The sequence below is a fragment of the Corella eumyota genome, chromosome 7 (genome assembly GCF_963082875.1).
Source record: "Corella eumyota chromosome 7, kaCorEumy4.1, whole genome shotgun sequence".
In the NCBI taxonomy this organism is placed as follows: domain Eukaryota; kingdom Metazoa; phylum Chordata; class Ascidiacea; order Phlebobranchia; family Corellidae; genus Corella; species Corella eumyota.
This window is the reverse complement of record NC_137496.1, coordinates 12,171,885-12,308,645: the sequence shown is the minus strand read 5'-3', so window position 1 is coordinate 12,308,645 and position 136,761 is coordinate 12,171,885. Positions and strand designations below refer to the sequence as shown.

Below are 136,761 nucleotides of genomic sequence, written 5' to 3'. Positions count from 1 at the left end.
ACCCTAACCCTAACCCTAACCCTAACCCTAACCCTAACCCTAACCCTAACCCTAACCCTAACCCTAACCCTAACCCTAACCCTAACCCTAACCCTAACCCTAACCCACCCTAACCCTAACCCTAACCCTAACCCTAACCCTAACCCTAACCCTAACCCTAACCCTAACCCTAACCCTAACCCTAACCCTAACCCTAACCCTAACCCTAACCCTAACCCTAACCCTAACCCTAACCCTAACCCTAACCCTAACCCTAACCCTAACCCTAACCCTAACCCTAACCCTAACCCTAACCCTAACCCTAACCCTAACCCTAACCCTAACCCTAACCCTAACCCTAACCCTAACCCTAACCCTAACCCTAACCCTAACCCTAACCCTAACCCTAACCCTAACCCTAACCCTAACCCTAACCCTAACCCTAACCCTAACCCTAACCCTAACCCTAACCCTAACCCTAACCCTAACCCTAACCCTAACCCTAACCCTAACCCTAACCCTAACCCTAACCCTAACCCTAACCCTAACCCTAACCCTAACCCTAACCCTAACCCTAACCCTAACCCTAACCCTAACCCTAACCCTAACCCTAACCCTAACCCTAACCCTAACCCTAACCCTAACCCTAACCCTAACCCTAACCCTAACCCTAACCCTAACCCTAACCCTAACCCTAACCCTAACCCTAACCCTAACCCTAACCCTAACCCTAACCCTAACCCTAACCCTAACCCTAACCCTAACCCTAACCCTAACCCTAACCCTAACCCTAACCCTAACCCTAACCCTAACCCTAACCCTAACCCTAACCCTAACCCTAACCCTAACCCTAACCCTAACCCTAACCCTAACCCTAACCCTAACCCTAACCCTAACCCTAACCCTAACCCTAACCCTAACCCTAACCCTAACCCTAACCCTAACCCTAACCCTAACCCTAACCCTAACCCTAACCCTAACCCTAACCCTAACCCTAACCCTAACCCTAACCCTAACCCTAACCCTAACCCTAACCCTAACCCTAACCCTAACCCTAACCCTAACCCTAACCCTAACCCTAACCCTAACCCTAACCCTAACCCTAACCCTAACCCTAACCCTAACCCTAACCCTAACCCTAACCCTAACCCTAACCCTAACCCTAACCCTAACCCTAACCCTAACCCTAACCCTAACCCTAACCCTAACCCTAACCCTAACCCTAACCCTAACCCTAACCCTAACCCTAACCCTAACCCTAACCCTAACCCTAACCCTAACCCTAACCCTAACCCTAACCCTAACCCTAACCCTAACCCTAACCCTAACCCTAACCCTAACCCTAACCCTAACCCTAACCCTAACCCTAACCCTAACCCTAACCCTAACCCTAACCCTAACCCTAACCCTAACCCTAACCCTAACCCTAACCCTAACCCTAACCCTAACCCTAACCCTAACCCTAACCCTAACCCTAACCCTAACCCTAACCCTAACCCTAACCCTAACCCTAACCCTAACCCTAACCCTAACCCTAACCCTAACCCTAACCCTAACCCTAACCCTAACCCTAACCCTAACCCTAACCCTAACCCTAACCCTAACCCTAACCCTAACCCTAACCCTAACCCTAACCCTAACCCTAACCCTAACCCTAACCCTAACCCTAACCCTAACCCTAACCCTAACCCTAACCCTAACCCTAACCCTAACCCTAACCCTAACCCTAACCCTAACCCTAACCCTAACCCTAACCCTAACCCTAACCCTAACCCTAACCCTAACCCTAACCCTAACCCTAACCCTAACCCTAACCCTAACCCTAACCCTAACCCTAACCCTAACCCTAACCCTAACCCTAACCCTAACCCTAACCCTAACCCTAACCCTAACCCTAACCCTAACCCTAACCCTAACCCTAACCCTAACCCTAACCCTAACCCTAACCCTAACCCTAACCCTAACCCTAACCCTAACCCTAACCCTAACCCTAACCCTAACCCTAACCCTAACCCTAACCCTAACCCTAACCCTAACCCTAACCCTAACCCTAACCCTAACCCTAACCCTAACCCTAACCCTAACCCTAACCCTAACCCTAACCCTAACCCTAACCCTAACCCTAACCCTAACCCTAACCCTAACCCTAACCCTAACCCTAACCCTAACCCTAACCCTAACCCTAACCCTAACCCTAACCCTAACCCTAACCCTAACCCTAACCCTAACCCTAACCCTAACCCTAACCCTAACCCTAACCCTAACCCTAACCCTAACCCTAACCCTAACCCTAACCCTAACCCTAACCCTAACCCTAACCCTAACCCTAACCCTAACCCTAACCCTAACCCTAACCCTAACCCTAACCCTAACCCTAACCCTAACCCTAACCCTAACCCTAACCCTAACCCTAACCCTAACCCTAACCCTAACCCTAACCCTAACCCTAACCCTAACCCTAACCCTAACCCTAACCCTAACCCTAACCCTAACCCTAACCCTAACCCTAACCCTAACCCTAACCCTAACCCTAACCCTAACCCTAACCCTAACCCTAACCCTAACCCTAACCCTAACCCTAACCCTAACCCTAACCCTAACCCTAACCCTAACCCTAACCCTAACCCTAACCCTAACCCTAACCCTAACCCTAACCCTAACCCTAACCCTAACCCTAACCCTAACCCTAACCCTAACCCTAACCCTAACCCTAACCCTAACCCTAACCCTAACCCTAACCCTAACCCTAACCCTAACCCTAACCCTAACCCTAACCCTAACCCTAACCCTAACCCTAACCCTAACCCTAACCCTAACCCTAACCCTAACCCTAACCCTAACCCTAACCCTAACCCTAACCCTAACCCTAACCCTAACCCTAACCCTAACCCTAACCCTAACCCTAACCCTAACCCTAACCCTAACCCTAACCCTAACCCTAACCCTAACCCTAACCCTAACCCTAACCCTAACCCTAACCCTAACCCTAACCCTAACCCTAACCCTAACCCTAACCCTAACCCTAACCCTAACCCTAACCCTAACCCTAACCCTAACCCTAACCCTAACCCTAACCCTAACCCTAACCCTAACCCTAACCCTAACCCTAACCCTAACCCTAACCCTAACCCTAACCCTAACCCTAACCCTAACCCTAACCCTAACCCTAACCCTAACCCTAACCCTAACCCTAACCCTAACCCTAACCCTAACCCTAACCCTAACCCTAACCCTAACCCTAACCCTAACCCTAACCCTAACCCTAACCCTAACCCTAACCCTAACCCTAACCCTAACCCTAACCCTAACCCTAACCCTAACCCTAACCCTAACCCTAACCCTAACCCTAACCCTAACCCTAACCCTAACCCTAACCCTAACCCTAACCCTAACCCTAACCCTAACCCTAACCCTAACCCTAACCCTAACCCTAACCCTAACCCTAACCCTAACCCTAACCCTAACCCTAACCCTAACCCTAACCCTAACCCTAACCCTAACCCTAACCCTAACCCTAACCCTAACCCTAACCCTAACCCTAACCCTAACCCTAACCCTAACCCTAACCCTAACCCTAACCCTAACCCTAACCCTAACCCTAACCCTAACCCTAACCCTAACCCTAACCCTAACCCTAACCCTAACCCTAACCCTAACCCTAACCCTAACCCTAACCCTAACCCTAACCCTAACCCTAACCCTAACCCTAACCCTAACCCTAACCCTAACCCTAACCCTAACCCTAACCCTAACCCTAACCCTAACCCTAACCCTAACCCTAACCCTAACCCTAACCCTAACCCTAACCCTAACCCTAACCCTAACCCTAACCCTAACCCTAACCCTAACCCTAACCCTAACCCTAACCCTAACCCTAACCCTAACCCTAACCCTAACCCTAACCCTAACCCTAACCCTAACCCTAACCCTAACCCTAACCCTAACCCTAACCCTAACCCTAACCCTAACCCTAACCCTAACCCTAACCCTAACCCTAACCCTAACCCTAACCCTAACCCTAACCCTAACCCTAACCCTAACCCTAACCCTAACCCTAACCCTAACCCTAACCCTAACCCTAACCCCAACCCCAACCCCAACCCCAACCCCAACCCTAACCCCCTACAAGTTACCCACTCATTGACGGCTTAAGGCCAGGCCACTTTGAAGACAACTAACCCGTTTATTGACGGCATAAGGCCAGGCCACTTTGGGGACAAATACCAATGGGCCCCGTTGAGTTTGATTCACTTAACACGCAATGGCGGGTAGTCCACCTACCCACCGACAACAATGTTATATTATATGCGACACAACACAAAAAATACATAAATAACAAGTATAAATTTGCTTCGCGGTATTCCGCATTTTTTGCGCCTGCACGTGGGCGCAACGACACCAGTCGCACATAGACAAAACACGGAAGCCAAGCGCCGGCGGCGAAACGACCGACTCCGGTTTCGCAGGAAACTACTCCCGCTTTGGTTAGGCGGAAAAGACCCAATTCGTCCAATTTTTCTTACTTCACCCGTTCTCGACCATCACCCGCGCCAAAAATACGCCAACGTCTCAATCGTAGTATTCATCCGCAAATCACTGCTTCCGTTTACCTCTTTCCCAACAGATAAACACCTCGTAAACATAAAAAAGGCGTAAGAATATTAAATTTTATTTTTTGACACTTTTAACATCAACTGTCGAGCCATAAATCCAAAAATACAAATGTAACAACTACGAATCAATATAGCTATCTATTTTTATAATTTTTGAGCCATTTTATTTACACAAACTGTTACCATGAACAGTATAAACTTTAATAGAATAAATATTAATCAAATTTAACGTACCTTGATATTTTTTACAGCTTTCCGCAATTTCTTTCACAAAATTTCCTCATAAACTCTTAATAAAAACAACACTAATTAATTGGCTGAAGCTAACATTTAATTAAGCATTAGTTTTAAGTTAAAAATCAATAAATTTAACAAAATAACGTTTGAAAACTAATAAACAAACACTAAACTATATTTAAACATTTAATATACTAAAACACTTTAGTTAACCACTACATTTATTTAACACTGCGATCACTGCTTAAAATTAGCTTAAGTTTACTAAATATAAGTTCAAATAACTTGAAATAACGCCAAAAAATCAACTTGTCTTAAAAAAGACTTGTCCAAAAAATGATCAAAACCGCCATTAAACAGCTCACGTGAGCTTTCTGCCGAATTTAATTGGATAAAAGCCTCCTACAGTTCGTGCCTTAAAAGAGAATAAAAGAAACACAAAACAAGAGATCACGCCACCTCACTTCCGCCTATAACGCCTGCGAAAAGAGAAAGAAAGAGAGAATCGATTACAAAGGTCAATTTAAATCGTCCGCATATTATGAGAGATGTATAAAACGAGAGAGCGAAAACAACTTGTGCGGAACGAAGGCAAATCCAAAACGGCGCTTCTCCATTATATAGACTTTAATCAAATAAATTCGCAGTTTTAAGCAATAATTAACCCGAATTTTTATTTAAATTAGCACAAACACAAACCAAAATATGATAATGTCATAAATCCATTGCTTGTTTATAAGTTGTATTGATTTAATCATTAAATTGCGACGTACACTTGCCTGAAACATAAATTCTTCTTTATTTTTGACCGCTATATAGAAGGAAAGTTTAACTTGGCCATACAAAAAAGGGAAATGCAAATGGCCGTTCTTAATTATAACTAACAAGAACTGCCCGATTGTAAATCAATTTAATTCGCACTTTCAGGCAAAAAGTAATCAAACTTTGATTGAAATTAGCACAAACACAAACCAAAAAATAATAATGTCATAAAACCATTGCTTATTTATAAGTTGTATTAATTTAATCATTAAATTATTTAAATTAGGACAAAAACTAACTAAAGAACAATAATGTCTTGAAATTATTACTTGCAGTTATCAAAATCGCTTATTAAAGCGTGGTTATGAAATTAAAATGTGGACGCTCATTGAATTAAGTGATTTTAACCCTTATTAGAGCTACTATAAGCAGACAAAAACTATAACAAATCTAATAAATAATGCGCCATGAAATACCGCGATCTTGGTATTTATTTGTTATTCTACGTCACAAATTTTAATAACCAAAACTTTTACCGTTTGCCTGATTAACGTAAACGTATTTATTTACCAAACTGTGATGACTCAGCAAATACGACATGGCCATACTTTTGTAATGCATTTTATGAATTTTAAGCCAATTAAATTCGCACTTTATTGCAAATATTAATCCAAATTAGTAAACTGTAACTAGCCAGCAAAAAAAATAACTACTGAATAACAAAAGTTAAAATGGCAATAACTAAAGCATTTATAGTATTAGTTTTTAGAATAACTATATAATTTAAAAGACTACAGAAAAATAAAACATGTGAAATATTATTTCTTAAAATAATGACAAAAGATGTATTTTGAACAAACTAGTAATCTAGTTTCTGTTACCTTTAATATTGCCCAGATGAAATAAAGTAATAGGGTGTAGTTGTGTCTTTTGTAGTATGTAAGAAGCTTGGATCACTTCTACATAATACTCTGTGCATCATCACATTCAGGATAACTGCTACATCAGCACATTAAGCAATAAAAAGTATTTTTTAAACCTAAATTAATAAACAATATTAGTAATTAAACCGCCAGCATGGTACAGAGGTCAGAACACATGCTAAACTACATGAGGTTCAGGGTCGTTCTCAGGCCCCCAATGCTGTAGTGCCCTTGAGTAGGGCGTAATAAACTTCTGCTGAGCCAATACTTAATCAGCATAATAATTATGGGGCAAATATAATATCTCAAAATGCCCAAGGCACCTCGATACCGGATAGGGCTAACAGTTGTTACTCTATGTTTACGTAATGTCATCGACTTTTCCACGCCGAGGATAAAGATAAAAAACACAAGACCTTTGGTAATAGATTAAATTGAAAAGTGTTCCATGTGACAAACAAACAATTTGACTGAATTATTATATTCAACATAATGTGAAACCCAAAATCCATTGTTTTTGTAAAGATTTTAATTTTTTTTACAAAAAAATGACAAAATTAATAAATTATGGCATTTCTTCTGTTAAAAAACTATTTACCAGAACACACCTTATTGTAAAATGTTTATTTTTCAGTCTTCTTCTGCAAATAGTTCTACAAAATATAAATATTACATTAAAAAACAGCTCTTAGCTTAATCAATGTGTTTACACTAATAAGACATCAACATTTTTTATATTTATTTATGATGGCATTTATGCAAATTAATCATGTTTTAAATTTAAATAAATTTAAAATTAGACAAAATATTAAACAGATGGCTAGTTGAAATACTACACACCACTACAATGAAATTAACAGACACCAAAACATGAAAAAATTGCAAAACTTTAAAAAAAATTACCCAAAATATTAAAAATAGTTGGTTGGTAGACCTACCCCTTGTCATAGTTGACATTAGGCTAAGTCGTCGCCTCATCTTGACATCACAGATCATCGTTTGGCCTTAACTCACAACCAGGGTTGTTAAGCCATACCGCAATAATAGACTCTGTATTTTGGAATGGTCAAATTCATCAGGGATCTGTAACAACAAGATTAAACAATTACAACACTTTAGCCACAAAATAACACAAAACCAAGGTTAAAGTAGAACAAAAATAAGATCCACTTAGATTAAAATGCCACAGTTAAGTACAAACTAAAACATAAACAACAAATTGTCCTGGAAAAATACAAATCAAATGTTATTTAATGACAAAAAAATTTTTGTAAATTTGACAACAAAATTTCTAATATAAAATAAAAGTTAAACATGTTTTAATAATAATAACAAGCTCAGTATTCAAAAAAGTTTACACTAAATAATTTACCTCATTGTAAAAACAACATAAAAACCAACAGACAAGAATACCAAAACAAAAATATATTTTAATCAAATATTGAATGAAAGAAATTTTGGTTAGACAATAATTTAAGGGGATTCACCTTGGGGATTTCCCTTAAAATGTTAATTATATTGTCAAGTAATAATTCTGTATTAAACAACCACAAATTATACTAACATACACCCAGGGAGGCCAATATACCCCCAGTGGGCACCTATAACTTCTTAAAGTGGGTACAAAAAGCATAATAAAAACCAAAGTTGTTTATATAGCAATTCCTGTTTAAAACTAAAACTATTATAAACAGGTTTCTAAAGTGATATTAAAAGTAAAACTTACTTATATCTAGTGAATAAATCCTGTCTTTAACTTTGTTCTTTACTTAATCTAAAGACCACTGACCCATGCAGGCAACTTGTTTCAGTCCTTCTAAATCAAAGCCATGACTCTTGTCAATCTCATACCCTGACCCAATGTCCGAAGATTGTCCATTCAACATGACGTACTAAAAGAAAAAATCAGACACAAAAATTAGTACCCTACATGATTAAGAGGTTTTATTAAATGACCTTAACATGAATTAAAACGATTTAACTAAAATTAGAAATGTTTAACACAGATTAATAGCTTGTAGGTTTAAGACAATAAGTTCTAAATGCTTTCAACAAATTAATTTGGTTTTACCATTTCTTTTTACTTTAGGGCGACAATTTTAATCCTATTTTATAAACTTTACTTACCTCGGTTAAAATAAGCCATGTTACACCATGGCCCCATGTTAATATTATCTCAGATTCCACAATGCATCAGGTGCATGTTATGCAGCCAATAATCGAGCATATTGGGGTGATTAGAACCACATACTTGGCAGGTTTGCCTTGTAATTGTATATCAAAGATTATCTACAAAAAAGAAAATTGTTGTTTAAGTGGAATATAAATATCCTGCTTTAAAGAATTAGAAATAAAAACTTAGCTTAGTAACAATTAATTTTATTAGTTTTTTGTTAATGTTAACCTATTTAAACTAAACCCATCTAGGTAGTTGAACCTACAATACACCCCAGTTTGTTCTTGTAAACTGCATAGACACATTCTTGTATCTGACTAGGTTTTAAAGAAATTAGTAAAAAAGTCAACACTGGCCAGACAAAAGGCTGAGGTAAAGATCGGCAGCTTTACCTTAGTCTTAGGAAAAATAAACCATGTAAAATATTATTTCCTAAAATAATGTCAAAAGATGTATTTTAAAAAAAATAGTAATCTAGTTTTTTTTACCTTTAATATTGCCCAGATGAAATAAAGTAATAAAGTGTAGTTGTGTCTTTTGTGGTATGTAAGAAGCTAGGATCACTTATACATAATACTTCGTGCATCATTACATTCAGGATAACTGCTACATCAGCACATTAAGCATTAAAAAGTATTTTTCGAATCTAAATTAATAAGGAATATTAGTAATTAAACCGCCAGCATGGTGCAGGGGTCAGAACACATGCTAAACTATATGAGGTCCTGGGTTGTCCTCATGCCCCAATGGTGTAGTGCCCTTGAGTAGGGCGTAATAAACTTCTGCTGAGTCAACACTTAATCGGCATCATTATTATGGGGCAAATATAATATCTCGAAATGCCCAGGGCACCTCAAGACCGGATAGGGCTAACAGTTGTTACTCTATGTTTATATAGTGGCTCCGACTTTTCCACGCCAAGGATAAGGATAAAAAACACAAGACCTTTAGTAATAGATTAAATTGAAAATTGTTCCATGTGACAAACAAACAATTTGACTGAATTATTATATTCAACATAATGTGAAACCCAAAATCCATTGTTCTTGTAATGATTTAAATTTTTTTTACAAAAAAATGACAAAATTAATAAATAATGGCATTATTAAAAATATTACCCAAGATTATTAATTTCCACACTTTTCCTTGATCCTTAAAAACCCACACTCTGACCAAATGGAGTAGGAACATTAACAATCATTAGACTCCCTTAATGTAGGGAAACCCGATGAAGTCACAAGTTTATTGTTTAACATGATGGCCATGTCACTGGGTTCCTTAGCAACAGATTCAACAAAATGGGATTGGGTCATTTCACCTGATGTCACAATTTTTCTTGATCCACTGCTGCTTCTGGTGTTAGACAATCAGCTATGCTTATTGGTTCTGTTCTTGTTTCTTTGTGGTGCAAGGAAAACATTTGTCACCGAAGAAAAATGAATAAGGCGACTCTAAACATAAATTAGAATGATTTTAACTGAAGTAAGGAATGTTTAACACAAGTGGGTAAATTAATTACTCTGTAAAACGAACTGGGTTTTAGAGACTATAGTAAAAATGTCAACACAGGCCAGACATAAGGCTGAACCAAAGAAGCCCAGTTTTAAGGTCTTATTACATCACACAAGTGATGATGATCAATGGTGGACCTTTCCCACAACTATTCTAATTTTTTCCTTAAAGCCTGTGTTTAATTATCATGCCATCTGTAGTGCCTAATACATTTAACGGGCTAGTTTAACAATTGGTTAAGATACCTAGCAAAAAGTAATTTAGAAACTTGGTTTATTAGGACTTATTTTAATAAAATTTCTCAAGAGATGTGAGATAGTGCTGTACAGTTATTTTTTTGATTATGCAATAAGGTTGTGATCTGATTAAGAAAAAAATATCACAACCGATTTCAATCATAAAAACAATAACAGGCACACCAATAAAACATACATCATGATAACTGTATATACCAAAGTTTAAAATTGAAAAATATTTGAAAAATTACCTGAGATAATCAATTTCCATAATTTTCTCTAAATCAAAGCCATGACCCTGTCAATCCCGCACTCTGACTCAGTAAGGGAAGATTGACAATCATTAGACTCACTTAATTTACAAAAACTTGATGGAGTCACAAGTTTATTGTTTAACATGATTGCCATGTCACTGGGTTGCTTAGCAACAAATTCGACCAAATGGCATGGGGTCATTTCAGCTGATGATGTCACAATCTTACTTGACCCACTACTGCTTCTGGTGTTGGACAATGTGCTATGCTTTTTAGCTCTGTTCTTGTTTCTTTGTGGTGCAATGGAAACATTCACCGAAGAAAAATGAATAAGGCGACTCTAAACATAAATTAAAATGATTTTAACTGAAGTAAGGAATGTTTAACACAAGTCAGTAAACTAATTACTCTGTAAAACAGACTGGATTTTAGAGACCATAGTAATAAAGTCAACACAGGCCAGACATAAGGCTGAGGCAGAGAAGCCCAGTTTTAAGGTCACATAACACCACACAAATTATGATGATCAATGGTGGACCTTCCCCACAACTATTCCAATTTTTTCCTTAAAGCCTGTGTAATATTTTTACAAACTTACCAATATCACCCTTAAAACTCCAAATGTCACAAGGCTCGCCATATCTTTTGACTGCACCTCCAGTATTCCCGTAAAAATATGAAGACTTGACAACTTAGAATGCAGCATATTGTAAAGTAAACACAAAAGTTTTACGCAACTTTTCCAAGCCAAGCAAATTAGAAATTAATGAATTTTAAACAAAATCACAACTTGTCTAGTTAAGGTGACTCAACGGTTCTAAGTAACAAAGTGAATGGTTGCTGTTGTTGATATCATCCATAAAAATTATATTCTGAATACATAAAAGAGTGATGTTTAACACGCAAGAATAGCTTGTTTAAGCTGGTTGTCATTATTGGGTTCTAAAGATATTATATAATAGTTTTAAGATAAAGTAAAAATGTTTAACATAAATAAGTAAATTGTATATTAGGGGTTGTCACTATTGGATTCTTAACCCCAAATAAAATGGTTTTAAGATAAAGTAGAAATGCTTAACATGCATTAGTAGCTTGTACGTTTAAAAGGTTGTCATTATTGGGCCTTAAACATAAATAAAAATGGTTTAAGAACAACACAACTCACCGGGTAGAACGGATGGATTGTAATGAGTTTTGTTTGAACCTTGTACAATGCCGCCACTTTTCTTTAAGAATTACAAGACAAATATTTTCCTGGGCATCAACATTGGTGTGAGAACATGGGGTTGAAAACTTGACCGTTATCGCCTCATAGGAGTAAGTGCCTGAAAACTCCAAAGTTAAATGATGTTCTAAGCAATGGTAAACCTGTAATAAGAAAAAGAAAACAAGATGATGATCAAGTTACCTCAACATACAAAATTGTGTAAGCTACTTGTCCCACACAGTGCCAAAGTACATTCATAGTTGTTTGTGCATTATTCCTTACTATACATATGTTTTTTCAAATATTTACAGTATATAACTTTTAGTCTTTTTATCGTTCCAATTCTATAAAGCAAATTATTACCGCCTGAAAATCCCGATTTCCCTTCCTCTGGGTTTATCTGATCTGATTTTTGAGATTTTAGTTCATTATAATTAAATTTTAACATTAACTTCATTGATTCTTGCTAAAGTACGTTAAAATAAAAAAAACAACTGAAAAATCAAAGTTTTAATTAAATTTAAATAAGTCGATAAATTTACCCTTTATTTAAATTATATGTAAATAAAGGAAACTTTTTCTGCAGTGATTAAAATATGAAAACCTTAGTGTTTAAAAAATAATCCTCGGCCGAAACAAATGACAGCTTTTCTAATAATACCATCTGACGAAATATTTTTGTTGCTAAAGGAAATAACAAACAAAATAAAGCAAATATTTTAAGCCGCTGTCAGTCCAACTAACTGTCGTTTAAACACAAAAAAGCACAATCTGCTAATTAATAGGCATAACCAGCTAACTAAAATTTTACAATCGTTAAATTGGAATGTAATCCTGGGAGCTCTATTAGCGTCGTTCGCCAAGTTTATAAAATGCGAAATAGGCAAAATATTTATAACCTCACCCTAATCTTCTTTTGTACATTTCGCCCTTTTTGCATTCATCTAAGTACTACTCGTTAAACAGGCGGACGACGCTAATAAAGCTCCAAAATTTTAATTCAACTGTTCGAATACCAACCACAAACAAACAATGTCAATAAATATAACAAAGTCTAACAAAACCTTCTTTTCATTGCTTAAGTTCGATTATATCTTACAATAAATGCTTCTTTAAACAATTGAAAAGAAGTAAATTAATTCTAAAACAACGATGCTACAAAAAATAAGGTTAAAAATAGGATTAAACAGTTTTTTAAACTTTTTTAGTTAAAAAAACATGGCCTCTTAATCAAAACAATTCAAATTACGAACCAGATGCAGTAAACAGTTTTTCTATTCCAACACAGAAAAAGTGTTCACCTTTAAACTATTTCGAATTTACGATCTGTTTTGTTTATCCTCAGTTAATAAATTATTACAAATATAGCACTAATTTAAACAAATTTACCTAATATATAAATAAATATTTTACTCATGTTAAAACAAACAATATAACCATAATAATAAGCTTTAATAATGTTACTACTAGCAGTAAACACTTTTTTCTAGTTCAACACCGAAAAAGTGTTCACCTTCAAACTATTTTCAAATTTACGGTCTGTTTTAGTTTATCCTCAGTTAATATATATTTAGAAATATAGCATTAATTTAAACTACTTTACCTGATCTACGAATAAATATTTTACTCATGTTAAAACAAGCAATATAGCCATAATAAAAAGCTTTAATAATGTTAAATATAAGCTCCGCCTATTTCCGACTTATCACCGCTACGCGAATTTGATTGGCTAATTATTTGCTCTTATTTTAGCCAAGATCACAGTTGAAAACATACTATGAAGAATAAGGGCAGCGAATTTAAATCAATATTAATTTATCCTCGATTGTTTTAGTAGTTTAGAAGCACTAAAGGCCCCTGTCACCACCATACGCCCATTAATGATGCTATGGCCCTTGATAAATACCTTCGGCCTACACACTTCATGGTTTTCTCAGATACCCAGTCTTTTTTTTTAAAGCAGGAGTTACCAATAAATATAACCATTTGATTAGCATTTTACATCTGTTATTTTGGGTTTGGTGACCATGCCATAACATACTTAAAATCTTTATGTAAACATTAATACTTTTGGCATGTTTTAAATTATTAAATTAATTTTGTCATTTTTTCCCGTCGCATTGTTGTAATATTAATTGTATATCGTATTTATTATGGTTCGAAATCTTAGATTTCGAAACATATTGTTATTGTCATTATATTTATTATGGTTCGAAATCTTAGATTTCGAAACATATTGTTATTGTCCGTATATTTATTTTTATTTTTATTCTTACTAATCCGAATTTTGAAATCGAATAACTTTTGATTTTGTGTATATTAATTTTTAAAATTTTAGTATGTTGTTTATTATCATATTGTGTTTCAATCCTCCTATTTTGATAATTTAAATATTATTAATTAGTAATTAATAGGTGTTTGTTTATTAAAATTTAGAGATCGTTATTAAGTTTTGAAATTATAGTCAGTTATATATCATAATATTAATAACTCGAAAATGGATTAAAAATTTAATTTTTGTTTGTTTTTTATATTTAAATTCTTGTTTGTTTATTAAAAATTAAAGTTTGATATTAAGCATTTAAAATTTAATATAATGTATTTTATGATATTAGTAATTAAAATACATGTTTAAAAAATAATTTTTGTTTGTTTATTTTATTTAAATGCTTGTTTATTTATTAAAAATCAAAAATCAATTTTGGGAATTTAAAATTTAGTAAAATGTATATCTTGATATTAACAACATAGAACTGGGTTAAAAAATTAATTTTTTTTGTATAATATATATAAATGCTTGTTTGTTTATTAAAAATTAAAGATATGTAAAATTCTTAGTTAAGGTGTAAGTATATTTTTTTTGTTTATAAAAATTTATGCTAAACATAATCAAATAATTTCGAACCATATTTTATTTATCAAATAAATCTAGTTTTTATTTTTATTCTTACTAATCCGAATTTTGAAATCGAATAACTTTTGATTTTGTGTATATTAATTTTTAAAATTTTAGTATGTTGTTTATTATCATATTGTGTTTCAATCCTCCTATTTTGATAATTTAAATATTATTAATTAGTAATTAATAGGTGTTTGTTTATTAAAATTTAGAGATCGTTATTAAGTTTTCAAATTTTAGTCAGTTATATATCATAATATTAATAACTCGAAAATGGATTAAAAATTTAATTTTTGTTTGTTTTTTATATTTAAATTCTTGTTTGTTTATTAAAAATTAAAGTTTGATATTAAGCATTTAAAATTTAATATAATGTATTTTATGATATTAGTAATTAAAATACATGTTTAAAAAATAATTTTTGTTTGTTTATTTTATTTAAATGCTTGTTTATTTATTAAAAATCAAAAATCAATTTTGGGAATTTAAAATTTAGTAAAATGTATATCTTGATATTAACAACATAAAACTGGGTTAAAAAATTAATTTTATTTGTATAATATATATAAATGCTGGTTTGTTTATTAAAAATCAAAGATATGTAATATTCTTAGATAAGGTGTAATTATTTTTTTTTTTATAAAATAACGAATCAGTGCGAGTTTAACGCTTGAATAATTTAATAGCGTTCTGGTCGCCGTCAAAAATCGTCCTTTTCGCTGTCCATTAAAGTAAAAAATATTAGTTGAAAATTTAAGTAAAATGTTAAAATATAAGTAAAAAATGTGTAAAATTTTTGTTTTAATTGTTTTGTTATTATTATATTTTAATACTTGTTTGATTACTAAAAAATTAAGATCGGTATTTTGCTTTTAAATTTAGTTTACTTTTATATTACAATATCAATGAGTGCGTGTTCGCTTGTTAAAATTAGGTTTAAATATAAAAAAGTTCATATTTAAATTTATAATTTAATTAATAAACCTACTAAATAAATTATATTTATAAAAAAAATCAAACAATTTCGAACCATATTTTATTTATCAAATAAATCTAGTTATTTACTTTTATCAATGTGCGAAAAAACCAAAATAAATAAATAAATAAAAAAACTCCATTATTTTTATGTAAACCATACGCCCAGTACAAACTTTAAACAACCCGGTCCCTCATTAACACCCAATGCTTATATATACATAATGAACAGCTTTAATAAAACCCAATCTCTTTTAAATAACCCAGACCATTCAAAACATCCCTGATCTTTTATTTCTAAGTCAACCAACTTGCTGGAGTCTTATGCTTGTAACAAACCTTTTGCAACTACACCGACTGTATTTCAGTAAAACCTTACACTAAGTCACCTTTGCAGTTTAAAATGCAAGTAAATAAAATCAAAAAATCTGTTTCGAAAAATCAAAAGAAATGATAAAAATTGTAACAATAAATATAAGCAAAGATTTCAATAGATTCAACCACATAAAATATAAATAAATACGACACTGACAAACAAATTTACATTATTAGATACTTTAAATTATTGTCATTTAAGTTTAATTTAACTAATTTTTTCATTTTACAAGAGCATTTAGACCCCACTTTTGCTTACCAAACCCAGTACAAATAATCTTCACGTACATTAATATGGTTTTTGTAACATTTTGCAAAACAAGTTATCACAAATAACACTTTTTAAACAACCTAACATACTCGACTTTTTATAAGAAAAATTACTTAATTTGATTTATTAAGTTACCGGTATATAATGAAAACACATCAAGATTATAACCCCAATTCTTCAAAAAATGTATCATAGTAATTAACTGTGCCTAATTCTTTCCCTTCATGTTAAGAAAGTTTAAGAAATGGTCATATGCACTGTCAAAATAAAATCAAGAAAACTAAAATTAATACAGTTTATATAAAAAAGTTGAAAATACTTTTTAAATCAGAAAATTTAATTCCAATATGCCCCGAGTTTATAAACGTTTTTTAAATAAATAAACCTTTTATTTTATATAGTCATTAGCTTAAATGCAATAAAATAAAAGTTTGTTGCCTATAGACCAAATTTTTGTTTTAAAACTGTGTTTAAGTTTCAAAACCAACATACTCGAACGCATTTAAAATTAGGATTTAAAATGTATTAGCTATTTTACAAATACGGCTAAAACAGGGGAACTTATTTTCCACATAGATACCCTTTTTTTCACATAATAAAAACAAGAGAACCAAATCCAAACCTGGTTTGTAGCACAGTTTAAGCAGTTATGTAATCAGGTTTGTGCTAGTACAAAATATCCTTAAAGTCTTATTAACCTGTAGATGCAGATTATCACAGAGCTCGTAAAGTCAATTGTGGACTTGATCTTTACCTGCTCTCCAGCTTGCTTCGCAATTATTTGTCTACACTTTACCCTGACATAAACAACATGCATTAAACAAACAGTATAACAAAAGGACATACCATTAAACAAACAGGTAAGCTGAGTGGTAGATGATGTCGAAGGATACATAATTCTTGGCTCAGTGCCACCCTTCTTAAGAATCAACATTAGAAACCCCTAGTTGGTTGGCAGACTTAAACTCTGTCATAGTTGACACTCCCCAGAGTTGACATTAGGCTAAGTTGTCGCCTCATCTTGACATCACAGATCATTGTTTGGCCTTAACTTACAACCGGGGTTGTTAAACAATGCTGCAATAATAGACTCCGTATTTTGGAATGGTCAAATTCTATTGGTGTGTTCAGTCACAGTTAAGCGATCATCAGGGCTCTGTAACAACAAGATTAAACAATTCCAACACTTTAGCCACAAAATGTTAGAAAGCAAGGTTAAAGTAGAACAAAAATAAGATCCATTTAGATAAAAATGCCAAAGCTAAGTACAAACTAAAACATAAACAACAAATTGTCCTGGAAAAATACAAATCAACTGTTATTTAATGACAAAAAATTTTTTGTAAATTTGATAACAAAATTTCTAATATAAAATAGACGTTAAACATGTGTTTAATAATAATAACAAGCTCAGTATTCAAAAAAGTTTCCACTAAATAATTTACCTCATTGTAAAAACAACATAAAAACCAACAGACAAGAATACCAAAACAAAAATATATTTTAATCGAATATTGAATGTAAGAATTTTTGGTTAGACAACGTTACAAGGGGATTAACCTTGGGGATTTCCCGTAATATGTTTATCATAATGTAAATTAATTATTTGATATTAAATAACCACAAATTATACTAACATACACCCAGAGGGGCCAATGTACCCCCAGTGAGCACCTATAACTTCTAAAAGTGAGTACAGAAAGCCTGATGAAAACCGACAAGTTTATAAGCAATTCCTGTTTAAAAGTTAACCTATTATAAACAGGTTTCTAAAGTGATATTAAAAGTAAAACTTACTTATATCCAGTGAATAAATCCTGTCTTTAACTTTGTTCTTTACTTAATATAAAGACCACTGACCCATGCAGGCAACTAGTTTAAGTCCTTCTAAATCAAAGCCATGACTCTTGTCAATCTCATACCCTGACCCAATGTCCGAAGATTGTCCATTCAACATGGCGTACTAAAAGAAAAAATCAGACACAAAAATTAGTAGCTTACATGATTAAGGGGTTTTATTAAATGACCTTGGAGTGGTTAGAACCTATAAAAAGAGAATTGTTGTTTAAGTTGAATATAAATATCCCGCTTCAAAGAATTAGTAATAAAAACTGACAAGTATCCAGTAAAATTTAAGAAGCTCTATTAGCGTCGTTCGCCAAGTTCATAAAATCTTTGCTTATATTTATTGTTACAATTTTTATCATTTCTTTTGATTCTTCGAAACAGATTTTTTGATTTTATTTACTTGCATTTTAAACTGCAAAGGTGACTTAGTGTAAGGTTTTACTTAAATACAGTCGGTGTAGTTGCAAAAGGTTTGTTACAAGCATAAGACTCCAGCAAGTTGGTTGGCTTAGAAATAAAAGATCAGGGATGTTTTGAATGGTCTGGGTTATTTAAAAGGTGGTGTTAGACAATGAGCTATGCCTTTTGGTTCTGTTTCTGTTTCTTTGTGGTGCAATGGAAACATTTGTCACCGAAGAAAAATGAATAAGGCGACACTCTAAACATAAATTAAAATAATTTTAACTGAAATTACAAATGTTTAACACAAGTCAGTAAATTAATTATTCTGTAAAACGAACTGGGTTATAGAGACTATAGTAAAAAAGTCAACATAGGTCAGATAAAGACTAAGGTAAAGAAGCCCAGTTCTAAGGTATTATTACATCACACAAGTGATGATGATCAATGGTGGACCGTGCCCACAGCTATTCCAATTTTCCCCTTACACCCTGTATATAATTATCATGCCATTTATGGTGCCTAATACTTTTAAAAGACTTAGAAAAAAATTGTTGCAAAACCTAACAAAAAATAACTTAATTACCTAGTCTTGTTCAGCTTTTCAGTGTCAGACACCAAGCATGTTTTCGAGTTCTATTCCCACTTCTACAAAGTGCATACATTCGTCACGGAAGATAGTTTGAAACCGTCCTTGAAATAAAAAGCTTTTATATGACAAATTTTATAAATAACAGATATATTAAGTTGTATAAAAGAACTTAGCAACACAATGTAGAAATCAAAGGTAAACACAAAAAATGCAAGAAGCCTACCTAAGTTGCAAGCTATAAATCTGTCAGGGTCACAAAAAATAAGGTTGAGTAACCTGGGTCCTGGGGACTAAAGGAAGAAACATGTGGACATCCTCCCAATTTTTACCAGAATAAAATGAGTATTCAAGCTTCAGCCTTTTTTATAAGGCAATCGTCAGAGAACCTGTGAGTAGGAATTTAGAATAAATAAGATAAATTAAGTAAAGACAGATAAAAATGACAAATATCCAGTAGAAGTTTAGGAGCTCTATTAGCATTGTTTGCCGGTTCATAAAAATGTGAAAAAAATTGCGGAGTTTTTATAACCATACCCCAATCTTTTTATGTACATTCTGCCCTTTCTGCATTTGTTTTAGGACTACTTGTTTCAACCTGCGGACCAAGCTAATAGAGATTCGAATTTAAAACCAGTGTGTAGGTTTAAAACATTTTTAACCTTCCATCAATTCAAGCTTGGTTATTAAACTAACTTACACATAAACCTTCCATCAATTCAAGCTTAGTTATTAAACTAACTTACACATGAACCTTCCATCAATTCAAGCTTAGTTATTAAACTAACTTACACATGAACCTTCCATCAATTCAAGCTTAGTTATTAAACTAACTTACACATGAACCTTCCATCAATTCAAGCTTAGTTATTAAACTAACTTACACATAAACCTTCCATCAATTCAAGCTTAGTTATTAAACTAACTTACACGTGAACCTTCCATCAATTCAAGCTTAGTTATTAAACTAACTTACACATGGACCTTCCATCAATTCAAGCTTAGTTATTAAACTAACTTACACATAAACCTTCCATCAATTCAAGCTTAGTTATTAAACTAACTTACACATAAACCTTCCATCAATTCAAGCTTAGTTATTAAACTAACTTACACATGAACCTTCCATCAATTCAAGCTTAGTTATTAAACTAACTTACACATGAACCTTCCATCAATTCAAGCTTAGTTATTAAACTAACTTACACATGGACCTTCCATCAATTCAAGCTTAGTTATTAAACTAACTTACACATGAACCTTCCATCAATTCAAGCTTAGTTATTAAACTAACTTACACATGAACCTTCCATCAATTCAAGCTTAGTTATTAAACTAACTTACACATGAACCTTCCATCAATTCAAGCTTAGTTATTAAACTAACTTACACATGAACCTTCCATCAATTCAAGCTTAGTTATTAAACTAACTTACACATGAAAATATATATATTTTCACAAACTTACCAATATCACCCTCTAAACTCCAAAGGTCACAAGGCTCGCCATAACCTTGAACTACACTTCCAGTGTTCCCGTAAAAATATATAGTCTCGAGAACTTCATTTGCAGAATATTGTAAGGTAAACTCCAGAGTTTTAAGCAATATTTCCGAACCAGGTTTCGCAAAGCAAAAATTGATAAGTTTTAAATAAAGCCACGACTCGTCCAGTGAAAGTGAGTCAGCAGTACTAAGTGGCGAGCAGCGTTGCTGTTGTAGATATCACTCACAAAAGTCTGATTCTGAAAACATAAAGTAGTGATGTTTAACACGCTAGCATAGCTTGTTTAAGCTGGTTGTCATTATTGGGTTCTAAAGATGAAATATAATGTTGTTAAGATAAAGTAAAAATGTTTAACATAAATAAGTAGATCGTATATTAAGGGGGTTGTCACTATTGGGTTCTTAACCCCAAATAAAATGGTTTTAAGATAAAGTATAAATGCTTAACATGCATTAGTAGCTTGTTTAAGGAATTGTCAATATTAGATTCTAAAAATAAAATAAAATGGTTTTAAGATAAAGTAGAAATGCCTAACATGCACAAGTAGCTTGTACGTTTAAGAAGTTGTCATTATTGGGCCTTAAACATGAATAGAAATAGTTTAAGAAAAACACAACTCACAGGATAGAACAGATGGATTGTAAAGACTATTGTTTGAACCTCGTACAATGCCGCCACTTTTCTTTAAGAGTTACAAGTCAAAAATTTTCTGGGCATCAACATTGGTGTGAAAACATGGGGTTGAAAACTTGACTGTTATCGCCTCATAGGGGTAAGTGTCTGAAAACTCTGAAGTTAAAAGATGTTCTAAGCAATGGCAAATCTGTAATAAGAAAAAAAAAACAAGATGATGATCATGTTACCTCAACATACAAAATTGTGTAAGCTTCTTGTCCCACACAGTGCCGAATTACATTTATAGTTGTTTGTGCAGTATTCCTTACTATAAACAATAATTATCCCAAATATTTACAAACTACTTTATACAATTGTTATTTCAAATAATCACAGTATATAACTTTTAGTCTTTCTATCAGTCCAATTCTATAAAACAAATTATTACCATCTAAAAATGCTGATTTTCCCTCCTCTGGGTTCTTCTGAGATTTTAAAGATTCTTAAACGAGGCGTTTGCAGGTCAAAGTGACTAGCTACTGTAATATATATTGTAATACTTAAAACAAATAACAGCTTTTTTAATGTAACCATCTGACAAAATATTTTTGTTTCTAAAGGAAATAACAAACAAAATAAATAGCTTAAATCGCTGTCAGTCTAACAAATTGTTGTTTAAACACAAAAAAGCACAATTTGCTAATTGTCAAGCATAGCCAGCTAGCTAAAATTTAACAATATATTTATGAAATAAATCTAGTGTCAGACTGTCAAACTCTTAAAGCGACTTTTAACCCAATTAGGGCAACAAGTCGACACTTTGTTTAAATTAACAGAGCTCTTAGTTAGAGTCGACCTGCCAGGGCTATGAATGCAAAAAATGGCGAAATTTTTGTACCTTACCCTAATCTTCCCTTGCAAATTTGGAGCATCGTCCGCTAAGTTTATAAAATGCGGAAAGGACAGACTTTTTATTATCTTACCCTACATTCCGCATTCATTTTAGTACTACCCGTTTGAACCGGCGGGCGACGCTCCGAGATTAAAGCTTTGAATTGTTTTCTACACTGTTCAGATGGTTGAGTTAACCTTTTTTAATATAAAAATGACAAACTATATTTGTTTGTTAAATTGTACGCAAATTCATATATTTCAATTTCTAATAATTTGAAAAAACTCAAGTCTCACATGAGCAAAAGTTGTAGCAGAAATGCGAGTGACCTTATTTTAAATAATAAAAAAATTAAATTGTATTGGTTATCCTCGATTACTGGTTTAAAAATATAAAGATCGCCACGTAACAATCAAAAATATTGTTATCTTGTTATAAGTTAATCTATTTACACCATTTTTGAGACAGTTAAATGTTGAGGTTTATGATTTTGACTAGCTTGTAACCAACAATCGAAACGGTCAACAGGGACAACGAATTTAATCGCAATATAAAACTTTTAAAACAATAAATCATTTTTCAGTGGACTGCATTATAAGCACAAACAACTCGTAACAAATTACTACAGTGACACAACATATAAAAAAGTGCAATTAAGAAACTTGATTAAAATACAAAAACTGCATAATATGATTACAGAATATAAAAACTTTACAGCGGACATATTGTCTAGCATCAACAATTAATAGAATGATTGGTTTTTACATTGTTTTAAGTATGCTGTTGATGGTCTTAAGATGACTACTAAAGTGCGGTCTCCTGTTTTCATCATAATCCCAACATCGCATCATTACATCATTGTAGTATTGGTGAGGGCACAACCTTGGACATGACATTCGAAAACCTACAAAGAAAATGTTCCAGCAGTGTTAGCATGTTCGTATTTTCTATAGAAATTAATAAAGTTAACTTTTACCATTTTCGACTTGATCTCTGGCTTGTTGATTTGTCATATTTGGATAGGGTGAAGCCCCTAAACTAAAAACCTCCCAGGATAATACCCCAAAACTCCAAACATCACTCATCGAGGTAAATCTTCCATAATTCATGGACTCAGGTGCAGTCCACTTCATTGGAATCGATTTCATGTTTCCGTTGACTGAGTAAACGCCATCTTCCTCCTCTCTGGACATCCCAAAATCTGTTATCTTAACGACAGACTCTTCTGTAACTAAACAATTGCGAGCAGCCACATCCCTGCACAAAATGGACAGTGAAAACCTTTTTAAGTTTAAAAAATATAAACAAAATTACCTGTGAATACATTTCTTTTCCTCCAAATAACTAAGACCCGCACAGGCGTCTCTACACATCCTCACCAAAGTTCTGGTGTCAAATTCTCTTCCTTTAAGATGCTGGCCCAAATCTCCCCCTAATATATACACAATATAGTCTGTATAAAATGGGATGTATAATGTTACTTTACCTGTTACAAGCTCCATAACAATGTAGATTGGTTGTCTGTCCGTGCAAACGCCCATTAATCGCACTATGTTAGGATGATCATACCCCTTCAGAATTCTAAACCGAAGCAGTTTTAAATGAAAAACAATTTTTATGACTTTAAGTTGCATGAAATTTAAGCCATAGCACAACAATAAAACAAACAAGAACAACACTTTGAAAGTCAAACCTTGCTTCTGCAAGGAACTTGTCCCTCGTGTTTGAATCAACGTTATCCCTGCAAGTTTTTACTGCAACCCATTCATTAGTGGTTCGTAATAATCCTCGATGAACCTCACCAAAATTTCCATTTCCCAATTTATCATGAATCTCAACATCATCGTGAGTTAATTGCCATTTATCCTAATAATAACAATATTAAATATATAAAAGTATATAAACCCAAAACAACAAACCTTGCATATTGGGGACTCCAAACAACAATTTGTTTTGGTGGACAAAGGAACCTTTTTGGTGTGATGATATTGAACTAACTCCACTATCGATGAAAAACTTTTGTCTTCAAACTTGTAACCCTTGGTTTAAAAATTTAAAGTTAATCGAGATATTTTGCTTTTAATATGAGATAATACTTACACTTTCTGAAGCCTGGAGTTTGAAATGACGAACCTGACCCCCACTCTTAGCAGATAAAACCAACTCACCCGGAGAGTTAGTACTTTCCCTTAAAAGAAAATCTCCTTCGTTAACAAGAAGCTGACATGCTTCACCCCGAGGGATTGTTCCATGAAACCAAATCTGTTCTCTGATTGACTTTTTTATGTCATACAACTAAACATTGAACGTAGCTTTGTAAAATATATTAAATAACTTGAACAACTATCTCACCTCTGGCCCACTTTCACTCGATTTTGTTCCTGGTTTTATAAATTTGATCTTTAATTTCCTAAAGCTAAATATGTTCTGAAACAAAACAATTGTGTTAAAAGTGCCCACTTTCCAACAGAAAAAGTACTTACTTTAACATCCAGTGGGCTTTTCGTATCTGAACTAGAAGTTGTTGATACTGCATCTAATTCCGGAAGGTCAAGACCCGGGGCTGGAACGTTGTTTCCTAACTGGTCGAGGACATATTTAAGTTGCTGGTAGGCGTTTTCATGTTTGCCTAATTCAAGTTGTTCTTCAACTAACTTCAACTTAGTGGAAGACAGTTCTTGCTGCTTTGCCATCAAGCTAAACGAAAAACAAATAAAGCAACCTGCAAAAACCTTTAAAATTTTAAATATTATGAATACACAGTAAAAACATGCAACATTAAAAAGTAAAAGACCTCAAAATTTTACCCAATATCTTCAGCTGTAAAGAAGCGCCTTTTAAGAAACATGCAACAAAAAATAAAAGGGTTAATTTGTGAACAAACTGGTTAATATGCAAAAAAATGGTTAATTTGTGACACCAACTGGTTAATTTCTAAACAAAAGATGGTCAATTTGTAATACCAACTGTTTTTTTTTGTAAAAGTAACATGCATGCTAATTGTTCTACCATGCATACAGATAACAAGCGACACTCACGAAAGATTGTCAATATTTTGAGCAAATTGCCCAAACTCTTGTTCGAGAGTGACAAGTTCACTGTTATGATCCTCCACTCGACCTTGAATAACCTCTATATCATCCTGGAAGCTGTGTGACCTACAATCAAGGTCAAGTGTGTTACTTGCAATGACATTCTGCCAACAATAAACAAAACTTACAAATGCTCCACTCCTTGTAGGCTCAGAGAATTTAAAGAAACTTGACCCTGTGCCAAGACTGACCCCTCTCCTTGTAAAGGTGAAAAGGTCACAGAAACAGCAGGTTCCAAAGGTGTTCTGTTACCATAAAAAACTTGTAGTGTTGTTACTAATACACTTATATAAAATAGCATTTACAACTACACTTGATTGTGAAATCATACCTGTTAATTTTGACAAAGTGGTCATACTCAGACAGCTCATTTATGGTTCTCATTGTGTCTTCTGCCCCCTTGTGACTACCAACATAAATGTCGTTACATGGGGAAGTAAAGTTTAGATATTCAGATAGCACTTCCTTTCTGTGAAAAGAATGAACAGTTCTATTTTTACATAGATATAATATATTCTACATAGATATAATATAACTTACATAGATATAATATAACTTACATAGATATAATATAACTTACATAGGTATAATATAACTTACAAAGGTATAATATAACTTACATAGATATAATGCAACTTACATAGATATAATATATTGATTTTCCATATCCTGAAGTCCGCCTAAAAGCTCAGGCAAAATGCTGGTTCTAAACATTTCATAAACATTTTAATATAACTTGAAATAAAATACAAACTACAAGAAGTACAAAACCTGTAAAATTCTTGGTGAGTTTGAGCCTGGATGACTTGTAACACATAGTCATTGTGTGCATGGTGAAACTTCATCGTTGTTTTCCTGTACTTATCCTGAGCTTTTTCGATTGCTGTCAGTTTCCCTAAACACAAAGAGTTAACAGTTTACCTCAAAGTTCATGATTTGATTAACCACCAACATTCAACCACCAAAATAAAACCTTTCTCAGTTGCTTGATCATACAATTTATGAGCTTGTGCTACTTCGCTCTCTAACTTTTCGTAATTTCCTTGTTTTTTGTTCAACTCTGTATGAATTACCTGAATAAAAATTGTCGGGTCTTTGCATTTAAGAACAATATAAACAATATATAACACAAAATCTTTCACACTATAGTTACAGCCAGTATACATGGAATAAATTTAACATACCTTTACTAAATTGTTATCTATTCTATCTCGGTTGTCTGCAAAAGTTTTTTTCATGTTAATTTTGTTTTTAATTAACGAATTAAGTTTGTCAAAAGTTGAGTTTTGAAGATTGTCGCAATTTTTTTTCATAGTTTGGGCAACTTGCGAAATTTCATACAATATTTCCTTCCATGTCTAAATAATGAAATCATATTAAATTTTATTCACATGTTACCACATTAACTTTGTATACAGTTACTTAAACAACATTGCTACTGCATTTCACTACTTATTCATTTTTATTACCATAAATCAGTTTTTAAAATCACATTTTACAAATATTTTGCTAATACCTGGGTAAAGTTTTTTTACAAACATTAATTTTTTCAGTAAAAGTACGGTTTTGGGCATATGTAAGTAACATGTTACTTATTAAACTTATAGGTGGTGGTTGACAACAAAATTAGCTTTGATAAAAGTAAATTGATCATTTAATATGGTAATTTCGTTAACTATAACAATTTTGTCTCATATACGTTTTTCTTTTTCTTTAAAGTTAACACAAAATAAACAATTTTTGCAATAACAGTTAATTCAAACGTAACATATTTACTTACATTGTATACTTGACTCTCATAAGGTGGTTGTTCAACTTTTTGTCCCATTAGAGCGAGCTGAGTCAAGTTATTTGAGTATTCTCGATCATATTTAATTCGTTGGCCGATTGTTTTCTTCATTACCTAAATGACAATTTAAATTATTCTAAAATAAAACCAAACAAGTTTGAAAAATATTTTAAATGGTATTGCACCAATTTTAAACCATTCCTAAGTTATGCATGTCTAAGATATGATTGACCCCAACCCAGTCTTAAGTTGCACAAGTTAAAAATAATATTGACATTGCGTCAGAACAAAAAAGTTATAGGTTTAACATTGCCTTTATAATAATCTTCAAATTTTAAGAACACAAATACCTCCAAAAGTTTGATTTCATGATCTTGAAGTTTTATTAAAGCTTCATGCGAAGGTTTGGCAAAAAGAGTTTCACAAAATTTCATTTTTATTCCTAATTCTAAATCATCTTTTAAAAAATAACGTTAATAAATAATTATAATAAATTTAAAAAAATTGCAACATTATAAAAAAATAAATTGTTTCATGTTTGAGCGATTATTATAAAGTGGTCGTGCTTGATCGAATTCCAGAATAAAATCGTTCAACGAATACTGGATCACATGACTCAAGTCGATCAACCATAAAGTTTCTTGCTTGTGTGGACCATGATTCGAACCATTGTCCAAACAACCGGAGTTGACATTCAAATATGGATGGAGCTTGATTGTTCATGTTTAAGTTGGACAACGAATCCAGTAAAAACTCAACCTTAAAAAATAGAAATTTAAAGAATAAAAAAAAAATAAAAAAAAATAAAAAAATCCAACCTTATTAGGTAGAGCTTTTTGTATAAGATCTTCAAGAAAACTCTGTCGTTGTCGTGGTGACCATGTTTGAAACCAGTGAAGCACACAATTTATTTCTTTTAAATTTGAACTTTGAACTCCAGGGGTCAAACTTTCCATATCCAGGGGTCAAACTTTCTAGTGTTTCCAAAATCAAAGTTTTAAAAAAATTAATTTTAGTAATTATTAAAAAGTTCACAAATCTGTAATAAATAATTTTGACTAAAATTTAAAAGTTTAAATATTGCACAAATGTAAATCTATGTAATGTGTAACATTTGAATCAAATTGTAACATTGCAGTGTAATACTAAACAGCAATAAAGTTGAAGTAAAACTCGTGTACTAATAAGCTACAAAACTAGCACCATTAAATCATGCTTAATTGGGCAAATGTCAACCCAAGGTCACATCGAGAACCATCATGACAATAAACCCAACTATAGACATCGTTGAGGCTAACTTTCCGTTGCCATGACATTGCGATTCAGGTATGATGTCATCGTTGACAACCCAGACCATTGCTCCTGCTGCAAATGACAGAGCATAAGGTAAAAGGGGCTCGGCAATTCCCACAACGATAGCCCCCAATACCCCAGCAATGGGTTCAACCATGCCGCTAAGTTGTCCATACCAAAAACTTGTCCAAACCCCAACTCCAGCGCCCCGTAGTGGTAAACTTACAGCCAATCCCTCCGGGAAGTTTTGGATTCCAATTCCAAATGCCAAGTTCCGAGCTCCTTGAAATGTAGCATGAGGTGATTTCCCTAAAGCCCCAAACGCCACCCCAACAGCAAGTCCTTCTGGAATGTTATGAACTGTAATGGCCAAAATTAACAACAAAATACGTTTCCATGACAACAACTTCTCTTGCTCAACCTCAGTTTCCCCAACGTTTCCGTTTCTTTCTTGGGGTAACTTGGCTTTTCTTCGTTTTAACACAGTAGCGCTTTCAAAATCTTCCGAAGACCGAAAGTTTTCTGATTCGGATTTAACTTTTGTCATCGCTGCAACAACATTGGTCGGGGTCCCAAGTCTTTGAAGCATAACATCAGCAAAAAATACAAATAATGGCCCTAAAGCAAAACCAATAGCAACTGGGAAATAATAATGGTTGCCATAGTAACCAGATTCTATAGCTAAAGAAATTGCAGGGTCGAGAAGTGACCAATAAGAAGCCGCTAGCATAACCCCAGCTGCAAACCCAAGACTGCCATCTAGCAACCTCCGGTGTCCGGAATCAAATACAAAAACAACCGAAGCTCCGAGAGCAGTAAGAAACCAAGTAAAAAGAGTTCCTTGTAAAGCTTGCACAATGGGGGAATACCCTTCAATCATTTTAACAGTGTGTAATAAGGCTTAAAAAGTGTAAACTAATAAATAAAAAATAAAAACTTCTGTTTAAAAATCAACTAAATTGGTAAAAATAGTCATGGGAAAAAAACAAGACATAAAAAAAAACTTCAACAAAACAGAACGTTAATTGAGTTACAGAGTAAAATTGTTTTTTTTTAATTAGTTAGGTGTTATATATAAGGATTACTATGATTTTAAGTTTAATAACTACCTTATAGAAAGAATGATTTAAAATCATTTGTACAAGCATATAAAATAAAATACAGTTTTAAAATAAATATGACCAATGTATACAGGGAACAAATTATGAAAGCTCTATTAGCGTCATCGCCGGTTTAAACAAGCAATACTTAAATGAATGCGGAAAAGGGCAAAATGTACAAAAAAAGATTACGGTAAGGTTTTAAAAATTCTGCCTTTTCCTCATTTTATAAACTTTGTCGACGACATCAATAACGCTCGAAAATTCTGTCCTTTCCCGCATTTAGAAACCAAAAAGACAACGCTAATAAAGCTCCAGAATAAAAAAACGTTTAATTAAAGACAAAGTAGCTATTGGCCATAATCTTAAAGTATTTTAACAGTTACAGTCTGGAAAATAGGGCAGTTTTCGACGAGATCTCATGCGTGCAAGCATAAAAAAATGCGTGACCGCGCGTGCACGCGTACTAAAATTTCCGATCTACGCGTGATATATGTTATCGTGTTTAAGGCATCAGTACTGCGCGTGCACATTTTTTTAAGACACCAAGCGTGCAAAACGCTAATTCCAGGCGTGAACTTTTTTTACTGAAAAAAATCTCGTGCATGCACGCTGCCCTACTTTCCAGACTGGCTGACAGGGACTATACTAAAGTCCGGGATGCGAGATAGTGCGGGACCGTATGTAAACGTTAATAAAAATTCGCAGAATGCGGGATGGAACGGCATTTTTGTACTTTACTGCGGAATAAATACAGTATTTACCTCAAGGTCTTAGGGATAATGTGGGATTAATTTTAAAAGCATAGAAATGAATAGAATGATGCTAAAACTACTATAAAGTGCAAGGGAAGATTGGGGAAGGGTATAAAAATCCCGTCCTTTTCTGCATTCAGCGTCTTTTTGTTAAGGTTTACATTTTTTCCCGCACTCCGCAACCTTTCGTATCCCGTATTTTAGTACTACCCGCTGACAGTACTTTATTCTGTCATAAAGTTAGTAAAAAAGGTTCCCATCTAGCCATAACAGACTTAACTAATATTAACTTTAACTAAAAAAAAATATTTCGTATTCTGGCAGGCTTTAAAGCAAACCATAATAAATAAACCAACTTACTGAACCGTCGGAAATGAAACAAGGAAATAAGATGACGTTGCAGATGCTAATCCGCTATAAAATTTATATTTATTTCAGTATCTATGTAGTTTATTTACACGAGTTTTTATTTTACTAGGTCCTCACGATATATTCCTAACAACAACATTTCCATTATTAAAACAAAAATATGGCTCATATTTCTATCAGCCTAATACCTCCAAACCTATCTAATTCCGAATCCGTGAAAAACCGAAAAAAGTACTTCCAAAAAAGTAACAAAGGCGGAAAACAGTGTTTCCAAAAATTAATACATCAACGCAAAAATTTCTAAATAGTATTAACTTGTAAGCTTTATCCTCACTTAATAAAAAATAACATGTTTTATGCCATTCTACTCTAAATTGCCATGATATCACCAAGTCAGCTTTTTTGTTTGTTTTTAAAAAGTGTTTAAAGCTTTTGACTATACATTCAATTATTCATTTTTAATAAAATTAAACAAAAACATTTAAATATAATTTTTAATAAAAAAATATAGTTTTATAAAAAAACATGGATGCCATCAATAAGATCATAAACGGATTTGGATATTTTAGGAAAAAAATTTCATTTACCGTAATTAGATAAAGCCAGTAACAAAATCATTACAAGAATGGTATCACAACAACTAACGTATTTATATCAACTCAAATGAATAAAAACTTTGACAGAATAGCATCATAGTAGCAATTGCTTCCATAGTGAAAATAATATTAAACTTATTTAAATAAAAACTGCTATAAGATTCTCCTATCAGACTTATCTCAAGTTGGCTGTAAAATCACAACCGACGGAATAAGATCGCAACCGACGGAATAAGATCGCAACCGGCGGAAAAAGATTACAACCAACGGAATAGAATCACAATCGACGGAATAAGATCGCAACCAACGAAATAAGATCACAATCGACGGAATAAGATCGCAACCAAGGGAATAAGATCGCAACTGACGGAATAAGATCTCAACCGACGGAATAAGGTCACAATCGACGGAATAAGATCTCAACCGATGGAATAAGATCACAACCGACGGAACAAGATCACAAGCGATGGAATAAAATCTCAATCGAAGAAATAAGTTTACAATTTAAAAAAAATATAAAAAACGCGAAAATCGCATTGGCTGTTTATATAAGATTACTGTCTGTTAATTTAAAACCAAATACTTAATAAGACAATTTTTATTAACCCCTTACCCAAACCCTCTTCTGGGAAACGCCCTTTATTTTCAAAAGTAATATTAGTTGTCGGTTATGACCTTATTCCGTCGATTGCGATCTTATTCCGTCGGTTGTGATCTTATTCCGTCGATTGTGATCTTATTCCGTCGATTGTGATCTTATTCCGTCGATTGTGATATTATTCCGTCGGTCGTGATCTTATTCCGTTGATTGCGATCTTATTCCGTCGATTGTGATCTTATTCTGTCGGTTGTGATCTTATTCCGTCGGTTTAGATCTTATTCCGTCGATCGCGATCTTATTCCCTCGGTTGTGATCTTATTCCGTTGATTGCGATCTTATTCTGTCGGTTGTGATCTTATTCCGTTGATTGCGATCTTATTCTGTCGGTTGTGATCTTATTCCGTCGATTGTGATCTTATTTCGTCGGTCGTGATTTTATTCCGTCGATTGCTAATTTATTCTGTCGGTTGTGATCTTATTCCGTCGGTTGTGATTCTATTCTGTCGATTACGATCTTAATCTTTTAAAATTAATACTGAAAACCAGATTTTATTCCGATATGGTATTTGTTCTTCATACATCTATTTGTCAAATCATCAAAATCGGTATATTATATTATTATCTAAGAGGTTATATTAAGTATAGGGTCACTTTACGTCATGAGTATTATTCCTAAAAAAACTTTAATCTGGTAATTTGAGCTTAGTCCTTTTGTGGTCATATTACTTGCATGAGATTCCTACACATCCCCAAAAACATCACATTAAAAACCGGTCGTACTTATCACACACAAAGCTACACAGGCCATAAAGGAAACACACAGAGCCACACAGGCCATAAAGGAAACACACAGAGCCACACAGGCCATAAAGGAAACACACAGAGCCACACAGGCCATAAAGGAAACACACAGAGCCACACGGGCCATAAAGGAAACACACAGAGCCACACAGGCCATAAAGGAAACACACAGAGCCACACAGGCCATAAAGAAAACACACAGAGCCACACGGGCCATAAAGGACAACAAATTTACCACACAGAAAAAAAATAAAACTCATAAGGTGCAAGGGCATTTGCCAAAAGGGGGTTTGGGCTGGGGTTAATAAAAAGAGTGTCATTGTCGGTATTTGGTTTTTAATCAAATTACAGTACCCGAATAAACAGTTTACACATCCAATGTGGTAATAAACAAAAAAGTAAACTAAAAACACTTGGTTATGAACAATTTTTAACCAAAATTTCAACTAATGAGTCAAAGTAAATGATTCCAAGTTTTTAAACTGTTTATGAATTTTGGCATAACCTCTTTCTTTTGAAATTCGATAACCTCCAAGAATATTCAATATTTTTAATGAATTTAATTTTCCAAAAAGTTCAAAATGTTCAGTAGTCAAACTAGAACAACCATTAAATGTCAGTGATTTTAACTTCATAAATTTTCCGTCACAACCTTGCATAGAAAACAAAGAAATTTCACATTTTGTCATTGATAGAATTTGAATGGAATCCGGAAATAATTTAAAACTGATGCCATTTAACATTTCATGTTCAATTACTAAAGTCGATAAACTGGTGCACTTGAGATAAATTGTTTTTAAAATATGATTAGAAAAAGTGCAACAATTTCTTCTGTTAGCTCCGCGACCTTTAATCTTTAAAGTCAAAGTTGTTGGTGAAAGAAATCTTCTAACAATTGGGTGGAATCTAGTTTTTTTTATTCCTCGGGGTGGAAAGTAAACATTTTTCCATAACCATTTGTCTGGAACTAACAACTTCCACCTTCTGCAAACTCTGGATATTCCGAGCAATTCCTTCACGTTTAAATACAAAAAAATTTGAATAATAAATTGATCTGCTAAATCATTAAATTTCAGCATCATCAGTTTTGGTTGTTTTAAACTATCTTCACAACATTAAAGCGAATCACTTTTGTGAGAAAATCTAACTTACACCTTCAGGAATAATAAAATAAAAATAGTTAAATTTTAAAACACTATTTACAGAAAGGTGGCTTGTTTCACCACTAGGTTGAAAACATTTTATTTGCACAAACTTTAAATTGTGCTGTCATGTGTAACAACCAGCTGATAATAAGTTTATCCTCAAATTGTTTCTCACCCAAATTCTTTCACAAGCAAATAAAAAAGGAAATGAGAAAACATGGTAGACACATTTTATTTCATTATTAAAATAATGAAAACTCAAAATAGATTTTTAACAAAATTTGACCAAATTTTTTTATAAAAAATACAAGAACAACAACTTGTAAGTTTCATTCTAAAAATCAATTTCCGAAACATTTTATGACATCATAATGATGTTCTGATAATTATTTCAGTCTACATCATCCATGTCCTCAGTGTCATCATAATGCATTTCATGGTTAAGTAAGTCTGCCATGTGATCAAACTCGTCATCAGAAGACGAAGATGACTCAACATTAATTTGCAGGGTTTCTGTCAAGTTATTTGCCTGCGTTTCCTCATCCTCGGACAAAAGGTCATCAACCTCACGATCCATATCTTCAAGGTCGTTTGAAGATAAACAATATTCACCGAACAACTCAACCATGGAAGCTTTTCTCTCTCGGACAGGACCATTTGATGTTGAAGGTTGATCAGGGTTGCTAAGGGCAATGGGTACAACCACCTCAGGATCTAAAAAAATTATAACTTTACTTAAACTCAACCTGAGGACAACTCAATCCAAGGACACTTTAACCCGAGGACAACTCAACCAAAGTACAACTTAACTCGAGGACAACTTAACCTGAGGACAACTTAACCCGAGGACAACTCAACCAAAGTACAACTTAACTCGAGGACAAATTAACCCAAGTACAACTCAACCCGTGGACAACTTCACCCAAGGACAACTCAACCAAAGTACAACTTAACTCGAGAACATCTTAACCTGAGTACAACTCAACCCGAGTACAACTTAACCCGAAGACAACTTAACCCGAGGAAAACTTAACCCGAGGAAAACTCAACCAAAGTACAACTTAACCTGGGGACAACTCAATCCGAGTACAACTCAACCAAAGTACAACTTAACTCGAGGACAACTTAACCCGAGGACAAATCAACCAAAGTACAACTTAACTCGAGGACAACTTAACCCGTGTACAACTCAACCAAAGTACAACTTAACTCGAGGACAACTTAACCCGAGTACAACTCCACCAAAGCACAACTTAACACGGGGACAACTTAACCCGAGTACAACTCAACCAAAGTACAACTTAACTCGAGGACAACTTAACCCGAGTACAACTCCACCAAAGCACAACTTAACACGAGGACAACTTAACCCGGGGACAACTTAACCCGAGTACAACTCAACCAAAGTACAACTTAACACGAGGACAACTTAACCTGAGTACAACTCAACAAAAGTACAACTTAACTCGAGTACAACTCAACCAATGTACAACTTAACCCGAGTACAACTCAACCAAAGTACAACTTAACACAAGGACAACTTAACCCGAGTACAACTTAACCCGATGACAACTTAACTTGAGGACAACTTAACCTGAGGACAACTCAACCAAAGTACAACTCAACCAAAGTACAACTTAACACGAGGACAACTTAACCCGAGGACAACTCAACCAATGTACAACTTAACCCGAGTACAACTCAACCAAAGTACAACTTAACTTAACACAAGTACAACTCAACCAAAGTACAACTTAACACAAGGACAACTTAACCCGAGTACAACTTAACCCGATGACAACTTAACTTGAGGACAACTTAACCTGAGGACAACTCAACCAAAGTACAACTCAACCAAAGTACAACTTAACACGAGGACAACTTAACCCGAGGACAACTCAACCAATGTACAACTTAACCCGAGTACAACTCAACCAAAGTACAACTTAACTTAACACAAGTACAACTCAACCAAAGTACAACTCAACCAAAGTACAACTTAACTTAACACAAGTACAACTCAACCAAAGTACAACTTAACACAAGGACAACTTAACCCGAGTACAACTTAACTTGAGGACAACTTAACCTGAGGACAACTCAACCAAAGTACAACTCAACCAAAGTACAACTTAAAACGAGGACAACTTAACCCGAGGACAACTCAACCCGAGGACAACTTAACCCAAGACAATTCAACCCTAGTCACTATTCATGGGTTACCCGCAGCTTGGATTGTCCGGTAGATCTCAAAATCAACATAATTTTGATAAAAACAAAACTATTTTTTTAACTTAGAAAGATCAAACGCTTTGTAAAAGTAAATACCCACGTGTCAACGATGAGTAAATTTGGGTGTCTCTCTGCTTCCTTCTAGTGGGAATTCGAGATTCTCGGATTAATTTTCCCGTTGTTTTATCGTAAGTTCTCTCTAAAATAACAACTGTTACAATCACAACAGTTTTATAAAAACAACATTTATACCAACAATGTGCACATGAAAACAAAAACCTTTTTTTCTCAAAGTGGGTGATTCCCCTCTCTTGCAACCAACCTCTGGAATGGGAAATAACCTTTCATCAATCTTCTCCCATCTGTGATGTCATAAAACAACATAAATTTTGTGATGTCATATAGTAATATAAACTTTGTGATGTCATAAAGTAATATAAACTTTGTGATGTCATAAAAATAGTAACAAATTTTACCTTTCTGAACAAGCCCAAAGCCAGTCAGGTGAAACAAAGTGAACATTTTTAAATTTGCTGGCTTCCTGGTACTTCCTGGTTCCTTTAGTTCCCGCAATCAAATGGGTTGTCTCTGATGTCACCTAGTAGATGTTTAATATGGTTATTACGAAACTCAATAATTAGAAACTGACTTACAATTTGTTGAATGTTGCCGCCTAGTTGTTCAAGAGTAACATATGCTTTGTGTTGTTGTGGGGTTCCTTTACAGTTATTTGGAATCACTGCTGTTAGAACAGCGTTGCATCCGTACAAAATCTTAAAACAGGAAGTCACAATTTGGTCACCACTTTTACGTTATTTTGATGCAAATTAATTTTTACACAAGTGAGTTACTACCTTGCTTCGAAGGAACGGAATAACCCCTCGGAGATCAGGCTTGTTGCTAAAAGTTTTTTTCACAAATTTGTCATAAGCCTCATAATAAGTTGAGTGAACGAGAACCAGAATAGATTTTAAAGATTTGAGGTAATCGTCGTAGTCAGTTGGGGGTTTAAAATCTTTTAAGATATTAGTTTTACTTAGCTTGTTTACTGCATTGTTGTTCAAACAATGCTCATTGTTATTTCCATTAATTTCATTATTAACTTTGTCTTTGATATTGTTTTCATTGATATCACCATTGTTTTTAATAGTATTAGAATTGTTACTGGCATTGTTTTCATTGTTACTAGCATTGTTGTCATTGTTTCTAGCATTGTTGTCATTGTTACTAGCATTGTTTTCATTGTTACTAGCATTGTTGTCATTGTCAATACCAGAATTAGAAGAGTCTGAATCTGAGGAAATATTAAGATCGTCATCGACATTTTGTTCTGGTTCAGGTATTTCCCGTTCTTCCGGTTGAGCGATTTTCAGTTCTTTAGTTTGGGTGGTTTTAAGTTGTTTTAGGTCAGTGTCGTCATCATGTTCTGGTTGGGTGGTTTCAGATGACAATGTTGCCCCATCTGTTTTAAACAAAATTAAAAAGTTTCGTCAAATTACAAACGTTTAGTTACAAACATCATTATGACATTATAACCTTTCTCAACTTTCATAACTTTGCATGAGATTTCATCGTCACTAGTTGACTTGCGTTTTCTTGATGATTCAGCATTTTTATTGGATTGTGATTCAGCATTTTTATTGGATTGTGATTCAGCAGTTTGTTCGCTGTCATTTTTATTATCGGGTGAATTAATATCTCCGGCACCTTAAATTAAATTTGATTAACTATTTTGTTAAAGATACGAATATTAAGCCTACCTGGAAAGTAAGAATATTTGTTGACTAGAATTAGGTTTGGGATGTTGTTCCAAACATCTGAACGATCGTCAATGATGCAAACCATCGAATCCCCACATGGAAACAAGTGTCTGCGATAAAAACATTAGTGGTTATTAGGGGTCTGTGATGTCATAAAAACATTAGTGGTTATTGGGGTCTGTGATGTCATAAAAACAAAAGTGGTTATTGGGGTCTGTGATGTCATAAAAATATTAGTAGTTATTGGGGTCTGTGATGTCATAAAAACATTAGTGGTTATTGGGGTCTGTGATGTCATAAAAACAAAAGTGGTTATTGGGGTCTGTGATGTCATAAAAACATTAGTGGTTATTGGGGTCTGTGATGTCATAAAAACATTGGTGGTTATTGGGGTCTGTGATGTCATAAAAACATTAGTGGTTATTGGGGTTTGTGATGTCATAAAAACATTAGTGGTTATTGGGGTCTGTGATGTCATAAAAACATTAGTGGTTATTGGGGTCTGTGATGTCATAAAAACATAAGTGGTTATTGGGGTCTGTGATGTCATAAAAACATTAGTGGTTATTGGGGTTTGTGATGTCATAAAAACATTAGTGGTTATTGGGTCTGTGATGTCATAAAAACATTAGTGGTTATTGGGGTCTGTGATGTCATAAAAACATTAGTGGTTATTGGGGTCTGTGATGTCATAAAAACATTAGTGGTTATTGGGGTCTGTGATGTCATAAAAACATTAGTGGTTATTAAGGTCTGTGATGTCATAAAAACATTAGTGATTATTGGGGTTTGTGATGTCATAAAAACATTAGTGGTTATTGGGGTCTGTGATGTCATAAAAACATTAGTGGTTATTGGGGTCTGTGATGTCATAAAAACATTAGTGGTTATTAAGGTCTGTGATGTCATAAAAACATTAGTGGTTATTGGGGTTTGTGATGTCATAAAAACATTAGTGGTTATTGGGTTTGCGATGTCATAAAAACATTAGTGGTTATTGGGGTCTGTGATGTCATAAAAACATTAGTGGTTATTCGGTTTGTGATGTCATAAAAACATTAGTGGTTATTGGGGGCTATGATGTCATAAAAACATTTTTTTTTAGTGATTATTGGGGTCTATGATGTCATAAAAACAAAAGTGGTTATTGGGGTTTGTGATGTCATCAATGCGAAAAATAAGTATTGCAAATTAACTCAAAAACCTTAAATTTCCTGACTTTCTCATCGGATTTACACACTCATCTCTCGATAAAATTCGATTTGCAAAATACTTCTTTTCAGGATCAATAAACTCTGCTATCTTGTGGGCATATTGACGTGAACCAAAAGTTACGACCTGCAGTTCAAACAGGGGTGACAAAAGGTCAATGAACTCTCTACAAAAAGGTCGGAGTTTGGTGAACAATGTTGGCTCGTTTTTGCTCAGCTGGTAAGTAAAAAAATCCTAAAAATAAAGTTGGTTTAAAAATTTAAGTTGAAACCACACAAAGAGTTGTTTGTTTTAGAATGATAAATGTTGTAACTAAAGCAGAATACAAGTTCCTAATTTTACATTAATTCAAATTTATTCAAAAAGGCCAAATGCTAATGACAACAATTAATTAACCAATTTGAAAACCTGTGTATTAGAATAGGCAATTATAATTTACTATAAAATTATTTAAATTTGCAACCTAAAGGTTTGAATACTCATTAATTGTAAATTTTACAAATTTTGATGAATAATGACAAGTAAAGGCAACAAACCTCATTGTTGTTGTTGCACCATTTTGCAAAAAGTGGATTCTGCGACGTGTGAATCAAAGTCTGGTCAAGGTCGACCAATAAAACGAGCTTCCTCATCTTGTGGAGTCTTTCCTCATCTTCCAGTCCCAGCTCCTCTGCTCTCTGACAATTTGTAATTTGTTAGCACTCACTCTTACTTATTTAACCAAGTACAACAGGCAGAACACGAAGTAGTTTAGCAAACAAATTAATACCTGTGTGCTTATTCTTAATTCTGGAATGTTTGGAATCATCGAAACTCTTGCATTTTCTTTTTTCGCTTCCAATCTAAAACAAAACTTTGTTATTTGCAACTTTGTGATTATTTTAAATATTTTCTCACTTTCTTAGATCCTGGCCACATTCAGCGCACATATCTTTCATAACCACCGGGTGACAGCATCCCTCCAGTTCAATCAGGGGACATCTACAAAAGTAAATCAGTCCGTTAAACACTAGTCAGACATTTTCAAAACCTAAAAAAACACAAAACAATCTGTTAACCACTAAGCATCAAAACCTTACCCAGGCGTAGCAACTTGTCCAACGTTGACGAGTATTTTGCGAACAATTCCGACCCTCTTTGACCTTAGTTGTGTTTCCTTGGTAACCAGCCCCTTCGATGGATCCTGGATGTTTCTGTATATCCCTAATATAGTTCCATGTTTAATGCTCGATCCCTCTTTTATATTCCATTCAAGCAACCTGATTGGTTGGCTTCCTGGGCTTACTATTTGTGATGCCATATTAACTTCTTTTACATCATAATAAACCTAAGTGCTGTGTCATAAAAAACCTAAATATCAAAGTTAATTAATTTCATAATTACAAATTATCATGTCATTAAATCTTGGAATTTTTCAGAATCATTTCAAAATTTGCAAAAAAAAAAAAGAATTCACACAAATAACTCCCGGACATTCTATATTACCAGTGATCACACTAAATTAAGCACAAATTAAACACCCAATTTCTTTTCAAATCCCAGAAATTACAATTGGTCCTAAATAAGTTACACAAGTTTTATAAACACCAAAAACTAAATAATCTCAAATTGTTTCTTAAGTTCAATAATAAGTTGCCAGTCAGACTTCATCATTTCATCTCGAAACCACTCCTTTAAAGCATTAATCGATTCTCGAGATATTTTACTTGATAAAGTGTCTACCTCATTAAAGTGTCGACCCACCATTTTAGGGGCTTCCCCTGGAGCCCCTTCAATTTTAATGCAAACCTCTTGTGGGGTTCGAGCGACATCTACTGGTTTGTGATTCGATTCTATGCTTGTAACCACGCCAACGGTGACAATTTCTTCACCTCCTAAAACACACAGCGGGGTCCCAACCCTGAGTTGCCCCGATTCAATTTTGACCCCAACAACAATTGGGTCCCGAGACTTAAAAACACAATTTGGGAGGATTTTAACCTGGCATGGAAACACAGCAATGTTCTTAAATTCTTCTTGTTTGGACTTTTTCAAGTTTTCTCGATGGTTCATAAAAGCGTCGAACAAATGATAAATAATATCGGCCGAAAATATTGTAACTCCCATATTATCGGCAACCTCTTGGGCTTCACGTTCAATCTTTACATCAAAGGCAAGTATAACTGCCCACTGGGTGTCATGCTCAAGCATAACAGAGGCTTTTATGACATCACGTTTATGAACAGGTCCAATACCGATACCAGAATATGGGATTTTGGATTGTTTTAAAAACTCTAACAGCGCCTCTAGTGATCCCAAAGTTGATGCTTGAACAAACACACCTCGCTCCTGAAGTTTTATGCCCTCAAGTGCCTGTTTCATCTCGGTCTCAACCTCAGCTTTTAACAATGGGATTTCATCTTCATGGTGAGCCACCAACAATGAAGTTCCAGCAAGTGCTCCATCCAGATCTTTTGCAAGAATTTTAATTCCTTGAGCGGCTTTTAATTCGTTGAATTTATCGTAAGGAGACTTTATTCTTAATTCTCTTAGCGGTTGTGGCATCAACAATGCTTTTATATGAGTCACAACTGGTCCATCTGTGGTTGCCACGACTATAGTATCACCATATTTTAATCGTCCATTTGTCAAGATAACGTCGAGGGTTGTGCCCAAACCTTGGATTGCTTTTACTTCTAGGACTGTGCATTGCAAGTTGTCAGAGTACGATAATCTTTTGGCCAGCATAGTCTGGCATAATTGAACAACTAATGCCATCAAGTTACCCATTCCATCACCAGAGTGTGCACTGGTGGGCACCAGAGAGATCCATGTTTTTGGGTCGTCATTCTCGTAATAAAGTTTCACATTTAAAGATTGTTCTGCGAATTGGACGATAATTCCATTGACTTTGGCATTAAATTCATCTTTTACATGTTTCTTTTGCGACATCACAGTTGTCTTAACATCGACCTTAGAATCACCTTTCCAGCCATAAAGTCGATCAATTTTATTAAGTGCAACCAGAAAAGGGGTTTTATTTTTTCGTAGCATGTTAATCGACTCCAGGGTCTGAGGTTCAAGCCCATGCATAATGTCAACCACCAAAATTGCCATGTCACAATTACTTGAACCCCGAGACCTTAAGTTTGAAAACGACTCATGGCCCGGGGTGTCAATCACCAACAAACCGGGCACTTTGATGTCACAATGTACAGATGTCACCATCTTTGTTTGCTCTCTTATGGCATCAAGTGGAATATTAGTGGCTCCAATTTGTTGGGTAATTCCCCCAGCTTCCCCATCTTGAACGTTGCTGTGCCGAATTTTGTCCAAAATTTTAGTCTTTCCAGTATCAACATGGCCCATTACACATAATACCGGAGATCTTAGCTCATCAGTCGACCTTTTTTCCTCAAATTCTCTCTTTCTGCGATCCATTCTCTCCTGAGGAGTCTCCGTTATTGAAACTTGTGATTTAGTGGCTAAAGGTTTTGTTACCATGGCTACAGGTGGAGTAGTAACCACGGCAACTGGTGTAGGAGTCACAGGTTCATCGTTTCCATTAGAACTCACTTTGTCCCAGTGTTCTAGCTCTTTCACCTCAGGAGATGAAACCTCCTCGGCAACATTTTCAACACTTTCTTCGTCTTCAACTTTTATTTCAAGTTTTTGGTCAACTTGTTTTTCTTCTCTTTTCTTCTTTTTTTCATATTTTGGTTTTTTAAATTCACCTTCAACTTTTTGTGGCAGTTCGATTCCTTGTTTAAGAAGTTGTTCCCGATAAGCTTCCCTTCTTTTCTTCAACTCCTTTTGAGCTGGAGTTAAATAAGTTCCATCGAGCTTTTGTTGCTTAATTCGATCTTTTTTGTCCTGTTTTTTCTTTTCCTTTCTCAGCCTCTCTTGTTCCAGAGCTTCAATCCTTTTTCTCTCAATCTCTTCCTCTTTTTTAATCCTTTCTTCTTCCAATTTATCTAATCTCTCCTGCTCTTCTTGTTGTTTTCGAAGATTTTCTTTCATCAACTTTAACATCGCCTTGTTTGGCTTTTTTCTCACATCTTCTTTCACTTCTTTTTTGCCTTTTTTCTTTTTACCCTTTTTTGAACTCGTTTCTGTAGTTTCAGAGGTTAAATCAGAGGTCACAGATTCAATTTTGTCTTCATCCAAAACCGTTTTATTAGGTTGTGATGATTCTTTCGCTGATTTGTTTGTTTCAGAAGCTTTTTCTTTTGAAGGTTCAATGTTTGTTTTATTTGAATGTGAAGGGTCAAGGGTCATCGCAGCAATCTCACTTTGAACTTCATTCTCCCAATCATCGTCGTCATTTTTCTTTCGCTTTTGCTTTTTTTTTCCCTTTTTTGTTTCCGATTCTCCTTCTTGCTCAGGATTTTTTTTCTCAATGTTTTCGTTGTTTTTCTCATTGGATGCATCTCCACCAATCAAAGCAAGTTCTGTCTCAACATCAGCTTCCCAGTCATCATCCTTCCTCTTTTTCTTTCCTTTTTTACCCGGAGCAGGGGTTTTATCCTCAATTTGGGACACAAGTTGATCAATATCTTGATTTGCTTGATTTTTACCCTTTTTCTTTCCCATTTTTAATTAAATTTACTTAATTTATCTAAAAAAGTATAAACATGTTTAAACTTATATTAAATCACCTAACTATCGAATAAAGTTCAAACAGTATTCAGTCTCATTTTAGTACAAAGAATCACCAAATAAATTATAAAATACTGCACTTTGACTTATCCTTCAGTTATGATAACATGAGTCTGCCCAGCTACGGCATCCTTGATAAAATATTCGAACCCAATCTGATTTGATGGCTAAGTTTTAAACCAACTTCGAAATAAATTTTGTTTACATCGCGAACTTCCACATTTCCAATTCTATACTTTCATTTTTACGCATGAATGGTTTGGATAGTAAAAAGTTAAAAATGACAAGTTTATCCTCAAACAACAAAACAATTATTATTTTGAATTTCAGTTTTGTATAAATTTTTAATTAAACTAAAAAACTATTTTAGGTTTATTCCTATTTGTTTAAACCGTATATATAAATAAAAAACATTTTTTTTTTACATTTTTGAAGCACTCTGTAATTTACCCAAAACTTTCCAAACAAACAAAATAATTTATCATAATTTTGTTTAAATTAAACTATTAAACAACCAACTTTTTAACTTAAAATATAAAGTTAAACATAAACATATATTTATCGCAAATAAATTATTAAAAACAGCTTGAATTACGATTGTGAAATTAAACAAAACACAAATCTTTTGCCAGTTGTTGATACTATTGTTGATAATTCGCATCTGAACAACATCTTGTAACTTCCTTAAATATTATTTTAAACTTGCAAAAACTCTCTTTCCTGAAATTATTAAAAATGTCGAATATTTTGGACGTCCCACCAGAGCTTGACCAAATGAGCGACGAAGATCTTCAATCGTTTTACAAACAACTACTCCTAAATGAGGGGAATCACCCTGACCCCAGTGGCGAGAAACCAACTGACAAAGGATGGGATACGGTTCAACCGACCCCAGGGCTTTGCATCAAAACTAAAAACTTGAAAAATAAGGAAAAACTTTTTGTAAATGTCTGTACATCAAGCTCAGTCCCACCACCAGATGTCATCACAGAGCAGGAGTTGTTACTCTTATTGGAGAAACTCGACGACCCGGAACAAATTGCAGATTATCGGGTTCCGATGTCAATTGGCGAAGGTCATGCAGAGGTCGATAACAGAGGCTATGGTTGTGTGGCTTATGATGTCATAATTAACCCCAGCTTTCTTCATACAATTAACAACTCGAAATTGTTCTTTGGATTTTTTACGAGCGTTGTGTTCGAAGGTTTGGAGGGGAAATACCCAGATCTTAAACTTGAGAGAAACTGGGTTTTGTTGAAAAATAAGAAATTTGTTGGGAAACTCTGCGAACAAAATCTTCGCAAAAAGACTTTGGTTCAAGAAATCTCAAAACCTCGAATAAGCGAAGTTAACATTAAAAAACCTCAATTCAAGGTCATCCGTGACCCTGTTGAAGGTTATCCCGACTTCATGATAGCAGAGGTCAAACTTCCAGGAGTCAAAAACTCAAGGTCAATAATTGTTGATGTTGGAGAAGATCGATTGGTCGTGTGCACCCGACCAAAACTATTTGAACTTGACCTCTACTTGCCCTTTAATATAATACAAGAAGATTGTGGATCTCAGTTTGACGTAAATTCTAAAGTTCTGACAATAACGATGCCAGTCGCTCCTCTGTCATTAAATAATTAACAATTTGTTGATTTTCATAAAATGTTGTTTATTTGTGATCTTGCTCGGATAATTAAAATTTAATTAACAGAGTAAATACTTCAATAGAAATTGTACAATAATAAAAAGGTAAAAAGTGTTGAGTTGGTTTTGCGCTTCAGGGAAGAAATAAGACGAAATCATGAATATTTGTTATGACATCACAGTCACTAGAACAAAAGACAAATCACAAAGTTGGCTTGGCATTGTTTTCGTAATGGTTGAGTAAATGTTTCTTGTAAATTGTTTGATTTGACCACATGTCGGCAGCTTGTATGTTTAATGGACTGTCATTATTGGGTTCTAAACATGAAATAAAATGGTTTAAAGATAAGGTAGGAAAGTTTATTACAGATTAGGAATGTGTATGAGGTCACTAAAGGACTTTAACTGGCAGCGTGATGAAGTGTTAAGAACACTTGGTGCTGGGTTCAATCCCCAGTGATCTCATGCGGTAGCGCCCTTGAGTAAGGCGATATAAACGGTATAAACTCCTGCTGAGCCAGCACTTAATCAGCAGCATAATTATTGGGCAATTATAATCTATATAATATCCCAAACTGCTAAAGTTAACTCAAGACTGGGTTGGGGTAACTGATGTTACTCATGTTACTTGGAGTAACTGATGTTACCAATTCGACCTTCCCACATCAAGGGTAAAGGCACATACAAAAAAAAGTTGGAATTTAAATAAAAAATTTTAAAGTAGCTTGTTTGTTTAGAAGGTTGTCATTATTGGGTTTCAAACCTGAATTTTATTGATGTAAAAAAAACACAACTCACCAGCTAGTAAGGATTGGATCGAAATGAGTATTGTTCGAACCTCGTACAATGCCGACCACTTTTCCTTTAGAATATCAAGACAAATATTTCCCTGGGCATCAACATTTGGGTGAAAACATGGGGTTGAAAACTTGACTGTTGGGGCCTCATAGGGGTAAGTGCTTGAAAACTCCAAAGTTAAACGATATTTTAAGCAATGGTAAACCTGTAATAAGAAAAACAAGATGATGATCAAGTTACCTCAACATACAGAAATGTGTAAGCTACTTGTCCCACACAGTGCCGAAGTACATTTATAGTTGGTTGTGCATTATTCCTTTCTATATACAATAATTATCCCAAATATTTACCATATTCAATTAACATAAGTGGGCACAGTTACCCAAAAAAGTAACTTCGTTAAATGGTAATTTGTTACATAACACATTAACTTTACGTTAAACTAAACAAAAAGTTTTCGATAACCGTTAAAGTTTAAATTTAATAACACAAACAAACAACTCCTTTTTACAGAAGTAATAGTTTATATTTTAACTAAACGTAAGTTCAAAAGAAGTTTCTAAAACCGGCATAATTGCCGAATGACTACGACCAGTTCGCATTTACACCATTTAAAAAATAACAACGTTTTAAACCAGTTAATGGCGATATTAAACATTTATATCTTTATTTTATTATGGTTTACTTGTGTAAATATTAAATTAACAAACTTATGAAGCACAATTACAAATGTTAACTGATAATGATTTTAACTTTAAGATTCAAAGCAAAATCTAACTCCCTATTCACCAGCTACTGATTTAGTGCCCACTTTTAACAATAATTATTCTAAATATTTACAGAATTACTTTATACAATAATTATTTCAAATATTTACAGATTACTTTATACAATAATTATTTCAAATATTTACAGAATTACTTTATACAATAATTATTCTAAATATTTACAGAATTACTTTATACAATAATTATTTCAAATATTTACAGATTACTTTATACAATAATTATTTCAAATATTTACAGAATTACTTTATACAATAATTATTCTAAATATTTACAGAATTACTTTATACAATAATTATTTCAAATATTTACAGTATCTTTTGGTCCTTCTATCGTTCCAATCCAATAAAATAAATTATCACCATCTGGAAACGCTGATATTCCCTCCTCTGGGTTCATCTATAAAGTTTATGATTCATTAAATCAGAGTTTTATTTTGTTACCAATTTTAATCAAAACTTACCATTAATTTCATTAATTCTTGCTGAAGTCTGTAAAAATAAAAAAAAAAGTTAAAAATTTAAAGTTTTAATTGAAATTTAATTAATCGATTAATTTACCTTTTTTTGACAGAGCTTGAATCTTTTTTTGTTGCAGGGTTTCCCTCCTTATTTTTCACAGTGTTGCCAACAGGGATAGGATTGACATTTTGATGCGACATTTTAAAAGTTTAAACAAAAAAATAAATAAAATCTAAAAATCTGTAACTAACAAAACCAGAATATTCAATTTGGTTACCCTGACTCAGTTATAAGTTGTTCTTTGTCTGCTTGGATATTGGTATTTTGCAAATGCCAATATGCATAACGTTGGTCAGTCAGTGATTATGCCTAAGTTGTAAATACATAAAAACTTTTACACAGTGATTAAAATGTAAAAATCCTACTGTCCTGACTGTTTAAAAAATAATCCTCAGCCGAGGTGTCAGCAGGTCAAAGTGACTGGCTACTGTAATATATATTGTAATACTTACATGAAATGACAGTTTTTTTAGGGATCTCTATTACTTTCGCACGCCCGAATTTAACAAGGCGTTATAACCTAAGTATCACAATTGTTCAACCAGACATTAAAAATTAGTTGAAATATGTTTTAATGAGTATAACTAAGTCCGCTTTCTGAGTCAGATGTGTTAATGGGTAAACTGAATATGTGAGGGTTAGGGTAAGGGTTTAATTTATGCAACCTCTTTGTTTAATTACATGTGCCGTATTTCGGTTACACACCCTGTTTATGTAAGGCGTGCAAAACTAAATCCTTTTTTAGTTTCGGACAGAGCGGTTTTATATACAGATATATAATTAAATACTTTACTTTTCTTTATATGTAAACTGATAAATAACAAACAAAATAAAACAAATAGTTTGAACCGTTGTTGTTTTAACAAATTGCTGATTAAACACAAAAAAGCGCAATCTGCTAATTGATAGGCATAGCCAGCTTACTAAAATTTAACAACCGTTAATTCGACAATCAAACAATATATTCCTGATATTCATCTGTCTGTCTGTTCATGAAATGAACCGACTGTCTGACTCTTTGAGCGACTTTTAACCCAATTAAGGCACTCTGTCAAACACATACCTTACTCGTGTACTAAGCATAAACTGCAGCAAAATTAACTTAAACCAAGCTTTTTAATCCAATTTTAAGCAAAGGTACCTTAAAAGTTTTTTAAACTAACACAAATAAAACTTCGAAATGTTTAACCCTCTTCCAGCGACAGCATCTAAAACAAGCAATAACTCGTAATTAAAGGGTTTATTTTTCTTACACTATCGGCCAATCAAAGCTCGGTATTTCCAAAGTTAATCAACCGTTAAATTTTTATTATCCTCACTAAAAGTTTTATTATCCTCACTAAAAGTGTTTTAATTCTTTTACACCAGATAAAAGTTAATTATTTGTTGGCCAATTTAGATATAAACACATTTTGTAAGTAAAACCATATTTCAAGCTTAATGTGATAATAAGTTTAGATGTAAATAATAAAACCTTTGTATTTTAGTATATGAAAGTTCGCATATTATTGCAACTAGATGCGACTAAATAATGTTAAGGCTTGCTCAGCAGGAGTTCATACCGTTTATAGCGCCTTACTCAAGGGCGCTACAGCATGGGATCAGTGGGGATTAAACCCACGACCTCACGGGTGGTGCAGCAAGTGTTCTTACCACTACAGCACGCTGCCGGTCAAATGCGATGCATTTTTTTCAAAAAATTCTCTTAAATATGATCCATTTTATTACAACAATTATTTTAACAAGTACAAAAGTCCTTTGTTAAAATGTGATAAAAAAGATAATCCAACACAAACTTCCCCCAAAGTGTGACTAATTAAGCATCTGTGACGTCATACAGCTGACGATCCGCAGCTTTGTGACAACAGTTGTCGACACCTTAGTCACGTGATCACTCGTTAGATCAAGTTTGGCGTCATACTTAGGATAGTTACGTCACAAGCAGAAGTAATTTATGAAGGAAGCTTCTATTTTAAATCCGAATTCCAGTATAAAAGTGGAAAAGGTTTAGTTAAACAAAGTAGATCAGTGAGGCAACAATGGAAAACGATATCAAGATAATGAAGAATCAGCTATCTCATCTTTGCGTCGCGATGGCGGAAATGACGAAGTACGCGTCATCCATCTTTGAACGGTTGGGTGAACACGACGTTTTATTAAATTCGATCCTGGGAAAAGTTCTCGAGATCAATTTGGAACATGTTGGGGAAAACGGGTTGCCTAGTGCGAATATGACGTCATCAACATCCGTAACTAATGTGACGTCCATAATGACGTCACGACCACCATCTCCGTCTATTATTTCGGTAGGTTTTAAAAAAGTAACAAATTTAACAAGAAAAATAATTTTGATTGTTTGCAGGATTGTTCAACTTCACCACTAACGGTATCACAGAGCAGTCCATCCATAGTGTCTGACGTCACCCCGTTTAAGGGTAAGTGACGTCACAATTAGTAAAGTTAAACAAAAACCCAATAAAAAATATTTAATTTTCACTGATATTTGTTGGATTTCAGAAAATCAAAAAAGTAAAAATAATTTTTCATCAACAAATGAAGTCGCAAATCTTGCAAACAAATCCATCAATGACGTCACAAAACTTAACACAGAACAAGAAGACACCAAACAAAAGACAACCGTGGAAACAAACGAAACCAGAAAAGCTGCATCACAAACCCCTACGTCATCAACTGCCAGCAATTCACTAAACAATTCGTCACTAGAAAAAGTATGCACGTCAAAAACAACTATGACGTCATCATCAAAATCCACAGTGACGTCATCAAAATATTCTTTGTCCCCTTTTTCGTCTCCAAAAAGTAAAAATAAACAAAATCGTCACGTGACCAAGAAACAAAAAGCTTCGTGCGACAGCGGAATATTCTCTGATGATGTCACCTTTGATGACGTAAGTGAGGATGTAATAATTATTACACACGAGATCGTCGACAAAGTTGCTTCACGATCTGAGGTTCGATCGAATGACAAGAAACAGATACCCACTTGTGACGTCAAAATTGAAATAAACTCGACAACAAGTGATAGTGACGTCACAGATAAGAATAATGGCGCCGCGACGAAGCCTGCAGAGATGCGCAGAAATTCCTTCTCCGGAATTTCTCTGCGAAGTCATCAAAACAACGAAGGTAAAGCTTGTGTTAAATGTTTCAGATGTTTGGTGCACAAGTGCAGAGTAACTAAAAGTTTTTCGGTTTAGATCAAGTTCTAGTTAACAAAAGATCGAGTTCAACCTGTGATATGACGTCAGTGGGAAATACCCCAAAGAGTGATGCAGGAGATACTTGCGCGGATCGAAGGTAAATAACGTTATCATACAATAAACAATAATGTAAGTCAAATAATTGTTGTTTTGTGACATAGGCTGTTTAAAGTTGGGCGACAATTCTCGAACACAAGCACCTCTAGCGCTCCCGGTGGAATAAACATTGTCATTGGAGCGGAAAGCGAATCTGATGATGACGACATCGAAAAAAGTAAGTCATATGACACCACAGTGTTTCCCTCGTACTTTGAAGACTTGTCACATTACAGTGTTTCCCTCGTACTTTGAAGACTTGCCACATTACAGTGTGTCCCTCATACTTTAACAAAACATTTATTCTAGAACTCCCTGACCTTCCCCCGTGTAAATTTTCACACCGACAAGTTCAAGTTAAAAGTTCAACTTACAAACATTTCTACGAACTCAAAGAAGCTATCGGAGGGTAAGTTAACTATGACGTCATCAAACATTTGTAATGCTAATGTGATGTCATAATTGCAGAGGTCGTTTTGGTCGAGTGCACAGATGCGTGGAAAAGAAAACAGGATTAAGTTTGGCAGCAAAATTATTTCAATGCAAGAAACCGGTTGCTAAGGTAACGTATGACGTCAGTATAAATACTAAATTTAAATGATGACGTCATAATCAAAGCATTGTCATTGTACACAGAGTCTCCTGAAATCCAAATCATTGAAGCGTGCGACCCAGAATTTAAAAACAAAGCGAACCAATCAGGAGCCAGTGGACAAGGTAAATAAACGACATAACATTAAATCTTGATGACGTCACTTACATGACATGTGTCATAGGATGACGTCATGATGGAAATCTCAATTATGAACCAGATAGACCACGAGAACATCGTGAAACTTTACGACGCGTATGAGAACGACAACACGATGACGCTTATTCTAGAATAGTAAGTTTACTGCACCATAACTTAATTATGACATCATAACTAAAACAATGACGTAATAGTTTAGGGGGAGGTGAGTTGTTCGAGAGAGTGTTAATGGACCAATCTCAACTGACCGAGTTGGACGCGGTTTTGTTTATGAGGCAGATTGTTAAAGCCGTCCAATATCTCCACAAAAACCTGATCCTCCACCTCGATCTCAAGGTAATACGTCACAGCACATGACTTCATCACCAAAAATTACTCGTAACTTGTTTTTCAGCCGGAGAACATTCTGTGCTTGGATCGTTCAACTCACCATCTAAAAATCATTGACTTTGGTCTCGCCAGAAAGTAAGTAGTGACATCACTCGAAATGACGTCATCATTAACGACTATGTTTGTTGCAGGTATATTCCACGTCATAAGTTGATTGTCCAATGGGGAACACCCGAATTTATGGCCCCAGAAGTTCTTAATTATGACGTAGTCAGTTTCCCTTCAGATATGTGGAGTCTTGGCGTTATCTGCTTTATATTGTAAGTTTTAAAGTCATAGGTGACGTAGTTTGTGCTAGTGTGACGTAACGACAGCATAGTAGTCGGGTGATTATTGTTATGACGTCATAGATTAAGCGGAATGTCGCCGTTCCTGGGCGAGGACGACGCGGAAACGATGGAGAACATCTCAGATTGTGAATGGAACTTCGACGACTTTGATTCGGTTTCTGATCAGGCGAAAGATTTTATATCGCGACTTCTCGTCGAAGAAAAGAGGTATGACGTCACTAAATATAAGTATGTACAAGTTAAGTAAACTTTGTGATGTCATTTTTTAGTGGTCGAATGAGTGCGGCCCAGTGCCTACGTCACGAGTGGTTATCGACGCCGTTAACGAGCAAAAGAAGAAAAGCTCTGATCAACAAAAGCCAACTTAAGAATTTTATGGCCAGAATGCACTGGAAGGTGAGAGATCACGTGGTTAGTCATGTGGGCTTTATGTGACGTATTAAGCACGCCAGTTTATTGTGACGTCATATTTTTAGGCGAGTATTGCAGCAGTGAGCGCCGCAAATTGGCTTCGACTGAAGGTTAAAAACGACCATGACGACACCGCTGTATGACGTCACTATCATTATGGACAAAATAATTGACCTTGTGATGTCATCCACCTCTCATAGGTCCAATAGAACCGTCGGCACAACATTGTGACGCTCGACTACGTCACAATAAATCAAAACACTTCATGACAAAACATTTGATTTTATTACTTTAACCAAGTTATTTTATTGCAATATTATTTGTTCGCATTTGTACAAAGTTTAATAAAGAATTTTTTATTTAAAGCGAATGTTGTCAATATCTAGGTTTCTTTACAAGAAATTAAAATTAACTTTAAAAACTTTGCCAACTTTTATTGTACACTACTATGTGTAACCATGTGTGCACGCTACTATGTGTAACCATGTGTGCACGCTACTATGTGTAACCATGTGTGCACGCTACTATGTGTAACCATGTGTGCACACTACTATGTGTAACCATGTGTGCACACTACTATGTGTAACTCATGTGTGCACACTACTATGTGTAACCATGTGTGCATGTTACTATGTGTAACCATGTGTGCACACTACTATGTGTAACCATGTGTGCACACTACTATGTGTAACCATGTGTGCACACTACTATGTGTAACTCATGTGTGCACACTACTATGTGTAACCATGTGTGCATACTACTATGTGTAACCATGTGTGCACACTACTATGTGTAACCACGTGTGCACGCTACTATGTGTAACCATGTGTGCACACTACTATGTTTAACCATGTGTGCACGCTACTATGTGTAACCATGTGTGCACACTACTATGTGTAACCATGTGTGCATGTTACTATGTGTAACCATGTGTGCACGCTACTATGTGTAACCATGTGTGCACGCTACTATGTGTAACCATGTGTGCACGCTACTATGTGTAACCATGTGTGCATACTACTATGTGTAACCATGTGTGCACACTACTATGTGTAACCACGTGTGCACGCTACTATGTGTAACCATGTGTGCACACTACTATGTTTAACCATGTGTGCACGCTACTATGTGTAACCATGTGTGCACGCTACTATGTTTAACCATGTGTGCACACTACTATGTGTAACCATGTGTGCACACTACTATGTGTAACCATGTGTGCACACTACTATGTGTAACCATGTGTGCACACTACTATGTGTAACCATGTGTGCATGTTACTATGTGTAACCATGTGTGCACGCTACTATGTGTAACCATGTGTGCACACTACTATGTGTAACCATGTGTGCACACTACTATGTGTAACCATGTGTGCACGCTACTATGTGTAACCATGTTTTATTGTTTATTCTTTCTAGAACCTAGTGAACATTTTATTTATGACAACCGGAAATGGTTTAAAGAACAAACTACCTAATATAATTAGAAGAATAAATTCTTCCTTGACGAGTTGCGAGAACTGTATTCCTATAACTTGTCCTGGTATTTTACACTTTTATTTTTTTGCGAAATAAAATTATTTAACATGGGAATAAAACCCAGGCACAAACTTCAATTTCCTAAGAAATAAATTATTTTGGTCCAATTTGTAATTACCATGACAACCATGTAAATAACAGCAACAAATCAATTTTGAAATTTTAAATATTTTTGTGTAACCATGGTAAAAATAATGGTGCAACCATGATAAAAACAATGTCGGAACCATCGTAACACCATGGTGCAACCATAATCTTAAAGTTGTAACCATTTAATTTGGGACCGAAAGAACTTTTACCAGACAATGTGAAACAACGTGGAACAATGTTAATGGGACTGACATTGCATCCCACGAGGATGCCCCTCATCTTCATCTTCCTCATAGGCGTGGTAGGCGCTCCTTGAGCGATGGTTGGGATCATATCTTAACAAACAGTGTGGTTAACAATTACTCGTAAACTTTACTTATTAAGAGGAACTTACTCGGTTAAATTCACTTCCTCCATGTCATCGGTGACGATCACCTCATCTTTGGGAGGCAACAGTTTCTCCAACTTGGAAACCTGATCCTGTGTGATCCAGTTATCTGCAGGAAAATCGACGCTAAAATGGATGATCAGCCGACCTTTCTGGAAGGGGTCGCGATAGATCGGCATTCCCTCTCCCATAATGCACTTGACATGCCCATGCTTTGTCACCTCACCTGTGATGTCATAGAAGGATAACTAATTATTTGATTTTGGGTGAACATTAACAACAACAAAGTTATTACCCTACCTTGAATGGTTGTCATGACAATCTCCCTGTTGTCAAGGGTTTTGATAACTCGGCGGAATCCACACAATGACTCAGTGATCGAGATTTCCATTTTTAACATCAAATCTTCATTTTGTCTGGAAAACAATGTTGAAACGTTACCCAAAATGAAACACATTGTACCAAAATACAACACATTGTACCAAAATACAACACATTTTACCAAAATAAAACACATTGTACCAAAATAAAACACATTGTACCAAAATACAACACATTGTACCAAAATAAAACACATTGTACCAAAATAAAACACATTGTACCAAAATAAAACACATTTTACCAAAATACAACACATTGTACCAAAATACAACACATTGTACCAAAATACAACACATTGTACCAAAATACAACACATTGTACCAAAATACAACACATTGTACCAAAACACAACACATTTTACCAAAATAAAACACATTGTACCAAAATACAACACATTGTACCAAAACACAACACATTTTACCAAAATAAAACACATTTTACCTATGATAAAGTTGATGTTCCTTCTCCACTAGAACAATGACCACATCACCCCATTGTCCAGATGCCAGTCCTGGTTCTTGGTCTCCCTCTCCATGGAACACAACTTTCTGTCCCTCGTTCATTCCTGTTATGCCATAAGGTTAGTGATGTCATAAAGTTAGTGATGTCATAAGCAAGTGACAACAAAAATTTTTACCTTTGTCAATGTGAACTTCTAAAATTTTGCTTTCTTTAATAACTTTTTTTCCGTGGCAATTTTTGCATCGATCTTTAGCATTTATCCTTTCTCCTTTACCATCACATTCCCGACACATCGACTGAATCTTTTAAATTAATACCTCAGTTAAGTATCCACACCCCATTACAAAACACAGTTACTATTCACACTTGTAAAGCACAATTACTATCCACACTTGTAAAGCACAGTTACTATCCACACCCCATTACAAAGCACAGTTACTATCCACACTTGTAAAGCACAATTACTATCCACACTTGTAAAGCACAATTACTATCCACACTTGTAAAGCACAGTTACTATCCACACCCCATTACAAAGCACAGTTACTATCGACACTTGTAAAGCACAGTTACTATTCACACTAGTAAAGCAGAATATCCACAACCAACCTGCTGCATCATCCCAGGCCCAATTTGTTGAATCTTGACCTGGATTCCAGTCCCCCTGCAAGTCATGCACTTGGACACTGCACCCTCCTTTCCGCCTCTTCCGCTACATTTATCGCAAATCACATTCTTCTGTAACGACAATCTTTTAGTGGTCCCGTTGTACATGTCCTCAAGCGAAACTTTAAGAGAGTGAACCACATCTTTTCCCTTTTGTGGCTGCCCTCTTCTGTGACCATGACCTCCTATATCATAATAACAGTGTCTGTGATGTCATAACTAACTCTTATATTATGGCTTTAAAGGGCAGTTACTTTAAAAATTTAAAATGTGAATATAGTTAGTGTTTTTATCGGCTAACAATCTCTAAAACTATGAAAGTTGAGTCAAGCGGGGTAATAGATTAAGTTAACTTATTTGGTGAGGCAAAGCAGGGCAATAGATAAATTTCAATTTAGTTTAAATGGTTTGGATTGTCCCTCAATTTAATTTCTATAATAGGGGATTGTTCCATTAAAGTAAAAAATAGTGACAGATTGTTACAAAAACAAATTATCAACTTAAAGAAACCCACCCATTCCACCCCCAAAAAACATGTCGAAAATATCGAACGCAGATCCATGACCCCCTCCAGCTCCTTCCTTTAACGCTTGCTCACCCCCTTCGTCATAAATCCTCCGCTTGCTGGCATCAGAGAGCACTTCATACGCGTACGAGATTTCTTTAAACTGAATAAACAAGATTTTAGAAGCAATATAAAGTTTATTCTTTAGTTTTAACCGGTTAAACATTCTTTAACTTTAAAATATTAACAAAACATTTATAAAAGAAAAAACTTCACCTTTTCCAAAGCTTTTGGGTTGTCTGGGTTTTTATCTGGATGAAATTTAAGCGCAAGTTTTCGATAAGCTTTTTTTAATTCAGTTTCTGATGCGGTTGGGCTGGTTCCAAGCAAATCATAATATCCAGTTTCCTTGACCATTTTAAAATGTTTTTAATCAAATTTTAGTTTTAACGAATCTATTTTTCTATAGTTTTGCCTGAAAAACAAAATAACTAATAAGAACTAGCTCAAACACTTCACAATTTGATTTTACCTAAAAACTAAAAATTTTGAACCGTTTTTAACTCTGAACAAAGACATTTCACTTATAAATAATTGAACAAATTTGCCCGTGACAGTCTAACACACAAACAAAACCAGTTTAAAATATAGTAAATACAAACATCTGGCTTTGGTCGAGTAATACTCTAATTACTGTCACACTACGACATCCTAAACGGGTTTAAACAGCTGTTTAAGGAATTAAATTGCAACGAAACTGGGTCAAAAACCGAAAAAATTGCCGAACAAAGGGAAAGGCATGTTTCATCATTTCTCGATTTTTCCTAGTAGACACTTTTATATTTAATTAAGTAAACACTATTTATTATATTAATTTCTACTGGCATTATAAGTTGCATAAGTTTAATAATACATAAACCTATTTATTTAATTAACAAAAACAAATATTACCTATTCCAGCAACTAGCTAGTATATTTAACATACATGTGACGTAATTAGCAGAAATATTGAATTTTAATATTGGTAATTAGATTTTTTAATGAAAAAGTTTTACTATTTATAATTTACTTAAAATAAGTTATTTATAAACGAGTCAATAACACCATATATGAAAAATTACAACTTTTGTGAAAAATATTGGGGCAATGATTCAGCAGAAAATTAACTGAGACAACATAAGTCAGCAACATTTACTACCACTACAGCAAGATTGTGACATCACAGAATCACCATCTTTGGAATCCAGTGTTTTTAATAAATCAAACGGGTTTATTATTTTGACCTGAAACAAAAAATGGTGCATATTATATAAAACAATTTTAATAATTTGTCTTTAAACACAAATAGTAAGCAATGTGTGGTACTAAGTATACTGTTAATTTGCCTAACCACAAAGAGCAACATTGTTTATTACCCCTGCTTGTATGATAATGGAAATGGTACACATTGCTTACTACATCGCTAACTATTGCTTTTTAGAATTACCGCAGTCTCTATAACCTAATCAAAAAATAGATGTAAAATAAGAACCTCGTTTGTGTTTGCACAGCAGGGGGCTTTCCCTATTTTAAAATGACTTTTAAACCTTGACCCATCAATGATTGCTGAAGTGGAACTATCTAAGGTCACAGGGTCACCTTTGTTAAAGGTCAAATCATAATCAAACTAAAAAGAAAATTAAATTTAATATAAATTTAGTTTAAATTTTTATTTTGTGAACAAACCTTCAGTTGCTCCGGGCAACCGATGATGTCACCAGTGTATGTGACCTCTGCTTTGACCTTTGTCTCTGGACTGACCTTGAAAAGTCGGTATACAACAGAACAGAACTGAGCATCGCCTAATACAATTAAAAACAGGTAATTTGTTTCGGTTCAAAATGTTTTGATTTAAAAATTTACCCAAAACTTGGCGATGTTCTGGTTTGTTGATTTCAAGCTGACTTGCGGTCACAGTTCGTGGGGTTTGGAAACCAATAGAGGTCGCAATGTCAAACAAAGTTTTCCAGTATAACGCGCCGCTTACACATTCACCTGTGATGTCATAATGGTGATATTTTAATAGTTGCTGGGACAACCGAACACAAAATTAAACTTTAACACAATGATAATTTACTCTTTGGTTACCCTGGTAACAACATCTTACCCCACAAGACTTGATGTTTTTTGATCTCATCTGTGAGCTCACGATCGCAATAAACGTCACTGAAATACAACTCTCCGCCATCTTTTAAAACTCTGAACGCTTCTTTTAATACTTTCTCTTTGTTTTCCACTAAGTTGATCACACAGTTTGAACTGAAAGCAAAACTTGGTTAATTTCATGTTTAAATGTTGTTTAGTTTAGGTTACAAGGAAACTTACAACCAAATTGTTTACCAAACGAAACATGGCTGGCTTAATCATAATTAAAATTGCTTTAACAAAAACAAACCTGTCATACATTAAAAACTATTTTTTTAATTAATAAACAAATCTAAGCGAATTGTTTTGGTGATAATTCAAATTCCGTTTTAGTAGAATTATAAAAATTAATTACTAAGCAAACAAAACCAAAGAAAAAATCAATGTTTAACTAAATGACTCGGCATATTTTTTATAAAACCAACTAAAGGTTACCTCACAGTTACTGTTTACAATGAGTTAGCAAATTAACTTGTTTATTGCCATGACTCAGCAAAATTAAACCACCATAAACTAAGCTTATTTTAACCACTAATGACTCAGCAAATTTAGACCACAAATGACTTGGCAAAAAAGCATATAGAAGTTATGACTTACACAATAATGTCAACTGATTTATCCTCAATTCCGGCTGCTTTTAAGTCTTCTAAGTAACCTTGAACAAACTTGACGTTTGGTTGAGCGTAACCAAAAGCCTTGGTGTGATAATCCACATACTCGTTCGCAACATCCAACTACAAACAATTATATTTAAAAATCTAGTAACAAAATTAAATACAACTTTTGAAACCTGTTCTTTGGTCATGTCGATCCCTGTCACATGACCTTGAGCTCCAACCAATGAGGAGAGAGCATAACAATCCCGCCCACTCCCACATCCAAGGTCAAGCACGGTCATTGAGGATAAACAATCAGGGACAACGAGACCACAGCCATAATACTTCTTGGTGACCTCGTCATGGATTAGTTTGAACACTTTGTGTATGTGTCGCGGCATCTTTTGTGCCGCAGTCGTGCATGCCGAGGTCTTGAGGTCATCTTTGCTCTGCAACGTCTTTCCTGTTGTGATGTCATAATCAAATAATATCTTTAGTTTTGTAAAGATGTTTTTGTATTGAAAAAGTTAACTTTTCATAATTATCAAATAACAATGATGTCATAATTACCATAGTATTCTTATTAGTTAGTGATGTCATAATTACCATAATATTCTTTAACCTCCTCGATTGTATTTCTAGGTGGACAACAAGAACTCATTTTTATTTAAAAACAGACTGCAATAAAAATAATTTAAAATTTTTTATAAATTGTTACTTCCAAGTAAGAGTACTCCACAACATCGTTACACAAGGAAAGTTAGTTAAATACATTTAATTGATAAAAAACCTAACCAGAACTTAGTAATACCCCAAACTGCTAAACTGTTTAATCGATCTATGTCTAACTATCTGACTATTTTTATCAAAAATTAAAGAACAAATTTTAATATCTTTTTATCTATTATATACTACCCCGACTGAAGGAGTCTATATTATATACTACCCCGACTGTAGGACTATATATCATATACTACCCCGACTGTAGGACTCTATATTATATACTTCCCCGACTGTAGGACTCTAAATCATATACTACCCTGACTGTAGGACTCTATATTATATACTACCCCGACTGTAGGACTCTATATTATATACTACCCCGACTGTAGGACTCTATATCATATACTACCCCGACTGTAGGACTCTATATCATATACTACCCCGACTGTAGGACTCTATATTATATACTACCCCGACTGTAGGACTCTATATCATATACTACCCCGACTGTAGGACTCTATATTATATACTACCCCGACTGTAGGACTCTATATTATATACTTCCCCGACTGTAGGACTCTATATTATATACTACCCCGACTGTAGGTCTCTATATCATATACTACCCCGACTGTAGGACTCTATATTATATACTACCCCGACTGTAGGACTCTATATTATATACTACCCCGACTGTAGGACTCTATATCATATACTACCTCGACTTGTAGGACTCTATATCATATACTACCCCGACTGTAGGACTCTATATTATATACTACCCCGACTGTAGGACTCTATATCATATACTACCCCGACTGTAGGACTCTATATTATACACTACCCCGACTGTAGGACTCTATATCATATACTACCCCGACTGTAGGACTCTATATCATATACTACCCCGACTGTAGGACTCTATATTATATACTACCCCGACTGTAGGACTCTATATTATATACTACCCCGACTGTAGGACTCTATATCATATACTACCCCGACTGTAGGACTCTATATTATATACTACCCCGACTGTAGGACTCTATATCATATACTACCCCGACTGTAGGACTCTATATTATACACTACCCCGACTGTAGGACTCTATATCATATACTACCCCGACTGTAGGACTCTATATCATATACTACCCCGACTGTAGGACTCTATATTATATACTACCCCGACTGTAGGACTCTATATTATATACTACCCCGACTGTAGGACTCTATATCATATACTACCCCGACTGTAGGACTCTATATCATATACTACCCCGACTGTAGGACTCTATATCATATACTACCCCGACTGTAGGACTCTATATTATATACTACCCCGACTGTAGGACTCTATATTATATACTACCCCGACTGTAGGACTCTATATTATATACTACCCCGACTGTAGGACTCTATATTATATACTACCCCGACTGTAGGAGTCTATATCATATACTACCCCGACTGTAGGACTCTATATTATATACTACCCCGACTGTAGGACTCTATATTATATACTTCCCCGACTGTAGGACTCTATATTATATACTACCCCGACTGTAGGACTCTATATCATATACTACCCCAACTGTAGGACTCTATATTATATACTACCCCGACTGTAGGAGTCTATATTATATACTTCCCTGACTGTAGGAGTCTATATTATATACTACCCCGACTGTAGGACTCTATATTATATACTTCCCCGACTGTAGGACTCTATATTATATACTTCCCCGACTGTAGGACTCTATATTATATACTACCCCGACTGTAGGACTCTATATTATATACTTCCCCGACTGTAGGACTCTATATTATATACTACCCCGACTGTAGGAGTCTATATCATATACTACCCCGACTGTAGGACTCTATATTATATACTACCCCGACTGTAGGACTCTATATTATATACTACCCCGACTGTAGGACTCTATATTATATACTACCCCGACTGTAGGACTCTATATTATATACTACCCCGACTGTAGGACTCTATATTATATACTACCCCGACTGTAGGACTCTATATTATATACTACCCCGACTGTAGGACTCTATATTATATACTACTCCGACTGTAGGACTCTATATTATATACTACCCCGACTGTAGGACTCTATATTATATACTACCCCGACTGTAGGACTCTATATCATATACTACCCCGACTGTAGGACTCTATATTATATACTTCCCCGACTGTAGGACTCTATATCATATACTTCCCCGACTGTAGGACTCTATATTATATACTTCCCCGACTGTAGGACTCGTGTGTCTTGATCTACTCGGCGTAAATAGAGGCAACACTTTCAGCAACCCCTATTATTGTGAACTTTTACCCACAGTATTAACAACAAATCCCTTTCAGAGTTTCCAAGTTTTTTTATCAACAATGTTGCCATTTATTAAAACAAATTTATGCTTTACGTCATTATTCTTTCTACGTGTAAGTTATGACGTCACTGTTCTTGTTATAATAATTTTAACCACAATTTAAACAGCTTTTTCTATTTCAAGTTTTTATATATTAACCAACAATGACGTAATACATGACGTAATTACAACAAAAAAACATGCTTCGTATAAATTCTGGAATGAACAAAGTGAATAAATTATGACGTCATCATCACGTCACGTTGACGTCATCATAAGCTTGTAACAGTTGACTGGTTTCGTCGATGTATGGCATGTTTAGTTGTGACGTCATGTGGTTGTTAGACGATGACGTCGCAATCGGCTGACCGATAGAAAAAGAAGATAAACTGTTCGAATATGACGTCATAGGTTGATTGGTCTGAAACCAAGAAAGTATTTTGAAATTGTGACAACAAAGCTTGTGATCAGGTTTTGACCAGGACTCAGTACGGTTTATAACATCTTACTTAAAGGTGCCACAGCATGAGAGCAGTGGGTATCAAACCCAGAACCTCCATTGGGTAATAAAGCCAAATAAGTTAACAAAGTCACAACTCAAACCTGTTGGTTGTTTTGGAGAAGATTTTTGATTTGCTCAAACTCAGTTTTTATGAGACTTTTAATTTCTTTAACTTCACTCTCTAGTGACGTCATCCTTTCTTCTAATCTGTGACGTAATAACATTGATAACACGTCATAAATACAAGGTCACGTGATGCAAAGTTGTAACTTACTTGAGGTAATGTTTACTGCTTCCATCTTGCGGATATTCTATGTCGTTAAATATTACCGCCGGAGGCTCCCTACGTAACAAAAACTAGTTTAATTAAGCACAGTGACGTCACAATCAAATAATTATTAAAGTCATACCAATAATTCGGTTGTTCTTTTTTCATTGACATTTCTTCGTTCGAACCAAAACAATCAATTTTTTCCTCTGCAAACAAAAATAAAGTTAAACTTCGTTATACAGCAAATCAATTATTGCCACAACTTTATTGACTGTTTCAAATTACCATTTTGGGTATTGGCTGGATCCAAGTCGTCCTAAAAAGTAAAATTAAAAAAAAATTAGAATCTGTTAAAATAAAAAGCTTCAGAAAAAACGAAACTTACAGATCTTAAGTTGAAAGTGATTTCCAAATTTCTCCAAAAACTTTCCTGAAAATTGGGATAGTTATCCAGAACTTCCAACAAATCTGATCTCGTGATCTTGTGGAGGTCACAGTAGGTCAACGCTCGCACCGTTGCCACCGATTTGCCCATTCTGACGTCATAATTCATGTATTCCCCGAACACGTCACCACGACCTAAAATAAGAACAAAGTTGAAAACAATTTATTAACTTTTAGTTTCAAAGTTGTTATTTACCCAACACAGCGACAACAACGTTGTTTTGTAAGATTTCTATGGAACCACGTGATATAAAATAAAGCGCGGGAAGCAAATCTCCGGTGTGAACCAAAGTGTCACCAGGGGGCGCATGTGTGGTCTTAAACTAAATCAGAAAATGTTTTGTTAAAGTGTGAGTTTAAACGTTAAAACGTTAAAGTGAAAACTAAAGTTCACCCGCATGGAGAGAAGTCTCAGACATCCTGGGGAGGCATGTTTAAGAGCTGGACAACTTTGGAGGAGAGTTCGGTTCAAATGGAGACAAATATCCGCTTGGAGGCATTCTGGAAACCCTTTTAACACCTATGTCATAAACATTTGTGATGTTATTCGTAAAAGTGACTTTATTAAATATTATATTGATAAACTTAAACACATCACCTAACTTAAGATAAAAAATTGACGTCATAATAAAACCACATTTATGTATAGTGACATCACAATCACGCACCATGTTCATATCGATTCCATTTGTGTAGGACCAAGCATGTTGGAAATATTCCTCCAATCTTTGTCTGAGCGGGTTCGGGATTTGATGGAATCTGACGAACTCCTTGACCCTCAACATCTGGGTGTGGTACCTCGCAGTGCCGCTGTACAATCTCTGGATGATCGCGCTGACGTTGCCGAAGATCGAGGCGTACATAAGCGCTGGTAAGAAGGTTAAAATCATAACAAGTGCTTAATCAGGATTAACTTTACAAGCACACTAGTTTTAACTCATCTTACGTTAAACTTAAACTTACACCCAATCAACATGACGCAAATTGAGAAGATTTTCTCGTTATTCGTGTTCGGAGAAATATTTCCAAACCCGACGCTGGTTAAACTACTGAACGTGAAGTACAACGCTGTGACATATTTATCTTTGACACTAGGTCCCCCTGTACTCGATATTAAGACCCCGTTGACGTAGGTGTTGTTGTATTCTTTGTGCAGTTGGTCACCAAGGTTCGCAAGCCAACCTACGTCATATTTACGTCATAAAAACGACACCATTTTAGCTACTTAAAAAGTACAAAATGATATTTTAACTTACCCAAATCTTCCTTTAACAAAGGTCGTTCCATGTTCCCGATCGCGTACCAGATACAAGCCAGCCAATGAGCGATCAAGGCAAACACGCACATCAACAAAAACAACACTGCAGCTCCGAACTCGCTATAGCGATCAAGTTTTCGCGCCACGCGCACTAACCTCAGCAACCTTGCCGTCTTTAGCAAGCTGATCAGCGTCGTCTGTAACCATTATGACATCATTATCCATTAACTAACATATTTCTGACGTAACACATACAGAATGACGTCATACCTCCTGTTGACTTTGACCTGCAACCAAGAGGTCAAAGGGCACGGCGGCAACAAGGTCGATCAAAAACCAGCCTTTGAAATAATGAGTCGCGATCTTTTGCGGTTGGCTTACTACTTCGTCATTCTTGTTTACGTACCTGTGACGTCATAATAAGTTAATCACTGTGACGTCATAATAAGTTAGTTACTGTGACGTCATAATGAGTTGATCACTGTGACGTCATAATAAGTTAATCACTGTGACGTCATAATAAGTTAATCACGTGATTGACGTTAAACTTACGTAGTTCTGAAGTTGATGAGAATATCAACCACAAAAAATATGTCCACCAAAAGTTCAATGACATTGAGGGGATCGTCAAGGTCGTATCCATAACTACGTCCCTGCGTCATCACCTTCATCTCGTGACGTAACTAAAACATAGAAATTTAAGATTACTAAACGAACGTGACGTCAAACGCCATAACGAATGTGACGTCATTTTATGACGTAATCACTTACTTTTAGAATGAATGCTGCAGTAAAAGGAGTAAAGATCGCGGTGTAGATGACAAGGAACAAGATTATCCAATCCCAGATCGCCTGCAATAATGATGTCATTAATACGTAATCACACAAAAACAATGACGTCACAATGACATACAAAATAACGTCACACAATTACCTTAAACAAACTGTAATGAAGAATCGTCCATTTATGAATGTGAGGAGTTTGAAGTTTGTATTTAGGAAGTTCAACGCCGAGTGATAAAACCTGTGACGTCATAAACCAATTAAACTAAAACAATAATTTCCTTATGATGTCACAATCTTACCTCTGTTACTTTGCCGGATTTTTCCTGAAAAGAAAGGTTATGACATCTGCTCGATTTTGAAACATCCTGGAACGACCTCTGTATGCTTGCCTGTTAATGCAAAAGTGTATTATTATGATGTCATAAAAGTATACTGACGTCATAATTACCTTTGATTTAGGAAGATTTAAATCCACAGTTGCACTCAGTCTTGAGGTCGATTTAGATTTGCCTGAAATTAAATTAATTGAAAAATATTCGAACAAAGAGAAGAAATGTCAAACTCACTGTAGAAATTTTCACTTTGGGGTATTTTTAAATTTGTCATTGATGACGTCATTCTGACATGTTCGGGTGGCATTACATTAGAAAGTGACGTCATATCTGCCGAAAATTAGGTTAAAATTAGATTTATATAGCATAAAATAAACATCAACAATTAGTTCACCTGCGTGCGAAGTAAGACTTCGTTTGTCGTTAGTGGGCGCTTCAAGGATCACCTCTGACCTTTAAAACATTACGTCATTAGTTTACTATTAAAACTAAGCTATGACGTCACAATCCAGTAACAATTACTTACGATAAGTCGCCAGCGGAATAAGAATTAGAATTTTCGAAATCTAAAAGTTGAAAAAATATTTAAATTTAAAAAATAAAAGTTTTTAAAAATAATTGCGACTTACTGTTGTTCGTTGACTTAAGTTGCTTAAACACTAGAATTATCATCTTAGTGACGTCATCATTATCCCTCAATGGCGTCACAAACAAATTACAAACGAAAATTCTTCCTGAAAATTAAATATTTTGTTCAACTGACAATACCAGTATAAAGGCCCAGTTTAATAAATTATTGATTCTACTACCATGACCTTGACAATTAAACAATGACCTTGACAACTAAACGTTGACCTTGACAACTTGACCTAACTCAATTAACTGCTTTTAAAATAAAAGCTCGCTTGAAACCTTTTTGTTCAACTGCAACATCGGTCTAACAATGAACAATCATTGAAGCGGAATTCTAATTAACCTACATCGATTGTTACGTCACAGTGTCACTTGCAGCTTACCATTCTTATTTTGAAATCGAACCCCGCTGACTTCTGTGTCGCGACCTTTCGCGATTGCCGACTTGATCGCTGTGACGTCATCAGGAGAGGTGGTTTCCCCAAACAAGAACTCACAGAAACAAGATTGCTAAAAACACGTTTTATATTGTTACGGTTTAACAGAGTGTTTTATTGTGATGTCACGCATGTTACTATTGTGACGTCACTATACAACAATTATACTAAATGTAGCTGACCTGCATGATGTAAGTTCGTTTAAAGTCGGTGAGATTACAGAAGCCATCGTTGCAGTAAATTATCGGGAACTTTTCGGCTTCGAAATTTCCAATCAAAATATTTTGCTCTAAAATATTGTTTTAATGAGTTGGCAACTGAGTTGTTTTAAGTGACAAACCATTTACAAAATAGCTGATGAATTATTTAAAATAATAAACACCACAACCACTTAACACAATTGACTTTTAAAATATACAAAATACTCAACATAAAATTAAATAAAAACTCAACTTTTTAGAACTTTAATAAACAGCTTTTGTTGCAAATGGTATTGGCAACAAATAAATAAATATAAAGATTAAAATAAATCTAAAATCAATTAAAATTTTAAATCAACTTGAACAACATTTTCTTACTTTCAAATCTTCGAATTATTTTGTCCAAATAAAAGTTTTTTGGTGCCACGTGACCTCGTCGAACTGGCATCGTAGTTAACTTAACACTTACTGTGATGTCACAAACTATCTAATATACACTGAGACTGTTACATCACAATAAGCCGAGTCAGTATTAAATATTTATAGATTATTGATTATGACGTCACACCGCTGTTCTATATAACTGTCACTCGTTATCTTTAATTATTGAAAGCTTTTAATTATTCTTTAAATAATTGAAATAAGATTTAATCCCGAATACGCGAATAACACACAGTGGTATATAAAAAGATAATAGGTAGAGTCCCATAGAACTTTGGGGTAAACGGGGGATTTCCCAACAAGGTCCACTGCTATAGAAGGTCACGTGAGTTCGAAAATTCCTTCATTTTGGAGACCAGGGCGGGGATTTCCCCCAAGTAGGACTCGTTAAATTTGACCGAACAGTCGATTTCCTTCGCTGGTCGTAAGTTAATTTGTAATCAGCCATATCTGTAACATATTATGACGTCATAAGTTAATTTGTATTCGGTCATATCTGTAACATATTATGACGTTATAAGTTAATTTGTATTCGGTCATATCTGTAACATATTATGACGTCGTAAGTTAATTTGTATTTGGCCATATCTGTAACATATTATGACGTCATAAGTTAATTTGTAATCAGCCATATCTGTAACATATTATGACATCATAAGTTAATTTGTATTTGGTCATATCTGTAACATATTATGACGTCATAAGTTAATTTGTATTCGGTCATAACTGTAACATAACATGACGTCATAAGTTAATTCGTATTCGGTCATATCTGTAACATATTATGACAGCATAAGTGCTGATGACGTCACCTGCATTTTCTTGTGACGTAAGAGCTCGTGTCATAATGTTCTTTATTTCGTTGATCCAATCTTTCTGGTCCTCCTTGTCCTCACAGCAAAGAAGATAATCTCTGAATAAAGAAAGATCATGAACAAAAGATAAAACATAAAGAAATTGTGTCTACTCTGGCTCTATTCGGGTCATCCATAAGTTGTTATGGTAACTAACCTTTTAGGGGTTGTTATGGTAACCTACCTCTCAGGTGTTGTTATGGTAACTTACCTTTCGGGTGTTGTTATGGTAACTTACCTTTCGGGTGTTGTTATGGTGATCCCAAATCCATGTTCTTGTTGTCCAGCTGGGAGTCCATCGCGAACCATGAAACCATCAACTCTGGTTCCGAGGTAGATTTCACCGCGAGGGTAAGCATCCTGATATACATTATACTCTTGTTAAAAGTTATTACTATATTGTCACAAGAGTGGAAAACAAAAGTTTAATACAAACTCACCAGTGGGTTGACAAAATAAAGAAGTTTGCGGTTTTCAAGGGCAAACCATCGTCGTCTATAAGGTTCAGTGTGCTAAAAAAAAACAAAATTGTTGGCAACATTGATATAAATTAAATTGTAATTTAAGTAAAAACACACTTTTGGGCCGGTTTTAAGCATCCAACCTTGCTTCTGTTGATGGATATTTATTCGTTCTAAGACCTAAAAAAGATTGTTTAACTTTTATCGTATCAAATGTTTTAACACTTTTAATAATTTAGCACAAAAGGTAGTAAAGATGTTAAAATATAAATAATCAACAAAAACTAACTTCTTGTTCTGATAAATTTGGAAAACTTTTCTTGATTAAATTAAAAGTTGTTGCTCTTAACGAGATATACCAATCAACCGTGTCCTAAAAAGTAAAATGTTAAATTTTCAACTTGGCATCTTATTTCAGTTTTTAGTGGCAACAAACAAGTTAACAAAACTATTTTAGTCACCACCTTTGCTTCATCAGCGTAAAGATAAATCTGCCGTGTCAAGTTGTCGGTCGTGAACGAGAGTTGTAACCCATGTGGATGGTTTATTTTGTCCGGAGCAAGGCTTACACTCAAGGTCATGAGGTTAATTGTTTGTTTTGCTTCTTTGCCCTTAACATCAACATTGTGAATACTCCATGTTATATCGTTAACTTAACATTGTTTCTTTTATCCAAAACATTTTAGTTTAATAATTAGTTAGTTTAATAATTAGCTTAGTTTAATAATTAGTTTAAGTTTAATAATTAGCTTAGTTTAAGTTTAATAATTAGCTTAGTTTAATAATTATTTATTCTATCGGTATTTTATTCAAAAGTTTAGGTTTATAAATTACTTAATGTTTAGCATGCCAATACAATTGTTTAATTAATTTTTGCAATTAAATTTGTAATTTTGCTTCACTTAACAATTCTAAAATTTTGGTTAAATTAATAACCTTCTAATAAAACACAAACATTGTAAAAATTAACCTGATTACTAGTTACTTAATTAGTAAAATGATTTAATTAGCTTTTAATTAAGTTTTTTTTGTTACCCACTTTAAGTTTTGAAGCCCAATGCTCAGCCTAAAAATAAACTTTAAAATAAATAAAAAGAAATTTTTATCCAAAACAAAAACAACATCAACCAACCTCGGGTTTTACAAAATATTTAAGTGTCCCCGCTTCTGAATTGAGGATAAATCTTCGCATTTTAAAATGTTTGTCATCCTTTCCTCGTTTCCATAGAAACCCGTCTTTTTTTCCCTCCTCGTAGTGAGCAGTGCCTCCTGGTGTTTGAAATTCTTTGCGTTCATATTTTGAGTGAATGAAATGTTCTTTGAAAACTCTAAAAAAATTTCAGAAAAAGTTTAAATTAAGTAAATATTTCAATAAATAAAAATGATTTTAGCATAAACAACAAAATTCTTTACTGAGGATCGGTAGGTTTCGGTTTTGTGTAATAAATTGGAATGTAAGCTTCGTATTCTGAATTCAAGATTTCATTTCCTTTTTCGCACATAAACTGAAATAAATAAAATTATTCGTATTTAAATCAATTAATAAAAAGGTTTTTTTACTAGCAACTAACATTTTAATTAAAGTTAATTTCTACGGTTGAAAGTATTGCCCTAATTAAATTTAAAGAAGGCTAAAGTAGCAAAAGTCAGGATAAAAACAAATTTTAGTATAACCAAGTTATGACATCACAATCACCTCAACAGCCTCGTCATTCCATTGGTCGAGTCGACAAGATTTAACTCGAGAAATGTGAGTTCCGAGCATTCGATGAATTCCAGAACAATTGACACAAACGAAAACCCCGATGTTTGATGAAGCCCATTCTGGGTCTGCATTTAAGTAAAAGGGTTAAAATTATTCTAGAAATACAAGACGTTAAATAATTAATTTAATTTTAAACCCAAAATGTTTATCTAAAAAACATTTGAAATGAAAAGTGGTTAAGCATATTTACTTTTAGTAAATTACAAGGCAGCAAAAAGTTGGTTTAAAATGTTTGTTTTATGAGTATTCAACAAATAAAATAAATATTTGTTTAGAGCACTGTTTGCTAATATACAGAAAGCAAAATAAGTTTCTTTTTAAAACTTTTAAACTGATATTGAATTTAATAAATTACATTCAAAATGAAAGTTAATGACAAATGACGTTTATGCAAAGCAAAATCATTAAATCAATGTAACTTAAAATGCATAAACACAAACCAAACAAAAAATTGTAAATTAGAAACCTTCACCCAATTTTCTTAAAAAAGAAAACAGGACATGATGCTTTATGGCATTTACCCAATATTTAATAACAACAAAAATCAAGGTTCTCAGATCCCTATTGTTAATCGTGATAATGGTTTACCACAAAAGGCCTAAGGTTTATGCTGTTCCACTTTTGAGTCAGTCGCTATAAACGATTCGAACCCTTGCTGAGTCAAAAACCAATCAGCAGCTTAATTACCGGGCAATTATATTCAATAATATCCCAAACTGACAAAGGTAACTCGAGACTGGGTCGGAGTAACTGATGGTACTCTATGTTAAGGTCGTGCATTCGACCTTCCCACATCAAGGATAAATAAATATACAAAATGATGTAGAATTACACACAAAATAATAAAAACTGTGCAATAATGAAAACTGAAATTTTAAAGCATGCAAATCACCTTGAAAAAGAAGCCAAGCTTAATTCTTCTATGCCTTAATCTAAATTAAGATTTTCTTTCAACTTTTGTATAAAATTAATCAAAAATATCAATGCAATAAATTTGTAAATTAAAATTATATTTTCAAATTGCAGAAAATATTGAAATAAAATATTAGCAAAAGAAAATAGCGATAATTACCAACATAATGACAAATTAATTCAAAATAATACTTACTTTCGGTGTTACAATCGGCACAAAATTTGTTCTTTGGAAGTTGCAGTTCTTCCATTAATCTTTTCTTATTTCGTTCACCCATTTTTAAACTTCAACGTCAATCTAAAATCGCAAATTTAACTTTCTACTACGAAGTATTTAAGGTGTTTTGTAAACAAACTGAATTCACACAACTCCAAGATATTTCTCGCGTTTTTGCTTCAACTACAGTGAAAATAAATTTTATCTTCACACAATCTGAAGTTTTTAATTCAAAAATTTACTCGAACCGTGGTGGAAATAAGGATGCGGAAAACACGCTCGAATAACCACAAAGTAATAAATTTATCCTCAAATTACCACACTTTTAAATTAAAACAAAATTCAAAATATTTAATAAATGTACCAAGTTATATTTTACAATAATTGAAATATAAATATTGGATATATATGCAATAAAAACATAAAACTTTTTTTGCAAATAAAATTTACATCAAAATCTGACTCTGTTTTATTCACTGCACAAGCACCTACAACAACAACAACAAATAACAATGATAACAACGTGAAGAAACTGTATATATTCGAAATTAAAAATATCTACAACAGGCCCCCCCTTAAATATCAACAAAATATATTTTCGATTTATAAATTTTCCCTTTTTTTGTTTCATCAAAGTTTTGAAAAATCAAACAAGATAAAAATTGCACAAATATATAAAAAAGTAGAAATTTAGAGTAAAATCGATCAACTGTTGGATATGAGAAGTAAGCCCCTTTGTTGGCCATTGTCTAACAACAACCCCCATTGTCTGCTTGTTGTCGTGGACGATTTCCTGACATTCCAGAATTTGAAGGTGAATGCTGAGGTCCAATTTTTATTCCATTTGCCTGAAAAGTAACAAAAAATTTTATCAAACGTTTATTAAATTTTATAATCTATGGGTTGTGGTGGTTACAATACTACATGTCCCGAGTTCGATCCCCACTGCCTTTATGCTGTAGGGCCCTTCGGTTAGGCAACATAAATAGTACAAAATTCTGTGGAGCCAAAAACCACTAGGCAGATAAAAATTGTACTCGGTCAAATTTGTACTTTTCATATAAATAACTTACTTCATTATTAATATCAAAAACACCTTCTTGAATTTTCTCATAAATTTCTTTTGCTGTGTTTATAAATGCCTAAAAAAATATGTTTGATTAATATTAAGTAATTAAAATAATTTAATAATTTAAATATATTATATATAGATTAAGTGAATTATACCCCAACATAGAAACAAATAATATTTAATATTACTAGGCCAAAAATAAATGGAAAACAATTTGTAAAATTATTGGAAAAACATGAAATATTGATCAAGGACAGATGGGCCTCATTAATATTAATAATTCCAATAAACACAGAACAAAGATGACACTGACAGAACAAAGCACAATAAGAACAGATGTTTTAACAAACAAAATCACACAAAATTATCACAACTTAAATCTTAAATGTTATTATAATAAATATGCTCATAATGACCAAGTTTTTGGGGGTAATTTATTAAAGTTAAGTTCACCTCTTCCACATTAGCTGCGGTCTTCGCTGACGTTTCCATGAAAATCAGTCCGTGTTCACGGGCGAATGCTTCTCCTTCTTCCTTTTTCACTTCTCTTCTAGCTTCAAGATCACTAAAAAATAAATTATTTAAATTCTTTGCCACAGAATACAAAAAACAAATTAAAAACTTATATAAATATCAACTTTCCACTACTTCACAAAAATTTATTTACCTTTTATTTCCGATCAACATGATGACCATATTTGACGAGGAATGCTGTCTTGCATCTTCCAACCAAGTTGTCAGGTGATTGAAAGTGTCGCGTCTGCAACAATCAACATTACCACAGATGTCTTACACAATAGTTTATTATTGTAATCTACACAATTGTAATGACATAATCACCTTGTGATGTCATAAACAAGTAGAGCTCCAGCAGCTCCTCTGTAATAGGATCTTGTGATAGATCGGAAAGATTCTTGGCCGGCCTTAAAGTAATTTTAAATATTTATCAACTTAAAACTTAAGCCAAATCACAATATTAAAATGGTATTTTATAATGATGTCATATGACTTTTAAAGATGCATAAATAAGCGACACGATACTAGAAATATAATCACCAAAATTAAAACCTAATTTATTAGAAAATTTAGGATGAGTTTATGAAAACTAAAAACTTGGTTTGGTTTTTTTTAAAGTGGGCTTTTTACTAAACTTTTAAATCATGAAATATATAGATCAAAACACATAATTCAGGTGTAAACTCTTGTTACTACAAAGCATGCTTTAAATTTTTATTAGAACAATACATTTTTGAAAAAACACATTTTAATGAAAGTCCTGTTCAACTTACAGTGTCCCAGATTTGAAGTTTTATTTGTTTTCCGTCGATCGTGATCATTCGAGCACCGAACTCAACCCCTAACATAAAAATTTAAATTAATATTTTAAACCTAAATAAATTCAAAAACTTTGAAACTTACCGATGGTGAGATCATGAACAGGTTGAAATCTTTTGTCTGTAAATTGCAACAACAAACAGGACTTTCCAACACCTTTAAATATAAAATGTTGTTAATTTACAAGAGAAGTTATAGATTATTTAGCATATTTAACAAATTTATCAGACATTAAGATTTAAATGTTAAAGATAAAACACAAAACGTAAAACATAATTGTTGAAATATTCAAGCACAAACCTGTATCCCCAATAATAATATATTTGAAAAGATAAGCGTAAGACATTCTGACCAAATGTTAAAATTTAAGTGCAACTAACGAAACTAAAAACAAAATTAAATATTTAAGCACAAAATAATCTTCTTGTTTTTTAATAACTAATAATTAATGCAATTAAATTTTTAATTATCTTTCTAATCGTTTACAAAACATTCTTCGCGTCTGTTTAAAATCTGATTATTACGTGTTCTGTGACGTCATTATCATATGAAAAGATTAATCTCGATCCCAAACAAAACTGAAATTTGATCAATTTTTTTTGGACGCGAGAAACAAAAATTAATTATTTTAATTTATTTAAATAAAGAAAATTATTTATTTGAATAATTAATTACAAAAAATCTTTGAAATTTAAATAAATTAAATATATATTCATGCTGTAAGTGATTACTCAACCGCAACAATGATTTGTTGTTATTTTTTCTGTAACTTTTTTGTTTTTTTGTTAATTTTATTAACAAGCTTGCGAATAGGTTATTTAAGTTTAAAAAGTCGTCCATTTTACAAGTAAACACTGTATTAGTGTAAATAAAATAACTTCATTAAGTTTAGCTTGAACTGACCTCTGATGACCAAGTTTTGCCCCCTATCTTGTGTAAATAAAATAAATAAACACGCGCGTACTTCGTGACTAACTAAATAAGAAGTGTTCGATGAAAATCTAACATTTTTAATTTCTGTGAAGCAGATTACATAATATCACATGCACGATCTATTTTATTTCCGTTTTGAGCGGAAGTTGTACGGTTGGCGTTTATGTTTACATTTTGTTATTTACCGTTTAATTTTAACGGTCTAGCCTAATCAACCAGTACTTCATGTCTGTTTTTCAGTGTTGTTCAGATATAAGATGTGCTGAGTAGAAAAATAATTAATAAATATGAGAAACTTAATTTTAAAAAACTTGGTTCAAATCCAATCAATTCAATTAAAGAAATCAGTTCAACTTGCAGCTCGAAAATCCTGCCTCCATTCAAGGACAATTCACACAACAAGTTCAATTAATTCAGGTAAAAATTGTGTTAAAGAAAATTTGTCATTTCCAGAGTTGTCAGAAAATTTTGTTGTTGCAGAAAGATGGTTCACTGAAACACATGAATGGATTAAAGTTGATGGCAACACTGGAACAATAGGAATCACTGATTATGCTCAGGTATTTATTGCAAGGCACCAACAGAACATTAAAAAACAAAGAATTTACACAAGTTTAGAACAATTCCAAATAAACAACAAATCTGTAATTATCTACATAACCATTGGCTACCAAAGAAAAAAACTTGAATAAAAAGAGCTTATGTACATTGAAGTTAAATTAAGCTATATAACAGGATAAGTTTAAAATTTAAAAATAATCGGCAACATTGTCTTCTTGCTGGTCAGTCGAGGATAAATATAATAATTGTACAGGGAAAACTTGGTGATATTGTGTTCTGTGAACTTCCAGAAGTCGGAACAAAGTTCGAAGAAGGAGATTCCTTCGCTGTGGTCGAAAGCGTAAAAGCTGCAAGTGACCTTTACCTCCCGGTGGCAGCAGAGATCACAGAGGTCAACGAAATCTTAGCTGACGAACCTGGAGTTATCAACTCATCTCCACTCGACGATGGTTTGTTTCAGTTTTTACTTTTTTATGCCAAATTTTTGATTTTAACTTTTGTTTTTCCAATTAAATTTGTTTCTTATTTTAATTCAAAATTACTTATTTACAAATTTCTTTTGACGCAAACTTTAAATTTTTAGGTTGGTTAGTTAAAGTAAACTTCGATGAAAATTTTAATTCTTCAAAATTTTTGGACCTAGATGCTTATAATAAAGTGAAAAATACTGATGAATAAAAGTTATTGTGGAAGTTGTGGTATTAATGATGTAAAGAAGGTTGAGAAAAAGCACCAGGCAGTCGCAAATATTGAGGGAGGGTCGTCGGTTTCCTGAAAATATAAGATTATCGCGTTAGGGAGTTAAAATATTAACCTTAAGGTTAAACTTCTATTGTTTAAAACTAAATGCTAGTTGTATGTTTTAGGTAAAATAAAAAAACCTTTAGCTTAAAACAAAAAAGACAAATTTAAATAAAGTCATCGTGATAGGGGCTTCACCTGATTATTGTTATTATCATCGGTGTTGTTGTTTTGTCGTCTTTGTGCGTTGAATGCTCCAGCTTGGTAGCTAATAACGAAAGGGGGTTTAGTGAAAGGGGAATTTTCAGGAACCCAATTTATAGGGGGCAAATTAATTCAAATTAAACAAAAAGCTGGTTAAGTAAAGTAAATGCAAAATTTTAAACTTACACATAGAAGAAGACAAACAGGGCAGTGACCACAAGGAAGCGATAAAGAGTGGAGTAAAAATAGAGAATTGAAAGAAAGAATCCATATCTGAATAAAGTGAATAAAACATCCAACCAATCACGTTGGCCCACCTCATCAAATCCTCCTTGTGCGTTCATCTATGAAGAAATTATTCACAAAATTAAAAGTTAGATTTTTTGTTTAGAAAAAATAATTTACATAATTACCAATGATCAAATAATTCAGATAAATTAAAACCTCGACTTACTGGAGGGTTGGGGGCAGCGGGTTGAGCATTCACTTCACCATTGTTGGCATTGTTGTTGGCAAGGGGGTCAGCTGGGGGGTTACCTTGGGGGGGTGCTTGGTTGCCATGGTGACTACCATGGTTAAATTGGTGTTGATGGTTGGAATAACTAAAGAAATTAATAATTAAAAAATACTTTAAATAAAAGTTATAAATAAAATAAAGACTGGGTTTTGTCATTGAGATTTTAATGTCAAATACATTGTGGCACTTTATAGTTAAACCCTAAAGTTAACTTACTACTGCATGTAGTGAGTCATTGATGCTTGGTAATGTTGCATCATGGCAGCATATTGAGGATAGTTTTGATATTGTTGGATCTGTTCAGGGGTCCAGTGAGTCCATCTAAACATTAATAATACAGTTACCGGATGAATACAGAGACTAGTTTTAAATTTATCCACTATACTTACTGATATGCTTGTTGTTGTTGGGGCAAGGGTTGTTGCTGGGGCGGGGTTTGTTCTTGTTGTGGGATGTTATTTCTATGGCGAAGCTCGTTAGTTGGAGGCACGGTCTTAAACAAAAAAAATTGTTTAACTCTAAAGTTTTAAGATTTAAAACCCGAAACTTCCATCATTTTGACTTTAAAACTGTTAGCAGAAATATGAAATATGTTTAAACCGATACTTTTCGCGATAAAATAACTAAAAAATCAATAACTAGGTCGCTTAATTAATAAACTAACCGAGTTATTTTTGGTTGTATTGAAAGTAAAGTGAAGGTGAATGACAACAGGGGTCGTGAACTTTTCAAACTGCTCAAGCGTTTCGTGATCGAGGATAAATCGACCGGAGAATATCAAACGCTGATCTTTGATTGACTACAAAACATAAAACACAATTAAAATAAAAGGCTATCGCATGTTTAAAAGATTTTTATATTTTTTGGGCTCGTTAGACACCCCACATCAACTTTTATGTAGAAATAAATCAAATAACTTTTTTTATACTTACCTTTAATAAGAAAAGGGTTAAGTCATGACCTAACAATAGAGTAACATCAGTAACTCCGACCCAGTTTTAAGTTGTCTTTGGCAGTTTGGGATTTAATTAATTAATTAAAATTATCCATTAATTAACCTATTGATTGGTTTTGGTGTTGACAGGAGTTTGTACCGCTTAAAGCACTTTTCCAAAGGTTGCTACAACATGATAGCAGTGAGGATTAAATCTTAGACCTCACATAGTAAAACCAAATGTTAACTGCATCATGTTAATAAGTTATGATATATACAGCATAAAATAGATCGGTACACAACAATAAATACTTACAGGTTTGCTTGGGTGAGTTGTTGCGATTATTTCTTTTAATTTATAAACAGTCGATGTGGATTGGCAATTTACTTCATGGTCTGCATGGTTGGGTGCACGCAAGGTCAATGTAATTCCACTCATTGTGATGTAATAATAGTGATTCAACAAAACAACTTCGATGATTAACAATCAGATTTACCAAGTTTTTAAATACTGAAATCTAAAAAGAAAATAGTTTAAACACAAGCAACAATAAAGCAATTGTGATGTAACAATCAGTCTTTCACACCAACAACACACCATTTCATTAAAACATCGCAATATTTCCTGTTTCCTGAGATAATAATTCATCAAACGATAACTTCAACAAATATTATTACTTTAATTAAAATAAAACGAACAAATTAAACATAGTCTGACAGTTTATACTAGCTGACTAGTATAATACTATCTGACCATGGACAATATGTTTTCGTCTACCTGTTTGTCTGTACGGTTTTAATTAACACTAACTAACAGAATTTAAATTGAAAATAAACAACAGAAGCTGTCGAACCAGCCTTAAGATTTACCAGATTCAAATCACATCTTTAACATGGAAACTGACATATTTACAAATTTCAATACCATTCGGAACTGAAAAACAGAACTTTAATGCAATGACGTCATCCTTTAAAGTTAATACACGTCACTCAAACTCTTTTGTTGTTTTTTTATTTCCAGGGTTGCCAAAAGTTTTAGTTCGAAAATTAATCCGCCATTTTTGTTTCAACCATTTTAAAATCAGCTTAACTTCAAAGAAAATGGAACATAATGCCCTTATAAACATAATAGTCAAGGCTATATTTTAATAAATTACAAGTCAGCCACCACCTATATTTCACGTTTAAGTGTTGTTTTATAAATGTTTAAATAAAATTTACAAACTTTATAACTTTTTGGGTTAATTTAAACAATAATCACTTAAAGGTAACAAGTAAACCAAAGCAACCTTATCTTGGGTATTACGTTTATAAACAGTGTATTAATAAACCTTTAACATAAACAAAGTAGCAACCAAAACATAAATTTTATTGAACTTTTGTGGAACTGAATTTTAAAGTTTTTGTTTCATTCTGTTGAGAGCCGAACCAGCTTTGAACCATTCAATCTGGCCCTGGTTAAAAGTATGGTTCAACGATATGGTTTCTTGTGAGTTATTCGAGTGAGTTAAAACACATTCCAGGGGCTGCAATTGAAAGCAAAGTTAAACAAAAATAAAATCACACAAATACTTTGTTAAAAAACTGCCAAAAATAAAAATATTTAAAACAAACCTTTCCAGGTTGAAAGTTCTGGAGTCCAACGATCGAGATTTTGTCGTCAGGTTGGATCTTGTCGTAATCCGAGGGGTCATTGAAGGTTAATGGTAACAACCCCTGTTTCTTTAAATTTGTTTCTACAAATATTGAAAATGATAATTGTTTTGGTAAACTTTAATGTATTGCTGTTAACAGTAATAGTTACCATGGATACGAGCAAAGCTCTTGACGATAATAGCTCTGCCACCAAGATGCCGTGGCTCAAGTGCCGCATGCTCACGACTACTCCCCTCCCCATAGTTCTCATCCCCAACCACAACCCAGTTCAGTTTGTTTGCCTTTAAATTAAAAACTTAGTTGGAACTCTGCGTAAGGTTTAAACAAAGTGATGCCAACCACTACACCACACTAGTTACATTGTAAACACTGACCTTATAATGTCTAGCAACATCAGGAACGGCTCCCAGCTCGCCAGTGAGTCGATTGTTGATGCTGTTCGCTTTGTCGTTCTCGATGTTGATGGCTCCGATCAACATGTTGTTCGAGATATTGTCAAGGTGACCTCTAAACTTCAACCAAGGACCGGCCATGCTGATGTGGTCCGTTGTGCATTTACCTTTCACCTGTAAGTTAAACACACAACTTAATACCAGCATTTGTTCAATAGTTACCCGCAAGTTCAATTATGCAACAAACCTTGATAAGCACGGCCATGTCGTTGAGATCTTTTCCATCCCAGACATCGAAAGGTTCCAACAACTGAAGCCTGGTTGACTTTGGATCCACATTGACCTTTACACCCCCCTTACTTGGGTGTTGGTAAGTATCCTCTCCCGGATCAAACCCTCCAGATGGAAGCTCATCCCCACTAGGGGGCTCAAACTTGAACTTTGACCCATCAGGGGCTGTTAAAGTGTCGACCTCTGGGTTGAATCCAAGGTCACCAGCAAACACCAAAGCAGTCACGACCTCTGGTGAGGTCACAAAGGCATGAGTAGCAGGGTTGGCATCGTTTCGACCAGTGAAGTTTCTGTTGTATGATGTAACAATGGTGTTTTTCTCTCCCATAGCAACATCTTTGCGATCCCATTGGCCAATACAAGGTCCACAGGCATTGGCTAAAACAACTCCTCCAACATCTCGGAAGGTTTGGGCCTAAAACAATGTTGGAAACAACTTTAAGAAATAATCTAACTTTTCACATTAAAATACACTTACATATCCATCTCTTTCGATGGTCGCTCGAACTTGCTCAGAACCTGGAGTTATTGTAAAAGCAGCTCTGCAAACAAATTAAATGTTTACACGCACAACTCTCATCATGTGTTACACAAACACTTACTTTGCTTTGATTCCTTTAGCTTTGGCTTGGTTGCAGATGTGCGCTGATCTTCCCATGTCCTCATAACTGGAGTTTGTGCAACTTCCGATCAATCCAACTTTCACTTCGAGGGGCCAACCATTAGTGGTAGCTGCCTGTCTCATGTTCGAACATTGGTTGTACAAGTCTGGTGTGAATGGTCCATTTAGAGCTGGTTTCAACTGTTAACATGGTTTAATATGGTAATTAATAAAACCCAAAAGCTTAATCTGAAGGGCAATGAAAAGCACTTATTCTTCTAATATAGCTCAATTAAATGGGGACAAAAGTCAGTGTTACCAGATTATATTGATTATGACATCACACTTACGTCATTGAGGTTAATCTTAATGAGTTCATCGTAGTGAGCTCCACGGTCAGGGGTTAAATGTTCTTGCATTGAGGTCGCAACATCTGCAATCTCCCTACGATTGGTTGCCTTCAGGTAATCACTCATGCGCGAGTTAAAGGGAAACACTGAAGTGGTTGCACCAATCTCGGCTCCCATGTTGCAGATGGTTCCCATGCCGGTGCAGGAGATGGAGTCTACACCGGGACCATGGTACTCCACGATGGCACCGGTTCCTCCTTTCACTGTCAGGATGTCTGCCACCTTGAGGATCACGTCTATAAAATAAAAACTAATTAATTATCAAGAAACTAATTAAAAACCAAATTATTTGAAAATCTCACCTTTAGGAGAAGCCCACCCCGACAACTCCCCCGTTAGTTCCACTCCAATAACTTTGGGACATTTTAGCTCCCATGGGATGTCAGCCATAACGTCGACAGCATCAGCCCCTCCTACCCCAATACATAACCCCCCTAAACCCCCTCCATTAGGGGTGTGACTGTCCGTGCCAATCAGCAACACACCAGGAAATGCGTAGTTCTCGAGGATGATCTTGAGATAAAATATTTAAGTTTTAAATAAACTAATAATACAAACTAAAGAAAACTCATTAAAACATTGTTTTATTGATTTAAACCCCTAATTATTCTTCAAATTGCATAAACAAAATTCTAACTAATTTAAACCAAGTTCAAATCATAATTTACTTAAATTTAAATCACCCCAACAACAGACATGTTAAACAAACTAAAATAAACACAAGTGAAAACAAACCTGATGAATAATCCCTGATCCTGGCCTCCAAAATCCGACCCCATATTTATCCCCGGCAGTCTGGAGGAAGTCATAAACCTCCTTGTTGATGTCCTTTGCTCTCTTCAGATCCTTCTCTCCTCCTATTTGTGCCTGGATTAAATGATCGCAGTGGATGGTGGATGGAACTGCAACCTGTTATAACATTAAAATAAATTATACAACAAACACTTTTAGAAGTGGTACTTGTGTAGATACCAGACATTAAGCTAAATACTTTTTAATAAATTAATTTTGTTGGCATTTGCTTTTGGCCATTTAAATTAAATTTGCTTTAGTTACAAAAATTGGCATTCAACTATAAAAAAGTCTGGTAGATATATTTATAAGCACAACTATACAACTATATTACCTCTGGCAGTCCACTGCTGATAAACTGAAGCATGGCCATTTGTGCCGTGGCATCTTGCATCGCGACTCGATCTGGTCGCAACTTCAAGTAAGATTCCCCCCGCTTTATGTCCTGGGTTGAATAAGTTTTGGTTAGTGGTTGCAAATCACTTCTGTTATATATTTTATATTAACATGTTTCACCTGATTAACTGGGTCATCTAAATGGCCGTACAAAATCTTTTCACTCAGAGTTAAAGGTCGTTGTAATCTGGAAAAAACAAAGTTTCCTTTTTTATTGTTCTTAAGACAAAGTTAAATATATGAATAAATATGTAATTGCTGGCCAATTAGTTAGTTAATTGGTACAAACAAACCTGTTTCTAACGGTGTTAATGTTTGCCTCCAGCTTGTCGTAAGGAAGCACTCTGTCGCCCTCTAGCTTGCTCATGGCTGCTGTGGCTCGAGCTCGAACGATCGATGATGTGTGAAACAATCTCATGCATTGTGTCTAAAAAAAAAACATTTTTAGGTAAAAGTTGAATCCCAAAAGTAACCAAAACATTTATAACAGCACATTTTAAACCCATGGGTAATGGTAGCACGATATAATGGATTTTTTTATTGTACAAACAATCAGCAGAATAAAGGTGTAACAAAATTTCAAATCAATCCTGCATTACTCTTGAGTCATTTAAACCCTAAAGTTGCATTTAAAGTTGCATTTCTTGCTACTTTTACAGTTTTAAAAGCAAGTTCAAGCCTTTTCCTTGAATCTCATGACCAGGTTAGGTTATTGGTGCCTTAACGGCTGGATCTCTATTAGCGTTGTCCGCCGGTTTAACAAGTATTACCAAAATAAATGCGAAAAAAGGCGAAATTCATAAGTAGAGATTACGGTAAGGTTATAAAAAATTTCCGCATTTATAAACCTGGTAAATGACGCTAATAGAGTAGTACAAATCAGGTCCCTCTAAATAGGCTGTGTGCAATGAAGGTATTATGCAGAGAGGTGTAATTGCATATTGTTAAACTATGCTGGGTTAGTAAATAGCTAATGTGCACAATTAAACGCACACATTTCACTCACTACACTTATTAAACAGGTTGCCAGAAGCTTCGGCCGTGAGAAGCTTCGGCCAGAAGGTTCGGCCTGCAAAAAACGCGGGGGGTCGGTGACGAAATTTCCGCGTAAAATGTCAGCTTAAGACCATATTTTACCGATATTCAAAATAAAATTTGACAAAAAGTATAATACATAAAAAAAATTTAATAAGTTGTTACTTTAAATATATATGTTAGTTTTTAAAATATTTATTTTTTTTTAAATTTTTGTTTCAAAAATGTCTTTTTAAAACGGATTAAAGACGGGCGCTTATGGCCTGCATAATTTTTCATCTAACTGCGGGAAGTCCACGACGTAAAGCCCGCGTTTGATGTTAACGTAAGACCGTATTTTATCGAAATTCAAAATAAAATTTGACAAAAAGTATAATATACAAAAAAATTTTAATTGGTTGTTACCTTAATAACATACGTTAGTTTTTAGAATATTTTTTTTTTTAAATTTATGTTTCAAAAACTAATTTTAAAACGGATTAAAGACAAGTGCTTTAGGCCTTCAAAATTTTACGACGAATCGCTCTCGGCCTGCGAAATTTTTCATTAAACTGCGGGAGTCAAGTTTTTTCAATAAACATCCCCAAGTTTAAAATACAGTTCTTTTTTTACCCCCGGATTCAAACTTTAGTTTATTATTTACCCCCAGATTCAATTTTTAGTTTATCAGTTAACCCCAGCTATAAACTTTAGTTTATTAATAATACTTTAAATGAATTAGTTTATTAAAACCACTAGTTTTAAACTTCAGGTTATAATTTAAAATAGACTAAAAATTCAGCTTATACCAGCTTTACTTTTTAAAATTGGTGCCAAATAGCAAACCGAAAACTCCTAATTCATTTAAAGTAAAAACAAACAAAAAATCCTAAATTTGTTTAACATAAACCAAAATTTTATTTAAAAAAAATTCAATTACTTAACAAAAAACAAACTTTATTTACAAAAAAACAAATTTGTTTTAAAAAAACCTAAAACTTAAAATTAATTAAAAAAAAAAATCTTATTTACAAATACCAAAATTTGATTTATTAAAAACAATTTTTACGTGTTGAAAACTAATAACCTGATAATATAAGTTTAAAATTAATTGGATGTACGCTAGCACGAAATTTTAACCTCAAAAGCGTCCGTCTTTAATGCGTTTCAAAATTACGTTTTCGAAAAAAAATAAATAAATAAATATTCCAAAAATTATCATATATATTTATCTTAACAACAGGTTAAAACTTTTTTAACTATTGTACTTTTTGCCAAATTTCATTTTGAATATTGGTAAAATATGGTTCTGCGTTAAAAGTATACGCGTGCTTTACGTTGCAGACTCCCCGCAGTTTAATGAAAAATTTCGCAGGCCGAGAGCAATTCGTCGTAAAATTTTGAAGGCCTAAAGCACTTGTCTTTAATCCGTTTTAAAAATACATTTTTGAAACAAAAATTAAAAAAAAATAAATATTCTAAAAACTAACATATATATTTAAAGTAACAACTTATTAAATTTTTTTTATGTATTATACTTTTTGTCAAATTTTATTTTGAATATCGGTAAAATATGGTTTTAAGCTGACATTTTACGCGGCAATTTCGTCACCGACCCCCCCCCCCCCCCCCGTTTTTTGCAGGCCGAAGCTTCTGGTCCCCATTAAACACAGCCTAGTTAAAGAGCCCCGTAGAAATCTAATTATCTGAAAAAGTCAGACACAAATTTCTACTAGCAGACTAAAGATTCTGGTAGTTAACATTAACCTTAAAAAATGTTGTTTAATTATAATTTAAATCTTAATTTGATAAAATAAAAAATAATTAGTCAGTTAATTATAAAATGTCACTGTGTGACCCTAATTATCTGAAAAAGTCAGACACAAATTTCTACTAGCAGACTAAAGATTCTGGTAGTTAACATTAACCTTAAAAAATGTTGTTTAATTATAATTTAAATCTTAATTTGATAAAATAAAAAATAATTAGTCAGTTAATTATAAAATGTCACTGTGTGACCAGTAAAAATAAAATAAACACTGACACACTAACCTTTGAACGCACAAGTCTTGTAATTGTCGCCATTTTGTTCACTGACAAAGATGACAAGAAGAAAATAAAATAAACTTTTTACAAAAATATTTTTGGGTTCTTTTATAAACGTTTCAAGGACAAACCTTAGGTCATTAATTGCGACATTTTTTTGCAAATAAAATAAACATGTCGGGGTTAGTGACCTTTAAAATTATTTTGCAATTTTAAAAGTGTTTCTAATTTATTTTTATTCGATAGAACATTAATTTTATTTATTTTAAATAAAACCAATCAAATTAATTTTAAAATTGTTACCATAACAACTATTTACAATATTTTTTTTTTAATTATTAATTTTGTACACAACAATTTCAATTAAAAACAATTTTAACCACTCAAAAAGATTTTTTTACATTTTTTATTTGAGCTAAATTTTTGGAAACACGGCTTAGAAATGTTTTGACGAATTCGCCACCGCTGCATTACTTAATGCGTAACAAATACAATAAATTGAGGATAAAGTTTAAATAATGTTCTTGGTTGCCAAGGATACCGTAGCAACCGGAGCGTTGTTCTGCACTTGTTTCTTCTCCAAGAACGGAAAAAATCGTTTTCTGTAATCTGCGAACGAAAACGTGGTGGCAACGACATTTATGATTGTGTCGTAAGAATAAAGGACAGGGAGGTAGTTGTGTGACGCGTTATCAGGCGGCCCCATGGAGATAATCATGAATATGACGTCACTGACCACACAAATGGTCGAGCAAATGGTTAATCTGACGACGATTTGTTGCAACCTCTGGTTGATGATCCTCTGTGACGAACAAACGTGTTTGATGACGGGGAACAATGTCAATAACAACAAGACAAGTTGAAACAAAGTTGAAATAAAGAACACGATTGGGACCACAACTTTAACGAAACCGGTCAAGCGTTCGGTCACACATTCAGCCTCTATGACGTTTTGTTTCGGCGCACATAAACACGCGATCTGCAACCCACCGAACACCAAGATTCCGGCCAGTGTGACGTCACTAATGTGCTTAACGATGTCACTTTTAAGATGTTGAAGCGGGTTAAGATAAAGTCGACGTTGTCGAATCCAGAGAAGCGAATAAATCGCGGTCCTGGTTGCCACAGCGACAACAACGTTGGTGACGTAAAATATCGAGCAGTAAGTAACTGTTACGTCATAAACAAAAGTTTCAGATTCAAGCCACAGCGATTCTAGAAATAACAAAGCGGAAGTCGACGCGAGAATCAAGTTCGCGATTTTCTGATGTGACGTCATATGCTTGATGACGTAAACAATCGAAACAACTGCGAGGTAACTACTAGCAACCACTAACGTCACGATAATTGTTTGTTCTTTCCAGTTAGCTTGGTAGAAATTACGTCTCGATGACGTCACTGTGATGTCATTATTATAATGATTTGTTGACGATGTTACTGTGACGTCATCAATCTTGTAATAATGATTCGCGGACGACATCTCCACTAACTTAAAACCTGAAACTTTCAAACTAAAACCTTTTTCGAAACTTCGAACTTCGACGCGTTTCCGCTAATACATTTATGACGTCACAAATGCATTCATCGCTGATTTAACTGGTTTATGACGTTGACATTTAAATTCAAAATTAAACTTTATTCAAATACTGCGGAATTTGTCATGTGATTAAACAGATATTGACGTCACAAAGCTAATTAACAAACTACAAACATGACGTCATTTAAATACAAAACGTCACAAACAAAACTAAAGTCATATTTCCCCGTTGATAAAATGTCGATCTAACTTGGTGGCGCTACGGAGTTTGTCGTAACTCCACTTAAGTTGCTCTATCTCCCCCCTGTGGCGAGATTTAGCGTCCTCTAACTCGTTCAGGAGATGGTCGTTTGTTGAAACCAGCGAGCTACAAAATATGTGAAAGCTTTAGCGTAATAAAGGGAGGGTTTAGCGTAATAAAGGGAGGGTGAGATTTAACTTACCGGTGGCTTTCCTGCAACATGGTGGCAAGCGTAATAAAGGGAGGGTTTAGCGTAATAAAGGGAGGGTGAGATTTAACTTACCGGTGGCTTTCCTGCAACATGGTAGCAAGCGTAATAAAGGGAGGGTTTAGCGTAATAAAGGGAGGGTGAGATTTAACTTACCGGTGGCTTTCCTGCAACATGGTGGCAAGCGTAATAAAGGGAGGGTTTAGCGTAATAAAGGGAGGGTGAGATTTAACTTACCGGTGGCTTTCCTGCAACATGGTGGCAAGCGTAATAAAGGGAGGGTTTAGCGTAATAAAGGGAGGGTGAGATTTAACTTACCGGTGGCTTTCCTGCAACATGGTGGCAAGCGTAATAAAGGGAGGGTTTAGCGTAATAAAGGGAGGGTGAGATTTAACTTACCGGTGGCTTTCCTGCAACATGGTGGCAAGCGTAATAAAGGGAGGGTTTAGCGTAATAAAGGGAGGGTGAGATTTAACTTACCGGTGGCTTTCCTGCAACATGGTGGCAAGCGTAATAAAGGGAGGGTTTAGCGTAATAAAGGGAGGGTGAGATTTAACTTACCGGTGGCTTTCCTGCAACATGGTGGCAAGTTTGTTCATTTTTTCACTCTCTTCCAACCTTCTTCTCAACTTCTCTACTTCCCCTTTTTCATGTCTCTCTTCCTATTGATCAAATTCCAGCAATAAGGTTAGTAGTTATCCTACAACTCTAGTGATTATGACATCACAACCACACTAACAATGACATCACAGACTTACTTTGTTGTCATCTAGTTGTTGCTGTAAGTTGTCGATTTTAGTTCTTAATATTTTGTTGTCGCTTAAAGTTAATTGAAGTCTTTGTTTCGTGGAATCCTGCAAAGTTAAATAAACATGAATTTATTTAATTACTGGTGCTCTTAATTAATTTTAATAATTAATTAAATTTACAAGTTCTTTGTTGAGGTGTGTTGTTTTATCCTCAATTTGTTGATTTTCTTTTGATTTATCCTCACTGCGCCCTTCGTCAACTTTTTGTCGAAGGTCAAATATTTCTTGTTCTTGTTTTGCAACTTTGTCGTGGAGAACCTTAAAGTAAAAATATCAATTAATAAAAACTATTGTTTAATGTTCTAACCCTTCTGCTAATTGAGAAGCAAAGCTTGTTGCCCAAATTTTGTCTTAAGATCAGATTACTGACGTAGTAATAACATTAACTTCTTTAAAAAATTGACTTAACAAAAATCTTTAAAAAATTGTCTTAAAAAAATCTTTAAAAAATTGACTTAAAAAAAATCTTTAAAAAATTGTCTTAAAAAAATCTTTAAAAAATTGACTTAAAAAAATCTTTAAAAAATTGACTTAAAAAATCTTTAAAAAATTGACTTAAAAAAATCTTTAAAAAATTGACTTAAAAAAATCTTTAAAAAATTGACTTAAAAAAATCTTTAAAAAATTGACCTAAAAAAATCTTTAAAAAATTGACTTAAAAAATCTTGTGGTAAAGCAAATTATAACTTAAAAGCATTTCTTTAACTTCTGCCCACCTTGACTTGCACTTGCCTGGCCTGCACCAACTCTCTCTCGTACTCATCCAACGGAGCTTGGATCAAACTCTGAAACTTCTGGTTGTAATGCAGCGACTTTGTCCCGTTCCAATATCGATCAACCGTGTCCAACATGGACTCGATGAAGCGAATCTGAACGAGGTTTTTACGTCGGCTTACTTCCTGGGAAGTTGTCGAGTCCTGAGGATAAACAATAAAACAATGTCATGGTTTGGTGATTACAACAAGTGGCTTCACTACATGAAGTCCTGGGTTCAATATCCACTGCTTATTTTTATGTTGCAACATTCTAAGTGTGGTTTAAATAGAATAAGTTAATTTTAAGACCTAAAACAATTAGCAGATTAATTAGCAACCAATTATATTTATTATTTTAACGCAATAACATAACTTCTTGATTTTACACAAAATAATTTTTACCCCAAAATTTAGTTTTTTTCCCTCTGGTAAACTTTGAAAATCCACCTCAGAAGTGGGCGGGGTCTCAAGTGACATCTGATTAAAAGGTGGTGTTTGATTGGTGGGTGGAGTTTGATTGACAGTTGGGTGTGGGGTGAAGTTTGCAACACTTTTAAACTTGGAATAAGCTTCTTCTTCGTCGAGGAAATTTAAATTCTCGTCGTTATCTAAATTGTAAGCTCTCTGCTGCTTTGTGTGGCCCGATCTTTAATAATTAAATATTACGTTTAGAAGACTGTGCAATATTTTCAACATCGATTTAACTTTATTTTACTAAAAAAAAATTGAAACACTGAACAAAATAAACAAAGTATTAAATATACATTGAAAAAAATAATCAATAATTTTAAAAATGCTGAACAAAATTATTATACTAAACGTATTTACAAATTAAAAACTGACCTCTTCTCTTCCTTCCTCACAAGCTTGACTAAATCTAAAAATTTGAAAACCGTTACTTTATTGTGATGTCACAGACTAGTGTTATTACTCCTATTATGACATCACAATACCTTCTTTATTGTGTAGTTGAGCTCCCATTGTTGGTTTCTGTTTTGTAGATTGTTTTGATTTTGTGACATAATCAATGACATCATCTGTGACATCATCATCTGTGATCACTGAAGCACAAAATAAAAAACTAAATAATATATTTCGAATTCACATTACCACAAATAAAAATAAATTTGTGAGGATAAATAAGAATACCTGAGGGTTTCCGGGTAAATTTTTTGACTTGTTCGATTCTTGGTTGTTTTTGTTTTGCTTCCGATTCGAACATTTCCCGCTCAGGTGACTTCAAGGTCATAAAAACAAAACGAGTTTAAAAACACTTCTTTGGAGTTAAAAAATTTAAACTAACCTGAACCGAAGTAAAATGTAAGATGGCTGCCTTCCTTTCACTCTCCCTGACTGGACGGTCATCAAGTCGTCGTAGCAACGGCAACATGTGGGCGATAAAGAGTCGGTAGTCGGGTTCGTTTCCTGTGACCGGGTTCAACCTGAGGTCAACTTCTCTTAGGTTCTGGTTGGCACGGAGACGAAATATTTCTTTTAGGTTCTCGATCTTATTGTAGTAGAGGTTCAGTTGTTCAAGCAGGTTTAAGTGATCCAGACCCTTGAACATTTTAAGGAATTTTAATATTTTTAAATAACTAACAAAACAGAATGTTTACCTTTAAGGATGTGATATTATTCTTGGAAAGATCAAGATTTTGAATCCTTGAAAAACTTAACAGGGAAAACCCCAAAGATGAGATCTTCTCATGGTAGGTTCCGGGCAATGAAAGTGATTTGACATCATCTGAAATATAATATTTAGTTTAAAATAAACTGACTGTTTACTAAGTAAGTTTTGCAGTCAGGGCAATTTGCTCTTTAGTAAGCAATTATTCGCAAGAACTCTTAAAGCTCTGTTAGCGTCATCTGCCCTGTTTAAAAGGACGAAGTAAAATCGATTATAAAGTGCAATGAAAATTAGGAAAAGGTTTAAAAATTCAGTCCTTTTCCGCATTCAGCGATTTTTTGTTAACATTTACATAAGGCCTCAATATTTCCCTCAACAATTTCCTTTATCCCGTATTTTAATACTGCCCGTGTAAACCTGGTGAACAGTGCAATTAAAGCTCTAAAATATTTATGAAACCTTCAAACCTAATTGGTATTGTTGGTCACTGATTCAGCAACAACACTTATTATAACCATGCCCAAGTAATGTGTAGTTTAACAACCATCCATAAGCTTTATAACAGAGTAGTGAACATAACACTGACATGTAAAATATATTTTCCTTGGGCAGTTGGGGCTAATAACAAAGATACACGATGCAAAAAAACAATGAAATTAAAACAAAAATAAAACGGAATTTACCCAAATTATCGTGGTCCAACTTAATTCTTTCCTTAATCCAATCTTCATTAATTTCCAAACTCATTTCAACTTTTAACCAACTAACTTCTAGTTATTTGATAGTCAGGTCGTCACTAATATCTTTATAAACATAAAAATGTATTAAAAAACAAAATTTTAAAATTTCAGAATTCAACGTTTTTCTGAATTACTACAAAGCTTTACGCCTGACTGAATACGGTTCATAATTTGCCGCTGTTTGTTTTTAATTACTTTATCCTCGATATTTTAAACCGGAAATCAACTTTTTAGCATTTTATTTCAAGTATAGCATAATAATTTAAGCAAATAAAAATATTACTTTGCCTAAATCGAATAATTACGAAAATATAAATGAGCAAAATTTCAAGAACAAACAAAAAACCCAACAAATAGTTTCGGTCACAGTGCAAAAGCGCAAACAAAATGTGAAAAAAAAATATCAACATTTTAAATATAAATAAATTCTTTATAAATACACAAAATATGACTTACATCAAAAACAATCAAAAAACATGAAATTTATGACAATAATATTGAAGTAATTTAATTGAAAATGTATTGGGAACTATTTCTTTCTATGAGTACTGGATAGGAACTTATTTTTAAACCATTTGTGTTTACAAGAAGTACGAAGAATGGCAAAGCAATATAAGTTTAAAGAATCCACAAAATGTAGTGTCATATTCTTTTAGTGTTAATAGAGTAATAATAGGGTACAAAATCGGAATAAACACAAAAACTGTAAAGTAACTGCCACGTTAATTGTCTAATAAGTGAAAATAAACAATGTTAAACAGCAACAATGTAACAATATAAAACACATGGTTTTCGTGTGAAATGTTACGATAAGCGCCTTTGCTTTAAAACTCAGCAATATTCTAAGATTCTGTGTGTTAGGAGGCACAAATATATCGGAATTAAATATTGAAATTATGCAGAAATATTCAACTTGGTTGTTTGTGTTGTGCTAGAAGCTGTCACCAAGTACTAAGTAAAAAGTGCAAAGTTTTTATTTACTATCTTGCTCGAAACTCTATAACCTGAATATCTCGTCACTAGGTGTCCTTCTCACGATCCTCCCGTGTTTTTTAAACTCGATGGAATCGGTGGAAGACAGAAGAGTGTTCACATCGCTTCGAGCATCTTCGTCTCGCAACCGGATGTTGAATCTACAAGAAATTAAAAAAAAAAATTCAATAAGAATGATATTTTTACAGTCTTAATGACAAGGTAGCAAGGTTAAAAATCACCTAAAGCTTATTTACATTATCACAAACAACAAATTATGTTAATTATCATACTATGATATCATTATTTGATTAATTATAAACTTTGATAATTAATTTTAAAAATATTAAACTGTAAACATTGCGATAATGATTTAACAAATGTAGTATAACATTAAACTATGACATCATAAAAAAATGGTGACAAATTATGACATCACAACCACCTTTTATTTTGTCGTCTCCAATGAACAAATGCAATTATCAGAAATATTCCGAAAACAATGACGACGACGCCGATAATGGATCCAATTACAACACCAGACACAGCAGCTAAAAAAAATTGAAATAAAGACTCATTTTAGTTTTCACTTTTACCAAACTGACAAAAAATTCATTTTTTAATAAAAATAAAAAGTTTTAGCTTACCAGGATTTGCGATGAATTGATTGTCGTCACTTGATGTTGTACTAGCTATACTCACTGTGGTTGGTGTAGTGGTGCTTTCCCTAAAATAGAAAATTTCGGTTTTAAACAGAGACCCAATGTTACATAGCCTCATGACAAAATAAATTTAACATATTTTTAAAATGCAACTAAACTAAATAATTTGTTTTAAAATTTTATTTTCTAATTTAAACAAAACTTACTTCTTAGTGGTTGTGGTTGTTGAGCTAGTTGTGGGAGCTTTGCTTGTTGTTGTAGGTTTTGTTGTTGTTGTAGGTTTTGTTGTTGTTGTTGTAAGTTTTGTTGTGCTTGTCGAAGTAGTCGTTGTTGGTGTTGTTGTTGTGGATTCACCTACGACGTTGTAGTTGAGGGAAAATCCTTTTTCGGCTTTGGACAATCCCTCAGAAGAAGAGGTTGTTACCAAGACAACCAGCATTGTGGGCTCTAAAATAAATAGAAAATGTTTATAGTTGTTTCAATTTCCATTAAAAATAGTTTAAATAGCTTAACAAAAAATGCTAACACAACAAATAAAGTAATTAATAAACAGAATACATTTTAAAAAATGAACTAACTTGTTGAACTGAGCATCCTTCCTTTTAACCTATTCTGGTCCAGACCACACAAACTATCCTCGAAGATTGTCGGTGCATTGATGTTGTCTCCGTCGTACAACACAACTTTGTTGTTGTCGCAGGTTGAACCACCGAGCTCCAAACTTGTGAACTCAAGGTTAATGTTTCCAGTCTGACTGGGACTCTGTATGATCCATGTACAGTTCAAGTTGGCTTCAAAGTTGATTGGAAACCCTGGTGATTGAATATTGCACGAGGTTTCTTGCAGTGTTCCCCCGCATAAATTTTGTCGACAAACTTCACTGGTTTTCTGGACTAAAATAAAAATTTACTACATATTAGGTTTACATTTTTGTTTTTATTTTCTTTTAAAAATATCATAAATTAACTTAGGTTTAAAAACAATATAAATTTATTAAAAATCTTTAACTTAAAGGGAAAACGAACCAGTTTTGTAGGTAGCCAAAAATCCTTGGGTGCCCAGTGAAAATTCGTGAGAACTGAAAGTAACGGTCATGTACCGTCCCGAACTTTCCATCACTTGAGGCGTTGTCTCCCCACATAACAGGGTACCAAGAGAGGGACTTTCCACTTGGTTACCATCCTGGATTCGAACATGATCGGAGTCACAATCATTTTCATCAAATGCTTCAATGTCAAAGTCTTTAAAAGTCAAGATGACCTGGGAGTCAGCCGGTGCTTCAATAATCCATTTACAAGTTGTTCCAGATGGGTAAGCATCTGGGTAATTTGGGGTTGAAAATTGACCCGCTGTGCCAGTGAGTTTGCCCCCACACTACAAGTAAAATGTAATTACGGTAAAATTTAAACAAGATGCCATTAAAAACTGGTAAAGTCAGAAAATTAAGTCACAAACTGATCCTGTCAGCTTAAATGTAAAACTTTAAAATTTCAAATTACCTTTGTTTACAAATCAATATTTAATTAAAAACAAAGTCTACTACAAAACAAACTTCTTACCTCTTGTGTAAATGTTTGTCGTGCTAATAAAACAATTAAAACGAACTTCCAAGCAAACATTCTATGTGCTTAAATGTTATCCTAAAATAAACCAGTTGGCACGCTTCCACACGACTTTTAAAAACTTCTGTTAAAATAAGATGTGGTATATTTAAAGTTTGAAACTCGATGAAGGAAGTAAACAACGCCCTTCAGCACATAAATAATATAAATTAACTTTTTCCTTAATTTGACATTTTTGTTGGGCGCTCCCACATACTTATAATATACTGCGATGTGAAATACTGCGACACTATATTTTAAACCTGTTTCCTGCCAATTTATCTAATTCATCACTAACATTAACAGATCCAACTGTTTATAAATTAATTAATTAACGTTCCCATTATGATATCATTTGTTAATATTTTTGTTTTTAGTTCGTTTTTGCCCCGAAAAAAAATCGAAATTTCACCGAATTTAACGACCCGGCGTAATTTACTATAAATGCGGCACCGAACATCACGCTATTTATTTCAACCAATCAGAGCTCTGAAACTATGGTGACGTAATCTTGAATGGCAGAAACGGAAAGAAATTGTTTACAAAAATTTCAAAAATTTCCTTGTTTAAATATAGTAAAAAATGGTAAAAATATAAACTTAAATACAACAAAGTAATTTAGAATCTTTTAACTTTAATATATCATTTTAAATGAATTAAATTTAATTAATATTTTAATAACTAAGGCGCAAAATTTAAAATATTAGTGAAATTTAACGGAATTATCAACCTTCTAAACCCTAAACTAATTCAAACTGAACATAAATTATTTCATTAAAAACTTTCGTCGCTAAGAAATCTGAGTAAACAAAAACTCATTGACGGACTCCTTGTGATGTCATAACTATGTAAATAGAAACACAATCGTACGATTGTCGTTAGGAGAACCACCGCGACGTTCAAAGTACAAAACTCAACAACCTCGGATACGATGACGTAACGGACGTGACGTCACCACATCACCTGATCGATCACATGACTCGGACATATGTTAATTGTGACGTAACATATGGTAAACAAGAACGACAACATTTATGACCTATTTGTCGCTTTTTACGGCGATTAATGACGTCATAATTCGATAACATCGCGGTCATTGAATCCATTGTGTTCGAGAACAAGTCGACTTAAAGATAAAACTAAGTTAATTTGGTGTTCATCTTTAGAATAAGTAAACACCATTAACCTGTTACTGAAAAACGCTACAACGTACCAGCAGTGGGAATCGAACTCGGGCGAGTTATTCAACCTCGTTCAATGGTAATTCGTTCCACAAAACATTAACTTCGTAACGTTAATTAGTTAAACGGAAAGTAACGATCGATAACCGTTAACGTTAAAATTTAATTAAAACAAACAAAGTAACAACCCTTTTTAAAAAAAAACGGTAATTTTTATCTTAGTTAATATTTAAACTAAGCAAATGTAAATTGTTTTTAAAGCTGTCATAATGGCCATCTAGCGACGGAAGTTTTTAAAAATGTCATAACGGCCATCTATTTTTTTTTTTTTTTTTTTTTTTTTTTTATTCGACACACAGTACAACACAGGAAAGAATAGCGTAGCACGTAGTAGTACATATCAAAAAACAAATATTAAAAATTTTAAATAGCTAAATACAAACATAAACATAGTTTAAGGCAAAGTTGACCATTTTGTAAAAAATTTTTCCATTTTTTTAAATTTTTTATAACGATACAAATCACAATCTCTTAAGCTGGTTACAAAAAAAATAAGTTCCCTAATTGTTGGTGTCCGTTCAGCATATTTACAAATATAAACAATATATCTAGAGCATAATAATAATAAATTAATTAACGAATGAGAGTGATCATGCGAGACCACTCTAAACAAACGTTCGCTGTTAGAAATAATTAAAGGAAGTCTTAATGTGGCCGCAATCCAGGATATGGCATCTTCCCAGAACACGTTGGTTACTGGGCATTTACAAAAAATATGGTAAATGGTCTCACTTTCGGCTTTACAAAAGGAACATACAGGCGTGGTCTTCACCCCAAACGCAAAGAGAGCATCGTTAGTAACTATGGCCCTAAGGTTTAATTTAATTTGAAAAGATCGCAGTCTAGTCGTCAAACTTGTGTCCGCAGTTAGTTTATAGACTGATTTCCATACGTGTTCGTTTAAACTCGGGTCGTTAATAGTAGATTGCCATTTTAATTTTTGTTTTATCGGAGTTTTTGTATTATTTAATTGGTAATTGTAAATAGACTTAACTGTACCGCCGTATGTTTTAAGAAAAAGTAAAATATCATCTATGTATTTTAATCCTGAGCGCGTGTTATTGTTAAAATAAGAGTCGTCAACATATGGTAGCTTGGATTTTAGTTTTATATAAAAAATGTAATCGTCATTTGTATTTCCAATGTTATATTTTGAAACTAGGTCGCTAAATTCAATGTGTTCGCCATTGTTTGTATATAGTTGTGAGAGGTAGGTCAATCCACGTTGTAGCCAGTTGGGGTTAAAGAGATATTTTCCTCGATATTTAGTGGTCTTATTAAGAAATATTGGTTCGGCGACATCGTCAGGTGGTAACATTATTTTTAATAGTTGTGCTGTTGTTCGTAAGTTACGAAGCGGTAAAATCCTCGTTATGTCTTTATGGTTGTAAATCAGTTCATATTAATTCCTCCCTCTTTATAATGAAGATGTAGTGTTTCGCGTTTCACACGTTCCCATTTGGAACCCCAAATAAAAACAAACAATTTTCTTTTTAATTTTGCCAAAAAAGCCTTTGGTGGCAACACTGGTACAACGCTAAGTTTATATATTAAAGTAGGTATAACTAGGCTTTTGATTATTGTTGTTTTTCCGATTAAAGTAAGGCCCCGTGAGGACCAGATTTGAAGTATGTTTGCAATTTTGTTAAGTGTTTCGCTAAAGTTTAAGTTGAAGAATTGTTTATCACTAATGTATTTGGAAATCGGTATGCAAACGCCCAAATATTTAATGTTATCCGACGGCCATTGAAGGCCAGCGGAGGCGAAGGGATGATCTTGGTTATTTCTACTTGCGCCAATATAAAAGGCTTGGCATTTTTCTATGTTCATCTTACACCCGGAGATGTCCCCGAAAAGATTTACAGTTTCAAAGACTTTATCAAATTCATCCGAGTCACCGTTGAGAAACACCAAAGTGTCATCAGCTAAGAGCGATACTTTAAGCCGGTCTTCGTTTATTTTAATACCTTGAATAGATTTGTTGGTTCGTATTGCCGTTGCCAGACATTCTATGCAAAGAACAAACAGCGTTGGTGATAACGGATCGCCCTGGCGCACCCCCCTCTGTATAGGAAAATAGCTGGATACAAAATTATTATTGATAACTGAGCATTTAGGCCATCTATAAAATGTATTTAACCATGATAGTACATATGGGCCAAATCCAAATTGTATTAGAACCTCTTTCATGAAGACCCAGTCTAAGGTATCAAAAGCTTTATATATATCTAGGGCAATAATCGCCCCAGGAAGATTTAAATTATCCACATAATCAATAACATTGAATATAAGTCTTAGATTTTCCCCTATATATCTGCCCGGTATAAACCCAGTCTGGTCTAGATCATCGATGTGCTGTTTAATTCTAGAGTTAATTAATTTAGCTAGTATTTTATAGTCTGCATTTAGTAGGGTTATAGGTCTATAGTTTATGGCAAAAAGAGTATCTTTGTTCGGTTTAGCTATTAAGGTAACCACACCTTGGCATTGAGATTCACTTAAAGTGCCGGTGGCCTGCGAATATTTATAACATTTAAGTAATGGGTCCTGCAACTCTGACCAAAATTTTGAATAAAATTCAATAGGAAACCCATCAGGGCCAGGAGATTTGTTTGTTTTCATACTTTTCATGCTTTTATGGCACTCATTTTTACTTATAAGAGACTCGGTTGTAGTTCTTTGGGGCTCTGATAGCTTCGGCAGGTTAAGGTTTGTTAGAAAGTGTCGGATTTTATCCAACGGATATATATCTTTTTTCCGAGCAAACAAGTTTTTATAAAATATCGAGAGCTCTTTTAAAATAGAATGTTGGTCCGTCAAAATGGAATTTTGAACTTTTAATCGGTTAATAATTTTTTTATTTCCGTGGCGCTTTTCTAAATTTAAAAAATATTTCGTGTTCTTTTCACCTTCTTCCGCCCACTTTGCTCTAGACCGAACAATCGCAGCCTTTGTACGATTCATTGCTAGATTGTTAATTTTTTGTTTACAATTGTTAATTAGGCGCCATTGATTTTCGTTTTTTAAGGTTCCATCGTTAAGAAAGGAATTTTCCAGTTTAATTAATTCCGCTTCAAGGCGAATTTCCTGTTTAATAAATTGTTTACTTTTATATGAGGAATATGCAATAGACACACCTCGCAGTACGCATTTCAGGGCATCCCATCTAATATGTGGCGTTGTATCGAGTTCCTGATTTTGTTTAAGATAGTTTTGAATTTCATTTTTAATTAGGTTTATGTAATTTTCGTCTTCCAACAAGGATATATTAAGTTTCCAATACCCTTTACCCCGCGGTGTTGGGTCAAGCAACAGCGTTAATTTTACTATTTTATGATCTGATCTGACACTAGGTATGATATTAGCTTTAAGCGTTTTGTTTATTAAATCTGAAGAGGTTAGAAAGAAATCTATTCGACTTGCGACTTTTGGGTTATTTTGAATACGAGAAAAATTTAATAAATTGGGATGTTTTACTCTAAATATGTCATTAAGATTATATATTTGCATCAGCGAAATAAGTTTAGCACGCGCTTGTTTGTTTGAGTGGGCTAAAGCGCCACCACGTTTATCCAGGTCGCATAACGGCCATCTATCGACGGAAGTTTTTAAAAATGTCATAACGGCCATCTAGCGACGGACAATATTAAAAGCAAAAACTGAAAGTTTGAAAAAATTTATTCAACAAAAACATAATTTTGAACTTTTTCGGAATACGTCAACTCCTTCCATGACGTCATTTCCTCTCGACTATATTGTAAATTATGACATCACAAATGTCCCTTAGTTATGGCGTCATCAATCAGGTAAACTATGAATCGAATCACTTCTAAAAACAAAAATAATTAAATTCGTTATTAAAACATTTTTCTAACTTTTTTAATTGTTTTTTGTCGTTTATATTTGTGCGTAAATTGTTGATTAAAACTTACTTTTAATGATTAGTTTAGTTGACATTTTTTGTCGTGAATAACCTCCATGTTTCGTTTACCCTAAATATTTATTTCTTCATTTTTTATTGTTTGTTTAAGTTGTTAGTGTTGTGTTAATAGGAGCCAGGTTTGTGACTTGTTCAGCCCTCATGTTAAATTGTGTTAGTTTGGTGGTTAATAAAAGCGATTCTAAAGTTATAGCAGTTTGTGTTAATCCCATGCAGTTGTGAAAAGTTTTTATCAAATATTTGTTAAGCTTTTTTAAGCTGGTTTGGATCATGCAAAAATTAAAACATTCTGGACACTGAAAATTAAATTGAAAGCAGCGAGATTTGAACCTTAAAGCTCAGGTACTTACTCATTTTCATCGGCCGAGCTGAAAACTTCAAGTTCTTCGTCCGATTCATCCGAGAACTCACCATTATACGCCCTCTGGTGGTGAGATCTGCATGTAAGGAACATATTTAAGTTACTTCAACAACTTGTATCATAACACGATTGTAAACATGTTTAAGATTATAATTCACCTTATAATGCATTGTAACTTTAAACATAGTAAACTGAATTTTATGATTATAACAAAAATGCCTTTAAACTAACAACTTTCCAACTTACCTATATGTTCTGTAAGCTCGTTGGATGACCTTTGTAGCCTCCCACATCACAGTAAAGTCCTCAGCATCGATGGTTTCCTTCGCTTCGGTCGTCTTCTTTGTTTTGCATTTCAACATAAACGACTGCAACATCGCCTCTTTGAGGTTGTTTAGTTCGGGGGAATCACCCAGCACCTTGGTGGGTAACATGGGGTTATGAGGGTTTAAGCTTATGTGGGTGAGAATAATTTTTTTGAATGTTTTTAAGTTTGATAGTTCTGTTTATACTTCACAGGTACTGCCACATGTTCAGAGTTAAAATCAAATCCAGAACCTCAGGTCTTACTTAAGGATGCAACAAAATGCCAGCAGTGGGCATCTAACCTAGAACCTCATTATTATTAAAAGATGCTACAACATGCCAGAAGTGGGAATCAAACCCCAGACTTTATATTTAACTGAAAGAAGCTACAACATGGCACAATAGGAAATATGCTCCAACACAAATGTGTGAATCAAAACTACTTAAATTATTTACCTTCTTAATAAGTGAGATGATGACCTCCAGACAATGAATCCTGCCATCTAGTGTCACCCTCATGTGGGAATGTGCGATGAACGCACGATTTGGGATCGAGACACGGAGTGGGAAGTCGAGGTGGTGTAAAAGTTGTTGCAGTTGCTCGTAGGTCACATATTGCGATAATCTGTCGTCATATCTTTGCCAAACCTGTAAATTTAAATTTGGTTAATTTTCAACAAAAATAAAGCTAAAGTTTTTATTATGACATCACAAACCTCAAAGAATTGTTCAAAGTCGTCAGCTGTGAGTGGCTCTCCACTCTCCCTAGTGGCGACTTCAAAGTTCTCGAGGATAATCGCGATGTACATGTTCACAACGATCAGGAAAGTGATCATAACGTAGGTAACAAAATATATCACACCTGCAACATTATTTCAATAACAAAGCCACAGACGATAATTAAATGTTTTTTAATTTATTTATTCTTAACATAAAAAGGTTGACGTTACGACTTAAACATAAAGTAACATTAGTTACCCTAGCCCAGTCTCGAGTTGTCTTCGGCAGTTTGGGATATTATAGAATATAATTGCCCGATAATTAAGCTGTCATTCGGTTTTAACCTTGCAGAAAAAGTTAAAGCTTTATTTACTCAAGTTGTTGCTCTAACATGAAAGCAATGGGAACCAAACCTAAGGCTACAAGTGATCAAACCAAGTGATCTCACCTCTACACTGTTTTGTTAATTAATTAAAAATCTTATCCTTAAAACTATTTCGGGCGTTACCAATAGTTGAGTTTCCACAGTTGCTAGGCGACCCATCCAATGGGGCAGGGTCACAATAAGGGGGGGTGTCCCTTAGCACGGGGTCAATAAACTTGTCCCAACCTTCCGAAGTTGACACCTGTGATGTCATAATTAATAAGTTATAACATTTAATCAACTTTTTTTGAAAAATTTTAGCTTTTTCATCAAGTTAATAAAAAAGAAACTAAATTTAAACCCACTTGAAAAAGAACAAGAAAGGCATTCGGGAAAGTTTCGAAATTCAACAAATTGTCGATCCCGGCAACTTTCTGCACATGAGGAAACTGGGACATCCCGATGATGGCGTAAATAAACATGAGAAGGAACAACAAACTCCCGATGTTAAACAATGCTGGTAGTGACATCATAAGAGCAAACAATAACGTTCGAATTCCCTGTAAAAATAACAAGTTTAAATCATTTACTTTTATTAATCCGGCAGCGTAGTGTAGTGGTAAGAACACTTGCTACACCACACATGAGGTCGTGGGTTCAATCCCCACTGATCTCATGCTGAAGTGCTCTTAAGTAAGACACTATAAACGGTATAAACTCCTGCTGAGCCAGCACTTAATCAGCAGCTTAATTTTTGGGCAATATTCTATAATATTCCAAACTGCCAAAGGCAACTCAAGACTGGGTCGGGGTAACGGATGTTACTCTATCCTTAGGTCGTGAAGTCAACCTTTCCATTATCCCCCAATTGAGGATAAACAAAACCCACCTTTGCCTCCCTGATTAGCCTCAGGATTCTGGTGACGCGAAAAAGTCGAATTATCCTGAAAATGGTCGGTTGAACGAAGTATTTTGCCATCACGTCGTGCAGTCCCGTAGCTGTAGACATCACGTTGACTATTAGTGTTGATACAGATTTGTGACAAGATGGTGACACATTTGTGACAGGAAGGTGAGCGTGAAAAAGAAAGGTTACACAAATCACTACACACCACCGCTCGTTAGACTAATTACATGCCATGCAAAAGTTTTTGTTAAATTAAATCCAAAAATTATTTAAAACACAGTTAAGACATGCATTTTAAAACTAAAGAAAAACAAAGAAATTGTTAAAACCACCCAAAACAAAGTTTTACAAAAGTCAAACTAACTACAAAGTTTTCACCATATTAAGGACAATGCAAATTTTGTAAGAATTAAAGAAACAAAGAGAAACCCAACAAACAAGAACTCACCAATGAGAGAAATAACAACAACCAGGAGGTCAAAAACATTCCAAGTCACGGTGAAGTAATGCCATCGTAACCCGATCAATTTCAAGATTGCTTCAACAACAAATACACCTGAAATATAAACCTTGATTTTATTTTCGTATTATTTATACTCAGTGCGAGAAGGTTATTTTTACGGTCCAAACATATCAGTTACCCGGACCCAGTCATAAGTTACCCAAGGTAGTTTAGAATATTATTGATTATAATTGCCTAATAATTTTTTTTTCTGATTTTGTTTATAGCAACTTACTTAAAAGTGCTACAGCATGGAGGCAGTGAGGATTAAACCTAGGACCTCATTAAGTAAATGGTCCTTACTTAGAGGGTTTGTTTGCAAAATACCTTAAATTGAAATAAAAAGCAAAAGACAAAACAAAATCCACAACTCACAAATAAAAGCCAAGTTTGAGTATTGAAGAACTTCACTCATCTCCGGCGACATATCTCTATGCTCAATTGCCATGACAACAAGATTTAACATGATCGCTAGCATTACAGAAATCTCAAACTTTCTGCTTGTCACCACATCATAAACCTAAGTGTGATGTCATAATAACATGATTTATATTAAAGAAAAAGTTTAGTAAATAGTTAAAAGTTTAAAATTCGGTGAAAATTAAAGTTTTTTTGAAATATACAATATGGCAGTAGCGATACTTAAACCCTAGATCTTAAGTTTATTAATTTAATACACATTGTTTAGTATACTTATCACTTAAGTAAGCCAACCTTGTTAGCGAATGGATTGTTCGGTCGTGGAATCGGTTTCTTCGGAGTCTTCGAAGCCATTTGTTTCATTGCGTTGTAATATCTCTTCTGCTCCTCCGTTAAAAACACTCCGTCCTCACCTCCTGTGATGTCATGAAAGTGATGTCCATACATTTAGTGATGTCATAGAATATATATTATTAGGTAATAAAATAGATTTTAAAAATTCTTTTACCTTTAGATTTGATTTTTTGTTGATTGAAATTATCGATGATTACTCCGATGAAAAGATTCAGTGAGAAAAAAGCTCCAAAGACAATAAACACACAATAATAAATGTAGTAGTAAAATGAGGCTTCATAGCTGGGTTGTTTTTCAACCCCAGTGATGTCAATGGTCGCTTCCATGATTTCCAACCAACCATTAAAAGTAGCAACCTGGTGGAATGAACCATTATGTTAGAGGGTTGAAATATCTAACATTAGGTAAACAAATATTAATTAATTTGTTAATTAAAAGCTTACCTGCAATAAAGCGAGATATCCACTAAAAACTGTGTCAAAGTTCACGCTGGGGGTTTGCCAATTTATTAACGTTGTGTTTAACCTAAAAAGAAAGAAATCAGGTAAAAAACTTACGTAAGTGGAGTTAACACTTCACTCAAACTCAAACTTACATTTGAGCACAGATCTCACACTCAGTCTTCCCACTCACTCTCGGCAAAATCTTTCCTGGATCAACATCCTTCAAGTCCAACTTTCCTCCAAGATAATCAAGGAGAAGGAGGTTATTCTGGGAGCAGTCCTCCAGAGAGGAGTTGGAGGAGTAGGAGGATGGAAGAATAACTCCTGTTGTCAAGGAAACGCAGCGACCAAAACTTCCAGCAAATAAATTCACACCAAGGATGCTAAAATTAAACAAAAATTAAACTCAAAAACCTGAAAGTATAAAAGATGTTTTCCTGATTAGTTTGAGTTCCTACCTGAATATGAGCCAGAAGATGAGGCAAACGAGGAAGACGTGGCCAATTGAGGGAACGGCTCGAATCAAAGCATCAACAACAATCTAAATCAAAGATATTTATATTACCGCCGATAAAACTAACAAGAAGGAATTAATTTAAATATAAAATAGTCAATATAAATGATAAAATTTGGAACAAAAGCTATTTTTCTAACAATTAAAAATGTTACTTTTTAAACAAATGCCAACAATATTTAAGTTTTTTAAATTTAACATTTAAAAGCAAACAACAAACCTTCATTCCCTCGAACCTTGAGAGCGCCCTCAGTGGTCGTAAAGCCCTGAAAGTTCTCAACACTCGGAGTGCACTAAAGTCAGTTTGACCGTCAGCTGACAAGGTCAAGTTTATGATTGAAATCTAAATAAAAATATTCGTAAATATCATGTGATGTTTTAGTTACTAAAAGCTCTAAACAACAGTATACTAACCAGTACAATAATAAAGTCTAATATACACCAGGGGTCAGTAAAGTATTTTTTGAGGCCAAGACCCAACCATTTTATCAACATCTCAAAAGTGAAGAAGACGCAGCAAAATATGTCGACGCCTTCTAGAATCTTCTTCATTGTTGGTTTCTTGTTAATGTGGATATCCTCCAAAGCCTGAAATAGATTTGGTTAACATTTAATCTTGTGATATTATCTGTTAATAAAGTTATTGGTTAATTGGTCCTTTGGTAGTAATCATACTTAACGTTTAAACTAAATTACTTAAGCTTTTAACCTAAATTGGTTAAACAGTAATTCTATTTAACATCTAACATGAATGGTACGGTACTGACACAAAATCAAACTAAAAAACCTGAGTTCAAAATATAACTTTCTGATGTTAACAATAAAACCCTAAACACGATTAAAAAAAAACGTTTTTAAGCCAGACTTACCAGAGTTACGCTGCTGAGTAGGATGCAAAAAATGACAAAGTTGTCAAAGTACCGATGTTTGGCGATTTTAAAAGTTAATTTTCTTATTTTGAACCAAACCCCTTTCTCTTTGACTTTACCATCCCCACAACAAAAACAAGGAGAAATCACTTCTTTCTAGAATTATTTAAATATAATTAGATTCATTTATTTTTAATGTGGGAAGGTCGACTTTACAACCTAAACATAAAGTAACATCAGTTACCCCAACCTAGTCTAAAGTTGACTTTGGCAGTTTGGGATATTATTGATTATAATTGCCTGGTAATTAAAGGGTAACAGCATAGAAGTTGTAGGCATTAAATGCTTGGTTTTCTTATTTTAAAAACATTTTTATTTTAATTTAAAGTTAAAACTAACTTGTTCTTTTTCTTCTTTGTCGCTAGATTCAGTTTTATTTAAATCTTTCTCATCTGAAGTCTAATCAAAAATAAATAAATACTTATTAATTAATTTAATTTAAAACTAAATTATTAAAAACTTTGTTGCCAAATTAAATAAACAAAAAACTTTAACAAAAATAAAAACCAATTAAAAAAAAGAAATCAAACTTACAAAAGTCAAACTTTTGCGCCTGCTAGTGTTCAAATTTCTTCCTTCTCCTCCCAAATTCTCCCCAATCCCCCGGAATCTTTCCCTAGCAACCGTTGCTGCGCTTCGTCGCTTTCCACCTGCACTCAATCGTGAAGCGCTCCTGTGATCCATTCCACTCATCGTGGATGCGCGTGAGTGAGCTCGGCGTCTCATCTCATGATTGTTGATTACATATTCATCATGGTCACGTGATTTGTTATTAGTTTCACCATGGTTACGTGATTTGTGATTGATTTTATCACGCTCATGTGATTCGTGATTAGTTTCATCACGGTCATGTGATTCGTGATTAGTTTCATCACGCTCATAAGGATTTTTCACAACCTGATTCACTTTTTCCAAAATTTCGTGATCGCCACTCCTTTTCTTTTTATGGTTGATTTCATGAAGGTCATGATCATGATATTGTTTCACGTGATCAGCATCACCTTTCACGTGATCATATCCATTCATGAGTTTGCGATTCCCGTTACAATTGCTTCCATTTACCTGTCCCAACATCGGTTCATTTTCGCCTAAAAGTTTTTAAATTAATTTTTTATTCAAGGATTTTCAGTTTTTAATGTTATAGAATTAAGACTCACTACTTACATGTTGTACCATATAATATAGCTAATATTATTACCTGGTTTTTGAGGTAAAACGTTGAAAAGCGAAACTTCTTTTAACCCAATTTGTTCGGTTTGAATTGTTTCAATTATCTTAATAGGAGAAGTCCGGACCCCCAGTTTCAACAACCGACAACAATAACTCTGTAGAAACAATTATTTTAACAACAACTTGGAAATGGGTCTGCTTTTGATGTAACAACCAAAGTAACATAGAAGGTGCAGAGTTTTACATTAAAGGAATTAAATTTATCCATTTTTTTCAATGGAAAATGTTTGATTCCCACTGCTTTATATTAAAGTGTTATAAATCTGAAGTAAGGTGGTAAAGACAGTAGTTTGCCAGAAACAAACCCTTTGTCATACTTAAAATCATTTAAAACATTAATTATCATGCAATCACATTAATCAATATTGAAACTGTCAAATAAAAATTCCAAAAAGTCAACTTGAGACTGTCATAGTTACGCATGTTACTTTGTTAAGGCTGTGAAGTTAACAACCACCTATTTATTATTGTCTTAAATATAAATTGATCTCTACTACACACTGACACCAACAACTCACATTAATATCCAGTCCTTTAAAGGACTCCCTCTTCATTCTAAACCAGGTAACAAGATGCCTGAAAGCTTCAGTGATGCTGTTGTGTTCGACGGTGGTTTGTTGTAAGATGTCTCCACTAAACGAGTTGAGCAACAGAGCAAGAAACAAGTTCAAGATCTAAAAGTTGCAAGAGTGTTGTTAAACACTTTGTTGAGTGGCTTTAAAATTTATAAAAAAAGTATTAAAACAACAATTTTAATTAAAAATAATGGTTTAAACTTTTATTGGATTAATGAAGACCAATATAAACACCAATACTTACCACCAAATTGCCAATAATGTAGACCAATGTAAACACAAATACTTACCACCAAATTACCAATAATGTAGACCAATATAAACACCAGTACTTACCACCAAATTGCCAATAATGTAGACCAATATAAAGAGAGGAATACAGATGCCAGGTTCTGCAACGTGAAGACAGTTGAACATATTCTCGACCCACTCTCCACACTGTATCCTGAACACGACCATGAAAGCGTGTTTGAAATCAACAAAGTTCCACCGTGGCTGGTTGTCCTAAGAAAAGTTATAATTATTAAAATTTGACAAAAATGGTCAGGGTCAGTCAAGTTAGTTATTAATGTTATGTTTCTACAACTACAGCAGAGCAATTTAATAGAATAAGTTAAGTTGTTATGTGGGTTTAATTGTCTAAACAATGGGTTTTATAAACAGTAGCAAACCAGGAGTCTAAACATCACCTAACAATGAAAAAACAAAGTTAAAATAATGTTGCACTATGAACCTGATAATGTTTGAGGTAATATTTCCTTAACAACTGCATCCCCACAACAGCAAAGATAAACAGAACAAGAAGAAACACGATTGTTAAGTGCCACAACTTGCCCAAAGTTCGGCCGATAATTCTCAATAATTTGTTTAATGTCGGCCACTGCTTCGCTAGTTTAAGGATCCGCATCTAATATAATAATTAAGTTAATTAAAAGTTTTCATTATTTAAAAATTTAGTTACAACAAGTTTAAATGAAGATCTACAATTTGTATCTGTATTACTGATATACCAAATCAACATTTTATTAAAATTTTGGTAGACTTTTTTTTCAGATAATAAAGAGCATTTCTCAAAGTAGTGTTAGGTTGAAAGGGGGTTAATGGAAATGTCTCATTGCCAGTAAAAAGGCATTTTTAGACTTATGGTTTTGCGTCAACTGTACATTTCTTTAAACAGTTTTTGTTAACTTGTCAGTCCCACTATGTGAGTGGATTACATAAAATAAACGAAACTTTATGTTCTAATGCAAAATGCAACTGCAAAGTTCTAAAACTACTTTTAACAACGTTATAATATCATAAAGTACTTACCAGTCTAAAAGCCCTGAGTACAGAGAATCCCTGAGCTGAGTGGAGTAAAAGTTCGAGCACGCTGAAGAAAACAACGACAGCGTCAAACACATTCCATCGTTCCTTGAAGTAAGTGTAAGGGGTCAGCCCCACTATTTTCATTGTCATTTCAACAGTGAAAATCATAGTGAAAAACTGGGAAAAAAATAATAATATAAGCTACAAACATTTGGTTAATAAATGTTGTGATATAAATTACTTTATTATTAACATTAAGTTTTAATTGGCAATAACAATTGGGATCTACAAACTTTTAGGAGTTTATGGTGTTAAGTTTATTAAATATATGGAACTTTAAACTAGTTAACTCAATAAACTACAACTAATTCAACAAACCAAGTTTGCATTGTCCAACATATCGGCAAAATCTCTGTCCATTGGGTAACGCTCAAGAGACATAAAGAAAGTGTTAAGAGCGATACACAAGGTTATTAGAAGGTCAGTAAATGGATTTAAGACAATCAACCTTAATATTTTCTGAAATCTCTGCAAAAATAAAAACAAAGCTGTTAAAAAACATTGACAACTAAACTAGCAAAAATTAAATAAAAATTTACACAAAACTGGTTGTTAAAGCACAGAACAGCTAAACAAAAACATCACAAGCAAATAAAATGAGGATAAACTTACCGACCACCAGGGGGGGCAACACTTCCACCTTCCAAAAGTGTTAATAAAACTTTTAGAGAACTTGAGATAGGAAGCGTAGATCGAGTGATCTTTGAGCTTCCGACGTTTCACTTTCTGGTGGCTGTGAAGATCTGAGAGAATCAAAATAAACTTATGTAAGAAAAATTATATGATCAATAATATGATTCGCTTTTATATTAAACGTTGGTAAACGTAGTGACTTAAAAGTGCTTACCTTCCCCGAGAAAGTTTATTGGTTCCAGATGAGTGATTTGTTCATAGTCATTGTTACAGTTCCAGTTCTATGACATCACAATCAAGTTTAATTTCAATGTCGTAACATTTTAAAGCAAAAAACTGTAATAACCAAACTAAAACATTTTTGAAAACTCACAGCAATGTTAGATTGGTTTCTCATGACATCATCAAGAATGACATCATCATCAATGACATCATAGGTCAACTTGGGGTCATAAGAGGTCACCGGGGGCAACAGAGAATCCCGCTCAGAACAATCTGGGCTTTGTGTGCTGTGATGACCTTAAAATGACAACATTGTCAAAATTCTGTACAAAGTGGTAATTTAGAATTAGTTGAACTTACTCCTTGTTCTCCTCCTCTTTTTCCTCCCACTCTCACTCCTTCTCACTTCCTCTTCTGCATCGCTCTCCCAACCATCCGTCTCCTTTGCAGAAGTGGATGTTCCACGAGAGTCTCTTGACCTCCGGGACCTTCTTGACCTCCGGGACCCTCTTGATCCTCTTGATCTTGTTGATGACCTTGTTGACCCCCTTGACCTCGTTGACCCCCTTGACCTTGTTGACTTGTGGGAGATGTTGGAGGTCAAACTGGAGTTTCTGGAAGAAAGAAGAGGAAGTGAGGAGGATCTCTCTTCAACATGGAGGTGATTCAAGTCAACTTTTACGACCTTAAAAGTTAAAAACATAACAAGTCAATAAAATATTCCACATTTACTGTTTAGTGGACGAGTTTTAATTAACTTGAACTGCAATTAGGATTTGTTTGCAATATACATGTTACTTACTTGTTTGGTTGGGATGTTTTCCTCTGAATAAGAAGAAGATTCGCTTAAACTTCGAAGTGGGATGATTATCGGGAGATTTCCTAAAAGTATTTGTTTATAAACATTTACAGGATTCAAACGGAACTTTTAAGTAGTGGAGTTTACTTTAATGGGACCTGTCCATGACATTACAATTATAAATTTATGACATCACAAACCATGTGAGAAAGGGCGAGGTCGTTCTCTTCGACCTTCATCGTCACTTGAGGTTGCTAGAGGTCGTCTCCATGCTTCACCGACTGAAAGATGAAACTCACTCTTGGGTGACTGAGCGTCACAAATCGATGACAACCCTGAATCTTCAACAGCAGTTGTAACCACAAGCTAAACAACAAACAAAAGTTCAAAAAAGTTTAAAAAATTTGCAATATTTTATAAAACGGATAAAAATAAATAATTTTACCTTAACAACTGGAATTGGAACATCTGAGTTACTCCGAGTGGTAAAAACATTGTTCTCTTTATCACTACTAGAGGGCGACCTTCTCTTCTTTTTGTTTCTTTTTTTCTTTTTTCGATGATTTTCTTTTGGGGCAAGATTTCCATCCGACAAGGTTACACTAAAATAAGAAAATAATTCACGTTCAATCTCCTTGTTTTAACTTTTGTGAAAATATAATTTTTTTAAAAAATTACCATTCTTGGACCATTCTTTCCTCATTAATGTTGTTCTGTGACATCATAAACCTCCTCTTTTTCCTGTAAAAAGGAGAAGTTGGTCCTTCCTCGTGGGATGCAAGAGAAGTTGTGATCAACCTCATTCCACCAAGTTCCACATCACTTGTGATGTCACTATGGTGGGACTCTTCATCAACTAAACTTGATTCTCCCTATGATATCATAATTTGCGTTATTATGATGTCATAAACAGTGTTATTGTGATGTCATGCAGGAAATAGCACAATTTTAATACAAATCATCTGATATTATTAAAACTACGATGTTACAAGATGTGAGAGTTTTACCTTCAAAACCCTTTTTTCTTCCTCTCTCTCTCTTGCTTCCTACAAAGAAAATCAATCAAGATTTTACTTTCACAACACAACAATAACACAATAGTGACACAAATACTAGAATCTCACCTCCTCCTCTTCTTCAACAACAGCTTGTTGTTCCTCATATGCCATATAAACCACGGCCAGTATAAGGTTGACCAAGTAGTACGAGCCCAACAACACAACTAGGATGTAGAACACTGAGTAAGTTTGACCAACTGTGTGGAGAGTCTGTGCAAATATTAATCGGTTTAAAGTTGAATAAAAGTTAGCCTGGAACGACAAAAGTGGTAAAAAACAACTAAAGATGTTAGTATTTTTGGTATTTCTTTATCCTCAATGTGGGAATGACGACTGCCCGATCTAAATATAAAGTAACATTTGTTACCCCAACCCGGTCTTAAGTTGCCTTGACAGTTTGGGATATTATAGATTATAATTGCCTGGTAATTAAGCTGCTGATTGAATTTGGGCTTGGCAGAAGTTATTATTGTTCATAGCGCTTTAATAAATGGTTAATAAATAAAGTTAAATCATTGACTTTGTGACACACAAGACTCGAAATAACAGAGGTTCCTAAAGTTGAAACTAACCAGATAATAAAGTCGACTCCATGCATCTAGTGCCACCAACCGGAATGAGGTTAAAAAGGCAAGAAAAAAATGATCAAAACTTGTGTAACCAAAGTCAGGGTTTCCCCCAGCTTCCTGGCAATCAAATCCAATGGGACAAACATTCCTGTTATAAAAAATCTTAAGTTTATTTTGGAAACCTTTTTGGTCAAGGCTTAAAAATCTGAAAAAGTAAAAATAATTTTAAAACTATATTACAACCAAGATGAAGGTTAATAAACAGTTTTTATGAAGAAAAAGAAACGCTTTTTAGGTAAAGCTATGAAAGTATCATTTGCAGCAATTAAACAATAGGTCCTGGGTTTAATCCCCACTGCTTTCATGCAGTAGTGCCCTTGCAAAAGGCTTTAAAACTAGAACTTGACTTTATTTATATTTAGAGCAAAAAAACGTGTTTTAAAAATTTCATATTTGCCAGAATGTAAATAAACAGGACTCTTTACTTTATATGACATATCAAATATCTTATGTGCCACAGAATAAATTTTTAACAACCAATATATAAAAAGTTTAAAACAACTCACGTCGAGCCAATAGCGCAGTAAAGCGGTTCTGGAATCGGTCGATTCGAGGAATTGACGTAATAATATAAACCCGTCGTTGGCTCCGATTTACAATGGTTGACGTCACTCTCTAACCACGTCATATACTGCTGTGACGTCATATCCTCCTTGTTTAACTCCGAGTAATAAAGAAAAGTTGAATTTGTTATATTTGCTACTTTCTTTAATGACGTCATAATGTCGAATATGACGATCTGGTCACGTGCTTGCCAATTTCTCACGTGCTTTAATCCAAATTTCATTAAATTGTTGAAATAATCCCAATTGTTACGTCCCAATCCATGTATTGTGACGCAATCTGATGTTATATTAAAGTTGTCACTGTTTATTGTGACGTCATCTAAAGTGTTTAAAGCTTTTTCTTGCATTGTGACGTCACTTTGATTGTTATTAAATAAAAAATAATTATTAAGGCACTTAATGTTTATGGCGTACGCACTAATTTTGACGTCACATAAAGTTTGTTCGACGTCTGATGACGTCATATTTGTTTTGTTTGTCACGTGACAGTTCCAGTGGGAGTTTAATTCGCCGGAACCAAATCTTAATTTGTTTGCGTGACGTAACAAAGACGAATTCGGTGACGTCATAGTTTGAAATATCGCGCGATTGAAACAATTGGAACTTTTTGTCGAGTTTAAAATCTCGTTCATTAACGTCATATCCGGTTTGGACCACGTGACACCGTTGCTTGGCAACATCGTCATTCGTCTCGAACATTCCAGATCTTGTTTAACGATGTCTGTGATGTACAATGGAAAATATTTTATTGTCTGTGATTGGTTGAAGTAGGCGTCCACGTGTGCATACGTCATAAACTCTTGATCACCCATGCGTGGCGAGTAGAACAAAGCTTCTGGTGCGACCTCAAGCGACGAGGGTATCCGCACACATTTCTGCCGCAAGGTGCCGGCAAAGAGCTGATATCCAACAAGAGCGAACACGGAGACGCAGAAGACGGTGAGGACGACCGCGTCTTTGAGAGCTCTTATGGAACGTAACAATGCCTTTACAATTCCTCGTAAACCTTTATGACGTCATAATAAGTAATTTTACGCTTAAACAAAAACAATTTTTAGCTACTAAAACTTAAATTTCTTGTTACAAAATTAGGGAAAATTTTGTGTTCCTAAAACTAATAATTGTTTGTATTTGAACCTTGTCACTTTATTTGAACTTGAAATTGTAATGTTTCTTTAACTCGCGACAAAACAAATCAAGTTAATGATCCAATATTATGACATCACATACCTGGAACAACACTCATTGTCTTTAGAGCTCTAAGAACGCGGAACGCACGAAGGACGCCAACTTGGCCGAAGGCTGCACTGGAGACTACGGCTTTCAATATTTCAGTGATCACCCTGCAACCAAAAACGTTATCTTTAAAAATAAACTTTAACGGTGGGAACGAAAATGTTGTTACCACAATGCAGACCAAATCAGATTAAAATTTAAAACAATTTTGAATGTTATGGGCCACCAGCAAACTTCAAACATTCGTATAAAAACAATTGAATAAACGTTATAACATTTTGTGATCGTTAACTTATTGGATCAACATCGATAAATTCTCAATAGCCAAAAGTTAATTGCAATATATGTTATATGACGACAACAATTTGTTGTTTGACGACAATAGTTTGGTTTATGACGACATAGCAGTTGTTTGTACCTTACAAGGTTTAATTCATGTTAAGTGCGTAGTTATATAACCACAAGATCAACCAAACTGGTTCAACTTGAGGCTGGGATTAAAAACTAATTTAAGATCTGACGTCACTTAAAATAATAAAGATTTTTAATCATGGTTCTAAACTCTTCTCCTAAGCAGAATAAACTTTAACGTAATTAGCCTCAAGGCACTTAAAAAGTTAAAGAATAATTTGAACAACTAAATATTAAAACAAAAAAATTTTCCTAATTTAACAAACTAATAATGCCATAAAAGCACCTGTAAACACAAAATTACTTATGACGTCACAGATACACTCACGCTGATATTATGACGACAAAATCGAGCCAGTTCCAGGGATCGCGGAGGTAGGAGAATCTGTGGAGGACAAAGCCGCGAGCAACAATTTTGATGCAGGCTTCAATGATGTAGATCGACGTAAACACGTATCTAAACAATATTTAACATGGATGAAGCTAATGTATAGAGCGTTTCTCTAAGACAAGGGATCCCAAGTTTAATTCTCACTGCTTCTACGTCATTTAAATGTGCAACAGTCCCCCTACTGGTCAACGCCCCCCCTCCCAACAGCACCGAACCCCCTCCCAACACCACTGGTCGAACTCTTGTAACACTACCCCCTTTCTGCTGGTTGCCCCCCATTTTTTACCCTTTAAAACCACCGCCGTTGGGATTTAAACTCACTCTAAATAATTCTCGACCCAGGTCGGTGGTTCGGCGAGCACCATGCAGGCACAATTACACATTATGACGAAGGTGATCAGGTTGGCGAACATCGGGGTGATGAAGAGCTTAATGGCCGAGGTTCGAGTCGTGCTTTTCTCGCCGAATAAAAATAAACTCTCGGCCTTGCTGAAGCGGAAGATTGTTCCTTGTTTGTTTACCACGATGTAGGTCTGTAACAACAATTAAACGATTCATGACGTCATAAATAGCAATTCTTCACTTGCTTATGACGTAATAAATTATTTGTTACAATCTTGGTTTGATAGCGCGTTATGTGTTCGCATACGTCACTCAAGATCAAAGCGACGACACAAACACTGTAGTGACGTCATACCTCTTCCTGAAACCTGGAGTAAAATTTATTCGAAATGCCTCCCACTAGTTGGCGTGTACGCACAAGGAGCTCGTTGCTCTCCCAATGGCGACGTCTGGTGGTCAAAAAGTTTCCTAATCTTTTTCTCCGAGTTTCGATATTTTGTTTGTTTTTTAAAATTAAATTTTCTCGGTTATTATTGTTTAGCTCCATCACGCTTTCCGAAACCCCATATCTCCTGCGAACGCTGTATTCCGCCATTTTAACTTGTGACGTAACAATTATCTATTTTCATTAACTACCAACTACACTTGGGTCAATGACATCTAACGAAATAAAATAGTTTTTATTTTTTTTAATTAAAACTTTTCTTAAATATTTTATAACTGCAAATAAAACTTTAGTAAAAAATCCAATTCTACCCTAACTGACAAAACTATTCCTCGTTAATTCTGATTCTAGAACGTCGGAGACAATTAAACCTTTATCTCGTCACAACATCTGCTTTGTTTGATAACTGTGACATCATAAACATCCATTTTGAGATAACAAACAGCACTTTAATTCGTTCAAGTTCCAGGCCATCAAATTGTGCGACAACCGCTTAATTTAAACGCGGTAAATTATCGCAAGTTTTTACGAAACTCAAACTTTTTTGATTCAGCAAAATTACTAAGTCACGTGACTCATAAAAATTATCGATCTAATTTGTAATATTGCACGTAATATCGTGTTATTACATTATTACATCACATTCTTTCATATTTCGCGGCGCCCGGTATCAGTGAGAATCAATTATGTACTTGTGACGTCATAAACACAAAGTGCAAATTCGAGAATGTTGCAAACTAACGATCGCAAAAATTTTAACCAAATAAAATCTTAAACCAAAAGTATCCAAACAAACAAATTTAAACCAATTATCACGTAACAATGGTTCCGCGTGACGTCATTTAACCAAAACTAAAAATCTAGAATTTATTTTCTTGATCTTTCAAATTAGTTGAACCGTTCAACTTCGGGTGAGTTTATTTCAATACGCCGGGTTGGAAAGCAAATAAGCCCGCTGGAAGTTCGCCCAAACCCCGATGTTAATAGTTTTTAAATAACGCGACATCGTGACATTATGACGTCACTAATTATTAAGATTTTGTTACCCTTTAAAATATTAAATTAAATTTAAACCAAAAATAAACATTCAGTTCGTTAGCCACACAAACTAATTATCACAAACTAACAATTAAGACATAATTAATTAACATCACACAAAAATAAAAACAAATATCAGCGAACAAACAACTTTAAAAATATTTTTAGTAAAAAACTTTTTTACTTTCTCCAAAAAAGGTTTTGAATTTAAATAATACAATTCGGTAAAAACTGCAAAAATTAATCTCAAAAACTAAACTTAAAATAGGTTTCCAGCAAAACCACAAGTTTTAAAGAATTAACAAAGATACTCACGAAATAAAACCTTTTAAAATACGAAAACAAACAACCAACTAATTTGAACAAAATTGTTGCCCCAACTTTTCGTCACCCAAACCTTAATGGGCGACGCCCTTTCTTTAAATAAATCTTTTTTTAAACGACGCCCCAACTCTAAACAAACCCCATTCTCCCCTTTTCACCCCTAAGCCCCCACTTAGCAATCACGACTATGACGTCATTTTTCGCGACACGAAACCTTTTAAGATTTTTATCGAAAAACGGGGATTCTCCGGTAAAATCCATTAACTTTATGACGTCATAAGACTCGTTGTTGCAGATAATCGAAGCGAAGAATGTTGTTGCTCCAAAAAGTTAAAATAATATTTTTCCAGAAATAACAAAAGTTTACGAAAATAATATTTATTATTTTAACTTTCACACGTGACCTACTTAGTCTTTGTGACGTCACGATTTCGTTTCTAAACTAAGGCATATATTGCAACTAAACTATTTTGACTCAATTAGCAAAGCTTACTGTTTGTGACGTCACACAGGGCGGTTTTTGACGCTGAAATCGAAACCTTTTTAACCGAAAGTTGGAGCTCAAATTTCAAACAAAATCTAAATTAAGATGACACGCTCTGCTGCTAACCCAGTTTTAAAGGGAATTTCCCTTTCTGGGTTAGCTTCAAACTTTAAAATAAAACAAGTCGTTAAAAATAAAAATAAACCCGAACGCAGAAAACTAATTTTATCCTCAATTTCTAAAAACGTTTAAAATCAAATTTCTAAAACCAACTATGACGTCATAAGCATGAAGGTTCTGCTCAATTTAAACACGTGACGACAATTCTCCTTTAATTGTTTCATAACAATGATCGATTATTCCGTAACCGGTTTCATAGAAACTTTGTGTATGACGCCACAGTTCAAAATTGTTATAAGTTCATAAAAATAATCGCCAAAAAAAATAAAAATTTAAAACGTCACATATAATAACTATGACGTCACTAACCTTTCTGGCGTAGAAGTCGTCAGGTTCTGGAAGAGGTTTGTTGCAACATCCGGGAAACTTGTATCTCTCGTTTTCATCCTCGAGGTAAGCAGGAAGGGTTTTCCCCTCTTTAAGTTCCGCTAGAGGGGGCTTTTCTCCGCCACTAGCGACGCTTAAAATCCCCTTCATCAAAGACTTTCTCCTAGTGGTGGAAGATCGACCCATCGCGTTCCGTCGGTCGCCACCTAGCCAAATATAAAAACGTTGATTTGTTTTACAATTATTTTTATATGTTTAACTAGAAGAAAACTGAACCATTGTGACGTAGTTAAAGCTAACTGTAAACACCGGGCTTAAGCGCTAATAGTTTGGCATTGGTGCGGCTCAAACCCAAAACATTTTAGATCTCAATTCCGATGCCACTGCCGACAAATGTTATTGCCCTCTTGCGCCCACGCGCGGCCACTCACCAAAGACAAAGTTGATTAATAAATCCAACTTCCATAAGGGATATTCCTGCACGACCATTTCTCTTGGCATTTTATTATTTTAACCCTTTTATTAAATTTATTTTATGTTTCAACATAAATATTTTGTAAATCTAGAAAATTTATTCTTTTTAAATTTGCCAAAATGTCATTAGATTTATAATTTTAATAATTTTTGGTACAAAAACAAAATATTGCCGAAATTAGTCAACGATTACCAACAAAAACAAATTTTTATAAATAATTTAGAAGCAATCAAAATATTAACACAATTTTAAATGAATCATTTAACTTGGATCGATCGCGGCAAAGTTTAATAAAATTTATTGATTTTTATCATTTAGCAAAATTACAAATATTTAGCATTGACCCATAGTGAGCTTGCGATTAAGCATTTAGAGGTCGCGTTAATTAATTAAACCCAAAATTTCCTTAAATAAAACAAATTTGTCAAACCCAATATTATTAACTGGTTCCTAATATATTTAAATAATAAAAAAACTAAGATTTAACATTGTTTCTATTTTAACTTTTGATATTTTTGCTTAACTTTTGTTACGTCACAATGCTTAATGCTAACCTATTGCGTCACAATCTAACCTATTCCGTCACAATGCTACAATGCTTACATATTGTGTCACAATGCTACAATGCTAACCTATTGCATCACAATGTTAAGATAGTTACATCACAAAAATAATCTTCGCTACGTGGAAAAATTAAAATCAATTTTTTTTTAACATAAAATCTCTGTTTTAATCCTCACGTTTAATAACCCATCGACAATATTATTATTGTGACGTCACAGAATCGATGTAAAAAGCATTTTCATGTCCATGAATTAATCTTTTTTTTATTAAACATCTCAAAAATAAATTCGAGCGATTTCTGCATTTTAACATTATTCCAACAACGTCACTATCATATTTACCATCGACTCCTCGCTTTAAATCGCTTATGACGTCACAACTATCGATTTTATCACGTCACCGAAATAAATAATTGTTAATTGGGATAAAAATTAATAAAATTAAATCTGGAAATTAAATAACAAAATTAAATCTGGAAATTAAATAACAAAATTAAATCTGGAAAAAGAATATTTTAAAGTTTTATAATTAAAGAAACGCGATATTTATCAGTTTTGTTAAGACGGGTTAAATAATTTTAATTATTTAAAGGTTTATTTAGTTAAAAACTAATTATTCAAAACATTTTTTTGTAAACAAAATTTTTAAACCTCGTCCATTTTAAAATTAATGTTTCTTTTACAAAAAACAAGAAGTTTTCACAAACCATTTCTCAATTTAAATCTTAAAGGCATTTCCTCCACCCTCGTATCAACCTCGTCGTAAGAACTCTCTGGCGTCTCTGGTGGATCCGCAAATCGAATTCGACGACCGCTAGGTGGCACTTGCAAGTTAGTCGTTGGTTCTAAAGATTCCTGTAATAGGTTCAAAAGAAGTTATGACGTCATAAAGAAGAGATTGTGTCGTAAACATGAGTGATAAAATTTATCTCTTAAACTTTAATTATTTTAAATTACTTAAATTATTAATTTGATTATTTTTGTTTTTTTTAGAAAAATTTCAACGTTTTCAAAATTAAAAATTCTAAATTTATTTCAGTTTACGATTTAAAAGTTTAAGATCTTAATTAAAATATAAATAAAAGCTTCAGATTACTTGATTATTAATTATTAATTAACCAATATTGTTTTAACTTTAAAACCTGGTATAATTTGTTGTTTTCTATCGCTAAAATTTTTTCGATTCTTTCTCGTTCTTTTAAATATTCTTTTTGTTCTTTCTTTCGATCACGTGACCGCTTGCAAAATGTTGCATCACATATCGCCTACGTCACAACCAAAATATTAGTGACATCACAATAATAAATTTATTTAAAAAATTAAATTTGAAAAATTCAAATGATTTGAAATCAACAACTGCCCACCATTAACTAATTACTTCCATTATAAACATTACTGTGACGTCACAACCTAAACATTATGACGTCATAATATTAATGGAACTAATGGGTTTTTAACAATCATCCTCAATAACTAAACTAAAACAAAAAAAAATTAATCAAACTTTATAAACTAAATCTACAAAATTCGCACCTAGTTTTAAAACAAAATAAAACGAATCAAAAATTAAAACTTTGGAAATAAATAAAATGTCAAAATATTTACCTCAGCCTTTAACATTTAAAATTTAAAACTTTTCGAAAAAAATCACAAAAATCAAATAAAATACCGATTTATACTAAGTACTACGTCGTTTGTGACGTAATAATATACTAATGACGTCATACTCACCATGCACGAGTTAAAAATTCTTCTTTTTATTCGATTACGATCCATTTTTAATTGTTTAAAATAATCCCCATTATTAGCAACCTTTATTTCGTTTAAAATCGATTTTTATTGTTGACAATTTTCTTGTTTTAACAGAAAGCAAATATTTAAACCACGTGACATTCTATGTGACGTCACAACTAGAATTTAATTTAAAACTTCGAAGAAATATTTACGTCTTTTGTTGCTCTATAAAGGAAATCATTATGACGTCACAACCAACATCAAGCTTTATTAATTGTGATGTCATATTGACAGAGAATACAACTAGGAGTCGAATTTCGCCAAGTTTTTAATTTACCCCATTCACGACTGGTTGTGACGTCACAACAACGTTTATTTAACAACAAATACGCACAGGTGAAAGTAGGTGATTCCCTTACTTACTGTGACGTAGGTGACAAGTTGTTTATGACAAACACAAAATTTTAATTAATAATTAAACAGTGACGTCATCAGCGACACCCAGTGTTGTGTTTTAGTGTTCGTTGAACCGTAACGACATTGCTTTTAACAATCCCATTGTTTATCTATTGTCACGTAACCATGACGTAACCATGGCGACATTAGTCGCGATTCAACGATTTTAGAAAAATATTCAAAATTTTTAACTTTAATATTTTCTTCATAACTTTCATAAAATTAAAAATTTGTCAAAAATTTATCAACTTTTAACTTGATATTTGACTAAGCAAATCTCATCTTCAAAATCTTTAATAAATTTTGGTTTAAATGACGTAATATTCACGATTGTTTACCGATAATGACGTCACAAATATTATGCCCACACGCACCTCTCGACTATCCTTTCTTAAAATAAAAACATTCGCAAAAAATTTTAAAACTTTCAAAATTTCCTTTTTTCGACAATTTAAATATTTTTAAAACTTTGGATTTTTTTACTTTTCGTTTAATTTTTTACGATTAACAACAAACCCAGGGAACGAAATAACGGGTCGCTATTCGCTAAAAGCGAATCGTTTTTTAAAATTAGCGAATCGTTTTTTACAAATATATTAGAAATAGCGAATCAACCAAAAAAGGTTCAGGGAATGATAAAACTCTCGTGTATATTTTTACGATCTATTTTACACCGGTTTTACACTAATTTAATTACATTATCATAATCCTGCGTAAATGTAGGTTACTATAGGGCATTTAATAACAATAACTTTCTATGTTTTGGCAATGCGTAAATTTCGCTCCCGAGATCGTTCAGTTGTTGCGCAATTAAAAGAATTAAAAATGTCTCGTTTTTCATGCAAAATATTCTTAACGATTGTTTAACAATACGTTACATTTTAAAAATGCCATGCAACGCGTCAAGTGTTACAAAAAAAACGAAGATTATGACTTGAACCTAATAATTACTCTAAAAATGCGACCTCATTTTTAGCGAATCGTTTTTTATACGTTATTTCGTACCCTGAAACCTCATTGTGAATAATAACATGACATTGTTACGTCATAGTTAATGACACGTGAGAATAATGGGTTAAACATTACAACGTGACGTCATAACTATCAACTTGCAGCGAAAACCAATTTTATTTAACAAAAAATCAAAAACAAAATTTTTCTCGGTAACTTTTGCATTACTCGCGATACCACCTAACGGTTACATTTATTTTAAAATATTTCGCAAAAATCTTTCTAGAATTAAGTTTTAGTTTTCGATAAAAACTAGAATCTCTTCCAAAAACCCTAACTAACATAACCACCCGATTATGACAAACACTCTTATGATGACGTCACATAAAAGTTTAAATTCTCGGGAGAATAGAACACACTCGCGCAGTGTTGCCAATAAATAAATTAAAATTATTAAAAAATAAAATTAAAAGAATTAGAATCCGAATGCAAATATTTGTCGTTATCGCGAACCTGTCAACAAAGGTCTGGTCGCGATCACAAGCAAACGGGGTTGTGACGTCATAAGCATTAGAAATTTAAAGACGCGAGTTGCAAATATTAAAAAATATTAAAACCGACAACATAATAGTTCACAAACCAACCAAACTTTTAAAATCACTAATACCTGATATATTGTGTATTGCGAAATGTTTAACTGAGTAATTAGTTGTTGAACGATGTGTGTAACTTGTGGTCCTTTTATTAAACCAACTATAAGCGTAAGTGTGCGAGTCTTTAAATATATTTAAAACTTTAAAATAATCATAACTGCTTAGTTTTAAAATCATTAAACAACTCAAAAAATTATTTAAACCCAGCAATTTGATTTTAAACAACTGAATATTTAGAAAAATTGTTTTTCCAAACCGTTTACCCAAAAAACAATAAAAAAATTAATTTAATAAATCTCAAATAAATAAAAAAACACTCAATTTTGTTAAATAAAAAATAAAAAAAATAAATTAAACTCACATTTTTCCTTGGAGAAAATCTTAAACTTTATTTAAACTTTAAACTTCTGTCCTTTAATAAAAAAAACAAATTATTCAACTTTCGATGACGAATATTATCTCCAAGGCATTCTAGAACAACTAAATCAAAGTTACGTCATAAATACAAGGTCACGTGATGTTCAAAACAATCGATAGAACGTTAATAAAGTTGTTAATTAGTTATTTGTTAATTTATCACGTGACCCCGGGATTAAGATCGGACTTTTAATAACTTTCAATCAATAAAAATTTTAATTTTGATGAAATTGTTTTAAAGAAAAATTTTTTAACTTTAAAGTTTTAAAGCTTCGCTAATTACTAACTAAGTAAAACAGCTTTTAACGATTTATAATAATTTAAATAAAATCTAGTACTGATTAAAACTAAACAAATTTAAACTTTCTTACTTTTCATTTCGAATCCAATTCTAGAATTTGCACAACACCAGATCACGTGACATTCTTTGCAGATTATCTTAAGTGCATTGATGATGTCATAATAAAGGTTTTTATGATGTTGCAAATTCGACGGCACTGAAGGTTTATTTGTTACAAAATAATCTTAAAACAAAAAATTTTAAATTTTAATTTAAAAATATTTTTTAGGTCACGTGATCCTATAATTTGCGCCAAAACGATTAAGTAATTTAAAATAAATCGGCTATAATGACGTCATAATCAAGGTTTATGAATAAATAAAATTGTAAGATTAAAAAAAAACAGTTTAAGTTAATATTTAAGTAAAAAATTCTTAAAAATATATTTTTTATAAGAAATGTCATCCCAACTAGAGAGTTACTTAAAATATTTAAAAGTTTTAATTAAGTTTAAGTTAATATTGAAATATATTCTAAAACAAAGTTAAATTAGATTTAATTAACGATATTAAATTATTCAACAACCAAGTGACGTTCATCATAAATTTATTCCTTAAAAAACTAAAATTAATAACAACTAGAAATGACCCAACAGCGCCTCCTAGTGGTCGGTAATAACAAAAATTTACCCTCGATTGTTATTCGGTATATGACGTCATAACACACGTTGTTTCTCATTGTCAACATTTCAACAATAGAAGTTTGACATTGGTTTTGACGTTGTATTTTTATGACGTCATCAAGCAGAAGAATTTGACGTCATCGACCTAAACCAAAACAAAACCAAAACAAAATTAAGCAAACAATATTTTTTGGATAAAAATTTAAACTTTTTACCTTTTTAATGTTAACCTCACAAGTTGAAAATTTTAATATTTCGTTTTTCTTTATATCCAGCATTTAATCCAAAACAAAAAGTTTATTCCTAAACAAAAAGTTTATTCCTAAACAAAAAGTTTATTCCTAAACAAAAAGTTTAATCCAAAACAAAAAGTTTATTCCTAAACAAAAAGTTTATTCCTAAACAAAAAGTTTAATCCAAAACAAAAAGTTTATCCCTAAACAAAAAGTTTATTTCCTGTTTTTTATTTTTACAAGTTTTATAGTTTAAAATTTACGTTAATAAATTTAAAAGTATTAAGTTTGTAACATGATCTGTAAGTTAATTAAAAGAAAACGCTTTTAAAACGTAGTTAGCACATTGAAGTAGACCGTTGCTTCAATACGATTTTTGCGGGAAATCCCACATAATTTTGCTGCGAAATTAAATCAAAAATTTCTGTTCGAATCTTAACAGAAAATGTGTTTTATAAATGCATTTTGCTTACAGATAACATATTAGTCTAATAATGACAAACAAACACTTAATATTGAAAAACATTAAATGAACCACAATTGTATTTATGAATTAAACATTGTGGTTAAAATTTGTTTTTTTGTCTTAAATGAAGGGTATAAATTTTGATTTATTGTTTTTAAATAAACTTATAACTTGGAAAGTAATAAACTAAAACTGTGATATGTCAATCAAAAGTATTCTAGCTATTAAAATGATTAATTTAAATTCTTTATTCAACATATTTAAATTTTTTTAAATAAGACTGTATGGTGTCAATTGAAAAAATTCTGGATAACAAAAATTTAGAAAAAAACAACCAATTTATATAATTTTTTTTACAATTTAAAATTTAGAATAAACTTTGATATGCCAATTAAAAAAAAACTATGTACAAAAACATTTTAAAACATGTTATGCTGTTTTTTTTTTAAATATTAATTATTGTTTAGTTCATTTTTTCATAGCACAAATATTCACCCAAGCAACATTAAAAATAATAATAATAATTCAACAACAAAAAGTAGCGCATGCCTTTTCTCATTTTTATCATAAAAACTTAAAAGCAAAAATTAATTTTATTAACATGTAAACCTTATTAAGCTCCAGATATGGACAGTGACATCAAAGCTAGTTCTTATCGCAACAGAAACACATTTCTCATATTGGGCAAGATTGAATGTTATCACCCATGGTTGGTTACCTAAATAAAGTGAATTGTTGGAATTTGAGACTAAAAATGTTTTATTTATTTAAAACATAAAATATATAGGTTGTTCAAGTTTTACCATTGCTTAATTTTATTTAATAGTCAGGGTTGGGGAATGGATCCAAGTTGACCTTCATAAATTTATTAAAATAACAGGAGTTGTAACACAAACCAGTAACTATTATGCTCGTTAAATCACCAGCTTTAAGATATCTTATGGACTCACTTGATTAACTATGGAGTTTATTGAAAGTAATGGAACTGATCTGGTGGGTGTATTTATGTTTTTTATCTTTACCTGTAATGCATTTTAAGATCCACTGTGATCAACTACTTGTGCTTATGTATGTAACTTGTACAGATCTTCCAAGGTAATGTTAAATGGGATGGTTTAAAGTTCAACAACTTTCCTCAAACTAGAAGTTCTTGCTATGTTCGATAACTTTTCAGCTTGTCTGGTTACCTTCCATTCATTCCATGTGACGTCAACCTTCATTATCCATTCCTCCAATCAAGTTACTGAAAAATTGCAAATTATTATTCATTATTTAACAAATTGATAAGTTAGTATTTAATCTCATAATCCTTAATAAGATTTAAAAACTAACATTATAAAAAAACATTAATAAATGATTAAAACAGTATTTTCCTTTTGGTGTGTAAGTCGGTCGCTTCTTCGAATGAAATCATGTCATTCATCTTTGTGATGCCATCCACCTTCTGCTCCGCGAAGACTTCATTAGAATATGCGAATAGAAAACCGAGGCAGTTATCTTTATCACAATATCAACATTAGATATTAACTTACCGAAACTGCCAAAAAAGAAACATAATTTAGTTTGACAGTCAACTAACTGAAATTGTTTAACCCAACTATATTACCTATTTTGCATGCATATTTTAATCCTTTACAAATAGTTAAAAGGATGAAAAATCTTTTTTAAATTGCAAGTAATATTACTTGATACTAACTTTATGGGTATTATATGACAAAATTTAAATATAATGTAATGTATTGACTATTATACTGAAATAAATCAACACATCTGAAAAAAATAAGAATAAACAAAGAGACAATTAAAAAGACATTTACGAAGAAACATAAAGAAAAGTAAGAAAAAGACATTTACGAAGAGACATTTACAAAATGACATTTAGAAAAGAGATATTTAGAAAAAAATATTTACAAAAACATTCAGAAAAAGACAATAACAAAAAGACATTAACTAAAACATTTACAAAAAAAAACAAATACAAAGACAATTACAAAAAACAATTAAAAAAAACAATTACAAAAACATTTACAAAAAAACAATTACGAAATAAAAGTTTCTTCCAATAAATTAAAAATTACATTTGATAAATTGTGTGTAACATTCAAATATATGTTACAACAAGTTTATTGAATAATAAAACAGTTGATGTTCCAATAATTGTAAAATTACGTTTAATATAACCCAGTATGGCTCTAGTAGGAAAGCACGAACTGGTCACGATAAATTGCATGTGATAAAGGGACTAACCGAAAAAAAACCTACCGAAAAGAAAGAACGTCCCAACTCAGCCTTTCGAAATAACGTTTGTCACATACAATGCACAAATATATTGAACAACCTACTGTCCAGTAGGGGGTGTCACATATATGGTATCGAATATGTAACCATGGATATTGGAAATATAACAATGTAACAATTATGAAGTAATGCTACATTTAGCGCCAACCATATATTATAAAGAATTAAATGAGAAATGGTTGTGCGACACCTTTATAAGGCTGTGCACATTTAGACAGGGGAGGAAGAAACTAAACACGCCACGCATGGCGACATAACAATGTGCTGTTATGATGGTAGTTTATAGTTGACTACCAAGTATGTTGTTGTTAAGGATAAAACAACAAGTTGACAATAATAATGGCTTTGCCACATTTGAACAATGAAAGTCATTAGGTGGCAACATCATCGGACAGCGAAATCATCGGACAGCGAAATCATCGGACAGCGACATCATCGGACAGCGACATCATCGGACAGCGACATCATCGGACAGTGACATCATCGGACAGCGACATCATCGGACAGCGACATCATCGGACAGCGACATCATCGGACAGCGACATCATCGGACAGCGACATCATCGGACAGCGACATCATCGGACAGCGACATCATCGGACAGCGACATCATCGGACAGCGACATCATCGGACAGCGACATCATCGGACAGCGACATCATCGGACAGCGACATCATCGGACAGCGACATCATCGGACAGCGACATCATCGGACAGCGACATCATCGGACAGCGACATCATCGGACAGCGACATCATCGGACAGCGACATCATCGGACAGCGGCATCATCGGACAGCGACATCATCGGACAGCGACATCATCGGACAGCGACATCATCGGACAGCGACATCATCGGACAGCGACATCATCGGACAGCGACATCATCGGACAGCGACATCATCAGACAGTAACATCATCGATTGGATCACAAAAGCATCAAAGGTATCTCGGAAAAAAAAGTGGTTAAACTTGTTCTTAAGCAACGTAATTGTATATAAATTTTAAACAAAAAAAATTAATTAATATCAATATTTATACCAATCGCATGTACACCAAACTTTAACTTAAATTAAGGTGATTATGCTAGGAAAATAAGTGACTTACTAATAAAAAATGTTGCTAATAATCAGTGGTTAATTAAATAATAACCGACTAACTATCAACTAACAAATTAAGCAAGCCAACTATTTTAAAAAATGACCAGTAGCTTACAAATTAATAAAATGTTGCTAATAATTAGCGGTTAATTAAATATTAATAACCAACTAATTATCAACTAACAAATTAAGCAAGCCAATTAATATATTCAAATAACTAAGAGCCTTTTAATTAAAACAATGTTGCTAACAATAAGCAGGTATTTAAATGATAATGGTAGCCTACCATTTGTTACTTGGCTTCTGTACCCCAGTGCGCCCACTAGCGGCTGCCCAAATATGTTATACGACACCACGTTGCGGTTGATATTTTTTTTTTTTTTTTTTTTTTTTTAGCAAAAGTTTTTTTATTCGACATACAGTACAACACAGGAAAGAATAGCGTAGCACGTAGTACATATTAAAAAACAAATATTAAAAATTTTAAATAGCTAAATACAAACATAAACATAGTTTAAGGCAAAGTTGACCATTTTGTAAAAAATTTTTCCATTTTTTTAAATTTTTTATAACGATACAAATCACAATCTCTTAAGTTGGTTACAAAAAAAATAAGTTCCCTAATTGTTGGTGTCCGTTCAGCATATTTACAAATATAAACAATATATCTAGAGCATAATAATAATAAATTAATTAACGAATGAGAGTGATCATGCGAGACCACTCCAAACAAACGTTCGCTGTTAGAAATAATTAAAGGAAGTCTTAATGTGGCCGCAATCCAGGATATGGCATCTTCCCAGAACACGTTGGTTACTGGGCATTTACAAAAAATATGGTAAATGGTCTCACTTTCGGCTTTACAAAAGGAACATACAGGCGTGGTCTTCACCCCAAACGCAAAGAGAGCATCGTTAGTAACTATGGCCCTAAGGTTTAATTTAATTTGAAAAGATCGCAATCTAGTCGTCAAACTTGTGTCCGCAGTTAGTTTATAGACTGATTTCCATACGTGTTCGTTTAAACTCGGGTCGTTAATAGTAGATTGCCATTTTAATTTTTGTTTAATCGGAGTTTTTGTATTATTTAATTGGTAATTGTAAATAGACTTAACTGTACCGCCGTATGTTTTAAGAAAAAGTAAAATATCATCTATGTATTTTAAACCTGAGCGCGTGTTATTGTTAAAATAAGAGTCGTCAACATATGGTAGCTTGGATTTTAGTTTTATATAAAAAATGTAATCGTCATTTGTATTTCCAATGTTATATTTTGAAACTAGGTCGCTAAATTCAATGTGTTCGCCATTGTTTGTATATAGTTGTGAGAGGTCGGTCAATCCACGTTGTAGCCAGTTGGGGTTAAAGAGATATTTTCCTCGATATTTAGTGGTCTTATTAAGAAATATTGGTTCGGCGACATCGTCAGGTGGTAACATTATTTTTAATAGTTGTGCTGTTGTTCGTAAGTTACGAAGCGGTAAAATCCTCGTTATGTCTTTATGGTTGTAAATCAGTTTGGAACACATCACATTCGCAATTGTTTGCAGGTTTCCTGACGCACTTTCTATGTTTTTCCATTGAGACTTAAAGTTCTTATCAAAGAGTTTTGCTGCCCAACGTGTGTATAAGGCTAAGATGTAACTTTCTATATCAATCATATTAATTCCTCCCTCTTTATAATGAAGATGTAGTGTTTCGCGTTTCACACGTTCCCATTTGGAACCCCAAATAAAAACAAACAATTTTCTTTTTAATTTTGCCAAAAAAGCCTTTGGTGGCAACACTGGTACAACGCTAAGTTTATATATTAAAGTAGGTATAACTAGGCTTTTGATTATCGTTGTTTTTCCGATTAAAGTAAGGCCCCGAGAGGACCAGATTTGGAGTATGTTTGCAATTTTGTTAAGTGTTTCGCTAAAGTTTAAGTTGAAGAATTGTTTATCACTAATGTATTTGGAAATCGGTATGCAAACGCCCAAATATTTAATGTTCTCCGACGGCCATTGAAGGCCAGCGGAGGCGAAGGGATGATCTTGGTTATTTCTACTTGCGCCAATATAAAAGGCTTGGCATTTTTCTATGTTCATCTTACACCCGGAGATGTCCCCGAAAAGATTTACAGTTTCAAAGACTTTATCAAATTCATCCGAGTCACCATTGAGAAACACCAAAGTGTCATCAGCTAAGAGCGATACTTTAAGCCGGTCTTCATTTATTTTAATACCTTGAATAGATTTGTTTATTCGTATTGCCGTTGCCAGACATTCTATGCAAAGAACAAACAGCGTTGGTGATAACGGATCGCCCTGGCGCACCCCCCTCTGTATAGAAAAATAGCTGGATAGAAAATTATTATTGATAACTGAGCATTTAGGCCATCTATAAAATGTATTTAACCATGATAGTACATATGGGCCAAATCCAAATTGTATTAGAACCTCTTTCATGAAGACCCAGTCTAAGGTATCAAAAGCTTTATATATATCTAGGGCAATAATCGCCCCAGGAAGATTTAAATTATCGACATAATCAATAACATTGAATATAAGTCTTAAATTTTCCCCTATATATCTGCCAGGTATAAACCCAGTCTGGTCTCGAGAGACTAGATCATCGATGTGCTGTTTAATTCTAGAGTTAATTAATTTAGCTAGTATTTTATAGTCTGCATTTAGTAGGGTTATAGGTCTATAGTTTATGGCCAAAAGAGTATCTTTGTTCGGTTTAGCTATTAAGGTAACCACACCTTGGCATTGAGATTCACTTAAAGTGCCGGTGGCCTGCGAATATTTATAACATTTAAGTAATGGGTCCTGCAACTCTGACCAAAATTTTGAATAAAATTCAATAGGAAACCCATCAGGGCCAGGAGATTTGTTTGTTTTCATACTTTTCATGCTTTTATGGCACTCATTTTTACTTATAAGAGACTCGGTTGCAGTTCTTTGGGGCTCTGATAGCTTCGGCAGGTTAAGGTTTGTTAGAAAGTGTCGGATTTTATCCAACGGATATATATCTTTTTTCCGAGCAAACAAGTTTTTATAAAATATCGAGAGCTCTTTTAAAATAGAATGTTGGTCCGTCAAAATGGAATTTTGAACTTTTAATCGGTTAATAATTTTTTTATCTCCGTGGCGCTTTTCTAAATTTAAAAAATATTTCGTTTTCTTTTCACCTTCTTCCGCCCACTTTGCTCTAGACCGAACAATCGCGGCCTTTGTACGATTCATTGCTAGATTGTTAATTTTTTGTTTACAATTGTTAATTAGGCGCCATTGATTTTCGTTTTTTAAGGTTCCATCGTTAAGAAAGGAATTTTCCAGTTTAATTAATTCCGCTTCAAGGCGAATTTCCTGTTTAATAAATTGTTTACTTTTATATGAGGAATATGCAATAGACACACCTCGCAGTACGCATTTCAGGGCATCCCATCTAATATGTGGCGTTGTATCGAGTTCCTGATTTTGTTTAAGATAGTTTTGAATTTCATTTTTAATTAGGTTTATGTAATTTTCGTCTTCCAACAAGGATATATTAAGTTTCCAATACCCTTTACCCCGCGGTGTTGGGTCAAGCAACAGCGTTAATTTTACTATTTTATGGTCTGATCTGACACTAGGTATGATATTAGCTTTAAGCGTTTTGTTTATTAAATTTGAAGAGGTTAGAAAGAAATCTATTCGACTTGCGACTTTTGGGTTATTTTGAATACGAGAAAAATTTAATAAATTGGGATGTTTTACTCTAAATATGTCATTAAGATTATATATTTGCATCAGCGAAATAAGTTTAGCACGCGCTTGTTTGTTTGAGTGGGCTAAAGCGCCACCATGTTTATCCAGGTCGTTATTTAGTGTTAGGTTGAAATCTCCCGCAATTATCATATCATAACATGTTAGTTTATCAATATTCGAAAATAAATTTGCAAAAAAATTTGGCTCGTCACTGTTTGGAGCATATATGCTAGCCAAGGTCAATCGTTCGTCATTAATTTTAATGTTTAGAATAATAAATCTACCGTCCGTATCCTTGATAACGTCATATATTTTATAATTTATAGTCCTAGACAAACAGATCGCAACGCCCTTGCTCCTACTTGTGCCGTGCGACCATTCTATTTCGCCCCCAAATTCCATTTGCCATAGTTTTTGATCTTGCATAGTACAGTGAGTTTCTTGCAAACAAGCGATATGGATTTTTTTATGTTTCAGAAAATTAAATACCGTTTTTCTTTTAAGTTTATCTTGGAGACCGGCCACATTATACGATACAATTGTTAAAACCATACTTATATATAAAAAAAAATCAATAAATAAACCTATAATACAATCATGTTTTACTACCTTCTATTTTCCCGGCATCCGTATCCCTTTCAAACGTCATTCCACAGGGACATGTGTACGGCTTCTCCGAAGTGACGGTTACGGAGTAAATCTTGCCGCATTCACAATGTATGGTTTTTCCTGCACAGATGTTATTAGTGCAGGCGCGACTTCTTGACTTCGGGGGCACAATGTTCATGTTGTTGCATGTATCAGATGCACATCTAAATGATCGCTTGTCACAGGTTACACAATCGTAAACCTGCTCATCATTCACAGCTTCTCTTGAGTACTGCCTGCAGCAAGGGAGTTTTCTCATTGTACGATTGCATCTTACACATCCTATGATAGTTTTTTTAATTGGGACCAAAAACCTTTCGTCGTCCGCGCAACACGCCGTCACTACATCATAATTCAAGTTGCAATTCCAGCAATGGAACTTATCGTTGGACTCCAGTATCCACGCCTCTCTTTTGCAACCAGGGCAATCCACATTTATTTTGTTTTCGCTTAGGCTCAAAGCCTTGGGCCTTTTTCCTGTTTGAGGGGAGATGGTATCACGCCTACGTTTGTAGGTTACCTGTGTAAAAGTGTCATCTGCTTCGTTATCAGTGATGTTTATGTCAGTCTCGCACTCGTTCGGTTGTGATTCCTTATCGGCTTCTATTTTATCTTTATTATTGCCGTCTGTAGAGTCTCGAGATAAAACTGATACGGACTGGCTTGCGCTTAATTTAGGGAACTCTCCTAACTTTTTAGGGCAATTAGCGAATTTGTGTCCTTTTTCGTTGCAATTTTTACAAGTAAAAATTTGATTTTCATATGCCACAAACATCTCGTACCCCTCTATTTCGATATAGCTCGGAATTGTATCTGGTTTTAAATCTTCTTTGTTCATCAGAATTGTACGAACTCCAGTTATAAGGTTTTTGCTGTCTTTACGAAAATAAACTTTGTGGACTTCCCCGAATCTTTCCGAGAATACTTCTTGGATTTTTTCGTTACTTAGCGGGATTGGCACCCATCCTAATGTAACTTTTATTTTGTCTGTATTGTAAAGTTTTATTCTGTATATGCTGGCGTTGCATTTTTCGTTCAAATCTTCCGCTAAATCCACCACTAGTTTTCTTGTTTTGCAAGTTACATCTACCAAATTCCCTTTTCTTATCGAAATTCCAACAAAGTTTTCTAGCGAGATGCTACTTTCTATCAAATAGTTTAGAAGGTCTTCCCTTGTGGTTCTTTTGACTGTTCTAAAGCTTAGACAGTTGGGCCTTTCTAGCCCATTGCTTGTCTCTTTTGCTAAGGCTTTAGCGTAGCTCATAACCATTTTTACTGTAAACCAAAACACGACCGCACGCGACGCGTCCGACGTTGCGGTTGATAACACAGTGGGGGAATACCCTCGTGATAGCACACCACTTAGCGGATAGATATAAAACTCCTAATAAATCTGTCTAATAGCAACTAAGTTTAACCAAAGCAAAACTAAAATACGTAATCTGACGTAATAACTAAGACGCAAACTGACGTAATAACTGAAGCGACGCAAACTGACGTAATAAGCGAACGAAGCGATGTGTTGCAACACGCGCAGCGAATTAAAGTTAACGTAAAACTGACGACTTGTTTAATCTAACTAGGCTGATCCTAGTATTAGGTCATTTGAGTTTAATATCCCAAGTCAACAATATCTTAAACTTAGCAAGTGGGGCCATTGCCTTAAGGGCAGGGGTTGTTGGCCCTTTTATTTTTTTTATTAAAAGGTTAAAAAAAATTAAGTTCGATGTACAAGCAAAAGGTATAAACTTACTATTATCTATTTAAATTATTAAATTAGGTTTATTTATTAGATAAAACGAGTATCTCACCTGTATGTTAAAGGAATCACCTTTCTTGGTCTTTTCCTCACAGCTCATCAGTACCTAAATTAACAACTACCTTAGGGCCACATCCAATTCTTCAATTCCTCATCAAATCACCGTAGAATCGCCCTTCCTCCCTGCTCCTGTAACAACAATATTTTTAGTTACACGTAAAAATCTTAATATTAGATTTACACCTATGGTATGTAACTTTTGAAATATATGTGACGTTACCTTTCTTTAATTTCTTGTGACGTCATCTTTCATTCATCCATTCTTGATAACGAAGTAACAGAAAAATAGCAAATCATTAGTCGCTATTCAACTACACAATTCTTACTTACACTTAAGTAAACAACTAACATTATTGTTTAAAATAACAACTAAAATATTAATTAAAACGGTATCTTCCCTGTTTTGTGTGTTGGTTGCCGGTTGTTTCTTCAAATGACGTCATGTTCGTTCCTCCATTTCTCCTTACGTCATTTATCTTCGTGACCCATTCCATCCTCGTGAAGTCATCCACCAGACCCTCCTTCTCTGCGAAGTCTTCATCTGAAAGTGATAAAAAAAGAGAGCAGTTATCCGTGTCTTATTAGAACAATTAAAATATTTTACAGAAAACATTTCACCTTGTTGCTGAAGAACGATAAGCTGCCTCTTTGATCCTCCACTTCTCGTAAGATCGTCGTCATCATCAGACCCTCCAGTTCCGCGAGGTCGTCATCTGAAACTGCAAATAAAAAAACAGGGAGCAGTCATCTATATCTAATTAGATAATATTTAGTTATTTAAACACTTTTAAAATGGTGTCGTGTTCTGAATATGCGGACTGTTAAACGCCAGACATTAAAATAACGAGTGTCGACACGCGCGCGTTCCTACCCCTAACCCGTTGCATATTCAGATCAACAACACCATATAAACTTTATACAAGTTTAAACAATTTATACAACTATACAAAAATTAATCAACTTAACCCGATTTGTTGAAGTCGGCTTCGTCCAAATATTGATCTTCGAAGATGATTAAAAAAATATTAACAAAAATTAAATTATGCTAAACTGAAAAATAAAATAAAACAATGTTAATAATGCTCCATGACTTATAAAACAAATTTAATCTTTAGTAAATGTTTCCTTAGTAAAATCAGTAACCAAGATGGCCGACTTGTACAACCGCAAAGTCAAACTAACCGTCCCTTAACTTCACTTTGGTATTCTTGTTCTCTAATTCGCTGCTGAACCGAAACGAGAGCGCGAAAGACGGGTGAACCAATCAGAAAATTAAACTGATCCTCAAAGTCACTCAAGCGCTACAAGGTTCTTATCAGACAACATCTTGACCAAAAAAATGGCAATCATCGCCTCTCTGCAATCAAACTAATTTCTTAGTTCTGACTTTTATTAATTGAGAATAAAAACATGTTTTACTATCATGATTTTAGTTTTGTTAAGATATCAACGCAACTAATCAATTTCTATCGCCATTAAATTAGAACAAAGCCATAATCTTACATTTACATCGACTTTTAAATATTCTAGGTTATATAAAGTTTTACTTTTTTTATAAACAACATTTCTAACTAAATTAATCTTGCTTTTATAAATTAAAAATCCACAATAAACAACATTTAAAACATTACAATATTAAGTGAAGAGTAGACAACATTCCCCGACAATGTATTCTATAACTCAATAGTTATCATAAAACCTACAACGTTATAACCACTTGTAACTCCAAAATTAAACCGTTTAACTAACATGAGTTACTAAACAACTGTAACTTCCTAAATATGCGTGTACGCTTTGCCTTAAAGTATCCTTGTCTGAAACTCCATGAGAAACCTTAAGCAGTATTACGTCACGAACCTGGTCTTAATAGCGCCAACTAACGGGACTTACAATTTAATGTGCCAATTTTTACTAGCAGTCATTTAAATTTGCTTAAACATGTAAGCAAAAGGAATCGAAC

General features: G+C 33.8%; 20 protein-coding genes across 23 annotated transcripts; 3 read left to right on the top strand and 17 right to left on the bottom strand.

Annotated features, from left to right (window-relative positions):
• Positions 1–22,586: 22,586 nt before the first annotated feature.
• LOC145758883 (tyrosine-protein kinase Fer-like) lies at positions 22,587–27,635 on the bottom strand. Of its 2 annotated transcripts, XM_082572571.1 has the most exons (18): positions 27,500–27,635; positions 27,141–27,263; positions 26,545–26,718; positions 26,334–26,433; positions 26,132–26,255; positions 26,001–26,066; positions 25,692–25,829; positions 25,489–25,605; positions 25,307–25,426; positions 24,752–24,965; positions 24,621–24,695; positions 24,369–24,563; positions 24,188–24,307; positions 23,962–24,134; positions 23,755–23,849; positions 23,583–23,700; positions 23,245–23,525; positions 22,587–23,172 (listed from the first exon to the last, which is right to left on the bottom strand). In XM_082572571.1, the coding sequence occupies exons 1-18, from the start codon at positions 27,581–27,583 to the stop codon at positions 23,030–23,032; spliced, it is 2,460 nt and encodes an 819-aa protein (XP_082428697.1). In that variant the 5' UTR covers positions 27,584–27,635; the 3' UTR covers positions 22,587–23,029. The 2 variants fall into 2 exon arrangements, with proteins under 2 accessions (XP_082428697.1, XP_082428696.1); XM_082572570.1 differs by having other exon boundaries at positions 23,583–23,849.
• A 63-nt stretch (positions 27,636–27,698) lies between these two features.
• LOC145758885 (uncharacterized protein C14orf119-like) lies at positions 27,699–28,184 on the bottom strand. The gene is made up of 2 exons (XM_082572573.1): positions 27,968–28,184; positions 27,699–27,908 (listed from the first exon to the last, which is right to left on the bottom strand). Exons 1-2 carry the CDS (start codon positions 28,103–28,105, stop codon positions 27,699–27,701), a joined length of 348 nt encoding a protein of 115 aa, XP_082428699.1. The 5' UTR covers positions 28,106–28,184.
• On the bottom strand, positions 28,178–30,716 carry LOC145758884 (zinc transporter ZIP11-like). The gene has a single exon (XM_082572572.1). It carries the CDS (start codon positions 29,320–29,322, stop codon positions 28,381–28,383), a length of 942 nt encoding a protein of 313 aa, XP_082428698.1. The 5' UTR covers positions 29,323–30,716; the 3' UTR covers positions 28,178–28,380.
• A 3,309-nt stretch (positions 30,717–34,025) lies between these two features.
• On the bottom strand, positions 34,026–40,357 carry LOC145758878 (RNA polymerase II subunit A C-terminal domain phosphatase-like). The gene is made up of 13 exons (XM_082572564.1): positions 40,093–40,357; positions 39,911–39,994; positions 39,783–39,855; positions 39,550–39,690; positions 39,006–39,247; positions 37,802–37,911; positions 37,578–37,748; positions 36,896–37,503; positions 36,695–36,814; positions 36,518–36,639; positions 36,321–36,403; positions 36,142–36,240; positions 34,026–34,523 (listed from the first exon to the last, which is right to left on the bottom strand). The coding sequence occupies exons 1-13, from the start codon at positions 40,311–40,313 to the stop codon at positions 34,201–34,203; spliced, it is 2,397 nt and encodes a 798-aa protein (XP_082428690.1). The 5' UTR covers positions 40,314–40,357; the 3' UTR covers positions 34,026–34,200.
• Positions 40,358–40,475: 118 nt separating this feature from the next.
• Positions 40,476–43,604, bottom strand: LOC145758877 (eukaryotic translation initiation factor 5B-like). The gene has a single exon (XM_082572563.1). It carries the CDS (start codon positions 43,583–43,585, stop codon positions 40,607–40,609), a length of 2,979 nt encoding a protein of 992 aa, XP_082428689.1. The 5' UTR covers positions 43,586–43,604; the 3' UTR covers positions 40,476–40,606.
• Positions 43,605–44,286: 682 nt separating this feature from the next.
• Positions 44,287–45,395, top strand: LOC145760538 (PIH1 domain-containing protein 1-like). Its single transcript, XM_082574453.1, has one exon. The coding sequence runs from the start codon at positions 44,387–44,389 to the stop codon at positions 45,281–45,283; it is 897 nt and encodes a 298-aa protein (XP_082430579.1). The 5' UTR covers positions 44,287–44,386; the 3' UTR covers positions 45,284–45,395.
• Positions 45,332–47,605, bottom strand: LOC145760539 (putative ubiquitin-conjugating enzyme E2 C). Its single transcript, XM_082574454.1, has 5 exons — positions 47,430–47,605; positions 47,333–47,360; positions 47,182–47,268; positions 46,085–46,289; positions 45,332–45,604 (listed from the first exon to the last, which is right to left on the bottom strand). Exons 1-5 carry the CDS (start codon positions 47,528–47,530, stop codon positions 45,489–45,491), a joined length of 537 nt encoding a protein of 178 aa, XP_082430580.1. The 5' UTR covers positions 47,531–47,605; the 3' UTR covers positions 45,332–45,488.
• A 1,821-nt stretch (positions 47,606–49,426) lies between these two features.
• On the top strand, positions 49,427–52,794 carry LOC145760374 (uncharacterized). The gene is made up of 15 exons (XM_082574243.1): positions 49,427–49,696; positions 49,753–49,825; positions 49,908–50,537; positions 50,609–50,708; positions 50,773–50,885; positions 51,017–51,116; positions 51,176–51,269; positions 51,344–51,424; positions 51,484–51,593; positions 51,653–51,794; positions 51,853–51,923; positions 51,980–52,108; positions 52,199–52,345; positions 52,408–52,534; positions 52,615–52,794. Exons 1-15 carry the CDS (start codon positions 49,430–49,432, stop codon positions 52,690–52,692), a joined length of 2,262 nt encoding a protein of 753 aa, XP_082430369.1. The 5' UTR covers positions 49,427–49,429; the 3' UTR covers positions 52,693–52,794.
• A 1,050-nt stretch (positions 52,795–53,844) lies between these two features.
• LOC145760058 (dnaJ homolog subfamily A member 1-like) lies at positions 53,845–57,090 on the bottom strand. The gene is made up of 8 exons (XM_082573922.1): positions 56,859–57,090; positions 56,592–56,745; positions 56,021–56,262; positions 55,587–55,713; positions 55,391–55,514; positions 54,869–54,984; positions 54,575–54,794; positions 53,845–54,515 (listed from the first exon to the last, which is right to left on the bottom strand). Exons 1-8 carry the CDS (start codon positions 56,997–56,999, stop codon positions 54,419–54,421), a joined length of 1,221 nt encoding a protein of 406 aa, XP_082430048.1. The 5' UTR covers positions 57,000–57,090; the 3' UTR covers positions 53,845–54,418.
• Positions 57,091–57,211: 121 nt separating this feature from the next.
• On the bottom strand, positions 57,212–60,337 carry LOC145760060 (arsenite methyltransferase-like). Its single transcript, XM_082573924.1, has 8 exons — positions 59,969–60,337; positions 59,557–59,825; positions 59,364–59,500; positions 58,729–58,880; positions 58,485–58,616; positions 58,308–58,423; positions 58,114–58,248; positions 57,212–57,865 (listed from the first exon to the last, which is right to left on the bottom strand). Exons 1-8 carry the CDS (start codon positions 60,021–60,023, stop codon positions 57,764–57,766), a joined length of 1,098 nt encoding a protein of 365 aa, XP_082430050.1. The 5' UTR covers positions 60,024–60,337; the 3' UTR covers positions 57,212–57,763.
• A 2,353-nt stretch (positions 60,338–62,690) lies between these two features.
• LOC145760373 (voltage-gated inwardly rectifying potassium channel KCNH6-like) lies at positions 62,691–67,840 on the bottom strand. Its single transcript, XM_082574242.1, has 24 exons — positions 67,717–67,840; positions 67,321–67,427; positions 67,085–67,211; positions 66,698–66,802; positions 66,595–66,634; positions 66,463–66,521; positions 66,303–66,398; positions 66,185–66,246; positions 66,036–66,125; positions 65,885–65,974; positions 65,722–65,802; positions 65,503–65,633; positions 65,221–65,356; positions 64,949–65,147; positions 64,656–64,874; positions 64,361–64,560; positions 64,087–64,212; positions 63,889–64,015; positions 63,634–63,827; positions 63,534–63,564; positions 63,388–63,454; positions 63,252–63,320; positions 63,079–63,184; positions 62,691–62,896 (listed from the first exon to the last, which is right to left on the bottom strand). Exons 1-24 carry the CDS (start codon positions 67,784–67,786, stop codon positions 62,729–62,731), a joined length of 2,700 nt encoding a protein of 899 aa, XP_082430368.1. The 5' UTR covers positions 67,787–67,840; the 3' UTR covers positions 62,691–62,728.
• A 144-nt stretch (positions 67,841–67,984) lies between these two features.
• Positions 67,985–72,110, bottom strand: LOC145759777 (arf-GAP with dual PH domain-containing protein 1-like). Of its 2 annotated transcripts, XM_082573618.1 has the most exons (12): positions 71,968–72,062; positions 71,752–71,791; positions 70,791–70,924; positions 70,508–70,599; positions 70,227–70,422; positions 69,559–69,705; positions 69,384–69,467; positions 69,212–69,274; positions 69,074–69,145; positions 68,872–68,993; positions 68,592–68,692; positions 67,986–68,229 (listed from the first exon to the last, which is right to left on the bottom strand). In XM_082573618.1, the coding sequence occupies exons 3-12, from the start codon at positions 70,857–70,859 to the stop codon at positions 68,123–68,125; spliced, it is 1,053 nt and encodes a 350-aa protein (XP_082429744.1). In that variant the 5' UTR covers positions 70,860–70,924; positions 71,752–71,791; positions 71,968–72,062; the 3' UTR covers positions 67,986–68,122. The 2 variants fall into 2 exon arrangements, with proteins under 2 accessions (XP_082429743.1, XP_082429744.1); XM_082573617.1 differs by lacking the exon at positions 71,752–71,791 and having other exon boundaries at positions 67,985–68,229; positions 71,968–72,110.
• Positions 72,111–72,439: 329 nt separating this feature from the next.
• On the bottom strand, positions 72,440–74,845 carry LOC145759959 (ras-related protein Rab-2A). Its single transcript, XM_082573814.1, has 8 exons — positions 74,696–74,845; positions 74,480–74,551; positions 74,350–74,417; positions 73,901–73,983; positions 73,728–73,820; positions 73,514–73,625; positions 73,062–73,130; positions 72,440–72,836 (listed from the first exon to the last, which is right to left on the bottom strand). Exons 1-8 carry the CDS (start codon positions 74,739–74,741, stop codon positions 72,738–72,740), a joined length of 642 nt encoding a protein of 213 aa, XP_082429940.1. The 5' UTR covers positions 74,742–74,845; the 3' UTR covers positions 72,440–72,737.
• Positions 74,846–75,483: 638 nt separating this feature from the next.
• On the top strand, positions 75,484–76,581 carry LOC145759145 (glycine cleavage system H protein-like). Of its 2 annotated transcripts, XM_082572902.1 has the most exons (4): positions 75,493–75,745; positions 75,809–75,888; positions 76,143–76,338; positions 76,473–76,581. In XM_082572902.1, the coding sequence occupies exons 1-4, from the start codon at positions 75,616–75,618 to the stop codon at positions 76,565–76,567; spliced, it is 501 nt and encodes a 166-aa protein (XP_082429028.1). In that variant the 5' UTR covers positions 75,493–75,615; the 3' UTR covers positions 76,568–76,581. The 2 variants fall into 2 exon arrangements, with proteins under 2 accessions (XP_082429027.1, XP_082429028.1); XM_082572901.1 differs by having other exon boundaries at positions 75,484–75,745; positions 76,143–76,581.
• On the bottom strand, positions 75,879–78,832 carry LOC145759144 (homocysteine-responsive endoplasmic reticulum-resident ubiquitin-like domain member 2 protein). The gene is made up of 8 exons (XM_082572900.1): positions 78,602–78,832; positions 78,016–78,150; positions 77,741–77,844; positions 77,568–77,672; positions 77,289–77,436; positions 77,021–77,178; positions 76,829–76,898; positions 75,879–76,660 (listed from the first exon to the last, which is right to left on the bottom strand). Exons 1-8 carry the CDS (start codon positions 78,722–78,724, stop codon positions 76,571–76,573), a joined length of 933 nt encoding a protein of 310 aa, XP_082429026.1. The 5' UTR covers positions 78,725–78,832; the 3' UTR covers positions 75,879–76,570.
• Positions 78,833–79,302: 470 nt separating this feature from the next.
• On the bottom strand, positions 79,303–86,061 carry LOC145760561 (aconitate hydratase, mitochondrial-like). Its single transcript, XM_082574480.1, has 14 exons — positions 85,890–86,061; positions 83,117–83,250; positions 82,944–83,010; positions 82,762–82,872; positions 82,371–82,544; positions 81,938–82,148; positions 81,576–81,871; positions 81,227–81,426; positions 81,103–81,166; positions 80,581–81,039; positions 80,316–80,507; positions 80,090–80,222; positions 79,900–80,021; positions 79,303–79,811 (listed from the first exon to the last, which is right to left on the bottom strand). The coding sequence occupies exons 1-14, from the start codon at positions 85,920–85,922 to the stop codon at positions 79,680–79,682; spliced, it is 2,328 nt and encodes a 775-aa protein (XP_082430606.1). The 5' UTR covers positions 85,923–86,061; the 3' UTR covers positions 79,303–79,679.
• Positions 86,062–86,286: 225 nt separating this feature from the next.
• Positions 86,287–87,363, bottom strand: LOC145760372 (uncharacterized). The gene has a single exon (XM_082574241.1). It carries the CDS (start codon positions 87,361–87,363, stop codon positions 86,395–86,397), a length of 969 nt encoding a protein of 322 aa, XP_082430367.1. The 3' UTR covers positions 86,287–86,394.
• Positions 87,364–87,535: 172 nt separating this feature from the next.
• On the bottom strand, positions 87,536–91,881 carry LOC145759316 (centrosomal protein of 72 kDa-like). Its single transcript, XM_082573121.1, has 12 exons — positions 91,744–91,881; positions 91,050–91,177; positions 90,737–90,991; positions 90,583–90,670; positions 90,387–90,494; positions 90,277–90,310; positions 89,836–90,079; positions 89,395–89,595; positions 88,799–88,936; positions 88,628–88,723; positions 88,431–88,531; positions 87,536–87,787 (listed from the first exon to the last, which is right to left on the bottom strand). Exons 1-12 carry the CDS (start codon positions 91,805–91,807, stop codon positions 87,637–87,639), a joined length of 1,608 nt encoding a protein of 535 aa, XP_082429247.1. The 5' UTR covers positions 91,808–91,881; the 3' UTR covers positions 87,536–87,636.
• Positions 91,882–92,022: 141 nt separating this feature from the next.
• LOC145759150 (embryonic protein UVS.2-like) lies at positions 92,023–95,422 on the bottom strand. Its single transcript, XM_082572909.1, has 7 exons — positions 94,994–95,422; positions 94,460–94,808; positions 94,013–94,327; positions 93,641–93,881; positions 93,420–93,499; positions 93,218–93,323; positions 92,023–92,933 (listed from the first exon to the last, which is right to left on the bottom strand). The coding sequence occupies exons 1-7, from the start codon at positions 95,051–95,053 to the stop codon at positions 92,798–92,800; spliced, it is 1,287 nt and encodes a 428-aa protein (XP_082429035.1). The 5' UTR covers positions 95,054–95,422; the 3' UTR covers positions 92,023–92,797.
• A 4,494-nt stretch (positions 95,423–99,916) lies between these two features.
• On the bottom strand, positions 99,917–121,136 carry LOC145760071 (sodium channel protein type 4 subunit alpha B-like). The gene is made up of 46 exons (XM_082573933.1): positions 121,064–121,136; positions 120,475–120,597; positions 120,040–120,187; positions 118,277–118,500; positions 115,476–115,687; positions 115,092–115,220; positions 114,347–114,459; positions 113,057–114,122; positions 112,494–112,638; positions 111,988–112,131; positions 111,871–111,909; positions 111,542–111,735; positions 111,309–111,465; positions 111,064–111,229; positions 110,867–110,946; positions 110,425–110,749; positions 110,216–110,361; positions 110,057–110,123; positions 109,822–109,952; positions 109,528–109,677; positions 109,153–109,326; positions 108,575–108,748; positions 108,178–108,345; positions 107,785–107,940; positions 107,235–107,361; positions 106,571–107,124; positions 106,376–106,435; positions 105,977–106,132; positions 105,522–105,695; positions 105,328–105,450; positions 105,052–105,134; positions 104,746–104,976; positions 104,594–104,675; positions 104,305–104,506; positions 104,091–104,212; positions 103,752–103,896; positions 103,323–103,430; positions 102,857–102,966; positions 102,333–102,527; positions 102,112–102,229; positions 101,600–101,745; positions 101,340–101,531; positions 100,824–100,996; positions 100,567–100,653; positions 100,209–100,268; positions 99,917–100,105 (listed from the first exon to the last, which is right to left on the bottom strand). The coding sequence occupies exons 1-45, from the start codon at positions 121,106–121,108 to the stop codon at positions 100,223–100,225; spliced, it is 7,710 nt and encodes a 2,569-aa protein (XP_082430059.1). The 5' UTR covers positions 121,109–121,136; the 3' UTR covers positions 99,917–100,105; positions 100,209–100,222.
• Between the last annotated feature and the right edge of the window lie 15,625 nt (positions 121,137–136,761).

Bases quoted from the DNA above. Each gene is read 5' to 3' on its own strand.
- LOC145758883 (XM_082572570.1), bottom strand. From the start codon at position 27,583: ATGAAATTTTGTGAAACTCTTTTTGCCAAACCTTCGCATGAAGCTTTA. The intron at 26,434-26,544 runs GTATGTTAAATT...ATTTTTATTCAG, and splicing joins TAGATAACAATTTAGTAAAG to GTAATTCATACAGAGTTGAA. The intron at 24,564-24,620 runs GTGAGATAGTTG...TTCAATGTTTAG, and splicing joins CGAGTGAAAGTGGGCCAGAG to TTGTATGACATAAAAAAGTC.
- LOC145758885 (XM_082572573.1), bottom strand. From the start codon at position 28,105: ATGGAAAGTTTGACCCCTGGAGTTCAAAGTTCAAATTTAAAAGAAATA. The intron at 27,909-27,967 runs GTTGGATTTTTT...CTATTTTTTAAG, and splicing joins AAAAAGCTCTACCTAATAAG to GTTGAGTTTTTACTGGATTC.
- LOC145758884 (XM_082572572.1), bottom strand. From the start codon at position 29,322: ATGATTGAAGGGTATTCCCCCATTGTGCAAGCTTTACAAGGAACTCTT.
- LOC145758878 (XM_082572564.1), bottom strand. From the start codon at position 40,313: ATGGCATCACAAATAGTAAGCCCAGGAAGCCAACCAATCAGGTTGCTT. The intron at 36,404-36,517 runs GTAAAATTTGTT...ATGACATCACAG, and splicing joins CTTTGGGCTTGTTCAGAAAG to ATGGGAGAAGATTGATGAAA. The intron at 36,241-36,320 runs GTTTTTGTTTTC...TTGTTATTTTAG, and splicing joins ACCCACTTTGAGAAAAAAAG to AGAGAACTTACGATAAAACA.
- LOC145758877 (XM_082572563.1), bottom strand. From the start codon at position 43,585: ATGGGAAAGAAAAAGGGTAAAAATCAAGCAAATCAAGATATTGATCAA.
- LOC145760538 (XM_082574453.1), top strand. From the start codon at position 44,387: ATGTCGAATATTTTGGACGTCCCACCAGAGCTTGACCAAATGAGCGAC.
- LOC145760539 (XM_082574454.1), bottom strand. From the start codon at position 47,530: ATGTCGCATCAAAATGTCAATCCTATCCCTGTTGGCAACACTGTGAAA. The intron at 46,290-47,181 runs GTAAATATTTGA...TTCTTATTACAG, and splicing joins TAGAAGGACCAAAAGATACT to GTTTACCATTGCTTAAAATA. The intron at 45,605-46,084 runs GTGAGTTGTGTT...TTTCATGTTTAG, and splicing joins GATCCAATCCTTACTAGCTG to AACCCAATAATGACAGTCCA.
- LOC145760374 (XM_082574243.1), top strand. From the start codon at position 49,430: ATGGAAAACGATATCAAGATAATGAAGAATCAGCTATCTCATCTTTGC. The intron at 49,826-49,907 runs GTAAGTGACGTC...GTTGGATTTCAG, and splicing joins TGACGTCACCCCGTTTAAGG to AAAATCAAAAAAGTAAAAAT. The intron at 52,346-52,407 runs GTATGACGTCAC...GTCATTTTTTAG, and splicing joins CTTCTCGTCGAAGAAAAGAG to TGGTCGAATGAGTGCGGCCC.
- LOC145760058 (XM_082573922.1), bottom strand. From the start codon at position 56,999: ATGGTCAAGGAAACTGGATATTATGATTTGCTTGGAACCAGCCCAACC. The intron at 56,746-56,858 runs GTGAAGTTTTTT...TTGTTTATTCAG, and splicing joins ACCCAAAAGCTTTGGAAAAG to TTTAAAGAAATCTCGTACGC. The intron at 56,263-56,591 runs GTGGGTTTCTTT...ATTATGATATAG, and splicing joins GTTTTTTGGGGGTGGAATGG to GAGGTCATGGTCACAGAAGA.
- LOC145760060 (XM_082573924.1), bottom strand. From the start codon at position 60,023: ATGAGTTCTTGTTGTCCACCTAGAAATACAATCGAGGAGGTTAAAGAA. The intron at 59,826-59,968 runs GTAATTATGACA...ACATCACAACAG, and splicing joins GGAGGTTAAAGAATATTATG to GAAAGACGTTGCAGAGCAAA. The intron at 58,617-58,728 runs GTAAGATGTTGT...ATGACATCACAG, and splicing joins AAAACATCAAGTCTTGTGGG to GTGAATGTGTAAGCGGCGCG.
- LOC145760373 (XM_082574242.1), bottom strand. From the start codon at position 67,786: ATGCCAGTTCGACGAGGTCACGTGGCACCAAAAAACTTTTATTTGGAC. The intron at 66,399-66,462 runs GTGAACTAATTG...AATTTTCGGCAG, and splicing joins AAGTCTTACTTCGCACGCAG to ATATGACGTCACTTTCTAAT. The intron at 66,247-66,302 runs GTGAGTTTGACA...ATTTAATTTCAG, and splicing joins CCAAAGTGAAAATTTCTACA to GCAAATCTAAATCGACCTCA.
- LOC145759777 (XM_082573617.1), bottom strand. From the start codon at position 72,049: ATGGGTGAACGAAATAAGAAAAGATTAATGGAAGAACTGCAACTTCCA. The intron at 69,275-69,383 runs GTTAGTTTTTGT...AATCTTTTTTAG, and splicing joins CAAATTTATCAGAACAAGAA to GTCTTAGAACGAATAAATAT. The intron at 69,146-69,211 runs GTGTGTTTTTAC...GTTTTTTTTTAG, and splicing joins TGCTTAAAACCGGCCCAAAA to CACACTGAACCTTATAGACG.
- LOC145759959 (XM_082573814.1), bottom strand. From the start codon at position 74,741: ATGTCTTACGCTTATCTTTTCAAATATATTATTATTGGGGATACAG. The intron at 74,418-74,479 runs GTAAGTTTCAAA...TTTTTATGTTAG, and splicing joins TGTTCATGATCTCACCATCG to GGGTTGAGTTCGGTGCTCGA. The intron at 73,821-73,900 runs GTGATTATGTCA...TGATTGTTGCAG, and splicing joins CTTGTTTATGACATCACAAG to ACGCGACACTTTCAATCACC.
- LOC145759145 (XM_082572901.1), top strand. From the start codon at position 75,616: ATGAGAAACTTAATTTTAAAAAACTTGGTTCAAATCCAATCAATTCAA. The intron at 75,746-75,808 runs GTAAAAATTGTG...TTGTTGTTGCAG, and splicing joins AACAAGTTCAATTAATTCAG to AAAGATGGTTCACTGAAACA. The intron at 75,889-76,142 runs GTATTTATTGCA...ATAATTGTACAG, and splicing joins GAATCACTGATTATGCTCAG to GGAAAACTTGGTGATATTGT.
- LOC145759144 (XM_082572900.1), bottom strand. From the start codon at position 78,724: ATGAGTGGAATTACATTGACCTTGCGTGCACCCAACCATGCAGACCAT. The intron at 77,179-77,288 runs GTAAGTCGAGGT...ATTTCTTCATAG, and splicing joins CCGCTGCCCCCAACCCTCCA to ATGAACGCACAAGGAGGATT. The intron at 76,661-76,828 runs GTGAAGCCCCTA...TTATATTTTCAG, and splicing joins ATGATAATAACAATAATCAG to GAAACCGACGACCCTCCCTC.
- LOC145760561 (XM_082574480.1), bottom strand. From the start codon at position 85,922: ATGGCGACAATTACAAGACTTGTGCGTTCAAAG. The intron at 81,427-81,575 runs GTAAGTGTGATG...CCATGTTAACAG, and splicing joins TTAAGATTAACCTCAATGAC to TTGAAACCAGCTCTAAATGG. The intron at 79,812-79,899 runs GTTTGTTTTAAA...TTTCAATTGCAG, and splicing joins AGAACTTTCAACCTGGAAAG to CCCCTGGAATGTGTTTTAAC.
- LOC145760372 (XM_082574241.1), bottom strand. From the start codon at position 87,363: ATGTCGTCCGCGAATCATTATTACAAGATTGATGACGTCACAGTAACA.
- LOC145759316 (XM_082573121.1), bottom strand. From the start codon at position 91,807: ATGAGTTTGGAAATTAATGAAGATTGGATTAAGGAAAGAATTAAGTTG. The intron at 90,495-90,582 runs GTATTCTTATTT...TTTGTGCTTCAG, and splicing joins ATTTACCCGGAAACCCTCAG to TGATCACAGATGATGATGTC. The intron at 89,596-89,835 runs GTAAAAATTATT...GTTTATCCTCAG, and splicing joins GAAAAAAACTAAATTTTGGG to GACTCGACAACTTCCCAGGA.
- LOC145759150 (XM_082572909.1), bottom strand. From the start codon at position 95,053: ATGTTTGCTTGGAAGTTCGTTTTAATTGTTTTATTAGCACGACAAACA. The intron at 94,328-94,459 runs GTTCGTTTTCCC...TTTTTATTTTAG, and splicing joins TTTGGCTACCTACAAAACTG to TCCAGAAAACCAGTGAAGTT. The intron at 93,500-93,640 runs GTAAGTTTTGTT...TTTCTATTTTAG, and splicing joins ACAACCACAACCACTAAGAA to GGAAAGCACCACTACACCAA.
- LOC145760071 (XM_082573933.1), bottom strand. From the start codon at position 121,108: ATGGATCGTAATCGAATAAAAAGAAGAATTTTTAACTCGTGCATG. The intron at 111,466-111,541 runs GTAATTTTTTAA...TTCTTATTTTAG, and splicing joins GAAAGAATGGTCCAAGAATG to TGTAACCTTGTCGGATGGAA. The intron at 111,230-111,308 runs GTAAAATTATTT...TTTGTTGTTTAG, and splicing joins TTCCAATTCCAGTTGTTAAG to CTTGTGGTTACAACTGCTGT.